Source organism: Eretmochelys imbricata, chromosome 6, assembly GCF_965152235.1.
Source record: "Eretmochelys imbricata isolate rEreImb1 chromosome 6, rEreImb1.hap1, whole genome shotgun sequence".
NCBI classification, from domain to species: Eukaryota; Metazoa; Chordata; order Testudines; family Cheloniidae; genus Eretmochelys; species Eretmochelys imbricata.
In genome coordinates, this window is record NC_135577.1 from 57474649 (window position 1) to 57618827 (window position 144179).

At 44.7% G+C, this 144179-nt stretch overlaps 1 protein-coding gene across 1 annotated transcript; it reads right to left on the reverse strand.

Moving 5' to 3' along the window:
* Window positions 1–4784: 4784 nt before the first annotated feature.
* Window positions 4785–66702, reverse strand: ALX4 (ALX homeobox 4). Its single transcript, XM_077820194.1, has 4 exons — window positions 66315–66702; window positions 22221–22531; window positions 12710–12838; window positions 4785–5108 (listed from the first exon to the last, which is right to left on the reverse strand). The coding sequence occupies exons 1-4, from the start codon at window positions 66700–66702 to the stop codon at window positions 4785–4787; spliced, it is 1152 nt and encodes a 383-aa protein (XP_077676320.1).
* Window positions 66703–144179: the final 77477 nt, after the last annotated feature.

Genomic DNA, 144179 nt, shown 5'->3' on the forward strand with positions numbered 1-144179 from the left:
GCCCAAGATAAAGGACGTATTGACAGGGTCATAAAGAGAATAAACATGAATCTAAAGGTGCCATCCTGGCACCTCAATGCAGAGGAGGCGTGAAGACTCAGCAGTGCCGTTACAGTCATTAGGAAAGCAGAGTAATCTGCAGCTGGGCTAAAGGAAGCCCTCGATTTTAAAATATTTGTTTTTCTAGTTAATTTAACAGTTGGGTAAAAACAAATTCTTAAATTGACTAAAGAAATTGCTTCAGCGTAGCACATAGACGCCTCTTTGCCTAGCTGCGAAAGTGATTTCTGATGTTTTCAAATGTCCGCACTCATTCTTTCAGCCTTACTTTGGGGCATCAACACTGGGGCCCTGTGCAGAAGTGATACGCAGATGGCAGCTGCCGTTGAGCGAGCGAGACTGAAGCAGTGGCAGGTATTGCTTAACTAACGTGCGAACACTTCATTTGGGATGCCATGTCACATAGTCACTGTGTTTTGCTAGCTGAGGTCACAGAGCTGGACACTATTGGTTGTTTTCAACATAAATGTAATGACTCTAAAGAATATGTTGTGCAAGGGTTTTAGGGTAAGTGAATTTTGGGGCTGAACCACCCTGCTAGTGTCATGTCTCTGCTATATGGAAAGAGTGGACAGTGCTCAGTCCCCTGCTGGACAGTGCCCAGTCCTACCTTGTGCTCCTCTAAAACTGCCTCCCTTATAACTGTCGAGATAACTCCCCCTAACAGCCCCACTCTCCCCCACCCCCCCGGGAATATTTGTCTCTCACTAGAAATGTAGCTAAGAGCAGCTCGCCTCACGTGTCCCCACTCTGCGTGTAGTGCACGGGCGTTGCCTCCCGCTGGGGCTGTTTGTAGTTCCCCTATGAGAGGCAGCTTCTGCCTGACATATAAGTGAGGGAGCATGTTTGTTGCACTCGGCAGCCTTCAGCGGTAAATCATCGGCTAAGGCAGACATGTCCTGGGAACTGTCCTTACTTAGCCCAGGACCACCTCGCTTTCAGTGACAGATGTGAGTCCATTTCAGGGGAGGGGGGTGAGGGGAAGGGCACATGTTGGGCTAATGGGGGAGGAGAATAACTGTACCATGTTCCCTTCACCCCCATGTCCCCCCCACATCAAATTCCAGCTGAAATTTATAGGATAGGTTTGGTGTCCCCCCCAAATCGAGCATCTCTTTAGCAAACTGCGTGAGATCAGGGGCATGTAGGAGAACACTGCTCCTTTTCCAAGGCCGGGGCTCTGCGGAGCCCCAGCTGGTATGGGGAGGATAGTGTAGTCAACAGTCCCTCCAACAGCTGCTTAGTTCAGGCCGCCTGGATTTAGTGAGCCTGTTGGTGACATTAAGTAGCTGGGAGCTAGGGAGCCAGAGTGAACCACCGGGTCTGTCTTTGTCCAACAGACTCAGTAAGGGATCCTCTTTATAGTCATCCCAGCTGGGTCCTGTCTCTTTTCTTTTCTACAGGGCAGTGGGTGGCAGCAGCACTTTTCAAATCACAGAGGGCTGCTCGGTCTGGCTGAGGGGGTTTGGAGTGGGCGCTAGATCTGCCCCAGCATCACACTGCGGGCTTGGCTGTTAGATTTATGCTTAAATAAGGTTATTTTAAAAGGTTTTTTGTAAAACCAAGTAGCAATGGGCGGAGGAAATGAAAACAACAACCAACGCAAGCCGGCTCTAGGGCAGGAGAAACAGAGGGTGAAAGTGACCAGACCAGCAATGTTGATGATGCAGAGGGAGGGGCGAAAACTAAATGAGCTGCAACAGTGGGGAAAAAGTCAATTTGGGCCCCAGTCCTTCCACTGGAGCCTGTGGCTCTGCACAAGCCCTTGGAACCATCTACCTGGATTCTACTCCACGCTCTGGACCTTTAGAGGTTAAAAATCCTTTCCATTTTTATTAGAGAAAGGAGCTTTTACTGACACTAGGTGGGGGGGGGGGTGTTGTATTGTTTTTTTGTGGAAGAGGGAGTTAAAATGTGTTTGTTTTTTAACCTCGGCGTTATCTCTTTAAAACATACATGAAAACTGGAGAAACTTTCAAGAAGGGCTTAAGTTCTCCCCTGTGACTCTGTCTGATGTGATAGGCAGCCTTGTTTCAGCAAGTTGAAAACGCACGCAGGGACCATGTGCCTAATCCAGCAGTTCTCAAACTGGGGCGAGACCTCAAAGTGGGTTGTGACCCTGTTCTAATGGGGTCACCAGGACTGCATTAGACTTGCCCCCCACCCAAGGCTGAAGCCCTTAGGCTTTGGCGGCCCCCGCGGTGGTGGGGCTCAGGCAGGCTCAGGCTTCAGTTCCCACTCCTGGGGTTGTGTTGTAATTTTTGTTGTCAGAAGGGGGTTGCAATGAAGTTTGAGAACTGCTGGCTGATCATTAAGCTAATCTTCCACCCTGAGGCACAACTCCTGTTCATCCTTGGCTGACATAGACTCATTATTACACATGGACTTCTGGATACATGCATGATACCTCCCTCACTGAGTGTGGGGGAAAGCTTCACCTAGAATTCTACTGACCCCAAAGACTTTTGAGGAAAAAAGAGACAGAAGTATTAGTTTCACTTAGTCTAATAAATACATATGAATGTTAGATCTAATATAGGTGTATTATTTATATAGGGCACAGCAGTGTGCTAGGCAGTACATAAATAATAATATATACACATAGCCAGAAACCTGAATTTTGGAAGTAGTTTCTTTGGAGACAGTCCAACCATTATGAAACAAGACTCTGAAAAGAACCCTTAATACTCCCAAATGAACTGACTTCCTAGCACCCAGAGACAAGGAGTTATGGCAGTGTCTTTCATTGGACCAACTTCTGTTGGGGAGAGAGACTTGTCTCTCCCCCCAACAGAAGTTGGTCCAATGAAAGAACCTCACCCACGTTGTCTCTCTAATAGCCTGGGACCGACATGGCTACAACAACACTCCCTGCTGCCCCTAACATGCTGGGCCAAGTTCATCCTGATTTAATGCTCCGAAAGTTACTGGACTTGCACGTGGAATGAAATGAGCCTCCATGTCACATGGGATAGCCAGGTCCGCCATAGCTCTTGTGACAAAGAGAGAGATGAAGCTATGATGCAGCTTCTCTTTCTCATGAGCCAAGGTGCCAAAGCCAGCTGCCCCTAGCCAATGCTGTTTAACATCATCTCTTGAGGCATGTACATGTGTTACATACACTGCCAGAATTACCCCGTGCTGTTTCTAGTGCTGCTTCAAGTATCCATGGCTTTAAGCAATGGTGCAATGGGAGCTTCTGAGACTATCCCTGGCACCACAGGCTCCATGGAAAGGTTGGGAAGAACTTGGCCTTGCAGGGGAAAGCTCGTCCAACCGTTTACAGTTTAACTTTGAATAGTTAATGCAGCCCCAGGTAACAGGAAACAAATAGGAACCACAGAGAGAAATCAAAAAGTGCCATTGACTCAAAGGACACAGAGAGCCCAGGGAGGTTCTGCCCATCTGCACCCTGCTGACCAGCATTTCAGAGGATGCACACTGGAGGCTACTGCCCCGCAGCTGCATGCTGTTCCGTAGAGGATGGTAAGTGAAGTGACAAGGGATCATTCCGTACATACGGACGTCAGGACAGCGGCTGCATGTGCGTGGGGGATTCCATCACACATGAAAGCCAGCCAGCAGGGTCGCATGCTAGCGCTTGAGTTGTAATTCAAGGGAACCTCCCTTCTGCTATGAAGAGCAACAGACCCATGCTGGGCAGGGCTCACATAGCAGCTGCACTTATACAGTTGCTAGCTGTAGGTAGATGCCAGTAACTGCTGACCCAGTAAACACCTCTTAAAAGAGATGGAAGATTAAAGGCCTGCCATTCCCTCCCTGCTGTGGACCTGTGCTTACAAACCAACTAATGCCAGCTATTTCCTAGACGGGGCGAAGGAACCTTAGCTTATTGGGTGCTAATCCCCTTCTGAGCACCTAAAAGGCAGAGAAGCTGCTATCTCCCTTAGTGAGCCTGAATGGAGGTGAGTGAAGTAGGGTGTAGCTGATTGTCTTAGCCTGTAACTTCAAGCTTTTCCAGCAATGGTGGTACTTAGCTCTGTAGGGAAAGACATGCCATCCCTTTCCTCATCCTCCCTTAGCGTCTCTGCAAGTCCTTGCTTCAGCTAAGCTTGTGCAACACGGAGAGGAACCAGGGCAGGAGTCAATGAGGGTAATTTCTCTTTCTTTTGGACCAAGATTCTCCCCCCAGCTCTATTGCAAACTCAAATCGCTAGTTGTGACTCCTGCTAGGAGGCCAAGAGTGATGGCCCTGCGGCCCCCTCCCCCGCCACCAGGAGGTGCCTCCTTGCTGGTGCCAGGCATCACCCCCCACACTTGTTGCCTGTATGGGACAGAATAAAATGGATTAGAAACAACACTTCAACACATGGGTGGAGGGAGGGAGAAATCAACTGAAAATGATGGGCGGTTGATTGGAAAGTCCGCTCTGGCACGGGGAGAAAAATGCCCTGGTCATTGGCAAACGCAAGCATGACAGTGAAAGGGAAACGCCACCTGTTAGAAGAAAACACAAGTCTAGCTGGGATAGGAGCGATTCCGCCACTTCCTCTTATCCTGCTTGAGCACAGGAAGCTGGGAGCTCCCTGTGTGTACGTTTGAAACACTCCACTTACGGTAAGGTACGTGTTCGCTGTAGCTAAAAGTGCTGCATTCGGCTCCCCAAGGAGGCAATGGCTGGCTTGAGTCCAAGCGGATGGTGGGTTTTTTTGGCTGTCCCCGTTTGCTCTGTCAGTGTCTTGGGGGCGTTGGCTGCAGCCCTGTCATGTCGCCCAGGAGATGGCAGCACTGTGCTCCTTTGCCTTCATCCTCAGGGCCGCAATGCTGGAGGTTTTGCGGTCAGGCTCGCCGCCCAGCTCGTAGCCATTGATGCCCGGGCTGATCCCAGCGGTGCCAAAGAGGCTGCCCATGTGAGTCTGTCCCACGTGGCTGCCAGGGCCGGAGACACTCAGGAACTCGGAGACACCACCAGCTGCATGGGGGTGTCCGTGGGGGGACATGCAGGAAGGTACTGTGTCACAGGGGACCACGCAGGCGGGCACGGGGGAGGCGGTGCCATTGTTGCCAATCCAGGATGGGTTCTGGATCTGAGGGAGGAAAAGGAACCACAGTGTTAGCTCCTGGGCAGCCCTGGAGATGGAAGAACTGGTACAGTACAGGGAGGAACAGTCCTGGCTTCTGTCGCCCCCATGGGCCTCCACCCTGACCCACAGGGGCCCCCTCTAGAGGGGAGAGGGACAGTCAGGGTCTGTGGCCCAGTCAGTCCTCAGTCTCCCAGCTGAGACCATTAGCAAGGGGGCCAGCTAATGCAAGCTGTGTTGTGGACACCTGGCCACCAGAAACTGGACTGAAAACCATCAGCCCATTTCACAAGGGCCCCAAACAGCCATTGCATGAGAACAACTTGCAACCTGGGCCAAGCTGGCCTAGATTTGAATAAAGACCTAGAGGGAAAATATGCTGTGTCTATTTCCAGTCCCCACAGCCCTTCATTTTAAACTCCACTTAATGCAGCTTGACATAATATACTGGGTACAGCCAGAAAATTGCTCCCGTGACCCGGTATACACTGAGCACCTGCTGACCATTGGAATGGGTTAGCTTGAAAGAACATGTGAGCCACGGGAATAAAAGGGCTAAGAGCACAAGCAACATCGGCTGCCCTCTGGGGTCTGGCAGCTGCTGTTCCTGGGTTGGTTATGAGCACTTGGGACTGTCAATCCTGCTGGCCAGGTAATAGGGTTGAAAGAAGGCCCGTTAGCCACGAACTTGGTGTAGGTAACCCCTGAGCAAGGGAAAGGTGTAAGAGCAGAGGGGGAGAATTCTTAAATGTGTGTGGGGAGTAAATCCAGTTCTGTGTTAAGGAACATTTTCCAGAGACATTGGGTGGGTGTGTCTGGATTCATACAGAGCATCCCCCAGCCAGGAGACTCATGAGTGAAGGAGTGAGTGCCATATTAGCCTCAAAACCACCTGAGCTGAAGTTGGGCCATGCTGTTTTGCTCAGTGAATAGGGATACTGGCTAATCCCAAGATGCTTTACACCATGGGGATGGGTTCCTGGGTTTGGGGAGAGGCTGCTGAAGAGGAGAGGACAGGGAGCACTGAGTGGTCCTCCTGAAGCACCCAGCCTGCTTCTGGGACATTTCCCTCCTGACCTGGCCTGTGGGAAAGGCTTGCCCCAGATTCTACACGTGCTGGGTCTGCCCTACCCAGGGAAGCAGCAGAGCCCAAGAAGTTAAGCCAGGTACTTCCTGCTGTGGAAGCCAGAAGCAGTCGTGTGCTGAAGGTGTGGCTGGTGAGGGAGCCGAGGCCACTGGGGAGAAGGTGCTGGGGAGAAGGAGCAATGCTTCTCAGCTGTCTAAAGTGCAGGCTAAGGAGCTGAGAGGGGCTCCCGTTGTGGTGCTAGGCAGGTGGTTTGCAGGGAGGAGGAGGGAAATGGGACCCGAGTCAACTCTCCTTCCTCCCTTCACCTGAGAAATTTGACGGACACGTCTTCAGGTTAAAATGGCAATATGACATAAGGTCTCAGATCAACAATGAAATGCAGAGGAATCTGCTCTATTGGCATCAAGTCCATTCCTAGTAGGCTGGTTGGTGAAAGTGCTCAGTCAAGTCATCCATGCAACCACACAGTGTGCACGTCACACCAGGCGTGGCACATGGGTGTGCTAATAATGCTAATTCAGTAGCTGTACTCTTTTATCACCACCTGGATCTTCCCTGGCCTCTTTCATCTTCCAACTTCCACAGAATTTCCTTATGAATTGACTAATGAACTTACCTTAGCTAGGGAGAGAAGCTTCCCTTTTTGTAACATAGGCATGAAATGATCAAACTGAAGGGGGGAGAGGTTGTGTTCATATGTCCAGAGATTTTGTTCAAATTAAAGAGGGGCGTCAAATTAACCAGTGCATTGGTTAAGTGGAAGGCTCCGTAGACTTCAGATGATATCTACATAAATCAGGAAGGCTTATCAAGTCAAGGGAAAGAACAATGACATCCTGAGCATTTGCTAGCAGGCTCATAGTTTTCAGAGGATTTCCCAGTGCAACTGACCCCAGTCTCAGAATTGGCTACTATTAGGTGCTATGCACTAGGTTCATCAGACAGCAGATCACTGTGCCTTTACTTGAGTGCAGGGTATTTACCCTGTAACAAAGAATGACACCACAAATGCCTAAAGCAGCACAAGGAGGTCAGCTCTCTGCCCTGCTATAGATGTTAGCAAGGTCACTACTTGAGGCCAAGGAAAAGCAGAACCTAGAATGCTGGTTTATGCAGGGAAAAATGTTTGAGGTCATTCTTATGTCCCAGCAGATTGAGAGCACTCTAAAAACAAATCACACAGCCTCCATAGGAGGTACTGTCTGGGGATCCTCAGAGCATCCAGTAGATCCGCAAAGTCCTTTCCCAATGTGCACTGGGCTCCAGCTGAAACATGCAATAGGTTCTCTGAGATAGGCGTCTTTGGCTGTTCCACAGTCCTGGGCAGGAATACAGAAAGGCCATCACCAGGATATTACGTTCACCTTTAAGTAAAGGCCCTTATCTCTTCTTGGGGAATTAATTACTTATTGGTACGACAGATTATGTTTAGAAGTTAAGCAATCCAGACCAGAAATTACTGCTCAAAGCCTGCAGGTCACATTTAGACCCAATGGAAAAGCGACGTCAGTGGACTAGCACCCATTCACACTAAATCTGACTGAGAGGCATTGAATCTAGTCGATAGGGCTGCAGACTGGGACTCAGGAGACTGGGGGTCTTCTTCTGCCCTACTGTGTGATGCTGAGCAAGCCATTTTACCTGTCTTCGCCTACGTTTTCCTGTCCGCCCCCTTTGCCTTCTCTAGTTAGACTGCAAGCACTTTAGGTCAGAGCTTGTTTCTTGTTGTATGACTATTCAGTTCCTTGCAATGCCGTTGTAGCTGTATTAGACCTAGGATATTACAGAGATAAGGTGGGGGAAGTAATATCTTTTATTGGGCCCACTTCTGTTGGTGAAAGGGAAACTTTTGAGCTACACCAGGCCCTTCTTCAGGTCTGGGAAAGGTACGCAGAGTGTCACAGCTAAATACAAGGAGGAACAGATTCTTTAGCATATTCTACGGCAAAGTGGCTCATTAATACCCCTGTGGTCACTGGCCAGATTATTGCAATAAACCATAAATCCAGTGTTTTTATTAAGCCCGTGCTTTTTAGTGTCTAGCAAAGTTATGAAAATGTAGGTGCCCATGCTCGTCTTTTGAAGATAATGTGCAGGTTTCCTTTGAGGACAAGGGTTGAGGGGTCAGATATGGAGTGATCACTTTGTGACAAGTGTGCACCCGTAGGTGTTATGTTGTTTTCATCCTTTATCATTTTTCTGTGTGAGTTCATGCAAGAGCGTAGTGATGCTCTGGTTTTGCCAATGTAGTTGTTATTGTGGCATTTAGTCCATTGGATGAGGTACACCAATTAATCTTGATAGGTGTGTTGGGGGGGGTGTTGATCATCAAAGCAGTGGAGATATGTCTACAAGTTTTGCATCTATTGTTATAGGAGGGTTTAGTGCTGCATTGAGTTTGTGGGTCCTGGGCTGTGAAGACCTTGCTTCTGATGATGAGTTTGGAGAGGCTGGAGGATTGTTTGAAGGCCAGAAGTGTGGATTAAGGAAAGAGTTCTTTCAGAATGTGGTTCCCATCGAGCATAGGTTGTAATTGTTTAATGATGCCCTGCATGGGTTCCAGTGTGGGGTGATAGGTGACAATGAGGGGTGTGCAGTCAGAGGTTGGTTTTTTTCTCCGATATGGAAGCAGGTTCTCTTGGGGTATTTGGGTGGCCTATTACAGGATGCGATCTACTTCTCTGGTGGAGTGTCCTTGTTTTAAGGTAGGTATCCTGGACTTTCTCCTTGAAGCATATTCTGTGATATCTGAGGGCCTGTTTGTAGATAACAGATATTTTGGGGCCTTGAGGGTGGTTACTGGATTTGTGAAGGTAAGGATGGTGATCTGTGGGTTTCTTGTATGTAGTTGTCAGTAGGGTTCCATTGCTGAAGCTGATCGTGGTGTCCAGGAAGTTGATGCTGGTGCAGGAGTGAGTGTTCGAGAGAGAACTGAATAGATGGATGGTGGAAATCTATGAGGGAGTTTAGGTCTGTCCAGAGGATGACAATATTATTGACGTATCTTAGATATACCATTGATTTCACTGTGCATTTGTCCAGAAATTCTTCCTCAAAGTGGGCCATGAAGAGGTGGGCATATTGGGGAGCGACCCTAGTACCCATGGCTGTTCCCATCGTTTGGGAGTATACAGTTCCTGGCTCAGTTGGGCCCTGACCTTGGTTAGGGCCTCTAAGTACTAGTGTAATACAAATAGGTAATAAAGTGTTTGCAGCACTCCAGTATGCTTGTCAAAGAGACACAGGTGTGGTCAGCATGCAGTCTCTGGGACAGACCATTTCCCATTTGCTTGCCTTAATTTTTGCTTAGCATATGCAGGCTGATTAGAGAGAGAAAAGGAAACCCCTGCTTGTGCCCCCCACTCCCCAGAAAGCAAAGTCAGATTCAAGTGTCTGGCCATCTGGGATCCTGAATCTTAATAATAAAACAAAATGATACTGCAGAAGAAGAGCGGTTTTTGGCAACGGGAGGCCCTTCCTTGGGGAATAGGTGTGTTGGGCGGGGGGGTAAGATGAAAGAATGCAACAAGAGAAGATCCAGATGGAGCGAGAGTGTGAAGAGCCCAACATTCCACAGCCCGGCAGCATCACTGGCTTCTGTTCCACTACTGACCTTTTACCTCCTGCAAAGTACATTTTTTTAGGCTGGGGGAGGAGGTGGTGAGGAGTGAGGGAGGCGATGAAAGTACAAAGGCAGAAGAGAGAGTGTTACAAAGTGTGGTCTAGTGCGTCCTTTGCTTGAAAGATCCTTCGGTGTCTCTCAGCTGTTTAATAAGGGCCTCTTATTCCTTCCAATACAAAGGGGAAGCCAACCAAGGGGAAAGGTCAAGCACTCTTGGCCTTGATGCAGGAAAGCCGGCTTGCCGCGCTCTCCAGGAAGGCCAACCATGCATCTGACAGCTCAGGGTTGGAGGGGAAATCCCAGCAGCTGAGGGGAGCAAAAGCTCAGCTGTAAAACATCTGACCTGGCAAACCCCAGGATTTCTTGGATCCTGCATGACAAAGACTGGGTGGCTCAAGGGGACATGTTGTGGCCACCAAACCCAACTACCACTGAGAGTTTGAGTCCTTCCCTTGGCAGCCTTCTGAGAACATGGGAGAGGAGGTCTGGGTCACTCTTTAGGCCTAAGTGTTGGGAGATGCAGGTTTGATTCTCTGCTCTGCCACAGGCTCCCAGTGTGGGCATGTCACTTAGGGTGGGATCCCCAACGGGACTTAGGCATTGCAATGGTGAGTGTCATGGCAACTTGACAATCACAGGAAGAACACAGGAAGAAAGCCAGAGGTAAGTGCCTAGCCCCCCCATACGATGAATGGGGAAAGATAGGCACCTAAGAATGCAATCCACAAATATCAGCACTAGGTGGGGAGCTAAGTTAGCCAACGGGAGATGCTAATTCTGCCTCCCCCACCCATGGAAGGCAAGCTGTAAGGAGATGCCTATCTCTGCTTAGAAATCCGTGAAAGGGTACCTGCTGCCTGGAGTCAGGTGGCTTAGGCACCTAAGACATTTCTTGCGGGAAACAGTTTTGTGTGCTCCACACAAAATGGCTCAAGGAGGGGCCCCCACCTTCTAGCCCAGTGGTTAGACCTCTCTCTCTGGGATGTGGCAGACCCAGGTTCGGTTCCCCCCCTTGCAGGCAGATGGGGAGAAAGGATTTTAACAGGGGTGTCCCACCTCGCAGCTCTAACTGCTGAGCTATGGGATAGTCTCATGTGGGGACTCCCTCAATCTATTCTGATGATAAATAATGAAAGAATGGTTGGAGCAGGGGGACTGGAGCCTGGGTCACCTCCCAGATGGGTGTCCCAACACTGGACTAGGGAGTTATCTTCTCTCTCTCTGTCTGGTCCAATGACTATTTAAGTATTTATCCACAGTGGAACAGTCAGTGGGCCAGAGGGAGACAGAGTGTGAGAATAACTCTGGGCTTTGAATGGGACCTGATCTGGCAGGCAGCCTCTGAGCACATCTACGGGATTGGGCCCAGCATGCGACTTAAGTGGCCAAACACCTGTCTTCCCCCGGTTTATGAATTGCTCCACAGCTTAGGTGGGAGACAGGCATACGGGCACTTAGAGGCAAGCAGCAATGCACATGCTCAGAGTCAGAAACACAAGCCCTAAGGGAATTTTTACCCTGAAAACTTAGTCACTGAGTGAGTTTATGGTATCTAATGGACTTGATGGAAATTTTGTGGACCACAGTGGAGCCAAAATAGGAACTTAAGTGACTAAAACAGGGGCTTAGGTGCCTATTGGGGTTTACTTCTGTGGCTCCTACTCTTAGCCTCTTGGTGCCTTTGTTCCTTATGGGTAAAATGGGGGGTAATAGCATTTTCCTATCTCATAGGGTGTTACGAGGATAAATACATTGCCAATTATGAGGTTCTCAGCTGTGCTGAAGGGGGACATACAAGCATCTAGCTAAATGGAGAATCCCTGAGCAGGGTGTTTGGTGTCTCCTCCTGCCTGAATATATAAGAAGGCTACATCAGGTGATATCACAGAGGGACAAGCTTGTCCTGGGAGATTGAAACAGATGAGAAGCCTGCGCCTAATGACTCCTACTTGATTCAGGCAGGGACTAGTGTTAAAAGGGAAGGGACATCTGGAAAATTTGTTTAAGGGTCCAGTCACACCTTTTCTAAACCAATTAAATGTTTTCAGGAGCTAAAATATCCAGGGATCAGAACAGAATATAATTTAAGAACTGAATAGAACAGAATTGGAATGAATGTAGTGTGGCCAATGAATCATTGTCCTTGCTGCTTGGTGTCAGGTTGGTCTTGGTGTTGCCCCTAGGGGAGGCTGAAAAGGACAGCCCTATATTAGGGCATGGGAAATCTAGATCAACCTGCCCACTCTTAAGAGCTGGGGAGAGTTGTGTAATGATAATTATTATCTATGTATTGATTTGCATTACGGCAGCACTTTGGGGTAGAATCCAGGATCAGGAACTGACAGTGCTAGGTGCTGTACAAACACCAAGACCATCCCTGCCCCAGAGAGCGTGCAATCTAGGTTTCTGACAGGACATGAGAAGCCAACAGGGAAGACAAATGAAGGGGGCAGTGGGAAGTACAAGTTAACAGCAAGAGGAGCAGAATTAGCCCAGTAGACAGTGGCTTCACTGCACCACTTGCATAGCAGTCATCAGCTGCCAGTGTTTTGTAGGCAGCACCTCAGAGGTAAGTCTGAAAGAGGATGATGTATAGCTCCACACAGTGCTACCCCAGACTGTGCCTGAGATGCTCACAGGGTCAGTACAGTTTGTCTTTCAGCAGAAGGACCGACTTATTGTGGGAAGCACAAGGGACTATGAGTGAATGTTGTGTCAGGCATCTGTTGCCCAGACACTAGAAGTGACTCTGGTCTCGGCCCACTACCTCCCAGCGGGGCCAGCATTGCCCCAGTGCATCACAATGATGGATAGCCTCAGGGTTAGGGAGGGGGAGACTGAAAGAAGCTGAACAGGGCAGTCAAGAGGCCGGAGTGGGACAGGGCAGGGGACACTCACCTGGGCGTAGTTCTCTGCTCTGGTTAGGAGGGGCAGCTCATAGGCCGTTGAGAAGTGGGTGCGAACCTGCTGCATCTGACCAAAGCGCTCTCGCTTCCTCCATTTTGCCCGTCGGTTCTGAAACCAAACCTGAGGGGACAAGCACAGACGGCAGAGATCAGAGAGGATGGGAGCAAGGAGTGAGCTCAAAGCACCTCCAGAGAGAGTGGGGGGTAGAGCTCCCAGAACACCAGCCTGGGGAGACTTTTGGCAGATAAGACCTCTTGTGCTGTACCCAGAGTGCTTTGCAATAGAAGTCCCAAACCTAACTGGGGGCAAAGGACAATTTTCGATTGTAGGCATGTCAACATGATGCCAAGTGCCCACACGCAGTTGCACAAAGGCCCAAATCCTCAAAGGTATTTAGGTTCCTAACTTCCGTTGATTTCAATACAATGGAAGTGGGCCCCAAATCCCAGTTCTAGATATCTAGTCACCCACTTGAGCTCCCATATAAGGCAACGGGGCACCCCACTTACTGCTTGCCCTAGAATTCGGTGAATCAGAGTCTCTTGTTTATTTTTGGCTAGATGCAATTTCTTACCTGCTAAAGTAAAAGAGATGCTGTTGAGACGAATGTCCCTGCATCACTGATAAGTCCCTGCCCAGAGATTAGTCAACTGGAAAGAATTTTAAAATCTGTTTTTTTCTTTGTATCAATAATCCGGTGTGGTTTCTTTCAGCACCTTCATCAGCTCAGAGAAAGACACTAGCCCTGTCATTTTCACTTTCTGTTCAGTTTCATTCCAGGTGTCCCATGGCTGCTGATCCCACTTTCTGACACTCTGGGGAAATTGTAAATCCCCCAACAAATTGTTTTCACAAAAAATAGATGGAAACTTCCCTCTTCCTCGAGGATCCCAGTCCTTGAGAACTGAGCTTCCTCCTAAGATGAAGGGAAGTAGGAAACACTTCCTAGTTCACGAGGGAAGAGAATCTCCTCTACATTTACAGAGCTGAGATCTGGGTTTTTCCATTGTTGGATCTTTCTGATGTAAGGGATTCCTGTGTGAGCCATAGAAATCCACTGAAAAAATTCCTTGAATGAAAGGAAAAGCATAGTTGTCTCATGTATAAACCTGGTATTATTTTTACAGTAGGGCAGAGAGATCCAATGGAAATTATGCTGATCCAGGAGTGACGAAACTTGGATTCCAGTCCTAGCTCTGCTACTGACTCTCTGTGACCTTGGGCATGTCCTATCCCCTCTCTATAAAGATGATAATCCTGACCCACCTCTCCTGGTTGCTGTGTATATTAATTCATTCCTATTAGGTGAGAGGTGCTGTATAAAAGTACGTAAGAGCTCAACAGCCCTGGAGTCTAAATTCACAGAGGCCCCTCCTGGCAGTCTGCCCCCTACACAACACTTCAGGGTTCCCCCCTGCCATGCCACTCCAATTTGTCCCAGCTGCCCCTCTGTCATGATGGAAGGGCAGCTGGACCAAATTTAAGGGAATGGTGTAATAACCTGGTGTATGGGGGTCACAGTGCCACTCAGGTTTGGCTCAGCTACTCCTCCATCGGGGGTGCCTGGGCCAAATCTGTCACCCTAGCAGCTTCCTTGTTTGCCTGTAGCTAGTGCAGCCTCTGTCAGTTCATGTACTTAGCTACTGATCAGGTAGCGGTAATGCCAGCTTCTTCCATACTGCACCCCACTGCCTGCCACACGAGACGCTCTGCATTGGGGCTGTGCTGGGCAATTTCTAACAAGCCTCAGTTGGGCCAACTGATGTTTTTGCCCATGATCTCAGCATAGCCCTAACCAAACCCTCCCTGATTTGGAGATCCTGGGAGTGAACATGAACGTTACTGGACTGCGTCTGCTTTCCTATTCCTGCCCTGATAGCTCCTTCAGCTGAGCTGAATTGTCACCCTCTGGATCAAAGGATCAGCGATAGGGATCAAATGAAGATCTTCAATAAATACACTGTTTGTTGGTGCCAAGTTCCGAGTATAGATCTGGGACCCAGGAGATCGTGAGTTTTAATCCCGGCTCTGACAATGGGTAACTCTAGGGTCTTGGGTAACTCACTAATCTCTCTGCCTTAGTTTTCTCATTTGTAAAGCTCCATGAAATGTAGTGGGCACTTGCTTCATGCTTAAAAGTGCTCAGTCAGTATTATTATCACACATCCCTTATTTTACAGCTGTTTATGGAGGTTTAATAACTACTTAGCTGAAATCTAGTTGTTCAGGTCTTGTCTCAGCAGTGGGAAACCTCAGACCCCGATTCTGATCTGACTTTTTCTGACTGCACATCAATGTAACTGCACTGACTTCATAGAGCCCAAGGCCAGAAGGGACCATTTTGCTCATCTGTTCTGACCTCCTGTATGATAGAGGCCATTGAACTTCCCCACACTAATTCCTAGAGCAGAGATTTTAGAAAAACAGTCAATCTTGACATACAAATGGTCAGTGATGGAGAATCCAACACAGCCCTTGATCAATTGTTCCAATGGCTCATTACTCTCACTGTTAAAAATTTAGAAATTATCACTTTATATCCAGTCTGAATTTGTCTAGCTTTAACTTCCAGCCATTGGCTCATGTTACACCTTTCTTTGCATGACTGAAGATTGAACAGCCGATTATCAAATATTTGTTCCCCATGTAGATATGTGATCATGCCACCCCTTAACCCTCTCTTTGTTAAGCAAAATAGGTTGAGTTCTTTGAGTCTATCAGCACCAGGCAGGTTTTCTAATCCCTTAATCATTCTCATGGCTCTCCTCTGAACCCTCTTCAATATATCAATTGTCTTCTTGACTTGCAGACACCAGAATGGGACACAATATTCCAGCAGTGGTCACAGAGGTAAAATAACCTCTCTACTCCAATTTGAGATTCCTCTGTGTGGGTAGCCAAGGATCACATTAACCCATTTGGCCACAGCATTGCACTGGGAGCTCCCGTTCAGCTGATTATCCACCACAACTTCAATGGAGTCACTCATGTTTTACACCTGTAAAGCCCGTTCCTGTGTGTTCAAAGCCTCCTGAAGCTGTGGGTCAGTGAAACGCATCCATCAAGAGCTGCTTTGAAGGGCTCTGACAGATGCATGCAGTCACTAGGGGCAGGAAAGCCCAGGTCAGGCTGGCGCATGAAAGGAGCTGCCAGGAGCTACATGGCAGCTCAGGGAGCATTTAGCGCTGACTGTTCAGTCAAGTCAAAGGCAGGCTCGGGGGAGAGAACCAGCTCCGTTGCTTATGAGCCGATCTCCTCGCCATGTGGTCTGGGGATGGGTTAGAACCTGTCAGTGGGACAGCAGGGAGATCACTCACATACATGCAGTGGCATCTGCAATGGAGCCTGCTAGCGGCAGCCCTGTCAGCGGACAGCTTCCCATTTAGGGATAGCCTGCATCCTGTGCAGCAATTAGCAACCCCCCACCCCCTCCAAAGGTAGGAGGTTTCCGGGAAGTAATGAAATCAAAGGGGGCTCCGAAATATAGCGAGAATGCTGCATTTGAATAATATCCCAGTGGAACAGGTTTGGGGCCCCAGGCATCTGTCTGCTTTCTGCTAGTACTGGCCCCGCCTCCAAGCAGCCCAGCTGGAGGCCAGTCCCAGTGCTGGCCAGCTCCATAGAGCTTTGATCTGCAGATGCAGTCAGTGATGGTGACCCTGCTACTCCCTATGCTGGGGAGACCATGCTGTGCATAGAAGATGGGTAGCAGCTAGGGGGTGTGCTGTGCACTGCACACAAGGCTGGTGAGAACATATGCCACACACATGTGCCCATCTCTGAGCATGATAAACACATATGACTGTCTCATGCAAAGTGCACATCCCCCATCCCACACACCTGAGCGCCCCACTGAGTCACAACAGAGTGCGTCCCATTCTGGCAACTCTATGCTACCTGGGACTTCCCCAGGCAAGGGAAATCCTTAAGTGTCCTGATATTCTGACTTTAGGTCTCCTTTACACTGCCAGAGCCTAGGACAGCATCTGGCTGCTAATCTGTATGAAACTGAGCATACTGCAGCACCCTTCAGCTTTACAGGAAAACGTCAAAGGAATAAAAACAGTGCACAGGGCTCTCTTCTGTTGTTTTGGGTCTTGAAATACCAGAGACCTTAGGTCTCTTCAGGGAAACTTCCAGCAAAACTCTGGATGAAGGTCTCACTTATGAAGTGGGAGTTTTCTGAGCCCTTTGTGGGTGGTGGTGGTGGGGGGAAGTGTTTTATTTTTAACACCGAGCTTTCCTCCCCGCTGTTTATTCAGGCAGTCAGCTTCAACTAGTGTTAACAAAACTCAAATGCTTTAAACAATCCCAGTCCCTTTGCTCTGTCATGTTTTAGTTGCTTTGTAGCTTTGTTCTTATAAACCTGTTAGGTCTCCAGTCTTCCATAGAGTCTTCCAGGAAAAACAGGGCAGATAAGACATATAATATAACGCTCTAAGCAAGGAAAGAAAACAAATCTTTCCAGGCCTTCTCAGCGAATTCGAAAGAAACAGAAAATGGTACAAACCCAATGTACTTTTCTTAGCTGGGCACCTTTAATAGTGAGGAGACCACAGGTCCCAGCATGCAATGTGGCCTATCCACTAGGATCAGCCAGCAGCAGTGCGGACCGTGGTCTGCAGCTCTATGCTAATAGTAGCAGTGTAGAGTAGCGTGTTCTTCACCTGCAGACTGCATGTTGATAAGCTGTGATCTAGCACAGGAACAAATCAGTCCTGTAAAATCTATAGACTAGAATAAATGGTCTATGTCTCCATACACATCTAGCCTTATAGTGGTACATCGATCCATATACATGGATAGATATTGGGGGTAGGGGAGGCAGGGAATAGTTTGTAACAAAAAGGTCAGTAACTTCCTCCTCTCCACCCCTCTACAGTCCCCCCATTCAGCTGGTGCTGCCTGTTCTCACACAGTGGGAAAATGTTCCTCCTCCTCACAATGCTCAGCTGGGTATTCTGAACACCCCACTCCCATGCTTACATCCCCCTATGCTTCTGATGCAAACAGAAGTGATGGGGGAAAGGGGGTGAGGAGCTCAGTATAGTTGAAGGAAAGAGGGGCTCATTCTGCAGAACTGAGATCTGGATTTCAGAGCCAATCCCCACACGCTTCAACTTTCAGGGAGCAGGGGTTGGGGCTGAGGCTGGGGCTGGGCTCAGCTCTAGGGGAAGCTCTTTGGGTTTCTGGCTCCCTGTCTGTGGCTGCATTTCTCTGCCTCTGTCACTGTCCAGCTCCAGCTGTTTCTCTGTTGCAATCCCTCACAAGCTCTCTCTCATGGTCTCTGCCTCTTGTCTATCTTTCTCTTTCTCACGGTCTCTGTCTCTTTCTCTTCCTCTCTCGCTGCCCTTTTCTCTCTCACGCTCAGGCTCACAGTCTGTCAGTGTCTGTCTGTCTCAGCTCCTCCCTTTTCAAGGCCAGGCTGTCTCCCCTTCCCTTGGTGAGGGCCACAAGCCCTTCACTTTCCAGCCTGCAAGAACAGAGCCAGAATTCATCCTTAAGCACTGAAACTGGACACCATTTTATCAGTGGCCTGGAATGGGAAATTGGAGCCTGGGATGAGAGAATTGAATAACTTGAGCTTGTTTTCATTTCATGTTTAATTTCCTGCAGGCTTAGCTCAGTCTTTCCGCTCCTTCCACCAGCCTCCCAGGGTTTTATGGGGGAAAAGGGATCAAGATATATTACCTCTTGCTTTGCTTTGCTTTTTTTATCAAGGCAGTGATTTTTGCTACAGCAGAGTTTGACATTTCCCCCTTGCTTTCAAGCCCTTGCCGCATCACAGGGTCAACACTGAAAAGATTTTCATTAACAGCCCTGCAATAAGGAGGCCTGCCCTGGGGAGGGGCAGTGGGGTGACATTCCCTGGCGCTGACCCCATACGGAGGTGGCAAACCTGAATCACAGCTACTGTCTGCTAAAGAGAAACTTGCAGCCAGTGAGAGGTATGCTCATGTGCTGGTATTGAGCTGGGGGTGCACTGAATGGAGGTTGGGAGGGGCTGCATATAAGCAATTGTATGGGTATGCCTGGGGAGTGGGAGGCGCAGTGGTACATGTGTGTATCCAAGTGTGTTCCTCTTTGTGTGTGCATGTGCATATATGCAGGGATGGAGACTTCGCAATGGTGTGTGTGCATGCATCAGATGGGTGGGGGGGTGCAATGATGTCTGCGTGTGCATTTATGTATAGGGATGGGTGTCTGACAGAAGATGTGAGCACATGTGCACAAGGAAGGAGCTGTGCACGTGTGTGTGTTTTATGGGGTGTGGTGGAGGGTCATGCAGTTGGGTTATATATTTCTCAATATATGTGGGATCAATCAAACCTCAGAGAGCCCCCTTGGGATCCTGTCCCTGGTCACATAGCCTTCTGCAGCTCTCACACCAAAGAACCAGACCAGATCCATATAAGGAAAAGTAGGTGGGACTCCAGGAGTGGGGACCTGAGGGAGGAAGCAAGGCAGGGATCCTGGGCTTGGAGGGAGAGCTGGTAACCTAGTTGCATTGATCCACTAGGTTCAACAGATTTGTCTCAGCCTCTTACACCGTACTGGTTTCAGTGGTAGGTTATTTGTAATAGACACACGCCAAGCTGCAGTGCTGCTCAGGGGGGCTCACCACCCACTTATGGGAGAGGGGGAGCAGAAGGAAATGCATAGACATGGCCAGTGGCCCTCTTTGGGGGAGCAACCTTTTGTGCCTGACCCATCATCCCTGTCCTAGCCCTGCCTTTCCTTCCCCTGCTGCCTCTGTTTCTAAGTTTGTTACCAAGCATGGTATGGGTATTTGGGTATTTCCAAGAGGGCCCAGAGACTTTAGCTTCCATGGTTCTATAGTTCTATAACTTCCTTCTGACTCCACGGCCCAGAATAATTGAAGGGGGGAAAGCTATGCTGGAGGTTGATGCCTTCCCGCCTTTGTTTACATGTAGCATGTAAGGGAAGGAGAAGTTTGCTGAGTGCTTACTTTTGTAAAGGTGTCCCTGTCACTGCAGCAACCTTGCAGCACATTGGGACTGTCGACTGCTAAGGTCGCTGCAGTTTGGACCATGCAATATCTCAGCTAGCTGGCTCCTTTAAATAAGGTTCAGGGGCATCTGCAGGTGCGGAGTGAGAAAACGAACAGCACGCTGCACCTCAGGGGAAACTCAGCTTTATTGCCTGTAGACACCAGCTGTGGAGATTAGAATCCAAAGCAGGCAGAACAGTGGCCTCTTCAGTGTCTGGAAAGGGGCCAAGCTGTGGAATGATTTCCAAAGACACTCCATTCCAGAGCTCCGCAGACAGAGCCCACTGTGCCGGGCCTGCTGCTGGGGTGAGTTCTTCTCCAGGTGCCTGGCTCCCAGCCGGGTATTTCACTCGCAAAGTGTGAGCTGGGGAGAGGTCTGGAAAGAACCAGACCAGTGACTTGTCTGTCTGGGCTCTGTCTCTGCTACAACCTGGTGCTTTGGGGACTGTTTAGTTCTGGAGGGAGACCAGCTTGGCCAGAGGGAAGGCAGTTCCAGGACCAGGCCAGGCTTTTACTGAGGCAAGTCACAGCACAGACCACCTCATCTCCTCCCCATCAGGCTAGGGAGAAGAAAGGTCTGGCTTTTGGTTCACCTATTACAATATCTGCTCCTTAGGGACCATAAAGTCCCCTGTTGGAGTCTCAGGTTCGGTTATGGGCCAGCCACGCAGTCACACACTACAGGTTAGAGCCTCAGGCAGCAAACTTCCATCAAAGTCAATGGAGCTATGGTGATTGGTAGCCACCAGGAAAGGGGGCTCATGTGGCAGGTGAAATCCATTCAAGTATGTTGCCACCATTTGGCAGGTGAAAAAAATACCATGGTGGGGACTCAGGTAACTTGCTGTGTGTTCTAACACTAGGTTTTCTCTTGTTTCTTGCAGCTTGAGCTTCCTTAGGTAAAGGACTCCAGTGACCTTGGCCACTTCCTCCATCTCCACAGATCCCTGCCCATTCTCAGGACAGTTTCTGTCACCCTCAGTTCTGTAGGCCACCTTTCTCTGGCACAGGTCTTAAGTGGAGGGGCAGCAGCAGGGCAAAGCTGGTCGGCTTTGGAGCGTACGATTAACAATCTGGTCACTCCATTTTAACAAAACCCAGGTCTGCAGACAACAGACACAAATATTAGCTAAGTCTCTCACACATGAGCCAGGCCTAGAACCCCGGTCCTTTGGCTCCAGAATACAAGCTTCTGTCACTGTAGAGGTAAGGGAGTGCTCCATTAGTTAACAGCAGTGGTAGGCCCCCTAACCTGTCTACAGGCCAAACTCTAGAGGGGAAGATCATTCATTCCCTCAAACATGCACAGGGCCCAACTCACTGCAGCCTTGCACTCTGTGTTGTCATTGCCACTACGAGGGCAAAGTGTACAATACTATCATTCACTGTGCACAGGTGTGAACGATGATGAAACATGCAAGGCCATGGAAGATCTAGGTACCAAATCTTCTCCTCTACACCCCCTGGAGTACCTCTGGAGAAGCTAAGATGCATGAACCAGAGGCTCTGGGCTGAGCATGAAAAGGAGAGTCCCCCTTCCCACTACCATAGGATTGCCGCTCCTGAGCAAAAGAAGTCAGTCTGCGCAGCGTGTGATCAGTAAACCTGAGATTGTACCCGGACCTCCAGGAGAAACCATCAGCATTTGCGATGTGTCTCCAAGAAATACTATCAATAGCCACTTCCTGGGATCTCGTCTATGCAAGCCCTGATGAAGCTTCAGCTTACAACTGTGTGAGACCTGGCAGCTTTGCAGCCTGGGGTTGTTGTTGGACTCCCCTGTTCTTTTGGAGGTGGCAGCCATACCTTTTTGCCCCCAAACAATAGGCTTCCTGCTTTGTCTCTGAGCCTGCTCGGCCAACCAGGCAGCAAAACCCATTTCAATTGTGTCTCTGCATTCTCTGTCTCTGCATCCCTGGCCTGGCAGGTCATGATGACCTCTGCCTCCCCCACCTTGCCAGCAATGGGATATAGCATGAGAAAGGTTGGCGCCACCGTGGCTACTGAGCCGGTGTCCCCATCTGATTCTTTTGGAGCAAAATAATTTACATGAGAGCCTTGCTGGAGTAACTATCGCTGAAGACTACCTGCTGCCTTGTTGCTTGCGAAACTGCTCCATTAACTCAAGGAACAGCATGCTCCTCTGTGAATCTCAAAGGTTACTAATCCAAAACAAAAAAGTCTGCACTAACACCAGGCAGAAATAAGGTTCCCTGTATCTTGGTCTATTGATGCCCATTGCCTAAGAGAAGAGCATGAATCTGTGGCATGGACTTTGGGTACAGCCCTGTAGGCTGTAAATTTAAGTGGAATTAGGGGTGAGGTTCTAGGCAACCTCAGCTAAGATGTAACATTGTAATACAGAGCCATATTCCAGATCTGTTAAGTCCCAGTGAATTATAAGACTCATTATCTTGCTGCCTGGAATATTCTTCATTCACACACTGAAAACCCCACTGCTCCCATCCACCCCAAAGCTTCCCCCATTACCTGTACTCGGGCCTCAGTGAGATCGGTCCTCATGGCTAGCTGCTCCCTGGCATAGACGTCTGGGTAGTGGGTCTTCTGGAAGACTTTCTCCAGCTCCTCCAGCTGGTAGCTGGTGAAGGTGGTGCGGTTCCGCCGCTTCTTGCCCTTGTTGCTCTCCGAGTCGGCCTTGTCCATGGGGCTGGGGAGGTCAGTGCTGGCCCTGTCCTGGGGCACCTTCACCCCGGCCTCCTTCACACTGAGGTAGCTGCCATCCATTCCCGCAGGGTCAGAGCTTGGCTGTAACTCAGCCTCTCCCAAGGAGCTCTCTTTCCCTGTTTGTATGGGAGAGAGGGGGAAACAGGGATAGAGGGAGAAAGAGAAAGAAAAGAATGTAAAGCCCAGGACAAATGAATCAGTTTGAACAGGAGTCACTCCATTAGGGAAAAGAAAAACTAACAGAGAGAACAAGGGTCAGATGGGTGAGGAGGAAGGAGGGAGTGTTAGAGATGGGGTGAGGGAAGGAACAGGGGCCAACGGGAGAATGGGGCCCTGAGAAAGGAGAGGGACATGAGGAGAGAAACAGGGCTGTGGGGCTTGGATTAGAGCTAGAACATGAGAGGGCTGGGAGATGAATGGGAAGAGCGGGAGAGAGAGGGGGACTCTTTTTATGGGATAAGGGAAGATTAACAACACCTTAATTTATATTCAGTTGGAATTTTGCGAGTCTGGTAATAATGCCTCAGATGAAACCCATGGCAGAAATTGAGACAGATGCCACCAGCGTGCAGAAGCAGACTGAAGCATCCATAGGGACTCCATAGGGAGGAGGAGGGGTGAGGATTCCACCTGCTCAGAATGTCCCTGGAAAGAATGGAGCCAAACTGGGCCTCTCCCACCCAGTTCTGGTTGGAGTTTTGAAGGCCTGTTTCAATGTGAAACTCACAGCCAAATGTGGGAGGTCTGGTGAAGCCCACACCATAGAGTGGAAACAGAGGCAGGTTCCTGCAGCTGTCTACAAAGGGAAATTGCTGAGATTTACACAGATTGAGCACCAAACCAACCCAAACCTCCTTGCCTTTGCTGATTTCCCGAGGACTGACTGTCACTAGAGCTCGACTTCAGGATGGAACTTTCCCAGGGTTTTGGGGGCTCTCAGTATCTGGTCTGTGGGGGTCAAATTTGACTCTAATTGTATTTTTAAATTTCAGATGATGTTTATTATGCCAGTGAAGGCTGATCAAAGCAATATCACCCTCCATAGACCTGCGCGTCCATCATAGACTCCTGTGTACCAAAAGGGGTAACAGCGTATGGAGTGGCTATCATTTCCAGTTCAGATGAGTGCAATCTGCTCCCTCCTATGGGAATAGGTCATCTGAACTAAATCTCTCTACGGTGCATATACGGCTATTACCATGTTAGCTGAGCACCTCACAGTCTTTAGTGTATTCACCCTCACAGCACCCCCGCTCCCATTGTTCCATTCTACACAGGGGGAACTGAAGCATAGGAAGGCAGAGAGATTTGAGCAAGGCCATGTAGGAAATCAATAGCAGAGCAAGGGACTGAACCTGGACATCCCAGGTCAGCAGCCTAACTTCTGGACCATGCGTCTTCTCCTGTTGAATACAGGTTGCTAGAAAAACAACTGCAAATGGTAGCCACATATTATGTTCAATAGGCCCTGTTCCCCTGTCATGTACACTCATATAGCGTCACTGGCATCAGGAGAATTACTCTGATTTACACCAGTGAAAATGAGAGGGGAACCAGGCCCACTATGTTTTGTTAGGGCTTCAACAATTTTTGGAAGAGAGGAGGAAGAAGAAAATGATAGCAATCACTGAAGAAAGTGATAAGGTAATAGAACAGAAAAACAACAACACCCCAATTCAGTTTCCAGCCGCAGAGAAACAAAGGGAATCCACTTGCTGCTTCCCATCAGACTGTCCCCCGTAATTAATAATTAACCTAGTGACATATAAAAATAGTAGAGTGAAGAAAGAGGTTAATAATTTTATTGGTAATGTGTGTTAATTTCTCTCTCAACCCCTGTCCTGAAGGCTAGAACCTCTTTGAGGCTTCTTTAAAAACATACCTAGAGCTATGTACATAAAAGAAAAATTATGTTTTATTTCTTTAAATGCAATGATAAAGGGAAGAATCTTATTGACAATCTTTTAACTGGACATGAATTGTTCCTTTACTTTCTTTCCCCAACTGTAATGTAAGTCCCTGTCAGCTGTAAAACAGCTACCATGTTCCATGCCAGAGGTGGCTGACTTTCAGTGGTGGGTGAGGTGATCTTTATACAGGTAATGGCTTTGGGATCCTATGGGATGGACGTCACCATGGTTAAATAATGGGAATTAGGAAGTCCCATTTGCTAATCCCAGCTCCACTTGCAACTGCCTCTGGAACCATGGACAACTCATTTAACCTCTCTCCATGGCTCGCAGTCCCCATCTATAAAATGGGAACCCTACAGTGCACACCTGTTTAAATGTTTGAGGATTAATCAGTGAATAGTTGTAAAGAACTGTGAACACACAATGTGCTATGTAATTGCTAGATGATTTATTAAATAGACTACAGCATGTACAATATAGGGCAGGTAGCTCTCATTTTATAATTGACCAGAACATGCTAGACACACTTGAGGGGGCTCTGTAAAATAATAAATCATATGCATGTAAGAAAGAATAATAATAAATCTCTTATTGCTCTCATCAACAGAGTCATTATATATATATTTCTCCAAACTAACATTTCATTCCAAAGCAACTAGCCCCCACCTGCAAGGGTAGGAAGGGTGGGGTATAAATCCAGCCTGGTTGCACTGACGGCCCTCCCTCAACATACTAGGTGTGAATTCATACACACTACATTACACCTTGCCATGTCTTATTGGTTCATTTAGCCACAGCTGATTTGTGTTGCCATGTCACTGCTTTGAGCGGAACTCAGCTCCCACTCTGGAACAGCTGGGTTTTAAGCCCAATCTAAGATAGGGTCAGACTTGTCAGGACTCCAGGTGACTGGGTGAATATGTGGCTATCAGCTTGCTCACTCCGCCCTGCCGTACCACTTGTGCTGTTGCACGAATGTCTGAGCAGTGCCAGTCTGGTGTGTACCTACCTCCTCCCCACAGTCCCGTCTATGGGTTAATTTGGGTTGCCCTAGCCGGGTCCTACACCAGAGATGTCCACACTTGGCTCAGCATTGTGCTATGAGCCCAAAGGCCAGGCCTAATCTGCATAGAATGGAGCAGACTTTGCTACTCCTCTCTTCAATAGGGAATGACATCTCCAGGCAACTATAGTTCCCAGCATACAGTGCTCCAAGTGGCCTGGCTACTCAAGTCAAGGTGGAGCATTGCATTCTGGGATCTGGGATGACCCCTTGTGTTGAACACAGGGTGTGTGTGCACACTGTAGAACTCTGTTAGTCACACTGTGGGCTGCCCTAACCTGTACTGTTTGTGGATTTTGCAAGCCTGTGACATGTAAGGGTTTCCCAAAGCACATTTTGCAAAGACTGAGTACAGCGGAGCGTGATGTGGTTAAGAATCACAGCTCTTCAGCCAGATTACTCCCATTACTTCACGCCTAACTTTGCTAATCAGTGACTGTAGCAGAATAAAGGGGAAAGCTGAACTGAACCGCTACAGGCTGGGGACCGACTGGCAGTTCTGCAGAAAAGGACCTGGGGATTACAGTGGATGAGAAGCTGGATATGAGTCAGCCGTGTGCCCTTGTTGCCAAGAAGGCTAATGGCATATTGGGCTGCATTAGTAGGCGCATTGCCAGCAGATCGAGGGAAGTGATTATTTCCCTCTATCTGGCACTGGTGAGGCCACATCTAGAGTACTGCATCCAGTTTTGGGCCCCACACTACAGAAGGGATGTGGACAAATAGGAAAGAGTCCAGCGGAGGGCAACAAAAATGATCAGGGGGCTGGGGCACATGACTTACGAGGAGAGGCTGAGGGAACTGGGCTTGTTTAGTCTGCAGAAGAGAAGAGTGAGGGGAGATTTGATAGCAGCCTTCAACTACCTGAAGGGGGTTCCAAAGAGGATGGAGCCCAGCTGTTCTCAGTGGTGGCAGCTGACCGAACAAGGAGCAATGGTCTCAAGTTGCAGTGCAGGAGGTCTAGGTTGGATATTAGGAAACACTATTTCACGAGGAGGGTGGTGAAGCACTGGAATGGGTTACCTAGGGAGGTGGTGGAATCTCCATCCTTAGAGGTTTTCAAGGGCTGGCTTGACAAAGCTCTGGCTGCGATGATTTAGTTGGGATGGTCCTGCTTTGAGCAGGGGGTTGGACTAAATGACCTCCTGAGCTCTCTTCCAACCCTAATCTTCTATGATTCTATGAGAGAAGAGAGGGTGGAATCGGCAAACTTCTCAAGTTCAATTTTGAATTCCATATATTAGAGTCCGGGAAGTTAAAGATGGAAACTGTGTTTTAGGTCTTCTCATCCATAACCCCTTTACCAATTCAAGATTGTTCCCTACAGTCTATTCTCTAGCCAGCTTTGAAACATCTTGAGGCAAGGGTCTTCCATCACTATCCTTGGGCAACAATTCTAAATGTCCTAATGGCTTTCACCATTAGGACATTGTCCATGCTGTTCAGCCAAGTTGTCAACCCACTACCCTTAGCTCAGCCCCCTTTGTACCAGTACCACCTTAACCACCCCCCTTGCATTTTTCAGACACTTGTGCCTGGTTACAACCTCCCTTATAACCCATTCATTGCACATGGGGTTTTATCACAAGCACATATTTGAGGGCACATGTGGGGATTTGCAACAGGAAAACAGACAAAATCCCTCCTCCTATTCTCATGATCTAAGGAGATAGGCACAATTCAGGTGAAAAATCAGAGAGTGTAATGTGGCTGTTGTCATGGGCAGAGCTGGTGGAACAGTTTGTCAGAAGGGATTGGGAAGTGACCGGGAGGGCACTCGCTATGCCTCCAAAGGTGAAGGAAGGACAAAGACAACTGGACAAAGGAGACACATGGGGAACATAAGAAAAGATGCACAGGCAGAATTTTGGAAGTGGCAGGACAGGAGTAGGAAATAGGGGCAGGACAGGCTATAGATATTTAGTAGATCTAAGCCTTGTCTTTTGGGGGGTTCCAAGAATCTCAGTTCATTCTCCCCACGTCTACTTATTTTGGTTGATCCAGTACTATCAAGTTCTAGCTGATCTAATAAGTAGAAGTCTAAGAAAAGGACATTTTGCAGGGAAGTTTTTCCCCATGAGATCTTCTGCCCTGTCTTAGGGTCTTAAATGGCTCAAATAATTGGGGAAGCATCTGTTCTGAACCCCGGCTTGCTCCAAACAGTTTGAGATTTGTCCCTCCCTGTTTTCAGTAAACTGTGTTGCTAGGAGAATCACCCCAGAGGGAAAAAATGACATGAGAGAGAGAGGATGCAATCTAAGGAAACAGCTTCTCCCCCAAATTACCCTGCACAGGCAAACCTCTCCGTGACAGCGGGCAACAAGAGTTTCCTCTGCATCATAATTTTGGGGGATTAAACAATTCAGGTCATCTTAATGGAGCAAAACTGTTGATTAATGACTGTAGAATATGACTCTCTGTGTTTATAAAGTGCTTTGAGATCTTAGAGTGGATGGTGTTGTATATATGACAAATTCTCCTCTTCATGACACTGAGATAATTTTGTTGACTTTGATGCGTTGCATTGCATTCACTGAGAGGAGAATTTGGCCCTGTACTTTATTCTCTCCCATGAATAAGCCACTGGCCTGGATTTAATCCTTAGGTTCCAGAAGCACAAGGAGTTCTATATTGGCACACAACGTCCACCAGGAATGGAGGCACACTGCATTAACTGCCTAAATCCCCCCCTTCTCCAGCTGGAGATCTGGAACCAGCTGATGCTACCCCCAGTGTGTGTGGTGGTGGTGGTGGTGGGGGGGGGACGGGGCAGCCAAAATAATTGAACACCTCCCCTAAGTGCCCTCTGCTAACAAAGCTCATATGGCATCCTGGCTGGATTTTGAAGCAGACCTCCCTGAATGCAATTGCCTGGGGATGGTGGCAGTTGTACTGCCAAAGTCCTCCAAGGCGCAGCTGCTCTTGTAGATGCAGAGGTGAATCTGGCCCATCTGGTAATGACAGGGTGTCTTGACAGCCCAGATGGAGAGGCCGGCGGCTATGCCATTCTCAGCGTGGTTGGAGCACTGACTTCTGCTGTGCTTGTTACTTTGCAGCTATGCCATAGAGGAGGAGGGAGGGGCACTTTCAGTGTGTGGGACATGGGATGGTACATATATGCAGGTGCAACACGTAGCTGCCCAGGCATTTGTATGCACCGGACTCATAAAGCCAGCAACCTGAATCTCCAGCAGTTAGTCTTCAAGGGGAAAGAAGCATGTGTGACAGGGCCACGCAAGTACTTTTGTAGCAGTAGGGAGGGCCAGGGAAGCAAGGAAGGGAGACAAGGCAGAATAGCCAGAATTGGAAGGGCTCTGCCCATCAAACCCAGAGCCACGCAAGTTCCCTCTGTGGAACTGGCAGTGGAGCAGCCTGAGAAAAATGGCTTGGAGAAGTGGTCAGCTGTCATCTGCCAAGCCTTCCCCTCCCCCCCCCCCCGCCTTCACCCCCTAAGTCTTCTTTCCCTGTTCACTAGGCCCAGGGTCGGGGGGAGAGGCTGTGGCCTGCAGGCCCTAATAATGACTACAGGAGGGAAGGGGAAAAAAACCACACACACCAACATGGGAGAGCATTGGGTTTGATCTAACTTCGTTGACTGCATAACATAAACTGCAGCTAGGGGTTGGACCCAGGGCTTTCAGTGGAGATATTTAGCTCAGCTGAAAGCAAACAGCCCTTGATTTACAAACAGCACTGTTATGCAACCCCAAGGACAATATATACTGGATCTGTCTGTAGCAGGGATTGCCCTGGTTTCGTGGGGTCAGTTCCAAACCCCCTTAGCCTCCTTTCCTTTCAAGTCCTCCAGCCCTTTATTTGTTGCCTTTATTTCATGGGATATTTCTCAGAGGATTCTTTTTTGACAAGGGTGATTGTTTCCACGCCTGAACAGCAGAGCTGAGCTACCCTGCCCTCACCCTGCCTGTAGAGACTCTTGAACTGGCTACCTGCAAGATGGTGCCAGGTGACAGGCAGAACCTGCAGTAGCAAGGACTTAGTGATGGTTGTAGAATTTGTAACAAAACCTTCTCTTCCTCCCACCCTTCTTTTGTCACTCTTCCCTGCCTTTACTTGGACTGGCTAGAGGGACAAGGGGTATCTTTAGAATAACGTATACTGAATATTTTGCCCTTATTAGGTGCTTTTTGTGTGAAGATCTCAACACGGTACAATGGGGGATACCATGTTAATTGCCTCATTTTACAGAAGGGGAAACTGAGGCACAGAGCAGGGATGTTCCTTGCCCAAGGTCATGCAGGGTGTGATGGGCAGAGCTAAGACTAGAACTCAGGAGCCCTGGGTCCTAGTGTCCTATCTCTTTGAAATACACCCAAATATGTGACTCTCAGAAATTCGAGGGAGAAAAAGCTAGTTCATTCCTTTTGGGTGTCAAAGCAAGATTGTTCCTTTGGTATCTTCTCCAGAGATTTGTGCAGTCTAGTTGTAAAAGTCCCAGGTGGTGGGGAACCCACCATGTGCTTTGGGGAGACAATTCCACAGTCCAATAGAGATGATCATCCGTGCTAAGAATGAGAAGGAATTAAAATGTACTTTACATAAATAATCAGAATGTGATACTCACTCAGACCCTCTACATACCTTTCATCTGTAGGGTGGGATAAAAAAATCTGACTGCGGGACTGCAGATCACATGATTAGATGAGAGCCATTCTAGTGGTTACAGATGGGGGCTGCGCATGCGGGTTGAGAGTCCTGGGCTCTGTTCCCAGCTCTGTCAGTGCACAACCTTTGCCAAGTTGAGCCATAATGTCCTAGTCTGTAAAATGGACTCTTACATATGTAACTACCTCCAGGCAGGCTGGCACACTTTAAAGGTATTTGCAAAGTGCTACGAGATCCTCAGGTGAAAAGCACAATAGGCCAGACTGTGCCCTGCTGCTCTGAAAGGCAAAGGAAGGGAAGGGCAGGGCTCTCTTCCCTGCACAGCAGCATGGCACAAGAGCAGCTCCTTTTGTGTCCCCTGGAGATCGAGACACTCTGAAAGGGACGGGGTGGGGGCGTAGTGACCACAGGCCAGTGGAGCTAGCTAGCCATGCAGCTATGTTGTAGCAGATGCACTGTCTCTGAGTGTCAAGGAGGACTCTCCAACCTGAGGCGGTGCCTTCATGGCACAAATGAGCCCCATAGTAGCATTATACATTTCTTTTTAGAGTGACTTGGTTCTTATGGCCCCTGTTCAGGACGATGCCAGGAGTGGTGGAGAGAAGCAAAGCCAGGAGGGTTCAGTTATGGTCATCCCTAATGAACAAACATAAAAATGGCCACCACTGAACTCCATGAGACAACTTCTGACCTGGTGTGAAGCCATTGATATCAACAGAGGTACCCCAGGAATGGATGTGGCGCCATTTGCCGTCTGCTCTCTTCGGTCATTGGCAGAAACAGGCAGAAACAGTGCCAGTTCCATCCCAGTGTCCACCCAGCTGTGACTGGGGCTGGAGCAAGAGCAAACCCATTTATAACCCATGGTCAGTTAGAAGTGGGAATGGCAAGGAGTGGACTGCAGGGAATATGTCAGATCTGTATGGAGGGGGTGGTTGCCTAGAGAGGTTTGCCAAGAGAGGGGACTTGCCTTTCCCAAGGAAAAGGGTCACCCCTCTCTAATAACCTCAAGATAGTTCTGTTAAATATCGACATGAAGTAAATTACCTACATCTGCCTAGGGATAGACAAGTTCTGACTTCTTGTAAGCAGAGATAACCTCAAAATTTAGATCTAAAGTTTGAGGGGTTTGGATGCAGGCTTTTTTCTAGTCACTCTGAGCTACATCATGATGAAGATTTCCTTGACCAGGAAGCAACGTAAGCATCACTTATTCTCATTACACCTTTCAGGCTCTAAAAACCCAGAAATACAGTTCAGTGCCTTCCCTCTGCTCCCCAGAACCCCTTAGCTGTCCTGAGCAGCAGCACAGGGAGACCTATTCAGCTCCTGAGCTGTGCCGGTGTCTCTGCTTTTCAGTCAGAGGACACCATGTGACCTGCTGTCAGAATCCCCAAGCCACCGGATACAATTTGTCAGTGTGCAACGGCAAACTAGTAGAGTTTGGCGCAGAGCTCCTGAACAGCATTATTGTTCCATTGCTATGCAGGAGCTCCAAGACTGGGGAGATTCTCTCACACCCAGATTCTGCTCCTCCTTCCCCCCAAACACACACACAAGTCCGGTGAAAGGAAGGGCCTTTGTTGACAAAATGTATCATTCCTCCCACTGGATAACTCTGGGGACAGCTGACGTCAGCTACGCTGAGGAAAAGAATTGCTCCTACTGTAGGGGACTAAGCATTTGGAACCCACCCTCCAGATTTTAGCAGACAATGCCCAGTGTGCCAGAGAATGGCAAATCCCCCAGGAAGGTCCCTCCCAATAAACTCAGGGGGAAAATTTTTTCCTGACCTCAGTTCTGGCCCATCAGCTTTTCAATGTGAACCCAAATGATCGTAACCTAGCACTGTAGCCCACCACTGAGACACCACTTTTATCCACCCCCTTGGACCGTTATTGAATCCTGTTAAGGTGGATCCTACCGGTATTGTCCCTGTAGCAGAGTAACAGACTTTTGTCATGCAATCACTAGGGCTGCGTGGATTAGCAGCTCGAACCTATGTCACTCCAAATGGGCACTATATTTTGGGGAGGGTAATAGGGCTGTGCCTTCCCGGAATTCTGTCATTTCATTCAGACTGAGTTCAACATTTACAGTGAAATGTTCACACTGCAGTGAAATGTGAAGAATTCACACAAAGACAACACCACTAGGCCCAAGTTGAAATGACAAATGTTTTGACATGAAATTTAGCCCTGCCTCTAATTTCCACACACATTATATTTAAGGCCCTGATCCTGCAAATTGTTGCATGTGGCTAAAGCCTTGTGTCTGCATGGAGCCCACTGCAGTCTCAGGGCCTCATATAGATACTAACTGCAAGACAACTACATGATCAGGGAGATGCACTTACACTGAAGAACCATGGTTATCACTGTCTTTTAGTACTGCAGATCCCCTAGTAATCACTAGTGAACCAAAGAGGCCTGCAGGAACCTGCCATTGCTAATGTAGGCAGTGTATGTAGTTGTTACCAGGTTGATGCTATGACTTTACCATGTATCTTTATACATCATGATATTCTAGCTCCATCACTGAACCATAGCTATTGGTGAAAGAAGAGTCCTGTTAGCCCTATCTAGCCCATTCCTCCTGGTGAGTGGTGACCAGTCTAGTGTTAAAGGGCTGCCTAAATCGTGGCTTTGCCATGAGCACTAAATGAGGGGCACCCTGTCCTGCTCTCTCTCTGCATGGGGTAGATCACAGCTGCTTTGAGGAGGCTATGTTCCCGCTGTCCAGCCACCTGTGAGGTGGGTAACCTGGGCAGGGGAGTAAGGAGCGCTCAGCTCATCAGAGGAATTTAGGCTCTTAACTCCCTGTGAAATCAATGAGAGTTTGACACTTAAAACCTTTGAAGGTCTAGGGTGAGAAGAATTCTGGGCAAGCGCCCTGCTCATGGTAAGATACACACTGCTTTCCACTTATATAGAGCAGAATATTATATGGAACTGGCTAGCATGAGTGTATGTACCACTGTCCTCCGCTGAATGGACCCAGAACTGCCCAAGCCTGCCAGACTAGCTGCTGATGGAGAAGTGCTACACCCCTTTCTCTCCAGCACGGCAAATCAGGTCATGATGTAACCCTTATTTCTTTGAACAATTAAGTTTATTTTGGTTTTAATTTCTCGGGCCCCAATTTCTGGGAGATTCTGTAACCTAATCTAGGCTCTTCATGCCATGTTTGAACCCCTGTTTTAACATCACTGCTAAACTTTCCCCCAGATATGGATGGGGGAGCAGATTAGCTAGCGAGGAAGATTTACATTACCAATGCACTCCATAGACTTGGCCATCTGTAGTAAATATATCCAGTCTTTGTGATCTTGCCCTAACTAACACATGCGGAAGCTATTATATTTTTTCCCCAAGTTGTCTGTTACAGCCCTTTATTTATGTCTCTTGTCTACTTCAGTTGAGAAGTTGACACGTGGCTGTCATTTAAAAACCAAACCAAGTATTCGTTTAAAAGATAAAATGGAGCTTCTGCATTTTGATTCACAAAAGCCAAAACACTGAGAGTTATTCACATTCAGTGAGCAAAGACCCTTGTGCTGCCCAAGCACAGAGGGAGACACAACCCTTAGATCTGAATGTCTTGGCTTTTATCACTTTATTAATGAGTACTGAGTGTTTTATAAAGCCTTTCCTCCTGAGGGATCCCAAACAGATAGGGAACACTTGCTCCCCACTAAAAATGCAGCCATCTCTGGAGAGGGATGTGGCAGCTGTTAGACTTTCTAGAAGAATCAAAGATTACAATGATCAGTTGCAACTGTCGGTGGAATTTAGGCACAATAGGTGGAATGTCATTAACCCAACTGGAATTTGGCCTCAACACCATAAGCATCTGGAACTGATTCTCGTGGCTACTATTGCAGGGCTGGCTCACTACCATGAAAAATACCCAGGGATCCTTAATGATCACAAGTGGTTAGGACAAGGAATGTAAAATGGATCCATAAACACAATACAGGGCTTAGTTCTGCTCTCATTTTGGGGTAACTCCTTTCATTGCAAAGGTGTTGCTCCCGCTTTGCTCCCTGTGAAGGAAGCACCAGGCCTCTTCGTAGTTTCCTTTATGCATTTTCAGACAGGTAAATAGAGGAAGTTGCCTACAGTCCATGCTTGCTTTGGCAGATCAATTAACCTCTTCAGTGCTGGAGAAAATACCAGATAATGTGGGGCAAAGAGCACTTCCAGTTCTCCTCCCTTCTCACAGCAGCCATGTTGCCACTGAAGCATTGATGTTCCTATAGGAGATCAGGTATTTTGAGGAGTTTAACAGTCAAGTGTAGCAGCTAAGGGTTCAAGGCAGGCGTCCATGATCAGGGCTACTCCTCAGATAGAGCAGGAGCTCTGGGTGAATGTCCGGACAGTCTGGAAGCCAATCCCCACAACACTGGACCTCTGTGTTCCCAGCACTATCCCAGCAGAAGCCCTGACACAATTGAGAGGCTCCTAACCCACCAATAGCCTGGGCCAGCCCATGATCTGCAGCAGAGTACAGAGTCTAACCACACTTCTGCACCAGTTACCTTGCTAAGTGACTGGAATTAGAAGGAGATTCAAAGGCCCTGATTCCCCATTGCCCCGCACCTTGTACGGTCACTTATCCTACTGCAAAGCGGGTGTGAACACCATCATTCTGATGCAGGAACATTTTATGCCCACTTTGCACAAGGCGCTAGGCCATGGTGAATCAGGCCCCAAGTGCTGACTAAGGGATCTACTTATTTTTTCCTTAGGCCACATATAAAATGCAGGTCATTTCCAATTCCCCAGTGGGTTTCTTCTCCAGGGGCTAAAAGTCGAAATAAAACGAGCAGCTAGATGCCTCCCTTTGGACACTGCAGACTCTGCCGACTGAAAGCCCACTTCAGATGCGGTGCCCTTTGGAGCAGGTTTAGTCCATGGCATGCTTTGCCCTCCACAGGTCATCTCTGCATTAGGCTGCCTCAGCTCTGGATAAGGATGAACACAAATTCCTGGGTCACATCTTTTGATGTCTGCCACCATTGTTACGCAGGGGTGTGTGTGTGATGGGGTGGAGTCCTGCATGAATGTTTGGTCTTGGGATGCTTTGTTTACCCACACCAAAGAAAAAGTCTGGCTGCTCTTGCAGAAACTGAAGAAAGCTGGTGACGTGCCTCAGAATTCTGGATCGCTGCCCCACTCATGGTAAGATACACACTGCTTTGCACTCGTCTAGAGGAGACTAGTGTGTGGAACTGGCTAGTACGTGGGTATGTATCACTGCCCTCTGCTGAATGGACGCACAGTAGCCCAAGTCTGTCTCATAGGCCATGTCCTGCTAGCTGCTGGTGGAGATTCTTTAACTTAAATGGTGGAAGCTGTGGTTTTGGAGCAATAGGATCTGAGTTCCCATTCCTCTGCTGCCCTGATGTTCCAAATGGGTCAGATTTGCAGCATGAAGACAACTGTGAAGTTCCTGGGTGGTGCTGGCCAGTTATGTTAGAGCATGAAATGGCTATAGATGCTGCAGTCTGGCCAGAACATGCCTCCTCCTGGGGGGAAGGTAAGAGGGCCAATTTCTGTCTATCCAATGCACTCATTGTAACAGTAGCCAAGCCCTGTCTCTTCAAAAAAGACGTGTTACTCTAAGCGGAGCAGACGGCGAGGATGATGGTATGTAAACCCTGGAGCAGAGAATGATGGGTAGTCACAGACACCCTTCCCAACACACTGGCCTGAAAAGAGCCTGGGCTTTGAGAGCCTAGCACAGAAGTGATGTAAAAGGTGCTGTAAGCTACACATTGTAAGTTGGTCCATTGGGTTTCTGTTTCTCTGACACCCAATGTGTAACCTACAACACCAGTTCTGTCCCCAGTGTGTTTGGCCCAGAGACTTGCATGAGAGTCATCCTCTGCTTATACCCGGCTGCACTCAACCCCGACTGACTGGCTGGCTATGTTTTGTTTTGATAATCCCTATGTGGGTTTTTAGAATAAATGATCTGATTTGTAAACCTTAACTTCAGCGCATCTAACAAGCCCGCACCATGTCAGTTCCAGCAACAGAGCATGTGTGCGTTTTTATGCATGAGTAATTTTATTCTCTATGGTTATTGTTGTTTTTGTTGAGTTTCTTAAAACCAGGTCTCTTTTATCCCATAAAACATCTGCTTTAGAGGCACATGTTGCTTTGTTTACTGATTTGTTGAATTCATGCACCCTGTGGCTACTTGGGAAGCACAACATCATCAGTTTAAATGCAGCTGGTATTGTCTGTTTCTCTCTCATGCTTGTTAAAAGACACTAACTAAACTCACTTTTGTATAAGATAATGTATGCTGAAGGCCCTGAACTGAGGCTATGGCTGGAATTCAAACAGGGCATGGTTAATGCCCTGAGTTCTTCTTCTTACTATAGCACTTAGCTGAACTAGAAGAAAAGACAGAGCTGGACAGTAAAGCTTTTACTGCTGCTTTAATATGCAGCTTATGCCACTGCTCACTTCCCAACTTTCAGAATGCAAAATATTGTAAGGAACTGGTCTGTGTGCATATGCTTGCCACTGCCCTCTGCTGGACAAGCATAAAATTCCTCAACTGCGTGTCAGAGGTGCTATACTGCTGACAAACGAAGCAGTAATCTCCTTGAGTTAAGAGCTTGTCAGTTTGGAGTAGAAAGATCTTAGTTCTCTCTTTGCTGGCCCCGTGAATTTCTGAGCGGCCATGGTTTTCAGCATTGTAACAAATGTGAAATTCTTCAGTGGCCACAGATGAGTTACACAATATGTTAGAAACCTCCTTCAGCCTTATTCAAGATCAGCTATTAGGTGGCTCTTTAAATGAAATTCACTTGATCATTAAAAGTGAAATTCACTGGTGTGTACAAGGTCAGCCCAAGGCCCATGCATTACTGAAGTCCCACTTGAGCAGGATTCCTCCCTTGGGTTGACCATGATCAGCTAATGAGTTTTTAAACATGATTTGCCCTGTCTGGATTAGAAGCAAAGTCCTGTATAAAGTCACATTAGTTAAAGTGGGTTAGCTATTGTGTTTTTACACACCACTTTTTTCCCCTAGCGTATATGTGCCCTTAAAGAGCTGGGGAGTAAATCCTAACCCAGCTTCTGGGCTCACTTCCCTGTCTCCATAAACATGTGTGTGACCTATTTCAAGTCTCTGCCTTTGCCTGCACTGACATTGCACTGTTGGTATCTGAGGGCATGTTTACACTCTTGTGCGGCTGTGGTGTAAATGCCTACTACAGCAACAGAAGGGTTTTTTCCATTACTGTAGGTAAGGGCAGTAGGTAGCTCAATGGAAGAATTCTTCCAATGACCTAGCTGCGTCTACCCTGGGGGCTAGGTTGACCTTATTATGGCGCTCAGGGTGCAAACTTTTTCCATAGCCTTGAGCGATGTAGCTTGGTTCATTTAATTTTCAAGTGTAGACCAGGCAGAACTCATTGCTTTTAACAAGAAGGGTGCTAACCCCTCCCCCCCCCCGATTTCCTTGCAGTATATTTTCAGTCAGAGCCTGTATAGTGCAGAATGAGGCTAAAGAGTATTTCCAGGGCACCTTAAACAAACTTGCAGCTTCCTTTAGATTTGGGACTTGATAGCCTTCATGATGAGGAAGGTCTGGGTCACATAGGTGAGTTCTGGATCTGAAAGAAAATGTTTCAGTCTCCCAATCAGAAGCAGGTGTTAAAAATAACAGTCCTGGCCAATGCCACTGCTGGATCTGCTTAGCAGCCAGGGGCCTAAAAAGATCCTTAGATTGAGCATCTTAATAACAAAAGGTGGGCATCCCCCTTTATTGAGCGGGGCAGATACCCAGTCGGTCATCTCCTTCAGATGTTTCCCCAGCAAATTGGCATTGCCTCCATCTTCTCTGCAATGAGCCTCAGCGTTTTGTCGTTTAAAGGCTAGACATTGAGTAACCTGAGAATCTGGACTATCAGGGTCAAATGGAGGTGAAAGTTATCAGTATAATCATCCAAATTACTGACAGAGTGAGGCAACTCCAGGCCCCACATAGAAATCAGCCAAATTGTTACAAAAAGAAAACCCCACTTCAAAGCTTACTCCACTAGAGGGATTTGAACATACCACAGCCAGGCTCTGGAGCTATGTACTGCATATTTTGATCACAGAATCATAGTAATGTAGGGCTGCACGGGACCTCGAGAGGTCATCTAGTCCAGCCCCCTGTGCTGAAGCAGGACCAAGTAAACCTAAACCATCCCTGACAAATGTTTGTCTAACCCGTTCTTAAAAACCTGCAATGATGGGGATTCCACAACTACCCTTGGAAGCCTGGTCCTGAGCCTAACTACCCTTAGAGTTAGTGTTTTTTCCTAAATGTAACCTAAATCTTCCTTGCTGCAGATTAAGCCCATTATTTCTTGTGCTACCTTCAGTGATCATGGAGAACAATTTATCCCCGGCCTCTTTTTAACAGCCCTGAACATATTTGAAGTCAGTTATCAGGTCCCACCTCAGTCTTCTTTTCTCATTGCTAAACATGCTCAATGTTTTTAACCTTTCCTCAAGGTCAGGTTTTCTAAACCTTTTATAATTTTTGTGGCTCTCCTCTGTTCTCTCTCCAATTTGTCCCCATATTCCCAGAACTGGACACAGTACTTCATCTGAGACCTCACCAGTTCTGAGTAGAGCAGGACAATTATCTTCCATGTCTTACATATGATATTCCTATTAATAAACCACAGAATATTAATATTAGCTTTTTTTGCAACTACATCTCATTGCTGACTCATATTCAATTTGTGATCTACTATAACCTCCAGATCCTTTTCAGCAGTACCGTATCACCACCTAGCCAGTTATTCCCCATTTTGTAGTTGTGCATTTGATTTTTCCTTCTTAAGTGAACTATTCTGCACTTGTCTTGATCAAATTTCACCCTGTTGATTTCAAACTAATTCTCCAATTTGACAAGGGCATTTTGTATACTAATCCTGTCCTCCAAAGTGCTTACAACCCCTTCCAGCTTGGTGTTATCTGCAGTTTTTATAAACGTATGCTCCACTCCATTATCCAAGTCATTAATGAAAATATTAACTAGTGCTGGACCCAGGACTAACCCCTGTGGGACCCCACTAGATAAATAGAGCCCTGCATGGATACAAATTTATATCCACAGATGCGGCTATCTGCAGATATAAATCGGTATCCGAGGAACCTCAGGGCTCTCCCGGGAACGACAGCAGCAAAAGGAACAGAACGTGGGGCTGCCACTCCCGGGATCCAGCGCCCCATGCCGGCAGCTCCTCCAGCACGGCTGTACTGTCCATAGCCCTGCCCCCCACCCCTTCCACGCAGCTGTCTGCGTCTCCTGTCTGGGGGCGTGCACGCTGCTTGAACACAAGCGTGTGACCCAGGACATCTGCCAGTGAGCCTGGTGCCCCAGTGGACGTAGCTAGGGGTAGTACTGCCAGGCCGGAGGAGCTGCCCGCCTCCTGGGAGCAGCGGCCCCACTTTCTGCTCCTTTCTCTGCTGCGGTTCCCGGGAGAGCCCTGCTATTCCACGGATACCAATTTATATCCGCAGATATACATGTGTGTGTGTGCAGGGCTCTATAGATAAACCTTTCTAATTTGACAGCGAACAACTGATAAGTACTCTCCGAGTATGGTCTTTCAACCAGTTGTGCACCCACCTTATAGTAATAGCATGATTCAGCTCAGCACACTGAACAAGTGCCAAGATGGACAGGGGTTATGTGATTTGTCTGTCTGTCTCCAGCTGTCTGTCAGTCTCCTTTGCAAACGGAACAGATTAAACAGTCTTGTCAAGAATACATCACTGAAGCTCAGCTACCTCCCAGAGGTGACTCAAGACACCTGCTTTGTGCCTCTCATAAAAGAGCTCAAGGTAAGAAAATAAGTGGACTGAATGGAGGGAAGGAAGCAGCTTAGAGTCATTTTGTCATGAGCTGAGCAAGAGCTCAGCCACCTTAGCACTATGGGATCCTGTTTCAAACTAGTGACAAGCAAACTTCAGAAGGCTTGGAGATACAATCCAAAGAGGCATCCAATACGGTGGATGCTTATCTGAAACTTACCTAAACTATGGCCCTGACCCAGCAAAGGACTTAAGCAGGTGCGTAGCTCTGCTGATGTCAGTGCGATTACTCGCTTGTAAAGTTAAGCATGTGCTTAAGTGCTTTGCTGGATCACGGCCCTGGTGAGCATCTTGGGGCTGCAAAACGGATCTAACAATCTCCCAAGATAGGTTCCCATGAGGTTTCTGGTGCCAGAAACACTACAATAGAGATAATTTGGAGACTCAAAATCATTTGGATCCGGATCTCAACAAACCCAAGGGTCTAGAGGTGTTTGGATCTGGGGCAGAGGCATAGTTTGACTTCTATTTTTGGTGGAGGCAGCTCCAGTCAGGCCAATAAGGTCATGCGTGGGGAGGCGGGGGGGGGGCAAATTCCATGCCTGCTTGAGGCTTGCAGATTGAGGGGGCAATGCCCCCTCTCCCCTCCAAACTACGCTCATGATCTGGGGTACTAGTTCAGAGCCATTTCTAGCCAAGAACAGCACTTCTTTGGGGAATTTTGGCTCTTTTCTTATCAGCTGGAAATTGAGAGCCATCTGAAAATGAAAGGGAAAAAAAAAGAGAAAAAAAAAAGGTGGCTGAACTTTGAAGCACAAAATAGCTTGCTTTTGAATTTTGGGCCAATGTTTGGTCCAGGTGCTTTCCCCAGACTGTTCTGCCAGTTTTAAACAAGGGATCAGCAAAAATAATATATATATATATTCAGATGCAAAAAAATTACAAAAAATTATTTTCTCTTCCCATCTCGTTCCTTTACTAAACAGGCCTGCTCTTAGAAACAAGGCTAAAATTTATGTCCATTCTCACTGCTCATTACAGGACTGGGAATTGCTAATGTCCTGACAGGCATAAAACATTTGTAAATATACTGGAGATAAATCTGGATTTTGGGAGCCAAATCCTGCCAATGTTCTTGGATGCGATGGGGTAGGGGTTGGAAAAGAAGCCAGCATCAGCAAGCCAGGATTCTTTGGCCCTAAAGAATATTATATGGCACGGAGGCATCTATTGTCTAGAGGATGTTGTCAACCCCTTCAGTCCACTGGTACCCCTGCCGCATTAAATGTGACATACATAGACACAGAGGTCTGTGTGACAAAGAAAGCTTTTATCTTAGGGTTTGTCTACACTTACAGCACTGCAGCTGCAACCAGTGCAGATGTGCCATTGTAGCACTTGGTGAAGACACTACCTAGACCGACGGGAGAGCTTCTCCTGCGGTGTAGGTACCCCACCTCCCCGAGAGGTGGTAGCTATGTTGATGGGAGAAGCCCTACACTGCTGTCTATGCTAGGAGTTAGGTCGATATAACTGCATTGCTTAGGGGATTGGTAGTTGTACCAACATACGTTTGTAGCATAGACCAGTGCTTAATGTGCTCTTGAACTCATCATGAAATATATTCCTATACCTAGAACATAACATCTTACTGAACTGATGTCAATGTGATATGTTCTTCTTAATGTAAATCACTGAATCTAGTCGCTCAACTAGAAAGAAAGAAAGGGTCTGAGTCTGACCTGCCTGGAAACTCCCGGTGCCCCTTACACAGTCTAAACAAATATTTATTTAAATTACTCAAAATGCCCCAGTCTTTTATATGTATCCCAGAAGAGCGCCATAAAACATCTACAAACAGGACTCCATTAACCTCTGCTGCCCTGAGTTAGAGGAGCATATTTCAACTGCAGTTAAATTGAAGTTTAATAAACTCTTGGCCTCTGTTGGCTCCCTCCACAAACCCCTTCCCCCTCTGTCTTTCCTCCATGACTTATTACACTGGCATTCAGTATGAACAGCAGCTGCCAATATGGGGGACTCATTAGTGCTGCTCTTGCTTCTGATCTGACTGGTAAAGCACCTAACAGTGTTCAATCAATCACAGCTCTAAGCGGCTGCTACAATCTCACACCTCCTATTTTTTCGGTGGGGGAGGTGATCGAGTGGCCCCTTCTGGCCTTAATCTCTATGACTCTATGTAAGCCTTCAAAGTTGGATTGTCCTTTTGACTGAAGAAGGTTAGATGCAGCTCTCTGTCACCACAGTGGCTCCTCAATGGGCAAAGAGGAGGTGTTCACCCCCAAAGGTCAGAACTCATCCCACTAGCCCAGAGAATTTGGGACCAAGCCAGGTCTTGAACTTAGATGACAGGAGGCCTCCATCCACTGACACAACCACTGTGAACTTATGAAGATGTTTGAAAATCCTGAAGGTTTCACCAGATTTAACACAGCTGTTTTATTCATTTGAACACATACATGCAAAGCTAATTATTCTCCCCTTTAACAGGCTTTTACTATCCAATCAGGGAGTGGAAACACTACCACATGATTTGGGCAACCAATGACACACCACAATTGCCCAAGAGTCAAAACACATTGTTCACAAACAATCCAAAGGCTGAACATGATCCACAGAAATGATATGGCAAATGCTTACAAACAACAGACATTCACAGAAACTGAGATCAATTTGCAAATGACTTCTTAGCCAGAAAGGGAGCTAAATTCATAAAGAATATTCAAAATCTATAGCTTAGCCAGCTCCCATCACAACTAACCAACCTGGCTCAAGGTTGATCTGTTTTATTTGTATATAACGAGGCAAAGAGAAAATGAAATTCATTCAAAAACGCCATTGGATAATTATGAGCAACCAAAACATTGAGACAATTGTACTCTGTTTGTGGAACTTTAAAAGAGGTGATGAATTATTCAGTGGATAAATTGCTCCTTTGAAATCATTCACTAGTTCTTTTCATGGCAGCGCATGAAATGGTGAATTTTGTTTCGCTTAAAATGTCAATAGTGCCTGCAATCATTTTAATTGTCACAAACAAACAATAAAACTAAGATTATGTGAGTCCAACGGAATTTCTCTCTTTGTTTTTTCGTACATCACTGTTTTGGCTTTGTTGTCACAACCATCTGTTTCTGTCAGTTTTTCAGTATCCCATCCCTTACTACTCTGTCTTCCTAAAGGCTTGATTCTGCACTAGTGACTTCAATGGGAGTATGGCCATTGACTTTAATGGGAACTGGATCTGGTTCAAGATTTTTATACCATAAACATACAGTGGAAAAAATAGTATGTGATCATGTAATGAAAAGCTTAATCGTAATGCACGTGCATTATGGGGGCTGAATGAAGGTTCCACAGACAGTCTTAATATTGGCATTTCCTAACTTTTGAGTTCTCAGCTTTGCAACCTTAATGAAATTCTTTTAACATAGGAAATTACACGTAAAAACGTAATTTTTAAAAAAGCAAATGGAACCCCCCGCCCCAGATATTCCATCATGTGGCATCATATTCATGCCCAAAAAGGTCATTAGCTGGGTTGGAACTGTTAGATCAACCACACAGACTTCTGCCACTTGAGCTAAGAGAGTAATTGATAGCAGTAGTAGGTTGTCATCCTCTATGTGGACCAGCACTAGAGAGGGCTGGCAGACGTTGCCAGTGGGCTTCACAGATATTTGCTGACAGCAGAGGAATGGTGAGACTCAGGAATCTTGGGTGCCATTTCGGGCTCTGGAGAGAAGCGTGCTGTAGTGGGAACAGATTCTTCTGCCTGTTTCCCCCAAGCATGAGCCCTTCTGCCCCATTTCCTCCGAACTGTCCCTGTCCTGGTCCTTTCTCTTCCTCACTCTCATCTCACTCTCATTTACCTCACTTAGCCAGTCCCAGTCTCCATACCTCAGGCTTCTCATCTCAGTGCCAGTCTCATTGCCCAGTCATGCTTCTTCAGTCAGGGAACAAGAAACAGCCTAATGCATCTAATTGCAGCTAACCTACACAGATCAGATTTCAATTGAATGCCTCACATTCACTCTACAGCCCAAGGCAGAGCCATCCCTAGGGTACGGCAAACCGGGGTGACTGCTCCGGGCCCTGTGCTTTGTGGGGCCCTGTGGGCCAGACTGATTGGCCGGCATGGTCGGTCCCGGAAGTGATGGGTCGGTCCCAGAAGTGACGGATTCCTCACTTCTGCTCCGGGCTCTGCATCCCCCTTTGGGCCGGCCCTGGCCCAAGGATTACTCACAAAAACTGCTCAGGGAATAATCTTGGATCAACAAATCTGCAAAAATTATAAATGTCTCCTGGACAATTCACAAACAGAAAAAAGGATAATTCACTCATCTCTAGTCCTGGATAGTGAATTTAGTCCCTGGGTCTTACAATTTGATCCATGTGGGAGGAACTTTGTGCATGAACAGAGGTCTATTGAATTCAATAGAGCTCTGCACGGGCAAAAGGGTCTGTCCATATGGAGGAGATTTCATGACCAGGATTACAGTCCTTAAATTATGCCTCTTCTAGTCAGAGTGCAAGTGGGGGAAAAATAGCTGGGAGAATTTAATGGAACATGTGAGTCAGAGCAGGTATATGTGAATGGTGTATGCATGGCAAGGGTAAAAATCAATGGCCATAAAAAATTAAATTGCACCAACATTTGTTAAAGACACATGTCCAAAAGGTACTTCTTGTTTCAGAATTTCATATCTGACTGTAACCAAGTTCTCTCTGCCCCCACCCATTTCCTTCCACTCAGTTCTTTAGTGATGGGCCTATCTGCAGGGGTCTGGAAAGAATGAAATTAAGGAAGAAGAAGGGAGAAACAATTCAGGTTCCAGTGCCTGGAAAATCATGGAATTCACAGGGAATAGGAGGGAGGGAAGAAATTTGCTTAGTATTGCCAGAGACTGACCCCCAAACTGTTCCAGACTCCAGGACCAGTGGAATGATTGAAAGAAAAGTTGTTGTGTTGGGGGGCGGGGGGAGGCGGGGTTGTTTCTGTTTTTTTAAAAATAGGATTCATGCTTCACTGTTGCCTTAGTTTTCTAGCTCACTTTCTATTTGGGTCAGACTTGTGCAGGGTCCCTACAAAGGCAGAAAAGCGTAAGAGAGATTTTCCTCACTGAGTTGTTTTCAGGCAGCCCATTTTGTTTGTGCCACCACAGGCATCTCAGGAGAATAGATCTAGTCAGAAGTGAATAATGATTTTCCTGACCCCACAACTCCTTCAGTGGAAACAGTTAGACCATCTCCCACTGAGCCTGTATATTTCAGAAAGCTGGGATTTCAGAACTACAGCTTCAGTCCTGAGGGACACTGTGGAAGCACAGGGTAAAGCTGGAATGGAGGAAGCATCATCTTTGTGTCTTTGCAAAGCACATGGTCTGAGCTAAACAGTTAAGTGACAGCAATGGGAAAATCCTGCATGTGGAACCCTAGGTCTCTGTGACATTCTAGGAGGATGGTCTAATGTTTCCAACAGGAGAATGGGAGTTCGAAGGTCCGGATTCTTTGCTAAGTGACTCTACCTCAGTTTCCCCTCTGTAAAATGGGGATGATAATACTTGCCTTCCTCATTAGGGGCAGGGAAGTTGTGGGGCTCAGATGCTACAATAAGACGTGAGACAGATAATAGGATTAAATAGTAACTGTTCACTTGGACAGCCTCCAATGAAGGACAAATGTTCAAAGTATTAGAAAATAATGTAGGCAGATGGCAAGCCTCAAGGGGATGGGAATGGGCCCAGAGCCTCATAGGTATTTAGGCTCCTAACTTCCAGTGAAAACAATGGACCTTTGAAGATCTGGGCCATGATGACTTTCACCTTCAGTCTGCTTGTATGAATCCAGAGAGGGTCAGGTGGCCAAAGTTGCTGTCAACTGATGACTGTTCAGCAGCCAACGTGAAGTGCATTTGGTGGATCTTAGGTTAGTTTCTAGTGGACAACTATTTACATCACAAACACACCAGCACAACTGGCACTAATTGTCTCCTTCCCTGCACAGACCCTAAGACTGAATGGGATGCAGAGATTAAACTCCCCTCTAACACTTACTTCAGATCTGAAGCACTTAGGCAGGGGCTATTTTATAGCCTTTGCTTGACCTGTTCTGTGGGTAAAAGACTTCACTTTGTAGGGCTGTTAAATAGGCCAGTACTTTTCACAAGCACCAAACTGATATGTGTATACACACACACACACACACACACACACACACACACACACACACAAACACACGCTTTTTATAGGACCATAGTAACATACACTGTACGAGCCTGGGGGCCCAAAATGCCCCTTCCTATGGCTCTCCTACGCAAAGAGATTGATTTATGGGGCTTGAGATTGAATGACCTGTTTACTGGGATTTGTTTTGATACAAGAGAAAATTATACTGACTGACAAGATAGAGGAAGGATGCAGCTGTTACCCTTGTTCACCTGAATGGTTACACAGTATTTGGGGTCTTGCAGGAGAAGTTGATGATGGAGCCAAGAATTATTTGATACAACCCTCTTTGTTTACAAAGAACGAGCACAATGTTCTGTTTTCCTGAGCACAGTAGGAATTAAACAACTGGAGGCCATTTTTTTGCTCCATATTCCAAACCTCTGTTTCCAGCCAGCACTCTACCCAAAAAGCTCTGTCTTAGGGTCACACTACAGATGCTTCTCTGGCTGTCCTGGGCTTCCTTGTTGCCTTCTCTATCTGCTTCTGAGATGTTTCTGACTGCATCTATTCATAGACACACGGCTCCACCAAAACAATACCCAACCCTCTGCATTTGCATTCAGTCCCCAGCAAAACCCCTCCACTCACACAGCCCAGCTCCTGACCCACCTTGCATATGGTCTGTATATTGTCTCAGCTATTTTACTCCAGAATGAATTTAACTCTTCTTACATTGATCCTGAACAATAGGCAGCTGTCACACCCACCAGCTCCAATGAGATTTCATCTAATTCCCAGCATAACCATGCCCCTATCTTAACTGATCCATTGTGCCCAGCGAGTCCAAAATGGTGATGCCCTTTTTGACCCCTCCCTAATGGAAAGAAAAAACATTATTTACTAGTTATGAATGACACAAGCTTAGCTACTCATTTAATTAGTTAGTTCTCATACTGTTTCTTGGACAATGCAGAGGCCAACGAACACATTATGTGCTTCCATTATATTCTGTCCAGAGCCAAATCTGCTGCATTATGAGGTAGGATGCCTGTGAGGGGCACATATCTGTTGACGCCATCCAGCCACCATGTTTTAGGTCTTCTGGTTGGCCGTTTCCATCCTGCTTTCATTAGGCTGAAATCAAAGATGAGTCTCACAGGGAAATTGGTAGGGATTTAGCCCAAATGATCAAAGCACTTTAAAAGAGATTTGGTGACTGAGAGAACAGCAAATGGATCTCTTCGTTCAACTTCAGTTTATACAATTTGATGTTTTCAGTTATTCGGAGATGCTTCATCTGAATGGTGTCCAACTTCTTTTATATCTTGACAGTGAAGGGCCATGTTTCATAGTTCATATAAATTACATAATGTTTTTCTGTCAGAACACATTCACATCACCAATCCAAACTGATTTTACTCTAGTCCAAGTCTCCTTGACGTTCTTCTCTCCCTGCCCAATTTCCTTTCTACCACCCAAGTAGAGCTCTTCAAAAATTGTCTATTGTAATGCTGGCAGACAGACAGAAACTGCCCATTCTGTTCTAATGGAGAACTCATTATTGTCACGACTCTCCCAGCCTCAGCTTCCACAGCTACATTCTCAGTTTTGGAGGGGTAGCCACGCTGAAATTGGGTCCCCCTGGTACCTCCTCAGATGGTCCTTATGAATAATGTTGGGTTTAGTCCTGGGACCCAACTTTATCCTATACATAACATCATTTATTTAGGTCAGTACTGTAGAGGGTCTTTCTCAAGGTTTATCCAGTTTAGGGCTGTTACCCTTCTTTCATGTCGGATGGTGAAACCAAACCAAATCCCTTCTTTCCTTATATGACCTTCCATCATAGAGGGTTGTGGTTTTTTTCATTTTTTTCAGAGGCTATCAAATTTTCTGCAGCTAAGGTGTGGGCTTTTTCAGTTTTGGATTGTAGGGTTTCTACATAGTCCACATGGTTCAAATCTTTGTTCCACCTCAGGAACTCCATACAAAAAGTTTTCTGGGGTCCTGAGCTCATGCCCAAACATGAAGAGCGCTAGGGTACACTTTATACTGTTGTTCTATAAGCCATCAAAAGGCATGGGATATGCTGGTTCCATTCCCTTTGGTGTGTTCTATAAAGGTAGTCCCAGAGTCCTATTGAACCTTTTGCTCCATCCAATCAGATTGCAGGTGTGCTGGGGTGTTGCAAGTTTTGCGGATGCCTAGAATCTCATATACCTGCTGAAACACTTTGAATTCAAAGTTTCTCCCTGGATCTGTGTGTAACTCACCTGGTACCCCAAATCTGGTGAAAAATTCATTCACTAGGACCCCACCTATTGTCACAGCCTCTTGATTCCTTATTAGATAAGCTTCAGGCCATTCTGTAAAATAGTCCATGGCTACAAACTAATATGAATTGCCAGACTTTCTCAGGCAGAGGTCCAAGTGCATCAACAGTAATGCACTCCCTTGGTGTCCCCATGAGATACTGCTGCCTGGAGGCTCTCCCTGTCTTAGCAGGACCATTCTTTGCAGGGCATGCATCACATTTCTTGTGCCAGTTTTCTACATCCTGTCCACATTTCATCCAGTAGAAATTCTTCCTTAGCTTGGCAAAGGGTTTTGCAACTCCAAAATGCTCAGCAGTTTTCAAATCATGAAATAACCTCAAAACCTCCTTTTTCAATATGGTATAACCAGGAGAGACCTCTCAACTATATTTATCATCTCCAGGGTTTTCCCATCTCCTGTACAATATTTCATCTTTAAATTCCAAGCTTTCCCACTCTGAGCAGAAAGCTTGTATTGTGGCATTCTGAGGGGATACTATATTCCAAGGTGGCTGCATTTGCCAAATGATTTTCCAATCACACACTATCCTGATTTAGGATCTTCTCTTTGGGAAGCTTTTAGCTGCTCTGGAGTTCATTCCTGCAAACTCACATCCAGTGTTCCAGTGGATGAACCAAGAATATTTGCACTTCTGCAAATTATGGGAAGAGAGGCAACAGCCATCAGTTCCTGAGCACACTCATTTCTTTGGGCAGCCAACGCCTTGCTCTTCTACTTTGGGCAGTGTTAGTAATGAGCCTCCTAGTAAGGGCATCTGGACAAGTCATCAGCATTTCCATGCTGATGCCCAGTCCTGTCTGTGACTATGGAAATCACAGCACTGCAGTTTTTCCAACCACTTGGCAAGTAGCCCTTCAGGATTCCTGAAACTAAAGAGCCGTTGCAGGGATGCATGGTCTGTCCTGACCACAAACTTTCTGCCATACAAATAGAGGTGAAAATATTCTATACATTTAATCACTGCCAGGAGTTCTTTTCTGGTTCTCTCTGGAGAATTTAGACTATTGCTGCAATAAACCGCCACCCTCTCAAGTCCCTTGTGCTCTTGGGTCAATACTGCCCCCCAGCCGTAAGCACTAACACCTGTGTCCAATATGAAAGGGGTTTTGAAACATGGGTAGGCTAAGACAGGAGCAGTCACAAAAGCCTTTTCAACTCTAAAAATGCTAAATCGCACTCTGCTGACTACTGAAATTCGCCTTTCTGATTCGACTTAGGCAGTGGTTTTGTAATATTTGCAAAGCCACAAATAAACCTTCCCTAACAGGAATAGAAACCTACACAATGTGCATATCTGTGAGTGTCTGGGGGACAGGCCAATTCTGTACAGCCTTGATTTTCTTTTTGTCAGTGGAGTCTCATTGACTGTGTACCCAAGAAAGCAAGTTACCTCTTTTTGACACAGCTCACATTTCACTTTCATCTGGGGAGCCTTAAGCTTATGGCAAACCATTTGTAAATGTATCAGTTCATGTTCATCAGGTATTAGCATGCACCAGGATATCATATCAGTATAGCAAATAAGCTAAGAGTGGTGTGCCGTTCCATACCCTGTCCATTAGCCTCTCAAATGTGTCTGATACACAGGCCAAAAGCCATCCCTTTCAATTGCCACAGGCCTTGCCCTGCCATGAAAGGAGTCTTTTCTCTGTCCTTTGGATCTTCTTCCACTTGCCAATATCCACTTTTAAGATCCAATATGGAAAGCCAGCTTGAACCTGATACAGCATCCAGCATATCATCTATTCATGGCAATGGATACGTGACTTCATTTCGTTTTCTATAGTACACATCGAATCTGATGTTGCCATCTTTTCTTCTTAACCAGAACTATGGGTGAGGCCAAGGGCTGGTTGAAGGCTCAATTATGCTTTACTGATTTGTTTCCACAATGGCCTGTAAAGCCACTTCCCTCTTTGCTATTGGTAAACGCTGAGGTGGCTATTTAATGGGTTAGTTTTCCCCAACATCAATCTGGTGCTGGACCAGTGCAGTGCAACCTACATCTTTGTGAGTTAGGAAGAACAACTCCTGATTCCTAACCAGAAATCTTTTAGACTGTTCAACTGCTCCTCATTTAAATATTCCACTGCACTGGAATAAGTCTAGTAGAAACTCTGGGAGCTCACCCTCCCCCCTGCCTCTTGTAGTTTTCTTTTATTCCAGCATGTATTAGATCCACTGGTTTACATTTTGCAATTGTGGTTCCTTTTTTTGTTTTTTAAACTATTTGCTGCTTGTTAGAAACATTTAGCAAATGATCAGGAATCTGTTTCTGATTCAGATCCACAAGAACTTTAGCAGATATAACCTCGATTCCCCTCCTGAGACCCTGGATCTCAAAGCAGGTTTATGTAGCTGATCTTATCATTTCTGCTCCTGGAGGCAGGACATCTACTGAAAGACAATTGCCTATAAACCATGTGCTTCACCTGGGCCACATCTTTAAAGGGAATTTCCACAGACTGAATTAGTAGGACATCTTTTCTGGCATTTATTACACAGTTATCAGCCATAATGAAACCCAAACCAAAATTAGCTGATCCACTATCTTGGCTATCCAGACTTCTTGTCTGAATTCCAGAGGTTCAAAACACAATTTTGCCCAGTTTTGGACCAATGTCTTTGCTCCAGTCACTGTCTCCATTTGAGACCAATTACATGGATCAGTTTTGGATCCCCTATTCCCTGTCCTTCATGACTGGTCTAATAACTATTATGTTTGAGCCAGTGTCCACTATTACTATTTAATTCACAGATCCTATCACACATTCAAGAGGCAAACTCCCACTGTTGTTGTTGTTTAACAGCCCAGATCTCAACCAAAACTATGGGGCTAATCCTTGTATCTCCAAGCTTTTTCCACTCAGTTTGGGTGCCTCCACATTTCCTGAGCTGGGAGAGGGCCTTTCACTAGGCATTTGTGATGCTCTGTCCTGCCCTGCTTTATATTTATAACAATCCTTTTTGTGGCCAGTTTTTTCACACTACCAGCATTTAACTGAACTGCTTTCCTTCATTTTTTCATTGTCAATTTCCCTTGTTTTACAAACCAAATGAATCATTTTTCTAATAATTCAAAAATGTAATAAATCAGATTAGAATACCCTTTTCAATCATACATATTAGACACAGAGCTGTACTTACAGGGCTCATGGCAGTCAGCTTCTAGCTTCCTCACTAGCAGCTGTTTCTTCCTCTGGTGAACAGCTGCAAGAAAAGATTCAAGTCCTGTGATAAATTCCACAGTCTTTCCAAGTGTCGTTGGCCTCCTTTGGTTGATCTGCAAATCCAGGTCCCACTGAGCATCTATAAACTGGTCCATTGCAAATTTATCCTGGAAAATCGGTCCTCACTGGTAAGTTGATATGCCAGGAACACAGGTCTCCTTAGGCCCGCTGCTATTTCAGATGTGGTGTCTTCTTCCCTCTCCTTCTAGCTCTTAGCTGTGCCCTGGCCAGCTAAGACTGATGACTGTCTCCAAATCAAATATCAAAGGCTTGTACCAGGTCTGGTCAGTGTCTTTTCTGGGGCTAAGTTCTTCAGCACCGTTAGAGCTGGATCACCCTAGCTGGCCGCTAGAAACCTTACTTTCTGTTCATCTTCCCAGCCATTTATTTGAGTTATGGCATTAAACTGAGCCAAATAAACCTCCCAGGGAGTTTTCTCTTCAAAGACAGTGGGGTTTTGCACTATTTGAGCTGGGACAATTTGACCTATCCCCTCTGGGCCTCTGTGGGTTACAAGTGGGAGAGAGCAGTGTTGTAAATGTCCTACCTTATCCAAATCCTCTGGCTGGCCCAATTCCTCATCCAGGTGGCTGCCTTCCACTGTGGTCTCTGACTCTTTGATTTCCTTCTGAAGGTGATTTTTCAGTTCCCTATGTTCTTGCTGCGGCTCGTCAATGTTTGCAAGTTCCAATTTGGCCAAAGCATTCCTCGTCTCCCCTATTTCATGGAAAACCTTCTGGGACATGGCAGTCAGGTAACTGGTCACCTCATTGATCCATCTTGCCATTTCAAACTGGGAATGTTGCACCTAGGCCTCTCATTGTCCCTAGACACTGTGTAGTTGCTGCCCCAAGAATGATTTCATCTCTGCCTGCAGGTCAATTTTCATTCCCTTCCTGGGAAACCTCCAGATATGACTTTATTTCCTTTTGCAAAGCTTCCAGCTTTTGATTTAGATCTTGATTTAATTCCTTCTGGTTTTGTTTTACTTCCTTTTGTCCATCTATGATTTCTGTGAGCACACTGATTATGTGTGCCACCTGAGGTCATTAGGAATCACTGGCTCACAATTTTTCTCCTTGGAAACCGGATCCCAGCCTTAACACCAGCTTAACCCTTTTGACATGAGCAGTTAGTCAGTATTTGGGGTCTTGTGGGTTGTGGGAAGGAGCAATTGATGATAGAGCTTGGTATTTTTTTTGACACAATCCTGTTTATTTACAAGGTACATACAAAATTCTATTTCCCTGAACTAAATGGGAGCCAAACAGAAGACAGTTTCCTTGGTCAATATTCCAAGCCTCTTTTTCTAGCCAGCACTCTACCCAAAAAACTCTCTCAGCTTTTCTCTCAGGCTCACACTACAGATGCTTCTCTGGCTCTTCTTGTCTTCCTCATTGCCTTTTCTGTTTGCTTTTGCGGGGTTTCTGACTGCATCTGCCCACATAGCTCCACAGCTGCACTAAATCAATACCCAGCCCTCTGCATTCAAAGATCCCAGTGAAACCCCTCTGCCCACATCACAGAAAGTTTTGCCTGCCCCTTCTCACCACTCTGTTCCCAGCTCTCTCTGTTTCCCTCTTTCTTTGCATCTCTCTCCCTCCACTCCCTTTCCACCCTCATATTTCTCCTCTCCTTCCCCAAATCTCTCTCTGATGGAAAGAAGATCCCAGAAAGATCAAGGGCATTAGAACCATTCCTATCATAGCATCTCTTCTTAATTAACAGTTGAAATATGGATCTCCATTCACTAAAGCAGAAGCAAAAACTGCGAAGTGCAATAAAGAATATTTTTGAAGAAAATATAATATTCAAGTATAGCTAAACATCATTTGTTTAAAGATATATAGTTTTCTTCCTTCAATATGTATACTGCCATTTAAAAGTCTGGAGCAGCTGAAAAACCAGTGACTGGTATAAATTACCATAACATTCTCCTTATTTATATGAAATATTTCTGTTCATCTTTATGTAAATATTCTTGAATCACAAAGGTCCTAGTCTTGCTGGGGAACCCCTCAGGTTGTTCCTAATTTTGAACTAATGTTCTTTCCTTTTTGAAAATACTTTTCTACAAAGATATTGGCTGTACATTTTCAAAAATGACTTGTGATTTTGGGTGCATTCATTTTTTGAATGCCCACCCTGGGACATCTTAGAGACCTGATTTTCAGAGGGCTTGTGTTCAGCATTTTCTGAAAGTCTGAGCCCTTTCAGGTGCCTCAAGTTAGACACCCCAGAACTGAGTCATCCATATTTACTGCTCACTTTTGAAAATTAAGGCCATTAATGTCTTTTGCAAAGTTAACCAGTTTAAGATATAGACAGGTCAGGGCACATGAAAACATCTGATCAGCTACAATTTAATACTTTGAATAAGTGTCTGCCAATCAAGAGATCTAGTTTCTATCCCTGATTCTGCCACTGACTCACAGTTGAGCCCTGGACAAGTCACTTTCCTTCTCTGTGCCTCAATTTCTCGAACTGTAAAATGGGGATAATGATACTTTCCCACGTTGGCAACGTGCTTAGAGCTCAATGGATGAAAGCCACTATAGAAGTGCAATGTTATTGATAAGATAATCAATGGCTTTAAAGATTTCAATGTGTAATTGACAACAGAGCCAGACACTTGGACAACTAAGTGGCTAAGGATGTGGCTGGAGATCTCCTTAAGCACTAGACATTGGCTGAGAGCCACCAAGACACCTCCTCCCTCTTACAAGGGAAACTCATCAAGGCTTTGCATGCAGAACTTGGAAAGGGAATAAATCTTTTAGATCTGAGGGACTGAAGTCTCCACATTAGCTCCCCCTTAAACTCCGAGTGCATTAACTTGGGAGGTTAGAAACCTAAGCCAAAAAATCTCTTTTGATTCACAACTTGTTTAGAGCAGTCAGCCATAAAGCAGCCAGTGAATCACTCCCGCCAGTTAGTCATGCAACCACAGTGAACGTACACTCAAAAAGGAGCACAAAATAAACAGCCTGCAGCCCCAGATAACACACACATAGAGCTCATTTGTGCTATCTGGCATCAATATATATTGTTAATGGGACTCCTACATCAAACCCTTAGTAAAAGACACATTTGTTAAGCATCCCCAAGTCTCTCTCTCCCCATCAGCGTCTTCATCTGTTTTGCAGCGTGTTGCTTTCAAAACAATTCAGACTAATAAACGTTTAAGACTCTTTTTTCTTCCTGCTGCTGCTGGTAAAACCTTTGCAGAAAGCGGTGGATAAAGCAGAGTTCAATCCAATCAGCATAGGACAACTTGAAAATAAACAGCCCTAGTGGGAAAGGAAACCTTCCTGCCTAGAAAAGAAAGATACAAATAAAAGGGAGGTTGACACATCAGTGTTATAAACAGCTTGGTTCAGGAATCCTATAAAACTCTCAAGCCAGATCTACCGGCCAAGCCAAGAGAAGCAAAACGGTTTAGAAACAGACTCAAATAAATCATCTTGCGAAGACCCAGGAACACGCACGAGCCATACCTTCGACTCCTCCGCTGCTCGATTAGCTCACTGAGGAAATCCTACAGGTCTGTGTGCGCAGATGGGGGAGACTCCGCTACCTCCAGTGTCCGCTTACACCTAGAGTTTAGCCAAACTTCTTGGCGCCCGCTCCCTCCCCTCCCTGGGGGTGGGGGTGCTGCTGGAGCCGTTGAATGGCAGATCTGGTGGCCCTATTGTAAAAAAGAGAAAGCCATTGCCAAAGCAGCGTCAGCTGCACCCCGGGGAGCCCGAAGCCGCGAACCTGGCACAGAAACCCGGCGTTATAAACCCTGGGAAGAGGCCGCTTCTCACAGGAGCCAGCTGCGCCAGAGGCGAGCCCACGGGCCGGCTGCACGTCTGCCTGCTGCGCTCCCTTGGTTCCTGCCTCCTTTCCCCCAGCCTGCTTCCCTTCCTCTGGGGTTGTCTCATGTCGCTGTTCGCCGCTTTCTCTTCTTCCTTCCTGTTCTTCTGGCCCGTCGCTCCTGCTCCCTGCCTGGCTTTTCGGGGGAGCGTCTCCTTTCCCCCGCTCCTCAGGCTTTGCTTGTTTTTCATGCCAGGTTTCTTTCCGTCCGTTCTCTCCGTGCTAGGCTTGCTTTTCCCGCAGCCCCCCTGGCTTTTCTTCTCGCCTTTCCTTCCTTCTTCAGCTCGCTCTCTGGTGTAGTCTTTAATTTCACTCCAGTGATGTATCTCCAAAACGTATTTACTCCTCTACCCCAACTCCCCCCGCTTGCTCTTCACCAGGCTGTAGATACCCGGAGTCCCTTTGATCTGTATGCGAGGACTCTTGTCCGGAGCGGAGCGCAGTTCAAAGCTTCGGAGGGGAGTGAAAGTTCAGGACCTGTAAAACCGGCCCCATTCAGCCCCGGCCTAGAGAAAGTCTGACTCTCTCCTGAGATCCACTTCGGCTCTGATCCCTATCAGTCACATCTGGAACCTGGGTTCCCCTCTGATCCCTACCCGTCACATCTGGCTTCAGTGCAGTACTGCGGGGCAGGAAGGGGCTTTAGATGAGGGGAGATGGAGAGGGGAACGAGATGGGGGCAGGATATGTGTGTGTAATCCCCTCTTCAGACAGTGCCAGACGCTGCCCTGGTGACACAGCCCCAGTGGGTCCCTCCCGTTGTGTGTTCCCCCTCTACGACTTTCAATCTAGTATTGCTCGTGTGGGGGCAGATTAAAGGAAGAAAAATTGGGTCTGAAATAAACTTCTCTCTGCATCTCCGCTGCCTTTGACCGACGCAACAGGCGGGTCCCTTGGAGGATGGAGCCCCACATTTTTAAAAAAGCGTTGTGTTGTTAATGGATAGTTTGTTTACATGTACAATTGCCCGTTTCCCCAAGGGGAGAGAGAGATGGTTGTTCAACTCCACCTGCTGATGGTCTGAATCACACTGAGGCCGGGGGATATTAACTACGGAGGGGACTGCACTGCTTTCTCCCCACTGGCCCCTCTGAAAACTCTTTCTCAGCTCTGATCCCTGTCCACCATATGCAACGAGTCACCTCACAGCCACCCCCCCTCCCCTTCCCAGGTAGCACAGAGTCTAATTCGACTCCTATTTCCATGGCTGTCTAAATGCTTCAGTAAGTATCACCGAGAGAAGTGAAAGAGGAGGCGGGGAAGTTGTTTATGTTCAGGGGCAGGGAAGTATAAATGATACATTCCCCAGCGAAGGGTGACCAGAGGTCCCCCAGGGGAGAGGCAAGAACACCCAGTACTTAGTCATGCACCGTTATCTCTGACCCCGCAGGCCCAGCTTGTTGCCTCGGTTCCTCGCCTCCAGCTCGCTCCGAGCAACCTGCGTCTCCCTTGTACCTTGCTGAATCCGAAGGATCTTTTACTTTCACTGAATTGGGACCCGCCCTGGAGCCGCGCTAAGGCACCAGAAGCGCCCGCGCACAAACTCACATTCACACTCACACACACCGGGGGGGGAGGGCATTTAAAACACATTGCGAATGGAGACTTCGGGGAATTCCGCGTCGGGGACGGCTCCTGCACCTGGATGGCGATAGCAAGCAACAAATAAACAAAAATATCTCCCAGTGGCCACACTGCAAAGGTGCTGCCAGCAGCCTCCCAGCCCCTCTGAACGCAAAGGAGGAGAAGGGGCATTGCAGAGGGAAGGGGAAACTTCTCAGGATGCCCCTTCCCCGACTTCCTGGCACCGGGGGATCTGCCGGGCAGAGAGAACCCGAAAAGAAAGGCAGCCTTATTGGCGGGAAATCATTAGACATAGTGTAAATGGCGAGATGCACCAAAAGGAGCCTTCTCTCCTTAGCTAGCACAGTGGCGGCGCCTCTAGCCACACGCAATGCGCAGGGCTCTCCTTGGGTATATTTCTCTATAGGGGTCCTTATATTTCCACCCCTTCATTAAAATGTCCACATCGAAACTGTGGCGACCCCTTACCCTTTACGTGTGAACCACAAGCCCCTAACCGGTCTTCTTCCCCCGCCCAACACACACATTTTGACGCAGGCAGATGTGGAAGCGCTGATAGTTCCCTCAATAAAACCGCTTCACACGTAGAGAGCAAATGGCAGGAGAATCCCACTACGACGTGTCACCTCCATGGGCCTGTAGCCCTGCTTGGAGCGCGCAGAGAGGAGGAGATTGGCTGCCCAGATCACAGCCGATTAGTGCTTCTCAACGAATACCTTCAAGACAGGGATTTTTGCAAATTATGCGCCTGATCCAAAGTCCATTAAACTCAATGGGAGCCTTTCCATTGACTTCAGTGGGCTTTGGAGCAGGCCCCAAATATCTTATAAGCCTTCAACGTCAGCGAAAGGCTCATTCTGGAGCCAGGTTATTTCTCCTATTTCTACATTTTAAAATGCTTGACAATTCTTAGACGCTATTTTGCAAACGTAAAAATAAAAATGAAGAAAGTGCATTAGAAATATATCAGAAAAAACCGTGTGGAGCGATCCCTTCATTCCTATGGCAAAGTCTTTCTGCTCTGATGGATAAAGCGTTAGAGATTGCGCTTGATATTTGCACGGAAATAAAATAGATCGTCATTAGTTGCATAACCTTATGCCTAAAGATTTTCCTATGCCAGGAAAAACAGTGTGCATTCACCTAACCCGCTGAGCAAACATCCCAATGCATATTTCTCTTTCATTCCCCGAAAGGGTTTCCCCCATATCCCCCCCCCCAAAAAAAAACCCCCGTATTTCAAGACAGCAATATGTATTTCCAAGAACGGTGATTTACATCACCTCTACGTAAAAGAAACGGCCATTCAGATGACTTTAATACATAAACCACTTGATGTCCCGCCCCCCGCACCTCGAACCCAAGATAGAAGCTGTGCTTTCCCCCGGGTTCCAGTGTAGGGAGTAATCCATAACTGGTAGTCTGACTGCAGTAAAAAAAGGGAAGCACTGCAGCTGCATTCAGGGGACAGAGACGCCTTCAGCGTGCGTACAGCACGGCAATTCCCTTAGTAGTGTATAAAGGCCTATTGTGCAAACATCAGACCGGAGGTCTTTGACTCTAGGCTCCGAAATCTGGTTGCCACGACCTGCCTTGGTGCGTGCCCTGTCTGAGTCACTCTCCTTTGATTTCAGCGAAAACAAATACAATTTGGAAATTCAACGTTGAAGTGATTCGCCCATTTCCTTTGCTTTTGCAAAAATCGCAGCTCGGACTAGTGGAGGCGTTGTGCCCGCAATGCCAAATGGGAAAACCCGTGAATATCACTAAGCAAACTAAAACCTTGCGTTCGCCTCAGTGACCCCACAGTCGAAATCCGCCCTAAATGAACCGGAAGCATTTCTGTTGTCGCTTCGTTATTAACCTTGACTATAACTCTCCTTAAACTATATTCACAGCTACTATCCAGTAGATGGCCTGGATAGGAGCGTAGGGCAGCCACACGCTTTTTAAAGCTTCAAAACAACGTGTTTATTAAAAAATATATACCTCTAAAACCCCTCTCCATCAGGGGATCTTTGCTCTTTGTTTCGTAGCTCTAGGTTTGGACATTACATTCCAGCCAAGGACCTAACAGTGTTTGAAGTGGGATACCAGCACAGAGTCCCGCAGTCGCTTTATTCCCATTCTTTAGATGCTGATCATCAGAAAAATGCAGAGGGCCGAGTTAAGGGGCTTGGTGTGTTTTTGATGCAGGTGGAGGAGGGTGGCGCGGGACAGCATTTTTAGAAGTCATAAGAAGCTGGCCAAACCCAGCGGAAATCACCAGGGCTAAGCCGGTTGAAATTAACAAAGGAAAAGAGAAAGAGGAGGAGTTATGGGCCGATCCTGTGGGCAGGATTCGCTCCAGTGGCCCTCCCTTACTAGCGCAAGTCCTGCCATCCGGAGGGGATAGAATCGGGATTTTATCTCGTCCTAGTTTTTCTAGTGAAGACAAGGCCTGGGGGAAGGAAGGCTACTGAGCTCTGGGCAGGGCTGGCTCTACAGTTTTTGGCCCCAAGCAGAGGGAAAAAACTGCCGCCGCAGATGGCAAAAGGGAGAAGTTGCCTCCGATTTGGCTGAAGCGAGAAGCTGCAGCCGATTTGTGGCTGCCGCGGAAACACTGCTGCCCCGTTCACACTGCCGACCGCCCCAAGCACCTGCTTGGAACACTGGTGCCTGAGCCGGCCCTGGCTCCGGATCGGCCCCCTTTGGGTGACCAGATAGCAAGTGTGAAACATCGGGATAGGGGGTGGGGGGTAATAGGAGCCCATATAAAAAAAGCCCAAAATATCGGGAATGTCTCTATAAAATCGAGAAATCTGGCCACCCCAGGCCCCCTCCTATGTGCATTCTTTGCCTCATCCAACACTCCATAGCTTCACTGGGGATTTGGGGGCTCTGGGGGAAGATGGGACCTTATTGTTCAGATTCGGGATACACTACGCTACACGGAGGCCCAAAAGGATCGGCTGAGAGGCATTAGCAGGGGCAAAGTGGAGAGGTTAGAAAGGGCAGTACCGCGAGATAAAGGGGCCAAGGAAAAGGCTCAGCTGGGAATTGGGAATAAAGCCAGTGCAACAAACCCGCGCAGGCACTGCCAGAAAGACTTTCTCGGCACTCCTAAACTGATCTCCCTCCAGCTTACCAGCAAGACACAGTCCGGATCACTCAGCAGGGCAGTAAACGGAGAGACAAATAACAAGCAAATAAAACTGCATTTTTCCTGGTTTGCAGAGGCCATTAGCGCCAAACCTTCAACTCTCCACACTTGTTGGTCACGCTCAGCCCAGCGAAGAAAAGCTGCGTGGGGCCAGCAGGAAGCGGGCGACGTAGTGCGCTGGAATGCCTTATTACAGCGATTTGACAACCCAAATGAAGGCTTCTAGCAGCCCCATCTCTAAATTGAAGCCCTCAGCCCGGCCTGGGATCGGATACGGCCCACATCACCGGCGGCTGGGACGATGTGTATCTTGGGGCTGCCGAGAGCCATTGAACCAAACTGGGAACCCTGGGTAGAACCCTGGAACCCACTTCAAGCCAGGGGGTGCGGCAGCACCCCACGCAGCCCGAGCTCCAGCAGACACCGTTCTGAGCAGCTCCCTAGGAGCAAGGTGCGCTCTGGCCCAGCTGCGGGAACAGGGATCCTTCCATGGCAAAGGCGCCCAGATTCTGGAACCCGCTAGAATCAGCCCTTTCCCCCCCTTTGGCATAAGTCTCTTTCCACAAGTGTGTTTCATCCTCACCTGAACTGTGACCCCTCAATGGCACCAGGGTCCGAATCTCCCCTCAGACCAGGGTAAATGAGGAGTAACTCCGGTGAGGCCAGTGGGCAACGCCAGGCCAAAACGGACGCCCTGGAGGATAGAATCAGGCGCAGGCAGCATAGATAGTGTCACGGTTTGGGATTAGCCTAGCTACGAAGGAGCTGACACAGAGATAGAAACAGCTGCCCCAAAGGACATAAGAACATAAGAATGGCCATACTGGGTCAGACCAAAGGTCCATCTAGCCCAGTATCCTGTCTTCCCACAGTGGCCAATGCCAGGTGCCCCAGAGGGAGTGAACCTAACAGGTAATGATCAAGTGAGCTCTCTCCTGCCATCCATCTCCACCCTCTGACAAACAGAGGCTAGGAACACCATTCCTTATCCATCCTGGCTAATAGCCAGTAATGGATTTAACCTGCATTAATTTATCCAGTTCTCTTTTAAACCCTGTTATAGTCAGAGCCTTCATAACCTCCTCAGGCAAGGAGTTCCACAGGTTGACTGTGCACTGAGTGAAGAAGAACTTCCTTTTATTTGTTTTAAATCTGCTACTCATTAATTTCATTTGGTGGCCCCTAGTTCTTATATTATAGGAACAAGTAAATAACTTTTCCTTATTCACTTTATCCACACCACTCATGATTTTATATACCTCCGTCACATCCCTCCTTAGTCTCCCCTTTTCCAAGCTGAAAAGTCCTAGCCTCTTTAATCTCTCCTCATATTGGACCTGTTCCAAACCCCGAATCATTTTAGTTGCCCTTTTCTGAACCTTTTCTAATGCCAGTATATCTTTTCTGAGATGAGGGGACCACATCTGTAGGCAGTATTCAAGATGGGGACATACCATGGATTTATATTAGGGGCAATAAGATATTCTCCGTCCTATTCTCTATCCCTCTTTTAATGAGACGGAGAATATTTTATTGCCCTTATATAAACCCATGGTAAACCCACCTCTTGAATACTGAGTACAGATGTGGTCCCCTCATATCAGGCAGTCGCCTGCTCTGCTCATTGGTACATTTCTCCCCGCCGCAGATTTATGCCCCTATTAACAGGGCAATGGATTCTGGAGCTAAACTCAGCCTAGAGTGACTGGACTCCGAAAGCCCGAGATTAGTAAAAAGACAACGCTGACTGGGGTTTGGCAAAACTGCAAGCCTCGGTTAACCAGAAATACAAGAGAGCGATTATTCATTATTGCAATTATGCTAATTTCCAATGTATACAAATCATTCCGGGGTACAGCGGCATGCGTGCGAGTGCCGACTCAATACAGCGGTGGGGGAATGATTCCGAACAACACAGCGCGGGCTCTCTGGGAAGCTCGCCCTGGCCCGGTCTCCTGAGCAGGAGGCCCAGCAGATTCTCGCTTCTCTCCCACCCCCTCCTCTTCGCTGCTTGTGCAGCAGGAATGCTATCTCTGGCATGGTGCAACCCGCAAAGGAAGGGTTAACCCTCCCTTTAAATTCCAGATACAGAACCCCATAAACTCACACGGCTCAAAACTTTTCATTTAATTTTAGAAAAGAAGAAATTCTATGGGTCTGGCGTGCCACCCTTCCCTCTATGCAGCAATCCCTCCAAATCTTACAGTGGATATTTACTGTTAACCAGAAACTATTTTAATCATTAGCCATTATTATTCGTAGTGTTAATTCTCCTCACAGACCCAAGTGGCTTTTATTGCATTGCCATGTATTCTGAGCCACACCACACCACACCATATTTTAAACCGGTTAGGGGTTCCATGGTACCACTAGTCAATTGGGAATGTTGCTTAATAGCAAATAAATAAACGAACGCCTAAATATGCAATCGATAGGCATGCAGAATCCTGGTGGCAGTAATGTGGGTGATACATTCATTTGGTTCTATACAGCCTTGTAATGGGTCATCGGATGCTAAGATGTTGCCCTGGATTTTTCAACCTAAAAAAAAGAAATCCAGTTAGCAGAGAGTTTTCAGAGAAATCAGGCACCTCTGAGGAATGGCCTCAAATACTATTTATTCACTGCTAATTACTCAGTAATGATTTATGCAGCGCCGTCCACGTCCATTGCCCCAGAAATCATGCAGATAGACCCAAAGAGTTTACAATCTATGTTAAAGGCCCAGAGACTTATTTAGTGGAGTCCAATATAATGAAAGTCGTTATTTAAAACATACCGATGGCATATGTTTGGGGAGTATAACGAGAGACACTTCCCACCCTCCCCCAGCGCCTTCTGATTTATCGTCCTGAAATTCGCAGGGAGGTGTACTGGGAAATGAGTGGCTGAAAGGTTGAGGGTAATGACATGTACCGTTCCAGGTGAGCATGTGGCTGTTACAACTCTGTATCAGGTAACTCGGAGTGCTCGGCATCGTACGCATTACGCTTCATCCGCGCTGTAACTCACGGTGTCGGTCTCTGACATGGCGCCTTCCCTCTTGGGGTTCCCCTCGTGGTGCGCGGAGTTACAGAACCCCGCAATGGAATTTAAAGCGCTGGGGTGTGGGGAATTTGGAAACAGCCTTTGAAATCACACCGAATGGGGGAAGCTGTAGCTGTATTTCTTTTTCAGACTCGTGCAACCCCCCCTTATGCACTAAATCTTTCTTCCCGCCCATGAAGTGTCCCAGGGCCAGACGCTGATCTCGGTTACACCGCTGCATGTCTGGAGTAGCTCCACTGAGCAGTGTAAAGAAGAATAGACATAGTCCCCATTGTCTCTATTCCACATGGACACAAAGGATTTGCCCTGCACTGTTTCCTTCAGAAAGTTCAGCCACGATGAGTTTCCAGACCTGGCCTTATGCGATGGGGGGGAAGAACTCGTGCTACAAGCCATGGCGTACAAAATCCAGGCAACTCCACTGCCCATTTCCCTGCAGCATTTCTGGGGGAATTCTCCCCTCTCACGGCGCTGTGTCATCAAAAGCCCCTGAAGAAAAATGTTTGGGTGTGAAGTCTGGGGCGCTGGTAGCTTAATTTCAGTTATCGGGGAAATGAATCTAAATCGCTTTGGTTTCTTCTGCGCGGGGTCGTTTCTGGGAAGGAAGGTCCCAGATTCCTCCCATCCAGAATGGGAAAGTTAGGGACTGGAGCTCGCAAGGCCAGACCCTTGGCAGGCGAGGAGAGGGGCTTCTTCGGAGCATTCTAAAGGGCTGCTGTCTTTTTTTTTTTTTACAGCGATTACATGTTGTGCTGTCTGGCTTTTTCATTATAGATGGGGTTAGCAGCCTGTGGATCAGAGCTCCCTTGCCTAGCTGCCTTTCTCCCTACACTGCGCGCGGTGCCTGCGCCATTTGGGGGTGCACAGCGTACAGATTTGCCCTGCAGTTCACCAAAGGTGGGGAACTCCTTTGCAAAAGGCAAGGAGCTTTCAAGTTACTGGGACAAGGGAGACCTTTCCCCATGGGACGTTAGGAGTCTCTGGTTCGATCTATGTCTCTGGAGTCAGCTGTCATTCGGGGAAATAAATGAAGCTAACAGGGCGGGGTACAATACGGCTGAAGATTGGCCGTACACATATTTCAAAGCATCTTTCTCCGCTGCACCCCTTTGAGAGGGGCTGCCCAAGCCGGCTCCTTGCAGCACGAGTGATGGATGGCTTGTTAATGTAACCCCAGGCCCCGTCCCTTCCAGCTTTTCCTATAGTCAGCAAACACTCCAAGCCTTCAGGAGATGTTTAGGAGGGGTAGTGGGGGGGAGGAGGGGGAAGGTAGGTGCCTTTGACTTGTTTCAAGTCTGGAAAGGGGGAAGGGAGGTGCATGGAGAGAAAGTAAATAATAAAATAAAAGCAATTGGAGAAGCTCAGACATAATCCAAACCGGGGTTCAAAGAAAATGGAACCAAAGAAGGACGGATGAGAAGTAACCCCAGCACACCGCTGTTGCACTGTGGAAAAGCAGGAGCTGCAGAAGACTTAGCTTTCCCTTGCACTTCTGATCTCCCTTTTGTAATACTTCTCCATTGCTCACTTTGACTGGCATCGCTCGTGTTTTGCTTTCTCTTTATTCCTCTAGTTTGTTCCCGGTCTAGGGCTGCTTTGGGTAACTTTTGATTGATGGAACAGTGGAAAAAATGAACTTTCACTGAGACTTGGTTTTGAAATAGCAGTGAATTCAGACTGTAGTGAATGCAGACTGGTGGAGTTAATTAACCAGCATTTGTGTAGAAACAGGGAAGACAGATAGCGAGAAAGATAGATTTTTATTTTCACTTTCCCTTAACCAGAAGAAGAGGATTGTTTTTAACCTCCACGTAGAACGGAAACGCCTAAACAAATGTTTGTCATTTTAAGTACATCCCCTGAAAGATAATGAGAATAAATCCGGTTTATTTCTATTCAGGTTAGCGCCAATGCGGGGAGATATCTTAATTGCCACTAATGAAATGAAGAGGATGCAAGTGTGTTACCTTTGATGATTCAAACGCAGGGCAGAAATCAACAGGGGTGGAGGCGAATAGTAAAGATAACCCAGTGATGGGGAGAGCAGATTTCTCTCAGCATTCACATTTAAACAGAAGGCCACTTTAGGGAATATTTTGAGTAGGGATTAACTAAAACTTGTCTTTTTTAAGAACACAGTTACGGATTTTCTTTCATTTGTAATGGCAGAATAGCAATCTCTAGGTGTGCATCAGATCTAGAGAAATTATAACACTACATTGCAGCAGGCCGAAAGGAAATAAGCTGCTGTCATAGAAAATACAGTTGTTTGGAACACGGCTGTGTTTGGAAACACAAAGAGGCATTGATTTTATAATAAAATAAATAATAATAATAATAATATAATAAGAGCAACAACAATCAAATTACAATCGAGGGATGCGAGTCTGTACATGACTTAAGTCATTCTATGCGAAATAAAAAACCAGAATAAAACCCATTGTTTCTCCCAAGGGCATGTGGTTGCTTTGTTTCAAAACGCGCATATCCCCCCACCCCCCCACATTACCGGGCAATTTCAGAGCAACCTCAGGAAAACGGGTAGGGGGGAGCTTTTATGCATCCCACCCCACTCTTTTCCTGGGAGCATGTGCATTTGTAGGGGAGGGGATGCGGTTGTTTTCTTCCATCCTCTCCAGTTATTTGGTCTCTTCGGCACTGGAAGACGGGATCCCGAATCCGGCAAAAGGGTGCACGGTATCAGGGGAACGGCTCGCGTTGGGTTACTGCTCAAAGGGCATGCTGGAAAGACACCGGTACGACACCGAACCTATTGACCTCTCTCCGACAGAAACATGCCCGATCCCGCAGTCCTTACTCTGGCACGGATCCCTCTTGTCTCCAGCAGGGCTTTCGCCAGACTAGGGACAGAGCACACACTGAGGGAGAAGCGGGTCCCAAGCATGTGGCCCCTGTCCACCAAAGGCGCCCTGCTTTCTCTGTTTTACTTTCTTCCCTTTTCCTGGCACTTCAGTTTATCTGCGCGCCCCTCTTCCCACCTCCCTTTCCCCCGCCCCAGCCACGTTCAGCAGCAAACACACCCCTACCGGAGCCGTGCGCACAGGACTCACCGTAGCAGGAGACCTGCAGGGCTCCGTTGTGGCTGCTGGTCTCCTGCAGCTTGAGGTTGCTCTCCGGGGGAGTTTTGCAGGGGCCTCGCTGCATGTAGAGATGCTGCGGCTGCTGGTATTTGTTAAAGGAGCCTTGTGCCCCAGCAGAGCTGGGAGCCTGCCCGCTGCCATCCAGGGACTGGCATTCCTGCTGGCTATAGCGGCTCCGGCACTTACTGCTGCTGTCACCAAAGCCTTGTCCTTTGCTGGCCAGGAAAGTAGGGCTGAACTTGTCACTTGCTTGAAATGCCCTAAAAGGCGAGGAGCCCTCTGTGCTCTGGGAGGCTGCGTTGTAGTAGGAATCCATGGCAGCCGGATCACAATAAGAAACACAAGTATCAGCATTCATTCCTAAAATTAAAAGGCCCGAGTGTCTTTAATGCGCTTGGAGGGGCACCAGGAGCCTGCCTCTCTCCCTCTCCCTCTCTCGCTCTCTGTCTCACATGCACACTCACAGCTGGGCCAGGGAACTCTAAGAGGATTCAGATGTTCTTGAAAGCTGACCAGATCTCCAAAGCCTCCTCAAGATCTTGCAGCGCGAAAGGGATCTGCCCCCCCTTTCCTCCCTCTCTCTCTCACACTCACTCTCTGTCTCACCCTCCAAGCTATCTACAGTCCAAAGAGACTCTTCTCAACAGTTTTCCCCCCACACACATACAAAACCCGAGACCTCTCCCACAATTAATATGTAGATGATGACAGTGGAGGGGAGGGGGCCAAGGAAGGAGGGGAGCGCGGGGGGGGGGGGGAAGGTCAGATCTTTTGCATAAAAAAACTTTTTTATGATTAAAAAATAGAAAATCAAACACATGACATTAATGCAATTAGGGGATGAATATGGGGATCTGTGCAGGGCGGAAGAGCAGGGAACAATTTAATGGGTATGACACACTCGATTCGTTCTGGCCCTCTTCACTATTGACTTTGCAACGCAGCTGCAGGGACCTTAGACTTTGTAACCCCCTCCCTCCCCATTAGGTCCTTTATTAAAAGCAATATGGATTTCCCCCCATCCCCCGAGCCATATCCCTTTAAGACCCTCACCCTTCCCCCCAATTAACCCTTTGGCAGCAGCCCCGCTCCCTCTGCCATCTCCAGGACTGGCAATGACTTTGTTAGACCCTTTCAGCGTTGCTTTGTGAGGTGTTTTTCTGCCCCTTGTGACGAGCTGAAGACAGCTCTACCCAGGGCAAGTTCGTTCTTGCTTCTGGCGGTCTTATTAATGAATTAATTGATTATTATTATTATTACAAGCCAGGGAAGATTTTCACATTTTTCTATCAGATGTAAACAATTCTTTGTTGCTCGTGATGTTTTTATTAAAATCCCTCTGGCAGCAGAGCGGTGTTTTACTAGACAACCTGCCTCTGAGGCGGCGAGACTGGAACTTGTAGAGGGACTAGGACTGGAAGAAGCCTTTTCGGGACTGAAAGGTCAATTGCAACCCCAAAGGGGTTTAACCGCAAATCGGTATCAGCCCCGATCCCATCAGCTGAACCGGACTCCACTCCTGCTTCCCCAGTTAACTCCTGCTGTCCCTGACACTTATTTATTTATTTTTTTTATCCGGCCTTTCTTCCATCCCTCACATCTGGTTTCTATCGCGCTCTTACCTTGAAGTTTTCAGTAATAAAGATATTACGCCAACTGCACCCACAGCTCTTCAGTCAAAAAGGCCCTTAACCCTTTCCTCGCCGCCCGCAGCCGGACGATCATTTCTGCGCACCGCCGCGAGGGAGATGAGCCCAAATATCGCTAAAGACAGAAGGCCCGGCTCCTGCTCCTAAGGAAGTCAGTGGGCCCAAGGTCCGTGCAAAGCGTGGTGAGGGAGGGGGGAGGGGAGACGAGAATTGACGTTTGTCTATAAATATACACTCGGGGCTTTTGCAGATGTGTTCTCTTCCCTCCTTTCCCTGCTCCACCCCCCACTTCGGACTAGGGGGGACACAGACTCACGTTTTTAGATTTAGTTACATAGTAGGAAAAGCAAATTTGCAAAACCTGAATTTAACAGGGAATAATAACCCTGATTGCAAGGGAATAACCTGGAAGGGAGGGATTTGGGGAGTGAAGCCGTTTAGACACTTGCAAGGGGATTGTTGCAGTAGGCAGGGAGATTTTACAATAATAACCAGCATTGTAAATATCGTTGTCTGACAAAACTATATCGCACATTAGTACTAAGTACATTACGATGCAGCAAGGGAGGGCTGCCCTTTTTCCCAACGACACACCAGGGTTTCTAGTGAGGTCCTCGTTAAATAGCCAAAGATGGATTCATTTATTAGATTTCAAAACATTTTCAAGACTCCCTCGGAGCAGAGCAGCAGAGCTGGGCTTGCTCAAGTTTCTGGTCCAAGAAAGCTTTCAGCGGATTTTCCTTCCCTATTCTCTTTATTACCTGCTTAATTCTTTCCTCATTTTTTGTTCCTCCCCGTTCCCCGTCCTTCTCCCCCCCCCCCGGCTCTCCCTCTCTCTTATGACTTAATAAAAACCAAATCAACTCAATGCATTCACGTCTTTCTAAAAAAACCCGCTTCTGGACGTCCAGTAGGAAATCCTCAGAGAAAACTAAACCATGCGAGCCTGGGATTCTGTTCTGGGTCTCTTTCTGCAGGGTGAGTATCTAGCCTCGAAGATAACCGCATCTTTTCCAGGTCTGGCTCCAGTTTTATAACCAGTAGCTCGAGTTCATTGAACTTCTAGACACAGAAACGAAGGAGAATACATATTTGTGCATGTTGAATAAAGGGGTTTCTAGCCAGTGGTTTCGAGGGCAATTCTATTGGCAAAGGATCAGCACCGCCTCAACCACCGTAATCAAGAAATGCTGGGGGTATTTCAAAACGCTTGGAATAAGAATGTACGGCATGGTACTCGGCGTTTGCATTTCTCTTCGACAAAGCCACCATTAAAAAGGAATGAGATTCCCAAGGTCGTGAACTACAACAAGAAACATACACTGGTAATGGTCAAAACTGCATCTCTCGATGGTTGAAAGCAAGGTTCTGCCCAGTGAATCTATTCACCACTCGCTAACCCAGCCCCTAGTTGCATTCTGTTGTAACGAAAATTCAATTAGCTTCCAGTCGAGGATAATCTGCAGCACTGTAAAAAGGTTTGCTATAAAACTCTCTCTCTAATGACCAATTTGTGTCACTGGAAGTGAGAGGTTAACGCAGGAACCGTTACCGAGTTAAAGGGTGTTTGGAAAATACATTGAAATCTAGCGATTAAAAATAATTGGAGAATTTCTTTTCATATCTATGTTATTTTGTTGTTGTCCAAAGTCCCTTCGCAAATCCGAACGATGATTATTTTTGGTTGTAAACGAAGCTGTGTAAACAAATAAAACCAAACACCAAGTCTATAATTATACACGGTCTCAGCTCCAAATTAATATAAGCACACAGCTGATTTCCCCAGACTATCAGGTTTACTGAATGGGAACAGATTTTCGTTCCTATATTTAAAAGGAAGAAAAAAGTAAAATCTTTTTCGACTTTCCGGCAGTCCCAGAAAGCCAGACTCAAGAATATGTTATCAAATGCATTCAATATTTGCAGGAAAGCTATTGAACAGGCCATTATCTGACTGAAGCGACCCCACTATCTGTTGATCAGTATAAAATCGATGCGAAAACCAAAGCTCACCTTTCTCTGATCAACCCCAGCCTGCTTTTATAATAAATAAATATAAAAAATCCTGGATAGCTTTTCAATTCAAATCATGATCACATCAGTTTATTGTTGTTTTGAAAAGAAGTCCTTGCTGAATAAGGATTAGATATATTGAAACTCCACGTGCCTATGACAGTTTTGAATGCACCAGAGCTATTTGCGAAATCCATCGTGTTTTCCAAACCACCAGAGTCTGGGCTACTTTGGGAAATCAGACCTGTACCCTGAAATTGATAACGCTTATCAGCTCCACGCTGTCACAGCTGCACCGCAGCCTCTCGCTGGGGAAATAAATAGCGCGTGGCATCCTTGCAAAGTTTTAATTTCAAGCAGATAGTCTTTATTGGAATAGAAACAGAGGAGTCGATTTAAATGGTAGCAATGCCGTCTTTTGATAGAGGATTATTCAGGCAGTTCAGGCTCCAAAATAAACGTCTATTTCGGTCTAATGGAAAACCCAGGCTCGTGTAGTATCTAATGAAAAATACAGTGGTCAGCAATTAATCTATATGCATACGTGTATATACAGAGACGTATATTATTCATACACATTTATATGATGTTATCTACAGAGATTCTAGCATATCCTTTCATATATATATATATATGTGTGTATATATATATATATATATATATATATATATGGTTGATTATATGATTTATGACCTACTGGGCATTTGTATTGATCTCTCGGATTAATGATTCTTAACGATATAATCTGTCAGATAGAGAACATATTTCTCTGGGCAAACTGCTCACCAATACAGCTTTGAACAAGTGACTGGATTCAATTTCTATTTTAAAAACCAGAGCGGAGGGGAATCAATGGGAATGGGAAGGACTGGGATTCCCGGTTAAAATATTCATTGTGAGGCTAAATCCACCACTCTTTCCCATCCCAAACCATCATCCTTTTTTTCAGGCTCTGGTTGCTTCCCCTTTTGCACCCTCGCTTTGCTAAAGGACCCCTTTTATTGTGACTGGCTCCAGCCCGGACCTGTGCAGGGGAATAGCTTGGAAGGCGGTGGGGCGGCTCCAGCGCTCTCCTGCAATCCCTTGCCTATCTTTCTCCTGTTAGTCTTTGAGAGGAGGAGATGGTTCCAAGTTGTGAATAAATTCCCCTAATTCCGCGAGTGGGCTCCTTTCAAAGAGTGGGGGAGGGGGAGGTTTTTACACTTGCTTCCCCTCCTTTTTTTGGCCGAGACCTGCTCTTGGAACCTATCCCGAGTTTGTTTTCTCACCGGCTTTGCCCCAGACTACCAAGCCGCCAGCGCCTTTTTGTACCTGGTTTCTAACGCTATCGCTGGTGCTGCGGGTAGTGATGGTGGGTTACGTTTTGTGCTAACCTCCAAAACATTTGGCAGCGGAATTAATGTTGCATCTTTATTTCAGGAGTTCACGGCTTAGTTTGCAGAGCAACAGAGCTCTTGGCCCTTCCTTGTGTTATGCTTTTTACCTTTTATTTTTGTCTCCTACTAAACTAACGCAGTCCATGCAGGGTACTGGTGGGAGAAGCTGGTTTCATTGCTCTCTGATTTCATTGCTCTTCCTCTGTCCTGGTGGTTTTTCTCTGAGGGTTTTTTTGTTTGTTTGTTTTTGTTTTTTTGTTTTAAAGCACATTTCTTGGGTGATGAAAGGCCACTCTGAGGAAATGGGACCTGATCCAACCCCTTCACTGAAGTCAGTAGGAGTCTTCAATTGACTTTGGATCAGGCTCCTGGTTCGTTACTGGCCAAATCCTTTCCTGGTATTATTCAACATCAACCCAAACAGTTGACGCCAAGGCTGAATTTGGCTCATTTTTTCCCTTGCATCAAGTCACCACGCGCCTCTACAGTCCCATGTGGATGGATACAATGATATATCCAGCTCCGTCTCTTGCTATTCCGGCTTCTCAATTGCCCCTCGACGATAGCTAATCTAGAGGGAACCTTCTGAACTGTTTGCTAAATTCCCACAGAGCACGGGCTTCCCCTGAAGCACGGGCTATATAACATAGTTGTTTTTAATCTTTCACTTTTAGGACTCAGAGAAAATCAGAAACATCGGAGCGGTGTCCCCCCCCCGGATACAGCGCCGCGGTATGTTTCAAAGTTTCTCCCCCATCCCACCCTCACTCTCCACTTCCCCACCCTAAGGAGTCAAGGGCTGTCCCTGGGGGTTCAGAGACTTTCTTTCCTCAGCGGGGAAATCTCAACCTTGTCGAAATGCCGCACTCATCGTCACCCCCCCCCCCCTTCTTTTCACCCTGATACCAACGAGTTAAAGAGCGGTAGCTCTTGTACTCGCATCTGCTCCGTAAATTTCGGTTATTCTGCGGCTTCCTTTTAGCGCCACTTCAATCAAACAGAAACTTCGGAGAGCGGCCAGTGTGGATCTGAGAGGCTGGCTTGTTGAAGAATTGCTGGGGTTTTGCATCGAGGTCTCCCTCTTTTCCCACATGCTCTAGCTTCTTAGGAGAACAGACGCTATTTCGTGTTTGCTTTGCACAACGATTTTTTGTATCTGATCAAAGCGCGGTTTCCATCAGTACTTTGATCCCAGGAGAAGAGAATTTCTTCTGTCCACTGTTTCATTTTGGGTCTCCCTGTTTTGCTTTGGCACCCAGTTTGCTCATGCTAGTCAAATATTTCCCGATAAACTCAACACCTGTTCAGTGGCTGGGCAGCCTCTAGAAAGCTTGTGGAGAAGAGGGTCCCTGCTTCAGACGCACTGCTTTAAAGATTGCATTCTACTCCGATGTTACGAGAAACATCAGGAACAAACGACAAAATAATTTCGTGCAAAACAAAATAAAAGTATCAATGGGCTTCGGAAGAGAAACTATCGTGGGACCCTTCGGTCTCATTTGCATGCACCCTTGGCAGGGAGGATTCTAAAACCTGTACAGAAAGAATCCCCTAATTCTGTCTTTTAAATTTCCCGTTCAGCTATTTTCTGTTGCAGGAGGCAAAGACTTTACAGATTTCACGGTATCTGTGTCACTCCCCTCAGATTTTACTGTCCATTGGGACTGGCCATGACAAGCCATGTGGTCCCATCTTCTCTTCTGTCCAGGAGCCCATTGTCACTTTTATGAATTATGTATCAATCTCACTGATTTGAGGCGGGGTGATGAGATCCTTCTTTTTTAATCACAGGTTTGTGCAACTCCCCCCCCCCTTCCAAAATAGCCGTAGAGTTTTCAGATATGTGATATGAAGCTGGGTATATTCATTCCACTCGTGTGCGTGTTACTTGTTTAGACGCAGGTATATATACCAACAAGAATGTATGTAATAGAACAGATTGGATCCTGCTCTTCAATCCAGAATTAATATTTGAATCGATTTGTGAATTATCAGGGAAACAAGTGAATACACTTTCCCCTGCTCTTTTACCTGCAGCCTTAACCATGAATGATGAAAGTATCAAAGGACAGACTGGAGGTAGAAGTTTCACGGAAGGGTTTTTTGCCACTATTTTAGTGACAGATCCAGAAAAAGACAAACCCAGGAGTCCTGATTCCAATTCCATGGGTCAAACTGTGTGATGCACACTGGTTTAGTTTCCTTTAAGAATTTCTTGCAAATCTATATAAATATTTGGAATGTTACATGCACCGTGACCTTCTTATTTTGAGATATAGCAACAATGTGATGTTTCATTTTTAAATCTTCCAAGATTTGCTGTGTGAGGAAAAATACTGAGATTGACTGTATCCAAGGATTCCTGGGCAGGAGGGAATCCCTACGAAAATTTGTCCTTTATTTGTGATTAACTGAGTAGCTGGTGTCCAGAAGACGAGGCCTCAAAAAGTCCTTTCAGTTACTATTCCCTCACCTCAAGAAAAATATAGAACTGAAAAATATTAAATGTTGTATAAGACTTCATATCATCCAACGACTTAGAAAAATAAGGGACAATTAAAAGTCTGAGTAGATGAGATTTAAGTCTACGCAGGTACATATACGAATATACACCCATTACATATGTTGTATAGTAAATGACCACATAAATAACCCTCCTCAATTATATTAAATGAAGAAATGCTGCAAAAGTGCATGTCAATTCAAACTTCAGAGGCAACTAAGTCTTCAGTTTTCAGAATTAGAGTCCAGATCTTGAAATAGCTGATCATTTGCAGAACTCAGAATGGCAACAACAAAAACAAAAGACCTGGCAAACAGGCAGGTTGGGGGCATCTCTTGTGTTACGTAGAGACTGAGCACAAGAAGAAATGAGAAAGGCAAGGGAGCTTCTGCAATGCTGCAGCCCGAGGACTGAGCTGGGGAGTACAGCAGATGGGAGAGTTTCTGGGACCTGACACTGAGCTGCGGAGCAAAGCAGTGTGGGGAAACAGAAGGGAGCACCACAGACCAAATCAAGTCAAACCCTTGAACTTATTCCCTCTATCCTTCCTTCTTATTTCTCCCTTCCCTCCATTTCCCTATCTCAACCCCTTCATCATTTCAAAGAACCAAGAAATAATCTTTTTAGCATTGGGTGCTCAGCTCCTAAAGCAGAGCTGGCCACTCGATTTCGTCTGACTCCTGGATGGTTTAGATTGCTCACGTATTCATGGTTGAGCCATCCTCCAGCTGTGCCCCAAGGAGCTTCTTTCCTCTGGCTACTTTTTTAAAAGTTGTGAAAAACTGATCTTTATTTTCCAGAAATATACAAACTTATTCGCTCATTTCTCCTTCTTCTCCTCCTCTTCCTCCTCCTTCTTCTTCTTCTTCTCCTCCTTCTCCTTCTCCTCCTCCTCCTTCTTCCTTCTCCTTCTCCTCCTCCTCCTTCTCTTTCCTCCTCCTCCTCCTTCTCCTTCTTCTTCTACTCCTCTGATGTACAGGCCATTGTTACATCTTACCAAAACTTCTCCAAGGTGTTCTGATAGTCCGATCTGCCGCAGAATTTTAAAACTAAACTTCAACCTTCATCCAAATTCCAACGATCCCCAAAGAGGCTAGCTTAGGGTTCTCTGATGTAACAGCAGCGGCGGACTGGAATTTTCAATGGGTATCTTGCTGGAGGAAAGAAAAAGCCCATTGCTATTAACTTCCTTGGAGTTCTGTCTTACAAGCTGTTATTTTGAATGGAGGTCTGAGCCTACAGAGACAAGAGTCCTGTTGAAGTCAGTGGATATTTTGTCTGAGTAGAGGCCATATAATAAGAAATAAAGTTGATTAAAAATTCAAGGAGGAGGCCTGGAAGCTGTTCTGAATGATGGTTATGGCCTCTTCTGGAATGACTTTGTGCAGGGACAGACAGCTGTCTTGTTTGACAGTATTTTTATACATTATTTTTTTACCTTCTTATAGATATTTCCCTCCAGAAGGGCTTGCTTAAGGTGAGCGAGTGAGACTTTAGTTTATACTTTTTTTTTTTACAACACCCCCTCATCCTTATTATTGCTTCTGCTTGGCTTTCCAGAGTCATTCTTTACAGTGAACCACACTGCAACGTGCAAGGGAGCCGAATAAAAAAAGAATCCCCTAAAATCGGGAAATGTTGATTAAAAAGATTGTTTCTAAGGATTTAGAAAATGGATTGTGTTTATGGAGTGAAATCCTGGTCCCACTGAAAAACAGTGGCAAAACTCCCATTGATTTCAGTAGAGCCAGGATCCCATCCCACATTTACAATACCAGCTTGGATTCCGTGGCCTACCATTTCCAAAAGTGACTGGTGACTTTGGATTTTTCTGGTTTTGACTATGCCGAACTTGAGACATTTCAAGGGCCCTGGATTTCCGAGAGTAGCTGCTCATCACTTTCTGAAAATCAGGCCCCTGTAAATTGTCACTAATGGGGGACCGAAAGACTAAGGCACCCCATAATCGTCAAGTCATTTTTGAGAAAGCAAATTACTGAATACACCATTTAGTTTATTCTACAGACCAGTGTTGCCGTTTTAATACATTTTACTCTTTAGCTTAAGAAAAACAATTAACACAGAAAGAGCCACCAATATGCTAGGCATCTGTCCACAGCTAAGGATCACTTCACTTCTCCACAGGCTGCCTGGGCCAAAGCCAGTGAGCGATGCTCAGCCAGTCCTCTGCTGTGGCTATTTTTCCTATGGTCCTTCTAGCTAGCTCTAGATTGCTTTTAAAAACCTTCCTGGTGTGCAAGCATTAGTCGTATACAGGAGACTGGGCGAGCGGGGACATTTTCCCACTGTTGTATTTGAATCAGAAACCAGGACAGGGTTTTTTTTTTGCCACACTGGGGAACAGTTTGTGTTGAGTAATTCAGCCTGGTCCAAAGCCCATAGAAGTCAAGTGCAGTCTTTCTATTGACTTCAATGGGTTTTAATCAAGCCCTTCATCTGTGGGATCGAAATGAATTTTCCCTCAAGTGAACTCTGAGTGGACCCACAGTCTAGAAGGCGGAGGGGAGTTTCCCGTTAGAAAGGGCAGTAGAAGGGGAGCTTGCTCCGTGCTTCCTTATGGTGCCGGCAAGGAGAGGGGTCAGCGGGTGGCAGGGCCGATCGCTCTGAATGGGGTATTTCAGCCCCAGCCAGGACTTCTCTCCAGGGTGCCCGCGACCTTCCTGGAGGTCAGTGGGAAGCGCTGCGGCTGCGGCCCCTTGGCATCAGTTCTCCCGCAGTTGTGGCATTTACCGCCCCCGTGGGATGCGTCCCAAGCCTGGGAATTTCCTCTTTGCCCTCTACCCGGGGACACAATACAAAGAGGGCAGGGGAGGGATGGGGGGGGGGGCGAAGGCGCTTCATATCGAAAGGCATCTACTGGTATTTCGTGCACCTGTCAATGCGCAGCTTGAGCAGATCACCATGACCTTCACAAGCACGGGACAAGCTCGAGCCAATGCGGCTGCCCACGCATGGGGGGCGGAGAGGCGGGAGGCGGTGAAGGGGAAGAAAGAGATGGGGGGAAAGGGAAAGGGGAGCGGGAAGAGAGAGAGAGACTCTGTGACCATGAGAGAGGGGGGATGAGAGAGGCCGTGACGGACTACAGGGGAAGAAGACAGCTGCAGCGTGGAGGGATGTGTGTAAACGGTTGCATGGGAGAGGCAAGGCTAGGATTTTAAGGGCGTATCAGTATTTGATTGCTCTCGAGGGCTAATATTTCTGCCGCTAACAGCCAGCATTGGAGGTGAACAGTGCGCTCCCCGAGCCAGGAGCGCGGCACGACACCCCCAGAGATTTGAACAGTCCCGCACGGCACAATGTTTTCTCCCCCGCTCGGATACCCGCTCACCCTGTAACCCAGCTCCTAACGAAAGCATCCCTTGGCTTACAGCGTCTCACTTTCCCTTCACTGGGGAGCAGCTGGTGCCTGCTGCAGAGAACTGAGGAGAAGAAGCGAAGTGGGGATATTTGTAATTATTCTGTGCTCAGCGATAGAAAACCCCAGGCCGTAGCGACACCGCAATATTCTCCGGGCACTGAATCCCTTATTCCCAGTACCAGGCTAATCTCACACTTGAAAATGACTAAACCCTTTGCGTTCGTCTTTCAAAGGAGATCTGTGCAGTCTGTATGAACTTCCCCAGGCGCTGACTGGCTTTTAGAGCCGATTTTGCCAATATAATAAAGAAATATAACTGAATTTTGTATCACACTGCAGTTCTTTTTCGTTTGTCGTTCTTGTTGTCACTTATTTCTGATGGGGGCTAAATTCCATGATCATTTGAAACAAAAAAAGAGTAATAAATAGCACCTGGCTGTGAAAAATACAAGTAATACACAATGTGGTCACTACATCCTAATCCAATTGTGTATTTATTACTAATTGTAAGAACAGCAACAGAACGCGCACAATTATTAATAGTAAAATAATGTACAGTGCAGTTATTGCATCATTATTCCTTGGGATATTTATTACTAATATTAAGATGTACAGAGTCTCACCGTGTGTGAGTACAGCATGTGGCTTACACGTATCGGAGATCAAACTCGCTTCCCATTTATGTAAAGGGAAATCACTTTCATAATTGCACAGTTAAAATAAATGTGCCCCGTCTAAAGACATTTTAATTAGCCCAACGATCGGAGCTAATGCCCTGGAGCACAAGCCTTGATTTCCATTGCAGTGGAATAGTGAGCTCTGCTCTGGCCAGTAGCAAACATCCCCTCTTCCCCCCAAAGCAAATCCTCTCTCCTACAGGATCGCTGTCAGGCTGACTTGAAAAGGAAAAGAAACAGTCCTTTTGGGTTACACAAGCGAACAAACCCAAACCTCTCTTGCAAAAGTACAACCAAATGCCCCCGAGAGTGAAGAAGGAAGCAACACCAGAGGATGAGACAAGACATTTTAGTGGCTTTAATTTAGGAGAGGAATCAAACCCATCCCCGCAGCTGCATTTATAACATCCTTCTGCCCTAAGCTTTTCTTATTCATTTAATAGTGACTCACTTTAAAATAATTTGCTTGGCTCATTGTCACTGTTTAAATCAGGCAATGAGTCGGGCAGCACCCACCCACTTCTTCCAGTTATTAGATAATATCGGAGATTGCCCCAAATTCTCAGTTTATTACAGGAGAATGGAAACCTTAACACTATCGCATCTGTTGCTAGGCTCAGCCCCTGAATAGGAGAATAAATGTTAACAGTTTCCCTTTGCCATAAACAGAGCACATGATATAGACATCATCGGAGGTCGTATTTTGATTAAACTGCCATATAATTCGAAAGGGTCGAACCTGTTACTATTACAAGCGTTTCCCTGCCGTTGTGATAAGACCGCCAAGAAGATGTGATTCTAGCAGGGGTTGAATGTCCCCCTGTGAAGCTTCTTGCTATGGTCCTGGGGGTCACTTCAATGACATTTTCTTTTCTTTTCCTCATTCCATTTTTCCTCCAAAAACATTTTCCTTCTTTTTGTTTACAAGAACCTGAAGATCAATTATATCTTACAATGAGAACTGCATTGATTAAACAAACAAACAAACAAACAACTCCCCCCCCCCCAACAACCCAGAATCACAGCGCATAAAAATAGGCAGAAATGATCAGATTTCTTGTTTTAAAAAATCCCTTTCAAAGTGTCGATCTTAAAATATTGTGCAAACCCTGGGGCAGATCTTCTGCCATTGTAAGCCCGAGAAGCTACCCATTTACACACCAGAAGAGGATCGGGCTTATTAACGCATTAAGCCTTACAACCAGGAAAACATGATTATCTCTGTTTTTCAGATGGGGAAACTGAGGCACGCGGGTGAAGTGACTTTTCCAAGAGCACACAGCTAATCACTTGCGGATCCGGCAATAGAACTCAGGGGTCCTGATTCTCCCCCCAGGCTCTAACCACTAAATCTCCCATCACAAGTGATTTACAAATCAATACATACAATCTATTAACTGTGTTCCAGAGTTTCAAACCTGGGTGCCTACAGCTAGATTGCTAAATCCATATTTAGGCATCTAAAGAAAAGTGGCTGATTTTCAAAAACACTGAACACCCACAAATCCTAGGGAAGTTAATTAAAGCTGCAGGAGCTCAGCTCCTCTGAAAATCAGCCCACTCATATTTAGGTCCCTAATTGTGCATTTAGAAACCTAACTTTAGGCATTTGGGTTTGAAAGTTGTGGCCTGAGTGATTTCCCCTTGTAATCTAGAACAAACTATGTTCAGTAGTCATCCTCAAATTGTAAAACCTCAGTCACCCAAAAATGGAACCCTGTCAATAGGACAAACCTGGAGCAACACAAGGAAGAGACGCAGAGAATTTCAACATTCAGAAATGCAGCAGGATGAACAAGACAGAGGAAGGATTGATTATGAGGTGTGATCTTTGGGGGGTTAAAGGTCAGGAGAACAAAATGCAGGGAATCAAGACAAAACAACAACACAACACAACAATACTGAAGCTAACATCAGTCACTCCAGAGTGATTCCAGTTTGGGATTGAGATGGACTATGGATTGCACTTATTTGGTGGTTGGATGGAGTGGGAAGACAGTTAGAAATGACAGTCCAATCAGCTGAGTCCTGGGGCCACCTGTGTCCTCCCCACTGCTCAGATTTATAGAGTGTAACATTTTAATAAAAAACACACACACCTCCCCACTTTGGTGCATTAAGAGATTTCTAGCAAAACACAGTAATACTGCCATAAATTTCCCTCCCAGCACCCTCACAAGTAATAACTCAAACCCCAGCATTTTGTATTTAATGTTTATTTTGATGGCTGCATTCCAGAAAGAAAAGGGAAAAGAGGCAAAATCGACTTCCCCCCCTGTTGCTATTAGCCTGATGTTTTCAATAAAAGTCGGTGCAAACTGGGAAACAAACACTTAGAAAAAGAAGGGAGGCAAACAAGAGAGCTTATCAGTTGGAGCAGCTGGTTAGTGAAACTCTCGGGCAAAACTCCTGTTGAAGTCACTGACCCTTATGCACTGACTTATTGAGGCCTGGGTTCAAATCTTGACTTAAGTCACAAGGGAATATATTGGGCAGCTTCCCATTCTATTCCACTATTTCATCATATCTGAACATCCCAACCAACGGGGCACAGTTGGTGGCTGTGCTCAGAAAAGGCTCAGAGCTGGAACACTGCGTGGGCTGCAGGTCATGAGTGAAGTGCATTGGCAGAACTGTTTGGAGGCACAGGGCTGGAATAGCAGAGGGATGGAGGTTAGGACAGAGGGATATTGGTAGAGTTACACAGGATCAGTGATGGAATAGAAGTTGGTGCTGCAGGTCTCTTCTGAGGTTCTTGGAGGAGCAGTGTAAAGCTTGACCTGCATATATTAAGCCATCAGTTCCTCCCTTTCACCAGCACTAACTCACATTCATCATTAAACAGGAAAATCAACCAGACAAACCCACCAATGACACACACAAATGAGCCATGACAATGTTTACCTAGTATGAAAGCTCCAAGCAACGATTATTGACCCAAGTAAGAGTAATTAAAACCCCATACATCACTAAATATTTACCCAGATGGGAATTAGCTTCTGATCACTTATCCAGGAGCAGAAATCCTTGTACTGTACCTGATTCAAAGGAGGCAAAAATTGACCTGTGGCTGATGAGAACTGCAACAGAACATAGAATCAGGCTGATGACTGACAAGTAAGGGGCCCCATGCTTATAGTTAATGTGTAAACTGTACATGTGGTAGATCTTGGGTCACTCACTGTAGATCAAATTCAGCACTGTGCAGAAGACCAGAAAAAGCTTATGGGGTTAGGGTTAAGTGGGATTTAAGCGCTGCATAGGCCTTCTGCTTGCTGCCTGCACAGGGGTGAATTTCACCCTGTATCAACTAAAGGGCAGTATGGACAGTAATATAAGGAGGATCACACAAGGGCATACATGTCACTGTCTTTGTTCTACCCAGCTCAACTGAGATCTGGATTTTTCAGATTGCTTCCTCCTTTTAGAGAATAATAATCTTATAATCCCCCAAATCATTCCAGACCCCAAATGGATACAACATAAGCAGGAAATATTTTTTCTCCTTGACATCTCATAACTACAAATATTTCCCCCCCCACACACCCCCCATTTGCAGCTGTTCACTGGCCCCATGAAGACTCAGTAATTTAGGAACCAGGTCAATTCTATCTCATCTATAGATTTTTATACTGTGTTGATCACTATGGTATCTGAACATCTATTACTGTGGTATCTTCCTCTCTGGACTGAGTCCAAAGGACATGAGCAACTCATCATCTGATCTTCCCACTATCTGGCAATGAGATCAGATGGGGAGGAATGATTTCCCACCCTGGGGCTGAGGGACTAAAGAGTCACCATCCAATTCAGTTCAAGTGGCTTGGGGATTCATTTTTGGAGACCATCTCACCTATGGTAAGGCCAGCTCTGAGTTAGTCACCAACATCCAGAATTGTGGGGTTAAAGATACTTAAGTCTCTGATATATATGGAGGCACTGTAGATTCAATCCATGTTACACTGTATTCCTTGGTCCAGTGGGAGCTGGTAAATTATGGATTGTGGTCCTGATTTTCAGAAGTACTGGGACCTGTCACCACCTATTGATATCTAAAGGACTTGTTGAGCTCAGCTCCTCTGACATATTTACAAACTGCACCATAGGTGACAGGACTTTAGTGGAACAAACCAGATCTCAGGAGCACATCTTGTTACCACTGGGGAGAACTTTGCGCTGTCTCAGTGCCACTTGAATAACATATGTCAGGACCCTGGGAAATAGGCACTAGTCTTAATGCAATCCAAACCACAAAGAGAGTTTTGATGGCCAAGTAGACACTAGTCAAACTCACACTAAGGTAGAATGACCCCCTTTTTGGCAGCGTGGAACAAAGTGTCAAGATGTGATGCCAGGTGCATTGCTATGGAGAAGGGGAGGTGTTGCAGGTATTCCTGCTATAAAGTTAGTAAATGCTTTCTGCTTCCTGCTTTTGGTTAATTTGGCCATTTGCATGTGCATTTACCCCATTTACACATGAGTAATTGTGCATCAAAACTTTATGTGCAGGCTGTTGCATGCCTACATAATTTGAAAATATACCCCCTCTGCTATCATTGTCAGGCTCCCGTTAGTGAACATGAGAGTAACTCATAGCTCTCTTGTAACTGTTTTTGAGGCCGTAGAAGACAGTTCTGGGCCATGGTCACATTTGCAATCTTCACAACCAGGAGGGCTAGAAAATGATTGGAATGAGATGGATTTGCACTAGTTAAGGATCTGGTCCGTCTTTTAAAATTATTTATTATATTTTTAAAAATAGAAGCTTAAATGCTGCAAACCCTGAATCTGTTAAGCAGGACTGATAAGTATTAGAGCTGGGAAAATACTATTTATCAGACATGCTCTGCAGTGAATAGCAGGATCATTTTTTCAATTAATGTTATTTGGAGCATTTGACCTATTCTAATAAATACAACCACCAGCCTGGATCCAGCTCATGGGTCAGGAGTTTGACACCCCCGTTGCAGACAGAGTTCAAGACACAGGATCCTAACACTTACCTGTTATATTTATTCCCATCTTCCTTCTCAAGGGAGGCCTTCGTCTGTTTTGTTTTATTTTATGAGAAACTACAAAATGTTGGGAGAAGAGAGGAAGTTCCTCCTCAAGGTCTTGAGCCGCATGAAGGAAAGGTATTCTCTAAGACCCTTAAGTTGACCCTGTGGACTAATATCAGTTCCAAGATGCTCAGCATTTCATTTGGTATTAGAACTTTTTTTTACGGTGTTAATATTATTGTAACATTGTAATTGTAATGTTGTGTAATTATTATTATTGGAGAATGGGAATAACATGTCATTCTGGTGTACTTCAGTTGCATCTGCACCCATCCACCTCACAGTCCAGGCAGCTCTTGAGGGTGAGGTTCACTGGGGTGTGAGTGTGTGTGATATCATTTAAACAATGTAAACACGTGAAATGAGACTTTTTAAAAGTTTTTGAGGGGCTAGGAAGAGATTTATTTTAAATGCTGCAGTCTCCCTGAATGGCCACACATTTGTTTTGCTTTTGGATAAACAGCAAGGAGGAGCTCACTGAACCACACAACCAGGCAGAGACTCACAGATACCACATACACAAGAACTTGATTACCTTGCTGGTTGGGATTGAAGTGAAATTACATCCAAGGTCTCAGGTTCAAAAACCCAATGAAACTTTTATTTTGCTTCTAGCTGTGTTCCCCTGGGCTGCAAGCTGTGAGGCTGAGTTTCTGCTTGGGCATGGGAGATACCAAGAGACATCCATGTGCTACAGGAAGGGGAGCGGATGATTCAGTGACAGTCTTTCTGACAATTGATGCTGAGCTCCATTTTCACAGCGTGATGCGACAGGGTGTTGTGCTGCTGGAGGTGCTCTCTTTTAAAAAAGATGTGAAAGTCCTTAAAGATCTCAGGGCACTTTCTGCAAGAATCAGGGAGTCCAGTGTGATGATAATACTTAGCTCTTGTCTAGCACTTTTCAGCTGCAGATGTCAAACCACTTTCCAAAGGAATGCAAATACAGTTATTCCCATTGTACAAAATTGGAAATGCTTGCACAGGGAGGGGAAGTGTCCTGCCCAAGGTCACACAGCAAGTCACTGAGAAAGCTGGGAACAGAACTCAGGTACCTACAATGGGTATTTACATTTTGTCTATCGAAATGCTTCTGTACATTACATTGATACTTCATTCCCCACTGAGGAACTCTAAACTTTTGGGTAGCCTTGCTGGTGCTGTTATAATGGCTTCTGCATTCCAGAAGTAAGTGAGAAGAACCCTACAGGTGATGCAGTTTGCTTTAAGTCTCACAAAGGACATGATATAACTCAATATATCATAGCCTCACAGGCATATGCCTTCATCAACAGCATCTGCTCTGAGATTGTTCAAGTGGTCCAAAGAAAGGGTCCTCTTAAATTCTCTCTTACTTTCAATTCCTAAATAGCTGTAGCAGCAAAAAATGCTCACTTTCATCTGAGACTGGAAGACCACACCTCATCCTTTCAGACACAGATCTGGCCATAGTGATCCACACATTTGTGACTTCCAGGCTGGTTTATAACATCTCATTTTATCTACGAATGAAGCCACTCTCACTGAAAAAGCTCCAACTAGTATAAAGCACATCAGTCTACCGCTTTGACAGCTCAGGTCACTGTGAACACATCGCCCCAGTGTTCTGCTCTCTGCACTGTCTCCCTATTGAACAAAGAGACTAGTTCAAGGTCTCTCTTCTGAATTCCAGAGCCCTTTCAGGGACTAGTGATACTATCTAAGACTCACTCCCTCTCTCTATAACAATGACCTCCCATGACAGCTACATTTCACTCATTCCATGAAGCTGCTGACCAAAAGAGAGAGATCTGTGCCTGAGGAAGACAAAACTTTCAACAGAGCTGGACCAAGACTATGCAACTTTCTGTTAGATGAAATACGAATGATCATTAACCTCACCACATTCAAAGCTAACTGCAAACCTCATCTCTTCCACCTAGCCTTCTGGCCTCCCAAGCTCCCTGCCCAGTGGACTGCAGAGGAGCTGGGGACATGGGCAGGAAAAAATTGATCTCTCACTTCACTAATTTCATTGTCTCTTTCTTATTGATCATAAGCCTAATATTCCCTCTTCTCTAGAAGCAGCAGCAGCCGCTAGCAGTGTAAATATACAGATATTAAAATTCCTCCTGACTAATTCTGTAGTAATTGACTAAAAATAAAAGCTATATGGCTAAGAAACAAACAATGCCTTTCCCAAAGCTCTCTGATCAGAAATCCCCAGGAGACTTGGGTTTCAAATGGGGTTAAAAGCTTTATGATTTGTTTAACCAACCCGTATAAACTCAAAGGCTATTTCTGACCCAGAGTGTATTCTTGGCAAGTAAAAGGAAAAGCATTTGTAAACAGACAGTTACACTGTCTCCTCTGTGCTGCTGCCCAGTTGGTAAATGAACATCCTTTCTAAGCCATACTGGAATGGAGCAGTTGAGAAAGCAGCTCTCTAATGGAAGTCATGTGAATGATGTTTTTGAATTGTATGGGCACAGACTAACACTGACACAGGTTCAATAAATCATTCGGGAGAACACCATGCTCTCCTCATGGCAATTGAATTATTACAGCGTTGCTGGGAAAAGAAGAAGACAAGAACCATCAAACAATCTCCTAATTTCTCAATCTCTCTCTCTCTTTAATGGGAAATCAACACTTATGGTTACAGGCTCGGTCTTAAATAAATCTTAGTTCCCCAGCGGTGTATGGCCAAATGTTGAGAACCGAATGGAAGGGTTGTGGGGAAGGTAAAGCCAACCCTCTGTAATCTAGTAAAAGATTTATAGGCCTGGGTATTGCTTGTGGCTTTGGATGATTGCTGAGGAATATTAGTGTAGAGATGTATTTCTAGGCCTCCTGCCCAGCCCCCTGCAAACACAAAGTGGCAATCACACTGAGCCAGATTCTGCTCTCCGTTACAGTGGTGTAAATGTAGAGTAACTCCACAAATCCAGCTCTCTGTTTCTACCCCGCTCATTTTCTCTTCCTATTACTTTATCTCCTTAGTATACCACAGGGCACTACCTAGCGATGGCCAAATACATCCTTCCCAGAGCTTGGAAAGGGAGTATACACCTTCACTGAAGGGCTGGTAAGAAGCTGTGGAAATGAAGTCAATCCACAAGGCAAGTGCTTGAGACAGATCCTGAGTTCTTAGCTTATCATATTCTGTCAACCAGGCAATACTGAGCAAATAATAACCTGATTATCTTACGTCAAGGCAGCCAATCTGAGAAGGAAAAGGATATTTACTGGTCTCTGGATTCTGCAGGACTCTGATGCAGCAGACTGGATATTTTGCAACAGCTTCTTAACAGCATTAGTTTTTGATGACATAGAATGCCAGGGTGGTTGGAGCTTAATCCAAAGATCACTGACAAAGACTCTCTTGGACATCACTAGGGTTTGCGTATGGCCCTTGGTGCAAAGAAATAATTAACTATTGAGACAACTAGCAATACACTCACTGGCTGAGGCATGGCTATACAGCGGCTGGGTTAAACTGCAATGCAGTGTACAAAAGATTATGCGGAATAGTCAGTTGTACTAAGACAAACAAAGGCCAGAGGGGAGTGGCCTTCCCCCTGCAGTAGCATGTGGTGATACTAAAGCTCCCTGGTCATTTAAGCACTTTGGGCCTTTTATTTTATAGGTACGGATAACGTCTATATTCACTTTTTTTTTTCAAACACCATCACCCTCTCTTGTGCTTTGTAGAGTCCCAAGCTACAGTTGCAAAGCTGTGGTCAGGATAAAAGCCAACAGACCGACCATAAATCAGCTAGACTCGAGTTCCTTAACCTTTCATATTAACCTCTTGCATTGACTTGAGTTAGGTGCTCCACTCCGCTGCTGTAAATCAACCCACAGGGAATTTATGAGCATCAGAACAATAAAGCGGGTTTTCTTTATTTCTCCCCACACCTCTTTCGCTTGGTGCACTTCAGAAATCATTCAGGAAAGGCTAATGACTGAGATCTGTGAATATTACTAACTCATTTCCCACACCAAAGGGATCTGGCAGGAAGAGGTTGGGGGTGGGGGGGAGAGGGTGTCTTAATTTCAGTCACTGGTGACATGATCAGAAAAGTCTATTCTAAAGACCCCAAGAAACCATTAGGTCCCCCTTGGAACAGACCCCCCCTCCAAAAAAAACACCCCCCAAAAAAACCCTAGCAGTTAAACCCACTTGAGGGTTAAAAAAAGCACCCAGTCATATATATACAATCATCCCCCCATTCTATCTGAACCCTCAAACCCCCAAAGAAGGGCTTACGGGCTGGTTTGTCCAGCAGAAACCTGGGCTTTTATTAACCTGATGGATTAACCCTACACACATCATGTAGGGCCTCATGATTATCTCACTTACACTAGTGAAAATCAGGAATACTTTACTCATTTAATACTGAAATGACACTGGTGTAAAAACGAATGTGAGAGGAGACTCAGGCTCTCAGTGCTAGGCACTCATTTGAATGACTAGTATAATAATTATTTATTAAGCAATACTAGTCATTTGTTCCTTTTCCTTCCTCAGTGTAAGCATGGACTCCAGGTTCAAATGTCCTAATCTTGGAGATGCGGGTGCTTCAAGGAATTGCCAAGGGAATTTTAGGGAGACTTACTTCAGAAAGTGCAACTTTTGTGGGGAAAGCAATAGGTATCGCTAACCTCATTTGCAGATTTACCTTGCTTCTTAGCATTTAGTTGCTAGATCTTTCTGTACTCACATCACAAAGATCGATATTTTGCAGGCCCAGCAAAGGGCTTTTTAAAAACCCAACAAGATGCCCTAGAAGACCACATTCCAGCCTGCATTTGTTCAGCAAGCTCTAGAATAAGATATTAATGACAATAAGGGCCCACTAACACACAGCAGGGCCAAAGCTGCAGAGCTTCATAGTTTCCAGGACAACAGGGTGGGTGGGAAGGGGAGACAGGGATGGGATCACTGCAAGGTTTCACACAGTAATGGAGCAGTATTTCATTTTCTGATGGGACTTTAAAAAGGGAGGTCCTCCCTGTTCTGTGCAGACACTGGAGATCCCAGGGGGCATTTTTTGCAAGAGCAGGAGCTTGCACGGTGTCCTTGACCAAATCTTCCCTTCTCCCACTATTGTACAACATGTCGCACCCCCTAGCTGCTGCTCTCTACCCCGGAGATGGCTGCATTTCAGTGATCAATATAGTGTATGAAGTGTTTTGAGATCCTAATACTAAAATGAATACAGGGTTGAAATTTGTGGCTCCCATCCTTATCCTGGAATCTACCAGACAATCCACTGGTCTAAGGTATTTTTTTAGTGCCCAACACTGAGATGAGATGAAAACTAAGAAAGCTATTGTGAATAAAAATGAACTCACTCCTTAAATCTGACCTTGAGACATGCAGCTGAGTGCCTCATGAGAGGTACTGAATGCCCTCAACTTCGACTCAAGTCACCGGGGAGTTCAGGAGACTCAATATAGTGAATTACTGGGCACTATATGCTAGCAATTGGCGCTCTGTTTAAACATTTTAAATGCTTCCAGCACCATAACATCTAGGCTCCTGATTTGGATGGGAGTAGTTCTTACACAGGCATGAGCAGTCCCATAAGTCAATGAGACAAATTATACAAGAGTAGGTTACTTGGTATTAGTAAAGGGTTTGTAGGATTGGTCTCTTTGTTCTAGACTAGCAATGCAAGTAAAGAAAACTGGCATCAGCAGGGGAGAGGTACCCCCAGAACTTCTCTCAAGAAGTTACCACATTTACTTAGATTGGAAGCTACTTAAGGCTGGGATTGTGTCTTTCTCCAGCACATTGTGGACACTACCTCAATGCTACTAATAAATCAAGAGTAAAGAGAGAGGGCAAGTATGAAAAACTCTCCTGTTAGCTTGAGCTAGCAAACAGGGAAGGGCTGCTGCTTCTCTCACTAATGGACAATTTAATTTCAATTTGCAGTTAAAGAAACAGAAAGCGCTGGGTAGGGTTTGATTAAAAAAAGAAAAATTAACAGCTTTCTGCTGTACCTAAGGGAGAATTAATCTCAGTGGCACTTTCAAAGATAAAATGGGTAAACATAAGCTTAAACATAACTGTTAAGCTCCAAAAAAAACCCATTCCTTTTCCCTTTGGGATGATTGCTTTCTACAAGTCATATCTACCAATACAGCCAATGACCTCAAACCACAGTAACTTTACATCTGTTAAGGATAAAGAAGGTAAGACTCAAACCCAGGTCCAATTACACAAGAAACCACACTGCAAGATTGTAATCACCATCAAACAAACTTGCATTATGTTACCCTGCTTGGGCAAATGGCATATGGCATTCCATTTTTCTCCCCATCATCATCCTAGGCAAGCGAATGGTTATGCCTGGCCCAGTGGATATTTTTGATAATATAGCAAAGCTGCATTAGGCTGTTCATCGTAACAAGCTTCCTTAGGATCTATCTTGTTCTAATCAGGGATGCAATGCAATGGTTTCATGTATTACATGGCAAAAGGCATTTTGGAGTAAATATTCAGACAGAGGTGAAAGAGAGCAAGGTTCATAGTAACCAGCAGTGCGGAGGAGGGACTGGTTTTGTGCCCTCTCCCTTTTTAATTTGCTTCTGTATTATGACGTATGAAGAACACTTGAGATGTTTTTTGTTCAGCACCCTTCCTCCTCTGCCCACTGTTAGAAATACCAGGAATGCCAAGTCTTGTAATCAATGATTTTGCTGAAGGAAGGACTACTTGGATGTCTCAGCCATACATCCTGGGAGTTTTCTGCCTGGTCTAGGGTTTTCTGTAGTACCCACTACCAGTATCTATGCTGGTTTTTCAGTTCTTAACTTACGGGCCAGAGGTGGGGAAACTTTAATGAAGGCCCCACTTCTCGAAGCTGATGGAGCCTTATTTGCCTCAGCGGGCTCTTTGAATCCGTTTGCAGGATAGAGAGCAAAGATACTATGGTGATGTGAGCCAGAGAAGTACCGGGAGAGACAGACAGAGAGTTTGCAGGCCCCCAAAACATTTTAAATACCTGTTTGAAAAAATCCTTTCCAGGTCACCTTTAAGAAACAGTTTCAGACTATATTATCCTGTAAGACTCAGCTGAAGTGTTAAGTGAGGAAGGATAGCCTTGGGTTTAAAGCACTGTTGTGGGACTCAGGAGAGCTGGGTTCAGTTTTAAGCTTTGCCACAGATTTCCTAGGTGACCATGGGCAAGTCACTTGATCTCCCCATTCCTCAATTCCCCATCTGCAAAAGGGTATAGCAGTACTTCCTTTCTCCCAACAATGAATTTTGTTATGTGCACCAATATAGAGGTGATGTGTGATGTCATTTGTTTTGCCTGTTGCAGGCTCTTTTGGGGGCAGGGATGGTCTCTTACTATAGCATGCCTACAGCATCTAGCACAATAAGGCTCTTGGGACCTCCAAGTGTTTCTGTAATATAAATAATAAATAATAAAAATAAAACCCATTGGGAAGCAAGATGCCTTGCCAGTGGTAGTTTTCCCTGGATGCTCAGAAGGATTTGAGCTCAGTCTCTTCTTTCAGCCAGTTCTGGCTGGCTAGAAAAGGTATACAAGGCTGCCTCTCTACCCCATCCCTTTCAGCACAGAGAACTCAGTACCTGGGGTTTACTGAAAATAAACTCAGGTCCCTTATCTCATCTCTTTCTGTTCTATCTGAACATCCAGCTTTCCTACAGTCTCTGCAGTATGTTTCTTTGTGACTAAGGCTCCACTTAAAGAGGATTTGGAAGAATGAATTCATATTATCAGAACAATACTCTATTAATCTTCCAAATGCTCTCAGTTTGGCAGGATTACAGCATTTGGATTTAAATATTTGGTTTGCTGTAAAACAGAAATGACCCCCAGCATCCCCACCAGACAAGCACACTAGTGTCCCTTCCCCAGCACCGTGGAAAATGTCTGTAATGTAAAAACAAGAGACACAACACAGAAAAGCCCTGACTCCACAACCCAGATAATTCAAAAGGATATTTCAAGTTACAAATTTGTTTACCTTATACAAAAGTTAATTGCCTCCTTTTGATCTTACAGGGGAAACCACAAAGGAAATTTTGTTATAGTAGGAGCAAACTGAAGCCTGTAAGTTACTCTCCAACTCTAGATATTCATTAAAACAATTCTGTTTGATTCTTAATTTAAAGAAAACATTTTAGTTTCCCTTGCTTATTATTAAGAATACCTCTGTCCCTAGGCTAGGATGTAAAGTGCTTTCCCTACATATAATTTTCTTGCTAGCTGTCAACATTGTGCAGTTTATAACCTGTATTTAGGGTAGGGGTCTGTGTGTATGTATGCATGTATACACACCGCCCCCATAATATTTTATATATATTAAGTCTGTAGGGATGCAGTCTTTAAAAATAGTCAAATATCCAAAAGTATTCTAAATCTTAATATCCTTAAGAATAATGATGCTTGCTTTAAAGAAGGCTATTTAAATTTTAAAATCTAAGTATTGTAAATTCTAAAAATGTAAACATCTTCATTTCCAAGTCTGGCACAATTATTAAAGTGAAAACTTTTAAAGAAAAATGTCTTTTTTGAGGTTTAGCTAATTAGTATGCTATGATAGGGAACAATCAGTGCAACCTATTTATGGAGAGGTATCAGAGTATAATAATAATAATTAATAATAATAAGTAATTAAAATAAATGAGATATTTAAGAGAAAGCCAAGTAAGAAGAAAGTAGCTGATTTTTTTCTCAAATCTCTAGATACTTAACATTTTGAATAGGTTTTAGACACCAAAGCTTTGTTGTCTGTATGATTTTTATTTTAAAGATGAGAATTATTTTCCCCCTCTTTTCAGCAATCTATAGATTTTTCTGCAGATAGCAGGATTAAATATCATCCAGATAAGGAAGAAAATACAAACAAAGAACAGAACAAAACAAAAACAAAAAAGCAAACACTCCTCACAAAAACAAGCAAGTAAGCAAAGAACCCAAACGCTGCAGAGCAGTAGAAAAGACTTGCTGAAAATACCGAAGAAGAGAACTGGTGAAACAAACAAAACCAAAGTGATTTGCCCTCATACTGGGAGAAAAAACAATGGCTGATACAGATAAAAATCTGAAGGCACAATCTTCGGACATCTTTATGTGCAAAGCTCACAAATGTTAATTGTAAAACCCTATGGTTTTAAAAGGTGAGATTTATATAACATGTTCTTGCATATTTTTCTTGTTCTCACTTTAGAATCAAGCCACATCATGTGTCTAGGCATACATACATATGTGTATGTATATTTTTATCTCTCTGTATACACATTTATATGAGTATGTATTTGAATGACAAAGAAAATAGACAGACTGAAAACAAAAATTAGTGTGTAGCAAAGAAATGTCACAGTATTATCGTTTGCACATATTAAATCCATGATTGATTCTACACTGAACATGAATAATCTGAATGCTAGTTAGAATTTTATGCTTTAAGACATTTTATTTTAATTAAATATTTAAAAACCCATCTACATAATTATTAAGAGAAATAAACGAAGTAATCCTGAGTTAAATGCTTAAAATATTTAATGGATTCTTATAATTTTTGCTGCTACAGTTTTCAGGGGTAATGTTGAATGGGACAAATTTTTAATTATTCAGCAATAAATGGAAATGTTTGTCTTGACCATTTTTGAATGTTCAGTTTTAGAATACCATGGAACTACCATAAGATAATAAAAAAAACAACATTAAACTAGTTGTTGATTTTTGTAGTGATATCCCAGAAACTCCTCTTATTACAAACAAACAAAAAAACCTTTGAAGAAAGCTGTTATAATTCCTATTTACAGTATTACTGTATATTTGGTATTTCTAGTTTCTAAATATTATTGGAATTTGCATAACCATGAATATTTCCTTTTCCAAACAATATAAATATAGATACAAACAATGAACCCAAATATAATAAAAATCCATTTTTTTAAAACTGGGTGAGCATTAAGTTATTCCATTTCTCAGTTAAGAAACCAGGAAATATTTGAATAAATATGGATGATATTTAATTAAAAATAAATGATATTGGACCATTGAATTGCTTAGCGTGAAAAGCAAATAAAAAGAATTGGACTATTTACATTTTATCTCTTCCAAAATATTATTCTGAGATTTTTATGTTGAACATTTTCTTCCCACCACAGAAGGGTTTGTAGAATTACTAAAAAAAAAAACAAAAGCAATTTTTTTTAAGAGGAAGAAATAACCATAACCAAAAATTCCTGCAGGTTTGTGACTAAAATTAGATAGTTCATAAGAGGGGAAAGGAAGAAAGACAGTGAACTGACAAAGTGATGAAAAGTGCAATCAGGCACTGGAAATGCAAGTGTCCCTTTGCCTGCTTCATCTCCATGTTAAAAGCAATGAAGTTTCCCAGCAAGGAAAGAAAAGTTCAGACCCTACCTTTTTCAGCTGAAAAGTAATGGGGGAACTTGTTCCAAAAGTGGGTATGACCTGCACTGCCTATATGGTACTCCTTACCTTAAAATCTATACATTTCTAACCAAAACAGCTTGGAGCAATTCACATAAAACAGACCCAAATGTTACCCATTCCATGTAAAAGATCAGGTTTCTGTCTCAGCTCAGCCTCAGCCTGTGATATCAGGCTTGTTTTTTTTTTTTTTTTAAAGATATGTATTCTTATGTTTCCAATCCTCCAACACACTTTTTTCATCTTGGTAAAGTTCTCTTTTCAGAGGGGGTGTTTGGGAAGGATTTCAAACTTGTCAGGGCTCTCTTTTTTCAATACAGCTAAGCTTTCACTTTTTGAAGGCTTGAATGATTTGCTGTGGTCACTGGCTCTCTATTATTAATATTGTTGCAGATACATAAAGTTTACTACAAGCTGTAAATATGTCAGGTTTTGCCATGGGGTTTGCTAATAAAGAAATCTTAGAGGGGGATTATTGATGGGGAAGATAATCTTTTCAATAAGGGTTTCTGCTTTTTTCCAGGGACAGCAGGGGCATTCCACACCAAGGAAAATGCAGACATTTGAATCTCCTAACCTTTTGCTCCGGGCAAGGCATAAGGAACTTTGGGCATAGCACTTTATTCTTGACTTTCTCCTGGCTAAATGTGATCCTGTCTTTCAGCACGATTTTAAATGCCCTATTAGTTTTATTGATATCTTTGGTACTCTAGTTTAAAGAGTTCTTAACCATAAGGAACTGATTGATTGCCCTGTGACACTTCCAAGTTATTTCTATAGCTGTCCCCTTGGGTTAGTACAATGATAGTGAAAATAGCTAATAGCTTTGTTTCTTTAACATTCAAGGGACATTATGAGGTTAATCAATTTTTTAAAGAAATTGTCTTAAAAGAGCAGAGCAGATTTTTGTTTCTTTTCCTCTGGCATTCCCCCAGGCCTCCCAAAAATAATTTTTTTGAGGGGGGCAAGTCATAATAAGTGGCTGATCAATCATTCTTAATTCACTTTGGTATTCATTGTAATAACAATAAACATGATGAGTTCATCTGGTGCTAATGTGGTTGTCATATGGTTGCCCAGAAGAATTCTCTGGACATTTACCATGAATTAAGTGCATCATTATGAATTGTGTCTACAGTAGAAAAAGAAAAGGCACATGAGGAGGCTTGACTGCAGGGGTTAATGGTGAGGGAGGGATGTATCACTTGAGTTATTATTGCACCTAAGTGAAAGTTAAAATTTCAATGCCGTCAAAAGAAGGCAGGAGGACACAATAACCTGCAAGCATGTGTCCAAATGGGGTTGTCGCTAGGTGTATAAACTAATGTCAGAGACTTTGGAGAAGAGGACAGGAGATGGGAAGGTTTCATTTGACTCAATGAGAAACGCTAAGTTGTGGCAGGGGAAAGAAAGCAGCAGAAGTTTAAAAAACAGAGGCCTGTGAAAATTTACCTTCCTTTCCCAAGAGTTTATACATTGAGGGCTGAGAAATAGGCTTCTTTATCATGGAGAAGGTTTTAAAGTCCTCAACTCCCCTCTGCATCCTTGGAAGGGTTCCAAGCCTGGAGAGCTGGAGGGATGGTTGTGGACGGGGAAGGGAAGCCAGCTGGAACTCTTTGTATTCTCCTCCCTGCCCCCATGAGGTTTGACTTATGGTGTTTCCTCCTCCATGCCATAGGAATTTCTGGGGGAAGCAATGGTAAGGGCATAGATACGACAGTGATGGGCTATAGAAAACCGTCAGATAGCTAGGAAGGTCTCTAGGAACACTCCTTTTGGATGAACTGTGCTACTCAGGAGCTGGGGGAGATCTGTGAGATTGAGGCCAAGTGCAGTGTGTGGATGCCTTTGCCTCCTGAAGATCCCCAGAGATCCAAAGAAGATCTTGGGGGATTGGTGCATTAAGGCATGGAATTCCCATTGGGAATGTGTGAGGCAAACCCTGCCTCCCTATGGAGGAATGAATAGGACACTCTGCAAGTTGAAATTCTTAGAGATTCCTCTCTGTGAATCATTCCTGCATGAGGTGGCTGTATTGCAGTGGTGGGCAAGCAAAGTGACCTTTGTGTAGAGTTTGTATGTCAGTCTAAGTTTGCAAAATCCTTTGTGATAGGAGGCATGATGCAAATGGATATTAGCATTCATTAAAGAATTGCACTGGAGAGCACATAGTAGATCTTTTGTTATTATTAATTATTATTATTTTTACTTTTACAGCACCCCAGCATGTCCTGGGCACTTGACAGAACAAACAAAAACACAGTTCCGGCCCTAGAGAGTTTACTATCCAATTGTAGAGAACACAGTGAATGGAATTAAAGACAGCAGCGAGGGTTTAGGGTGAGGAAGGATGAGAGATATAGCCGTACAAGTCCCAACAGGCATGAGATCATCTTAGTAGCTCAGCTGAGGGTTTTAGTGTAATTTCTAATATAAATAAGTTATTATTATTGCCTCACTTCTCTTAGGCATCACAGTGTTAGTCCTACAGAAGGATGTGAAGGAGGTGGCCTGGCAAAGCAGAGGCAGGGGAGAGTGTTCTATGCAGAGGGTGGGTGGTGTGGCCATGCTTGCAGGAGAATCAGAGGGAAGAGGCTGGTGTAAATGGGGAGGAGATAGTGATGTGATGAGCATGTGCTTAAAGTTAAGCATATGCTTAACTGCTGTCCTAAATAAGATTTTAGCATGTGCTTAACTGTTTTCCTGAATCAGGGCATAAAAGCAAAGAGAGCAGCCTGAGTCTTTCCAAATGTAGGACTCAGAATTACTCACATAGTGCTAGCCCTAGCAAAGGAGAAGAGCTGTCACCGTGGTCAGGAACAGTTCAAAGTTTTGCTGTATAATTGCAAGCAATTCCCATCTAGGATCAGGAAAACTGAACAGGGGGCTTGTTTATTTTAGCCTTATTCCTCCCACCCCTCAGGCAGGCAGCTAGGTTTAGATTTCAGCCTGATAGCTGTTCAGACCAATGATGTGAGAGCACAAGGGCTTTTTTGCTCCATTCAGAGGCCTCTGCTGAGCCTGTACGAGTCTCCTGGCACTTCATCCTGACTCATAATGGTAATGAAACCCCTTAAAATAAACACTTCCTTTATAACATGCTCCTTGACACGGGGTTGGGGTGGGATCCTTTGACTTGGGATCAGGAAAGCACTATGTCAGACAGAGGCAGGTACATCATGGGGCAATCCATTGGAGACAAATGGGCTGATTTATTCCAACAGGTCTTGGGTACAATCCTTTAGTCCTTTCCTCACTTTTCCCCCTTCTTCCTTTCTCACTTGAATCCTTGCAGGCAGACATTAATGAAACTGACACAACCAAGCTGGCTCATTAGCACTGCCTATGCATTTCTAATAGTGGCCTTGACTGCAAAGTTGTAGCACAAGTCGTGATTGTCTAGTGCGCCTGTGAATTAATGGAGGCGGATCTGCTGGCATAAAAGGATCTTAGGAATGTTAAACTAAACATATGCATTTTAGACCATTTGCAACATTGAAGGGGCCTCTCTGAGATTAGAGGGCCAGATTCTGGTCTCAGTGACACTGGTGTAAATGGATTTCAGTAGAGATACTCTGGAGTCACAGAATGAGATCAGATTATGGCCCTTTGTAATGTATTGACTGCAGTGCTGCTGTACCCATGCTGCTCCCACGATATTAGACAGACAAGGTGAGTGAGTTAATATCTTTTATTGGACCAATTTCTGTTGGTGAAAGAGACAAGCTTTTGAGCTTACACAGGGCTCTTCTTCAGGTCTGGGAAAGGTAGCCCTCAGAGTGTCCTTGTACTGTACTGAATGACATGCTCTTTCCACTCTTCCTGCCCTGGTCAGATCCAGGAGTCTGCCATGTGGGCATCTCTCTTCTTGATGTCTTGCCAGAATTTGATTTGGAGCTCATGCTGATGAATGAAAACTATGCCTCATCTCTCCCTCCTAACCATTTGCATCCCTAGTGTCAGGCCCATCTTCCTCTTTGTTCTGCACACTGCTGCTCTCTAACCTCATTATGATAAATAGTCATAGAACGGTGCTCTTTGACATCAATACAGATCTGCTAAAATATTAGGGTACAATATGTCCTTATGTAAGTGATACTAATATGTAATATGCACCCCTGCACTCATCACCTCTGAATCAGGCCCATGCTGGATGTAACTGAGTCTAAATTAATCTAAGTTAGCATAGTTTATACATCAGAGACTGGAAGATGTAAGAGGCACTAGATTATCTCATGGCCCCTAGTATCTAAATGGGAACCTGGTATCATAACCTCAGCCATAGAATCACTAATGGGAATTGTGGGCTGCTCAGCACCCTGTAGGACCACGGCCCAGCTGGCCAAAGTAGGGCAGGGACCCCTCTTTCTACCAGGTGAAATTGCTGCATGTAGATTAAACTGAAGCCCCACACTACAAAGAAAACAGGTATAGTTTTCCAAGCAAAGAAGAAAATAGTGAACATTTTTGCATTTGTAAAATCTGACAAGTCCACAGTGTTACAGCTCTAAATATTTCCCTGGCCTCTGTACATGATCTGGCAGAAGTGGGTAATAAGCATAGAGGGCCAGATTCTCCTTTGTCCCGTGCCCTCTTTATGTTGGCCTGCTAGCAGATTCTGGCTATCGAGCCAGTGCATCTAGCCCTGTGAGGATCAGCTCGGTGCCAGGGGGATCCTTCTGTGGTGAACAAACCGATCATGTGCTTAAGTGCTTTCCAGAACTGGGAACTTTCCAGAACTTTCCTCAAACTGTAACGTTGAGTCCTACACCTCCCATTCAGAGATGTTGATCTAGCCAGCTGTTCACCACAGGGTTAGACTGCTGAATTGGGGCTGAGTTATTAGGCTGCTAAGCTGATACAGTGGCCTGAAAAGATTGTGAACCTTATGATATAGAACTCAGTTGTCATTCTTAACCTGACCAAACGTACACTCCTGGTTACACCCACAATGGAGCCCTGGCAGAGCAATCCCTCTCTCATAACTACCAACACTTTCACACCTGCTGGAAAGGCCTCTAGCTTCTTCCAGTCTCCTGTGAAATTTTTCTTTCCACCTGAATCTGCCTGAAATTGGTGCATTTTCCCTTGGAGACTCCACTCTAGTATCTTCTACATTAGAGTATTGCTACAGATCAAGGGCAGTTCTTTCTGTTGCTTTGACACGTGGTCAACCCTTGGAACTTTTTGCCAGAGGATGTTGTGATGGCCAAGACTATAACAGTGTTCAAAACAGAACTAGATAAGTTCATGGTGGATATGTCTATCAATGGCTATTAGCCAGGATGGGCAGGGATGGTATCCTTAGCTTCTGTTTGCCAGAAGCTGGGAATGGTCGACAGGGGATGGATCACTTGGTAATTACCTGTTCTGGTTATTCCCTCTGGGGCACCTGGCATTGGCCATGTTGGAAGACAGGATACTGGGCTAGACGGAGCTTTGGTCTGACCCAGTATGGCCATTCTTATGTTCTTATGTTCATGGGGACTGTTTGGGAAGTATTTTGCTCTGATTTGTGAGAGCTACTGTGCTCAGCAACTAGGAAAAATCAGATCATTTGACTTTGGAAAAATGTGTCTTCTTATCTCCTGTTGTGTCCTTCCCTGGTGGTATTGATGGAGTAGTCCTAGCAGCACTTCTAGGATTGTGGTGAACCCACCACCAACAAGAACGATTTCCTCTCACCAGCCTATTCAGGACAGGCTCAGCTATGCTGTAGGTGCAGTGCACATGAGCAAATATTTGTTACTTTTATTTACTGAGGGTTGAGCGCTCCTTTTATGAAAAATAGAAAATACAAGCCCGGGCTCAAAGGAGATGACTTGCTAAATCCCACGTGCAGTTCAGAAACTAGACTGTTCTCAGTGGTAGCTGATGACAGAACAAGGAGTAATGGTCTCAAATTGCAGTGGGGGAGGTTTAGGTTGGATATTAGGAAAAACTTTTTCACTAGGAGGGTGGTGGAACACTGGAATGTGTTACCTAGGGAGGTGGTGGAATCTCCTTCCTTAGATATTTTTAAGGTCAGGCTTGACAAAGCCCTGGCTGGGATGATTTAGTTGGGGATTGGTCCTGCTTTGAGCAGGGGGTTGGACTAGATGACCTCCTGAGGTCCCTTCCAACCCTGATATTCTATGATTCAATGGATGGTCTAACCTTAAATGCATGCTTGTCACAGCAATATCATTACCCACATTGCTATGTAAGTTTGATTAACACTGATAGAGTTTTAGGAGGGATGTAAATACAGAGAGGGTGATCAAGTGGAGCACAAGCCCAAGTTCCAGGTGTAAAAGGTGGCATGGCAAGAGACATGCAGGGGAGAGTCAGCCAATGAGGTATGTGGCTTAGGGACAGACCAGGAGCATGAGCAGTTGGAAGAGGAGAGAGCAGACCTACAGATAGAGGAGTATTATACAGAGATTTGAAAGTGAAGATGAAATGCAATGTAGATGAATGGCAGCCCCTGAAGGACATAAAGCTGGGAGATGTGTGGTCAGAGTATCAGGAGAGAAAGATTTAACTGGAGTGCAGGTGCAAATCATGCCTTCTCATGGTGGGGCTTCTCACTTTTGTCCCTCAGTTTATGAGCATTTTTCAATGAACACAGTGTGGCAAAAATCATGACTTTGTTAACCTCAAACAGCTGATGTCACGTATCTCCTAGGATCAGAGCTCATTGATTGTTCTTATATGTATCTTAGAGGCAAGTCATAGTAGGTCATCAAGTAATCATCAAGTGATCCATCTCCTGTTGCCCATTCCCAGCTTCTGGCAACAGAGGTTAGGGACACTTTAGAGCATGGCTTTGCATTCCTGCTATCCTGACTAATAGCCATTGATGGACCTATCCTCCATGAAGTTATCTAGTTCTTTTTTGAACCCTGTAATAGCCTTGGACTTCACAGCATCCCCTGGCCAGGAGTTCTGCAGGTTGCCTGTGCCTATTAATTTCATTTAGTGATCCTTGTTCTTGTGTTATGAGGAGTAAATAACACTTCTTTATTTACTTTCTCCACACCAATCACATTTTTATAAACCTCTATCATGTCCCCCCTTAGTTGTCTCTTTTCCACGCTGAAGAGTTCCACTCTTATTAATCTCTCCTCATATGGAAGCTGTTCCGTACCACTAATCATTTTTGTTGCTCTTTTCTGTATCTTTTCCAATCCAAATATAGCTTCTTTGAGATGGGGCAACCTGATCTGCACGCAGTATTCAAAATGTGGGCATACCATGGATTTATATAGAGGCAATATATTTTCTGTCTTATTATCTATCCTTTTCCTAATGATTCCCTACATTCTGTTAGCTCTTTTTGACTGCTGCTGCACATTGAGTGGATGTTTTCACGGAACTATCCACAATGACTCCAAGATTTCTTTCTTGAGTGGTAACACCTAATTTAGACTCCATCATTTTATACAGTATGTATAGTTCGGATTATGTTTTCCAATATGCATTACTTTACATTTATCAACATGGAATTACATCTGCCATTTTGTTGTCCAGTCACCCAGTTTTGTGAGATCCTTTTGTAGCTCTTCTCAGTCTGCCTGGGATTTAACTAACTTGAGTAGCTTTGTATCATCTGTAAATTTTGCCACCCCACTGTTTACCCCTTTTCCCAGATCACTTACAAATGATATGTTGAACAGCACTAGTCTCAGTACAGAGCCCTGGTGGACAAATTGTTTCCCTCTCTCCATTCTGAAAACTGATAATTTAATCCTATCTGTTGATTCCTATCTTTTAACTAGTTACTGATCCATGAGGGGACCTTCCCTCTTATCCCCTGACAGCTTACTTTGCTTAAGAGCCTTTGGTGAGTGACTTTGTCAAATGCTTTTTGAAAACCTAAGTACACTATATCCACTGTATCACCCTTGTCCACATGCTTGTTGACCCCCTCAAAGAATTCTAGTAGATTGGTGAGGCACAATTTCACTTTACAAAAAACATGTTGACTCTTCCCCAACGAATCATGTTCATCTATGTGTCTGACAATTCTGTTCTTTCCCATAGTTTCAACCAGTTTGCCCAGTACTGAAGTTAGGTTTACAGGCCTGTAATTGCCAGGATTGCCTCTGGAGCCTTTTAAAACCACATTAGCTATCTGCCAGTCATTTGGTACAGAAGCTGCTATGTGGTTACGTACCACAGTTAGTAGTTCTGAAATTTCACATTTGAGTCCCTTCGAACGCTTGGATGAATACCATCTGGTCCTGGCGACTTATTGCTGTTAAATTTATCAATTTGTTCTAACACCTCCTCTGTCACCTCAATCTGGGACAGTTCCTCAGATTTGTCACCTAAAAAGAGTGGCTCAGGTGTGGGAATCTCCCTCACATCCTCAACCGTGAAGACCGATGCAAAGAATTCATTTAGTTTCTCCGCAATGGCCTCATCTTACTTGAGTGCCCCTTTAGCATCTCAATCATCCAGTGGCCCCACTGGTTATTTAGCGGGCTTTCTGTTTCTGATGTACTTAAAAATTTTTGTGCTGTTACTTTTTGAGTGTTTGGCTAGCTGTTCTTCAAATTCTTTTTTGGCCTTCCTAATTAGTAGCATGCTGGATAAGCTGGGCAAGCCACTTCCTGTGTGCACACCTCCGCAAACTGGGGATAATGAGATGGATACAGACCTACTGAGGAAAAGCACTAGGTATTATTTTCATGTGGGCTATGAAAAATCCAAACAAAATGAAGTTTTGTATCTTTGAAATCATCACCCAGGAGGATGTTGGCATTTCTTGCTTTAGTTAATGTAGACTGGGGCCAGTACCAGATGCTTCAGAGGAAAGTGTAAAAACCCATTGTGGACAATTATGGCATAACTTGAGTAGAAGATTTTTTTTCATAACCTCAGGCAATTAATCTTTGGTTTATATTCTGAAGCATGAGGGTTGCCATCCTTTATGCTTTTCCATGCTAGCTAGTGTGACTACAGCTCCACTTATTTATATAATTTCTAATTCTTTTGAGGGGCTATATAACTCAAGCTGTTGCTAGTGGACTATAGAACTTTTCATAGCCACCTCAGACATTCAAATCCAAAACAAGTCAGCTGAAATGTGGTAACTGAAATGTGTTATCATCTGATGGCTGTTTGGTGACCCAAGTGAAGTGAGTTCGTAGGGCTGTTTCCAGTTCCCAGAGGATGGATGTCTTCATCACAGACCACAAAAATACAATCACAACACCTCCCAACGCTATAGCTGGTATTAATTACTAATAGGTTCTCTCAGAAGAGAAACTAAAGATTAAAAGAACCCTGAACTGCCTCTTCACTCTTATAGGTTGTGCCTCCATGTCAGGCAGTGGGTACATTAGCAGAAAGCATGAGGATGCTTGCACTGCCAATGCCCATGCTCTGTCTATTCCATAGGGGTAAACCGAGGGTTCTATTCTCCAGGACGCTAATCCAGAACCTGTCACAGGAACGAAATAAAATGGAATCTTAGAAAAATGTTACCTAAATTAGAAAAACCAAACATCTGTCCTCCTCTTTGGTGCTGCATTTCTCACTGTGAGCATTTAGGGGGCCAGATGGGAACATTCTTGACCTCCAACACAAGGGGAAAAGAACACTTGCTCTCATGGATGGGTTAAAATAGGTTGACAGTAATAGTCCTAGATTAGAACTGATTTGCTCTCCTTTAGAACAGAGCATCTCCAGACTATTTGAAGTTCAATACTGGTACATTTCCAGACATAAGGCCTCTTTTAACCTGCATTTTATGAAGTCCCTTGCACTGGATTGAAGAACTTATTTCTTTGCCTGTTGGCTGGAGAACATGTGCATAAGATGAAGTCTTCAAAGGAAGGTTCAATTGGCTCAAGAACGCCTCTAAGGCCCTTTCCCCACCCTTTGGTGTTATTTCTTAGTCGTGTCTAATTGATTCTGCCAATAAAATTCTTTTCTGTTTCTCTGTCTCTATATCAAGAAGTCAGTCTTTGGCACAAAGGACCACAGCACAGCCACATTTTAATATTTTGTTCTCAAACACCTTCTATCCCCAGATATGTTTCCCATTCACTTTCTTTTTATCTGCTTCCTCATCACTGTTAATTACAAAGACCCAGATCCTCGAAAGGTATTTAGGTTTCTCACTTCCATTGATTTTACTGGTAGTGAGGATCCTAAATACCACTGAGGATTTGGTAAAAGATGTTGTTCAAATAGAAGCTCTCTTCTTTATAATAAGTAAACTTAGACCACACACAACCTCCCACCCATAGCTCTGCCAGTTTTCCTCAGTCCAGACTTCTGGCTTGCAGCAACTCCAGCTATTTCAGTTTTGGGCTCCCCCCACATACAGCTATGCCAATGCACCTCAGTCCCGGATTCTTCACATACAGCCCTGTCAATTCCCCTCACTCCGGATCTACAGCAAAACCTCCTATTGTAATCCCATCCTCTCCTGGCCTACAAACCTTGGAAATATATTTATTATACACTTGAATTGTCCAGCATTTCAATTGGCTGGCAGAATGCTACTTGGCCAAAAGAAGTTTTGAAACTATTGCCTCCTGATCTGTTTAGTAGATATTTTGTAACTGTTTTCTGACTAATAAATGGTACAAACAGGGTAACCTCTACTAGGGCAGCCTCAGTAGGCTAACTGCTGCCATTTTAGCTGTTGCACAAGACCTTAGTATTTGAGACATCTATTTTTCCCTCCCCTTCCTCCCCACTTTTAGCTCCTGATCATGGAATGAGCTCTATGTGAGCCTTCATGTGGTACCTTCAGTATATAGTCTGTCACCTGCTGACTTCAGCTACATTGTAACAAATAAGATTCTGGGAGGGGAGGGGGAATGTAAGAAAAATGACACAAAATTAAATAAAACAAACACTTTATGCATTTGCAGGAACAAAAGTTTTCCAGGTAAAAGGAAATATATTAAAACAGAGGAATGTTTTCTATTTACATTTACACAAGAGGCTTGTTGCTTCTGGAACCCTCCTTGCTGTTGGCGGAGAGGGTTGCCTAACGCTGTGTGGTCACACACAATAGCTTCAGCAGAAGCTAACTGAAGCATTTTTATAGCAAAATTGTGAAGGGGAAAAGAGCTAGGGCAATTTTCTCAAGAGATCAAATCTAACCAAGCAGCCTTACCACAGTTTATTGTTATTAAGAAAGGGGGAGCTGGTAGTGACCCCTATATTTAGATTATCTGACACTTCCAATTATAGTGGATTTTTTTAGAAGCTCCATTACATTATATTACAGCGCCCACCCCACCAGGGCACCCTCAAGCATCCAACCACAGTGGGATAAGATAAGTCCTACCTCAGTTACCCTTTTGCTGTCCCCAGAGCCAACTGAGTTGCCCATCCTTTTGCCTACAGACCCAATCAGTAACCATCACAAGTGCCCAGGAATGGCATGATGTCTTTCTCCAAGTCCAATTCAAGGTCTGCCTCTAGGCATTATTTGTTTATACAGTTCTAAAATGAGATCATTCCTGGACACCCAAGTAAAAGCCAGCTGTTCTCTTGTCCTTATTCCAGGGCCCATTCTATAGGCCATCTATTTGTGAGTGAATAAACACCATTTTGTAATTCCTACATCCCTATTCCAAGTTTTCCACACCACTGGCCACTCACCACACTTTTTACAGCTGTTTCTCCACACTCTGAGACCAGGGCACCTGTAAGTGGCCTCCCCACATCATTCAACTCCTCAGGTCCCTCCACCTGGGAGCCCTACCTCTGCCAAACTCCTCCAGGACCCTGCTCTTGGTTTTGACATCCTGCTCTTGGTTTTGACCTGCCCCTGGGTGAGCCTGTTCTCCTCCTTTACCTAGGGACCTCCACATGAGCCTGCTATCCATCAGGGTTCCCTAGCTCTGATCAGTTCTGTCATACCTTCTCTGTGACAGCTCTTCTGCCCCCTAATAGCTCCCAGGAGAGGTCCATCAATGGCTATTAGCCAAGATGGTCAGGGACACAACCCTATGCTCTGGGTGTCCCTAAGCCTCTGACTGCCAAATGCTGGGACTGGATGACAGGGGATGGATCACTCCATAATTGCCCTATTCTGTTCATTCCCTTTGACACGTTTGGTACTGGCCACTGTCAGAAGACAAGATCCTGGGCTCAATGGACCATTGGTTCAACCCAGTATGGCCTTTCATATGTGAAATAGTATGCCCTGAATCACAGAACATCAGCTGTTCAGAAGAGACAGGTGTGTGATGGGGAAGGAGCAGTCAGATGAGGGGGATCTGCAGGGTCAAAGAGAAGCTGTGTAATTGGTTTGAGGAGCACATACAGAAGTAGAAGAACACAGTGTTCAGTGTCTTCATTGATGCCTTATTGCCACCTTGCTTTTAGAAAAAACATTGCTGCACTATGCTAGGAGAAGCAGCACTTGCTTGCGGTTAGAGCAGAGGACTGGGAACCAGGGGATCTCCCACATTAATCACTATGGCTGAAATTTACTTCATGCTGTGGGCCAGCACACAAGGCTTATGCACCATGTAAGTTGCACCTAAGCTTTTTTGAGGGGTTAATTGAAAATTAAGCAGTGTATTTGGTGAGTGATGACTTTCTATATTGATGTGAATTTCTTTCTGTAAGACCTTGGTCAAGTCACTTGACCTATCTGTGCTTCAGTTTCTTCATCTGTCAAATAGAGACAATGATATTATCTGCTTTTCAGGGGTGTTGTGAAGGCTAAAGTACTGTTTGTGAAGTGCTTTGAGATCCTTGTGGAGAAGGCACTGTTTGTGCGGTAAGTGTTATTATTTCCCTCCTATTGTGGGAACTAGAAAAGCAAAGGACAAGGAAAGCACTGGTGTATTGCTTGTGAATCCGCTTTCTTTTGCCCTGGAACGTGGCCTACGGTGTCAATCTAAACCCACCTTCTAATCTTTTCAAGTTTTATCTTTTCACTTCAAACCTACCCAACTCCTCAAGCCAACCTTTCAAACCTTGGAAATGGATGAACCACTCACCTCTTTATTTGGGTTGTGCCATAAACATTCTGTTTCACAGTAGTCAATTGGCCATGAAAGATGAACTGTTACAAAACAGACAGCCCTGAGCTATGTTTCAGGCAGTCCTCAAGCTACTTAGAGTTGGTTAACACACCGTAGCATGAACTATGAATTGACATGTTTGTTCTGCCACTTCACCACCAGCTGCTCCCACAAGTCCTCAGCCCCTCCTAACCCAATAGCTTAGAAAGCCAGACAGTGATCAATGCTTCTGTGTTTAGCAGAAAGGACTCCTGAAATGGGGGATTATTTTTCTCTCTTATGAGCTATCTGTCTCCCTTCTCCTGCTTACCCCATCCTCAAGCAGAATCCACAAACTGTAACATCCTTTTCCCCAAACACCATGGGAACACATCCAGCCACTATATGGTGGGCCCCCAGGGGCCCCTGATATCTCAGAATGAGATAAATGCCTTTGAATGACAGCAATTAATCCCAGAGGAAATAGTTTACTTAAGGACAGTGCCCCTTTATGTCTAAATTGTTTTTCCTTTTTGTCTTTTTATTCCAGTGATGTTGAGGGGTTTGGACAGAAATTTTCCGCACATATTCCTTCCTGCTCTCCTTCCTTTAAGGCTTTAGCCTGACTTCCTCTCCATCTTTCTTGCAAGACTTTGGCAAATCTCCTCATGCATCCACAGGAAAAAAGCAGAAGTGAAGCTTTGCAGTTAGCTGCACAGGTCATTCCCCACTTTGTGGTTCCAAACCTTTGTTCTCTCTTCACAGAGGAGAAGGGGGCAGAAAAGAAGCTTCCAGCATAGTTTAACTAGGTTGAATTTTGCTGATAACTAATATAACATGGTAGAAGCTTTGACTTTCAATAATCAGATTTATCCAAAGGGAAAAAAGACATTATAAAAAAAATTGTGAAAGATAAAGGAGTCACTTAAAAGTGATCCAGCCATACTATTCCTTTGCCATTGCTAAACAAGGAGAATCTTTCAAAATGATCTGAAGAAAGTTATTCAGAACGTAGCACTTTGCCAGGGGAAGCAGATGTGACATCTCATCTTTCTATTTCCTTGAAACTAGATGTGAACCTGAGCCCCAGAATTCAGATCTGGATCAGAACCATCCCCAAATTCCAGGGTATTCGGAGCCACCATTTTGACTCAAGACCATCTTTTCTGACCATGAAAATCACTAAAACGTTAGTTACAAAATCAGAAACAAAGTCAAATACACCTGCTTTTATGTTTTCTTACAAACTCAATTTCAGCCAAAGTTCACCAAAAGGCTCCCTAAACTTCATGAACCTTTTTGGGGGAAGCAGGGCTGATTTAACCCAGCACAACCCGAAGCCTTAAGATGAGTTAAACTTTGAATGGTGTGGTTCATTTTCAAAATTAAATCACCAAGCAACACACAGAGATCTTGAGCCTATTGTTGTGCATGGCATTTTTACACATAGGATAAAGATGCAGCCTGTCCTGAAGATCTTACTATCTAGGCTGAGAATCTGGGTCCCTTCTCCTCTCTGAGCTCAGAGTACTCTGTAAAATGGGGATAGCAGCATTTATTTATCTTCTGGGGTGTCATAAAGATTAGATAATGTTTGACATGCATTTGGGGATCCTGGGATGAGAAGTGCCATAGAAAAGCAAAATATTAAGGTCTGATTCTCATCTATCCTAAGACTTCTTGATACTGGTCCAGCATTATAATTTGCACCCACTTCATTTTGTAGAACTAGAGTATTTGTGTTAGTGGATTTCCAGGTTCCTCCAATCTGTTACTGCAGGAGAAATAGAATCCAGAATCCTGGGGTAGGTTTATGCATAACTGGCAACCTTTTCATTTTCTTTTTGCAAGATGCAATTGCCTAATAAGAAAGGGGCAATTGTTCACTAGACTTCCAGCCACTGCTGGGCATTGTGCATACTCTGGTAGATTTTAGCACTTACACAATGCTTTATCAATCTTCATTAATTGCCATCCCTACCCCCCTTTGAGGTGAGTAAACATTATTAGCCCCATTTCTCAGATGGAGAAATTAAGGCCAAAAAGTGAAATGACTTGATCAAGGCCACAGAGGGAGTCAGTGTCTGAGCCAGGACTATAATGCAGGAATATCTATCTCCCCGCACTGTTCTTAGCCCACTAAACTACATTACTTCTTGTGCTATTTAGCGGCTGATTCTCATGACCAGAGGTCACAGTGGCTGCTCAGCAGTGGAACTAGTTCAGCTTCAGACAGCAGCTTGAAGTGTCTCTAGTGCCATTAGTGATCTCCAGACCTGCAAACTTATTTGCAGCCCTGGAACCTGCGGGATGTGCGGCGATAGATTTGTTCTCTGCCCTTTGCTCTCCACTCTTAGCCAGGTCCTAGAGCTGTGTCTCAGCTCTGTGGCCACAGAGCAGAGGGGCAAGAATTTGGACCTGTGTGTTTATTTATTTAACATATTTCCATTGCAATTGCATCCGCTTCTGACAGATCTGAATTTGGTCTGAAAATATGCATTCTGGGATAGTCTTTCAGCTCTAATAAAACCCAACTAGAGACTTATCTGAGTAACACTGTCTCTGACGACAGACTTGCTCCTTCCATTTCTGGATAGGCTGGTAATTCCAGACAAATGGCCTTTCGTATAGCATTTCTGCAGCAATTCTGCTTCCAGGAAGAACTAGGAAGCCCACACAAAAACTAACACAAATTAGCTGGACCTTGTTGGACTTCAGAAATGGTTCCTTTTAGATTTGGATCCAGTTAACTCATTTTATTCCAGCCTGCATTTCTTATTATTTAGCATTGCTCTTGAGGTAGCACCCAGAGGCACCAGTCAAGACTAAGGCCTTTCTGTGTAAGGTGCTGTACAAACACATAGGAAGACATGAGCCTTACCCTGAAGAATTCACAGTCTAAGCTGGTAGCATTTGTTAAATCCCCCAACAACTTTCCACTAATTAATAAAATGCATCCTCCTTCTATCAGAAAAGGAGAGAGGTTTTAAAATGATGGTCCCTGTAATCAGCAATAAATTCCAGGGGAAACCCAGCATGAGAGTGACATTCTTTATATGAAAATTAGAGATGGAATAGAATGAGAACCTTAAATCCTTGCAACAGGTAAATCTAAATAAATAAAATCCTTTTAAATTGTCTGATTCAAACTTACCCATGTTCCTTTGGTTCCAGTTTGCAGTCAAAACTGTAAGAGGATTCAAAGTGTGGACGCCACTCTAGATAGTGTGATAAATTTCACCCCAATAAATGGCCACTGTGGCAGAAATCTTGCAAGAGCCGCTGATTTCATGAGACTTCAGTGCCAAACCCAAACCTTAGCTCTGGTTCCACAGTGAACCTAAACTCCAACTCTTAGCCTAAACTGGATCTGGGTCAAAAATCCCAGCATTCAGAAGCATTTGGCCTATTAATTCAAAGCAATTATAGTGCATGGTAAAGAAAAATTTAAGGGGAATTAGTGAAAAAAAGAAGAAGTGGAACAAAACTAGGATGGTTTTGTCTAAACAGGGCCTGTCTGAATTATTTTACTCCTGCTTCCCAAAACAAAAAAGGGATGAGGGGGAAACCTTGGCTCTTCTACTTTGCACTAACTACTGTATTTCTGCTCATAAGGCAGAAAGTGGCACGATGTACAATATGGTTCTAATATGCAACAATGGAGCCAAAAAGGGATTTTTCCTTTCCTTTTTTATAAAAGGAGTTAACTTAATTTCAAGAGCTTGTGTGTTTTTCATTAGCAATGCAGCCTTTTGAAATCTGTCAAAAGAATGCCCAGCAGAAACTGAAATTGATATAAAAGGGGTTGACTCAAATCACTCTCTGCACCCTGCTACCTTGCTTCAGCTTGATTGCTTGGGGATGGGGTGGGGGAATGGGGAGGGGAATGAAAAGGAGACACAGATCAGTTCTCTTCTTTCCAGTCTTCATTCCTTCTCGGTAGGAGGAACTCAGGCGTGATTAGGCTTTGGAGCTGGGAAATACACTGTCCAGCCCCTTTTCAGTTTTTTGATGAAGAATGTTCCAGACGGGGACATTCCAGGTAAGGGTAGTACAGCATGCAGGAAAACAAATGGGGTTCTGCAGCCTGGGCTAAACTGGGACATAAGCTTCAGACTCGAATCCTACCAGAGCAGCGCTGCCCTGCGTGAAGCCCTTGCCTTTCACCACATCTTCCATTTTGATTAGATTTTTTGGCCAGGAATTGATTACCCGGTGTGACGCATGATCAGCCTGGCGTATGTATATATATCCTCTTCAACTACACCACATAAACGGTCACAGATCTAAACTAACCTAACCTGGGGTGGTGGGCGGTAAGGGATGCTACATATGTAAAATTTATAGGGAGAAATTCTGACCCCATGTACATACATATAAATGGGAAAGAACTCCATTGATTTCCATGGAGTTACACTGGATTTACACCATCTGTAACTGCAAGAGAATCTGGACCAGATGTTTTATAAAAAAAAAAAGCAGCAGGAAGTTCCTTATCTTTGCTACTCATAACATGTTAGAATGAAAGAACTGCAGAGATTTTCAAAGTAAAATTTGCTGTCCATCCTTGGTATTTTTCTTTCCTTTTTGCACTATATAGTACTTGGCTTGATCAGTTTCACATCCAGGACTGGCTTCTGAATTTGTTCACACTTATGTGAACTGGGTATAACTCCACTAAGGTCAATGGAGTTTCACTGGTGTAAGTGTGGTGAGAATGAGGCTTCTTTTTCCTAGCGAGAATCTTTCCAGTTCTCATATGCTGCCCTAGTGCAGATGTGGTAGATTCAGGGGAAAAAAGAAACATTGTTTTTAATTTAATTAAAATCCTCCTCCACCTTAGTTAAATATGAAGTTTGGGCCTAATACTAATCAACAGTATCTCTTTTAGCAAAGCTAACCACTGCAGGGTTTGGGCCAACGAACTGGAGACTGTCACTACTATTGGTTATTACAAGCTGTTGGGAAGCAAGATCTCTGTGTGTGGGGATAAACAAGCTAGTATCTGCACAGATTATTTGTAAATTGGGAGTATGGTCTGATCTTGAGTGGAGAAAAGCCACACCAGAAGTCTGTTGATGCAAGGGATGTTAATGCTATACCTCCAGAAAGATCCTTGTCTTATTACAAAAGATGTTGCTGTTTTTTTGAAAGAGGGAAGACATTCTTTGGCATCACATCTTTTTCTTCTTTATTCTCAGTCCCTCAAAGACCCTTCTTCCACCCAATTCATACACCCCAGAAGGGCTGAATGCAGTGTTATGTTCACAGCAAACACACAGAGTAGTTAGATAAAAACAAAGTACTCTTGTTAGAAAGTTGCAGTGGAATCCTACTTTATTTCTTAGAATTAAGAACAACACACAAGAACCCCAAACCAGAGAGAGAGAAAACAGGCCTTCCCTAAAACAGAGAAGCACAACTCAATCTATCTTACTCTAAGCTTGCCCTCTGCAAACTGACTGCTGAAAGATCCAGATCAGATAAGAACATAAGAGTGGCCATACTGGGTCAGACCAATGGTCCATCTAGCCCAGTATCCTGTCTTCTGATAGTGGCCAGTGCCAAATGCTTCAGAGGGAGTGAACAGAACAGGGGAATTTATCATGTGATCCATTCTCTTGTTGTTCAGCCCCAGCTTCTGGCAGTCACAGATTTAGGGACACCCAGAGCATGGAGTTGCATCCACGACAATCTTAGCTAATAGCCATCGATTGATCAATCCTCCATGAATTTATCTAATTTTTTTGGAGCCAGTTATACTTTTGACCTTCACAGTATGCCCTGGCAACCAGGAGTACTTCCTTATGTTTCTTTTAAACATGCTGCCAATTAATTTCATTGGGTGACCCCTGGTTCTTGTGTTATGTGAAGGGGTAAATAACACTTCCTTATTCACTTTCTCCACACCATTCATGATTTTATAGATCTCTATCATACTCCCTTAGTCATTTTCTTTCCAAACTGAACAGTCCCAATTTTTAAAATCTCTGCTCACAAGGAAACTGTTCTTCACCCCTAATAATTTTTCAATTTCTCTGTACTTCTTCCAGTTCAACTAGATATTTTTTTAAGATGGGGCCACCAGAACTGCAGTTCTGGTATTCAAGGTGTGGGTGCATCATGGATTTATATAGTGGCATTATGCTATATTCTGTCTTATTTTCTTATCCCTTTCTTAATGCTTCCTAACATTCTGTTAGCTTTTTTGACTGCTGCTGCACGTTAAGCAGATGTTTTAGAGAACTATCCCACACAAGGACTCCAAGATCTCCTTCTTGACTGGTAACAGTCAATTTAGACCCCATCATTTTGTATGTATAGTTGGGATTATGTTATGTGCATTACTTTGAATTTATCAACACTGAACTTCATCAACCATTTTCTTACTCACTAACCCAGTTTTGTGCGGTACCTTTGTAATTCTTTGCACTCTGCTTTGGACTTAACTATTTTGAGTAATTTTGTATCATCTGCCAACTTTGCCACCTCACTGTTTACCCCTTTTTCCAGATCATTTGTGAATATGTTGAACAATACCAGTCCTAGTACTGATCCTTAGGGCACAGCACTATTTGCGTCTCTGCACTGTGAAAATTGACCATTTTTTCCTACCCTTTGTTTCCTGTCTTTTAGCCAGTTATTGATCCCTGAGAGAACCTTCCCTCTTATCCCATGACTGCCTACTTTTCTTAAGATCCTTTGATGAGGGACCTTGTCAAAGGTTTTCTGAAAGTCCAAGTACAATATATCTACTGGATCACCCTTGTCCATGTTTGCTGATCCCCTGAAAGAATTCTAATAGATTGATGAGCATGATTTGCCTTTACAAAAGCTGTATTGACTCTTTCCCAACATATTGTGTTCATCTAGGTGTCTGATAATTCTGTTCTTTCCCATAGTTTCAACCAGTTTACTTGGTACTGAAGTTAGGCTTACTAGCCTGTAATTGCCCCAGTTGACTCTGGATCCTTTTTAAAAATCAGCATTACATCAGGTACCCTACAGGCATTTGGTACAGAGGCTGGTATAAGTGATAGGCTACATACCACAGTTAGTAGTTCTGAAAATTCATATTTGAGTTCCTTCAAAACTCTTGGGTGAATACAAGGACAGGACAAAACAAGGACAAAGTCCTGGTGACAAAACAAGTCCTGTCTTGTTTTGTAACAAGTGACTTGTTACTATTTAATGTATCAATTTGTTCCAAAACCTCTTCTATTGACACCTCAATCTGGGACAGTTCCTCAGATTTGTCACCCAGACAGACTGGCTTCAGTGTGAATCTCCCTGACATCCTCTGCAGTGAAGACTGATGCAAAGAATTCATTTAACTTCTATGCAATGGCTCTGTGTTCCTTGAGTGCTCCTTTAGCTATGCAGAAGAGATGCTCCTCTGCAGAGCCCACTAGTCTTCAAGGAGGACCAGAAAACCTGAGAATTAAAAGTGATAGCATATAATTTTTACACACACTTTCTCATATATCACATGCAGCTCTCCAGCTCCTCTTTTTAATAAAGTTCCCTTTCCCTAAGAAGAAAAGGAGTACTTGTGGCACCTTAGAGACTAACCAATTTATTTGAGCATAAGATTTCGTGAGCTACAGCTCACTTCATCGGATGCAACTCACATCACTCAAGAAAGCTTATGCTCAAATAAATTGGTTAGTCTCTAAGGTGCCACAAGTACTCATTTTCTTTTTGCGAATACAGACTAACATGGCTGTTACTCTGAAACCTTTCCCTAAGAAGGAGCTTATTATTCCACAGTCTCCCAAACTCCTTGATATGGCTATGCAAAGCTGTTGGGAATTTACTTTCAAAATGTGTCATTTTGCACCCACATGTCCCTAGGGAAGACTTCTCTTCTCTTTTTTAATAAGTCTGTGAGCAACAAGGCAGAGATGACACTCAGATCATCCCTCCATCTCTCACCTTCTTCCCTGAACAACTCTCCATGCTTCTGAGTAGGGGCTAGTCTACACTAGAAGCACTGCAGCAGCACAGCTGCATTAATGCATCTGGTGAAGATGCTCTTTGTTGAGAAGACAGAGCTCTCTTGTCAGCATAATAAATCTACCTCCACAAGAGGTGGTAGCTATGTCGGCAGGAGAAGCTCTCCCACTGACCTAGTGCTGTCCACACCGACACTTAGGTCAGTGTAACTTACATCGCTCGGGGGGGGGGTGGCTTATTCAAACCCCCCCCACCTCCCTGAGTGATGTAAATTTATACCAATGTAAGTGGCTGCGTAGACCAAGCCCTAGGTAGCTAGCTCTGAAATTCACCAGGAAGCAGAGTACTGCACAGGGTAGTACTTAAACAGTGACCCCTGCTGGCTGATCAGGAGCTGCATTAGTTGAGTACATTAGCTGAACTATATGGGCCCAATCTTGGAAGATGGTCCCTGCTCTCATCTTGGGGGCTGAAGATGGTCAGATCCTTGCACAATCAGGCCCTAGCAGAATTCTAAATGGAGCTGTGTTCAGTCTACTACGCTGAGAGTCAGAACAACATGGTAGAGGTCAGATAAGGGGGAAAATGAGGCCTTCAATGAAGGTACAGATTTAACCTGGATCCTGCCATGGTACATGGATACCACCACTGTCATGGATTTAATATTCAGCTGCTCTCACAGATGAGCTCCTCTCCAGGTGAACTGGCTATATCATGCAGGTAGTGTCAGTCAGTGGCTCTATGGGGATACAGGAAAAGGGGCATTCTGCAAAATAAAGAATTGAAACAAAAAAGTCTCTCACTCATCTGCTCAGATACACAGTCCTGTTATTCCAGGAATTTATCACAAAGTTTTCTAGGATTGTTATACCCCCAAACTGATTCTCTCTCTCTTTACGTCATCAGCTCTCAGAGATTTTGCTTGGGGGGTAGCTGGCAAATGTGTGTATTTAAGAGCTTGGGCAAAAAATGTGGTTGTATTTTTTAAAAGGCAACAGAAGTAAACCTGAGAAATTTAAACTAAGAAAACCAAAAATTTTAAATTTGTGTAGATTTTTGGGGAAATACAAGATACTTTGGAAGATAACATGTCAAGTGAATAGTTATGAAGATTTTGGTAGCTCTGTGTGTTTCCATATAACAAGATCCTGTATCTTTCAAGAGTTTCTTTGTACTGCCTTGGGTGATGGTTAACAAACAGAGCAAAGACCAGTTATAATGGGATACAGTCTTTGAAAGACTCAGTAACACTTGGTTCTGCTGACCACTTTTGCTACTTTACCTTAAAAATCCCTTTCCAGTAAATGGTTTCAGAGTAGCAGCCGTGTTAGTCTGTATTCTCAAAAAGAAAAGGAGTACTTGTGGCACCTTAGAGACTAACAAATTTATTTGAGCATAAGCTTTTGTGAATGTTTCCTTCAACTTCTGTTTTCCTCTATTTTCCCATGTTTTTACCCTGTTTTCCAGAACTTTTAAGTCCTTATCTTGCAGAGTTTGAGTGATGTGGTTTTTGTTTGTTTGTTCTTTAATTAAGAATTGGGCAAAGGTGCCCGACTGATGGCCCTGGAAACCAAAATCCCAACAACACAGCAAGCACTTCCTTATAAGATTCCCACAACGTGTGTCAGCCTGGATCCTGGATGGACATCGCTTCTATGAGGGCTTAATTCTCACTGACCTCTTCAAACGTTGTAAGTTGAGGCTGCCAGTCAGCTGCCAGTTATGATGTTGATTGCTATGATGGGGAGACCTATCCAATAAAAACTGGACTGAGACCTGCCAACTCATTTCATATAGGATGTTGAATCGCCAATTGCAATGTCTTTCAGTCACTATCTCCATCTGAGCTGGCAACCAAAAGATTAAATGCTCTTGTACCACATTTTTGCTTGGAGGTATCCCACCCCAACACTGGGAGGTACTTGTTAACAAGCGGGAGAAAACAGAAGGAATGAACCCCAGAAAAACATTCTTGAGAAGAAAAATTAAAATTACTTGAAATAAAGGGTGAAATCCTGGTTCCATTGAAGTCAGTGACCAGGATTTCACCCAATGTGGTTATCGGATAGTTAAATGAAGATGCCTTCTGAATTGAGGGGGTGTTCTGGGAAGAGCAAGAGAATTGTGGGGGTAATTTATTTTTAATCCCAAGACTAATGGTCGCTAGTGGCAATAGAAGAATTTCCCCCAGAACATGAATAGTCCCCAGGCAACAAGACAAGATCATGTAGACAGCTCTGCTCTTGGGCCACTGAATCTCAGAGAGAAAATTGTGCCCTTAATTAAGTTCTGCTTCACTGAGCAGTCACCCTGAATCAAATTCTGCTTCACTGAGCACTACCGTGTTTGAGCACTCTAGGATTACAGACCCAGCCATTTCCACTGAGGAAAAAGTCATTTGAGATGACTTGTTATTCCATCCAAACCCTGTTAGTCATGGAGGGCAGGCTGCCTGCTACCCAGAGATCCCTGTGCCTGTTAAGATAGAGAAAGAACAAAGCAGCCCTTCTCTGCATAGGACAAAAAGAAACAGTTACTCAAAATTCTCCTCTAAATAGTGCTGCAAAGGGGAAAAAAGAACAGACTTATGGAGAATAGATAAAATGCTGGAGATGCACCCAGGAGGAAACAGGAGAGTTGATGCCATGTTTAAAGAAAACAATGGCAACATTTTGGGTTCAGAGAGCTTCTCCAAACTTCCTAAGTAAAAGGCCTCCTGTAGCTAATGTTCCCGCCTTGTAAGGTGGAGATGGTCCCCAGATCCAGTCAAAGGCAGAAAAGAGTGACTTGTACAGTCTTTCCAATTTGCAGCTGGCTCCAGCTGAGGCTTGCTACATTCTTTCCTTTCTCCATCCCTTTACCCACCCATTTATTGGCTAAGCAAAGTGAGGCTTTGGCAAATTCTTCAACATAATGGACAGGAGTAGAGCTGAGTGGAAAAACATTTTAACACAATGGAAAAGCTGTTGAGCTATCAAAAGACGTTCCCATCCCGAATCAAGATGAAAAGTCAAAATCTTGAATATTTTCATCAATTGAAAATAGGGAAAAAATTTGGGTGGGGTCAAGTGAACCATGTTGTTTTTATTTGGACCATTAAATATTTTTTTACTCTAACAGAGACACAGGAGCAGCATGGAAGAGCCTTTATCATGCAGGCATCTGGGTCTTCCCAGCAGCGGTGGATGGATGGTAGTAGTGCCAAGGAGGCCTCCATCTTGTATAGGGCTGAGAGCACAAATAGGATTGGAAAGTATCCTCTGGAACTTACCTGAATGTGGGAGCTTTCCACCCTCCATATTCATTCCTGCAAACCAAAGGATGCTCAGCATGTGCTCTGCAACTGTGCATCTTCAACATTGGCACACTGGTACTGGGAGGACAGCTCATTATCATGGTTAACTGAATCCTGGCCCATTGCCATAAAGTCACCAGCAAGGGCCAAGATTAAAACAGACTCCAGTTCAACTTCCTTTGGTGGTCACATGCAGCCAGTTAATGACCACATTAATTGAATATAGGAGCAGAGCCATGGTTTGGGGAGCTGAGGGTGCTCCAGTGTTTTTGATTATTTTTGAACTTCCCCTCTCATAATTGATAATTACACGGACTGGAAGTGTCTCTTCCTAGCAATGCACTAGAAAAGAAAAAAGATAAATAAACGATTTTTGTGGTTTGTTTTAGTTGCTGCTTGCCTGAGAGGGGGGAAGAAGACAGGGAGCAGAACAGACTAGCTTTCAGGGAATGGCTGACCTTTCAGACCTTCTGAGCGTCCAAAAACCTTGCCAGTGTCAAACCAGCTGTGGAACCAGGAACTCCCTTTGACGTCACTGCTGAAAGGTCCTAATTAGTTAATTTCTCAAACCATGTGGGCCTCAAGTGGTCTAGCTTCACCTTTAGCCCTGGACCAACTCACCCAATTTAGTGGTTCAAGGTTCAATCCTATGTCAGGGCAAAGACAACCCTGAGAAGACGCTTATTGTTTCACTCCATTGTATCCATATGAATTTTGCCATACTATTTCTGGATACCTACTTTGCTTTATGTTTCCAGGGCATTAGCAGTCAGCCATGTGCCCAATTATCCCTGCTCAAAGCGGATAACCATAGCCAGGAACTAGTTTGCACGTAACCAGCTTCTCTTCTCCATCTACAAATCAGCTATGAGCAGAATACACCTCCCCATAAAGACATAAAGTGCCTTTCTTTTTAAATGCTACGTGCTGCATCACATGCCACTGCATGAGAAGCAGCTAGTAAATGATAATAGTGATACCTTCTGCTTCTTCGGTGCCTTTGCTGGTGTGCCAATGCTGGAGATGCGCACAAAGATTCCTAGAATAATGTAGACACTATACTGGTTTGAATTCTTCTATTCCATAAGGTGCTCAGATAGTACAGCAATGGATGCAATATAAAACATCGGTGCCATCATAGAGAATACACTTCACATACCCCTGAGATGCAGCTATTTCTGGGACGGAACATGACAGTTATATATCTGTGGCCAGCTACACAAAAGTTTAGGACACAAAGAAAAGGCGAAACTGTAAGACTGTGCGGGGAATTCTAGAGAAGGTAAGAGCAAAATGGAAGAGAGTGATTCCTGGCTAATGTGGGAGGAAACGTCTCCTAGCTGGCACAGAGAGCTTTAGTGCTGGTTGTGCAACAGGGATCCAGGTTCCATCTCAGTATTGGCCCTTCAAAATCCATGCTGGGGCAAGGTGCGAAGGCAGGCACTAGTGCCTAGATCCCCAAAAGTATTTAGGTACCTAACTCCCATTGATTTTAATCAAAGTTAGATGCCTAAAGTTCTTTGGGGATCTGGGCATAGTAGGCGGCAGCAGGTACTGAAGGAGCCTCTCTCCTCTCTTCCTTGGGCCCTGTTGGAAAATCTCATGGGGGGTAGGAGAAGGGGACTATATGGTGCATCCCTCATAAACTCTTCAAAGCATGATGGGGGAAATAAAAAAGTTCGGGTTGCAGTAGCTGCCATGGCAATAGGGGTTGCCTCATGACACAGCAGCCATGGGGACAGCATAGCCCCAGCCTCAGAGAAGGCAGAAATTAACAAGTACAATTGGCCACAGAATTCTGGGGTGGGCTTGTGAAAGCGTTTTTTGTTATGCCCTCCTAAATGTAATTCACTGATTTCTTTGCACATTGTAGGAGAGAGCAAGAGACAGCTTGGAGCACTGGGCCTGGTGCATGACCTGAGGCCTGAATCACAATCAGCAAAACCAGGCTATGCTATGAGCAAGTCAGGCCCTGTCATGCACACGGTCTGCCTTAGGTTTGGGAGTGGTGGGGAGATCAGGGAGATGATCCTCTGAGGCACACACCAAAAAACGGACTCATTTTACATATAAAGTGTCTGTCTGCGTAGGTAGCTGGCTTGGCACACCTTGATAGTACTACCCAGAAAGAGCACAGACTTGTATTCATCCAGGTTTATTGTTAACCAAGTACGGTCCTAGTGCCCTGACTCAGTGGTTACAGGTACATTAACACATGTATGCCTGTTACAATGGAGCAGCTCAGTCAGTGGAAGGACTTTCCACCGCCCGCTAGGCCAGACAGAGATGCCCCTCTTAGGATTTCTCTTCTATACATTGATATGCAACTTGTCTGTATTACCCTTCTGATATGGTTAGTTACCAACCCGACACCTTGTACCAGCTGATTCGAACAAAACTTCCCCATTCATTATTTTGTCTCCCCATCCTTGTCTGTCTTGGGGTCAGTGTGTTCCCAGGAATGTATTCACATGAATATCCAGTACCTAGTACTTAGGTGTGCCTGTGTATTAGCAATGCTAGCAGTACCTTTGTCAAGTTCATGTATTTGACAGTGAACTTGTAAGCAAGCATTTGCCCTATGACAGGGCCTGACTTGCTCATAGCATGGCCTGGTTTTGCTGATTGTGATTCAGGCCTCAGGTCATGCACCAGGCCCAGGGCTCCAAGCTCTCTCTTGCTCTCTACTACAATGTGCAAAGGGGTATGCCAGTTACAAATGGTGAGTCGGGGGTGGTTCTAAAGAAGTCTAGATCAGTCAGGCTTAGGGCTGGTCTATAGTACAAACTTACATCAGTTTAGCTATGTCTCTTCACATCTCCCATCAGCCTAGTTAATCCCCTCCCTGAGAGGCAGTAGCTAGGTCGGTGGGAGAAGCTCTCCCATTGACATAATGCTGTCTACATTGGGGTGGGGTGGGGTGAGCTTGGTATAACTACGTCATGCAGGGCTGTGGATTTTTCACACCCCTGAGCAATGTAGTTATACTGATATAGGTCTGGAGTGTAGACCTGAGCTAAGAGATTCTAGAGGGAGAGTCAGTTGTGTGATAGAAGAGTTCAGGATGCCAGAAGAAAGTGTAAACTGCACCAATTTAGCTTCACTCTAGGTTGAAATAGATTGAATAAAATGCCCCTAATCTCAGTTTGAATTAAGTCCAGAAAGTGAAATTGTCCTGTCTGGTTTGTCTGTCTAAACTAAAGGAAGATGGAAAATAACCCATCCCCGCAAACATTTAACCACTTTTTAAATATTCTTTCCATTATTATAACTCAATGTGTCATTAATAAGATTGTTAAGGACATCTACATAGATATAGAACTAACTTCTACTTTGACTTTCACCCCATGCAACACAGAATAAGAATCTGGATTTTAATTTGCTGCTGTAAACTTTGTTAGTGCAGAGTTAAGGCTGATCAGCAATACTTTGTACCTTTCCAGAATGTTGAATGTACCTATATTTAAACCTCTGAAAACCAGGAAAACCCTGGCTTTAATGTATCAACAATTTTATGGTAGGGCAGTAGCACCATTACAGGCAAGGTTACCCCAAGATCTCCTTCAAAACATGTGAAAACCCTTGTAAGAAATTCTGTCTGTTGGGTTAAAGTCTCATTTTAAAATGGTTATTATAGTTTACGCACAGCTTGATTTCTCTATAGCAGTTTGTGAAAGAAAAGTATCATTTGACGTTTAGTATCACTGTTTTCAAAAGGGCCACATGACAAATTTTCCTAGTGTCTGACATTTTGCTTGAATCTCTTTTCTCTCCAAAACAATAGCATATTGAGGGGGGAACATTGATAAGTATAAATCTTTGATTTATGTAGACTAGATCCATCATCAGAAAAAGCTGTGTTTATTGTTCCATGATAAACAAATTACTGTTTTGACTGTTGGACAGCACTGCATTAGTCAATATTGACCTTATGACAGGCCTTAGAATGGAGCCCTCTATTATGGGTACATGTTCTAATGGTTGACAAATCCTTTGATCATATTGACATTGATGAGAGTTGCAGCTACTTGCTTTTCTTTGATCTCACATAGTCCCATTGTGCTTGAAATGAGTAAGGTGAATGTAGCATGACGGCATTACCCTAGAACGACTGCTTATGAGAGTCTTTCATCTTCGCTCTACTGATACCACACGTTTTTCCTTGACCATACTGTTAGAGTAAAATCTGAGTATGCATATACCCTTTAGAACATTTTGCAATATTAGCTCCGTCAAGGAGTCCACTCACCACAGTGGCACCTCCTGCTGGCCAGTCTGGTGATTAGCTCTCCCAGCTTGCTCTCTTTCTCTAGTGTTGTCTTCTCCCATCTTGTCTCACTCTGCTGCCCTGCTCATTCCCAGGTCTACAGCTTCCTCTCTGTAGCATAGCCCTCTAGCCAGGTCACTAAAGTCCTTTTCCAAGAAATTCACAGAATTTCCAGACCTGCTGTCTGTCTGGCACCTCCAACACCCTTGCCACTCCCCAGTGGCTGGTAGGGGAACCCAGGCCTGTCCTCTCCACGGGGTTCCAGCCCATGGACCCTATCACAAGCAGCCACAGTCCTCCTACAATCCAACCATTTGTTGTTTCCCTGGGCTTCTTCCTACATATCTGGCTTCCCCACTCTCTAGGTTTGTCAGCCTCCAATGCCCTACACTCAGGGAGTGACTGCAGCTTACTTCCCTACAGCCTTTCCCAGCAGCAGCAACCACCCCTCTATCACTGGCTACCTGGCTTTATACAGACTTTGCCTGTTCCTGCACAGGTGAGCCTAGCTTTAATTAGCTGCCCCCAGCCTAAAGCTCCCCTGCTTGGAGCCTAATTAACTGATTGGGCCCACCTGGCTTAATACAGCTCTTGAAAGGCTAGAGTGGGGAATCCATTCCATTACAGGTTCTTAAACCACAAAATTTGCTTTTAGGGTAAAACTTTCAGAAAGAGCTTCTGCAGAATCATAGGGCAGGTCTACACTATGGGGTTAAGTCAACCTAAATTATACAACTCCAGCTACTTGAATAACGTAGCTGGAGTCGACGAACCTTAGGTCCACTTATTGCGGTGTCTACACCGTACTGGCTCGATAGGAGAAACTCTCCTGTTGACTTACCTTATGCTTCTCATTCTGGTGGAGTACTGTAGTTGATGGGAGAGCAATCGGTGGTCGATTTAGTGGTCTTCACTAGACCTGCTAAATTGACCCCCGGTGGATCGATCGCCACAGCATCAATCTACGGTACGTGGAGACAAGCCCATAGAAAGGTAGGGCTGGAAGGGACCTTGAGAAGTCATCAAGTCCAGCCCCCTGCACTGAGGCAGGTCTAAGTAAATTAGACCATCCCTGACAGGTGTTTGTCCAACCTGTTCTTAAAAACCTCCACTGGTGGGGATTCCACAACCTCCCTTGGAAGCCGACCCCAGAGCTTAACTACCCTTACCGTTAAAAGCTTTTCCTAATTTCTGATCTGTATCTCCCTTGCTGCAGAATAGAAATACTAATATGGATAACACACATTCCTCAGAAAGCTGCCATATCTAGGCCTTGAACTCCCTGCAGATGGGTAAGGTTCTAGTTCAGTGGCCAAAGGCCACTAGCTTGAGCTAGCCAATTATTCAGAGCTCAGTTTATCTGAAAACACTCTGGTCTGCAACAGAATCACAGTTCTGCTACATATGCAGGAATTACTTTCTATGGCTCAGCAGCTTGGCTCGCACTGCACTGTAGATCCAACTTTTACCCTGATTCACTTTTTAAATATTACTTCCTCAGAGAGTACCAGCCACTAGTGAGATAAATGCTGAGTGCGTGATATCAATTTGGGGATGATCAGAGCCACAGACTGAGCCTTAAGCATGCACACACAAAAAAATCCCAATAGAACCATAAAATGTTGATGTCACAATTTTTTTCAGAGGTATATATCTCAGAAACCCCTTACTCAACCAATACCAAATTTGAACCATTAACCCTACCCCGAATCTCCATGAGGCATAGCAATTTTCAAAGCAATCTGTAAGCATGTGAATTTTGCAGCACATAGAATAATAGACTGTTAAACAGTAAGTGAGTCTCAGGGGAGGTCTACACTTAAAATGCTGCATCTATGCTGATGGGAGAGAGCTCTTCCATTGGCCTAGTTAATCCACCTCTGTGAGAGGCAGTAGTTATGCTAGGCTGACCAGACAGCAAGTGTGAAAAATCATGACGGGGGTGAGGGGGTAATAGGAGCCTATATAAGAAAAAGACCCCAAAATCAGGACTGTCCCTATAAAACAGGACATCTGGTCACCCTAAGTTATGTTGGTGGGAGAAGCTCTCCTACCAACACAGCACTGTTTACACCAGTGCTTAGGTCAGTTTAACTGCATCGCTCAGGATGTGGATTATTCACACCCATGAGCAACATAGTTATACCAAAGTAATTCTGTAGTGTAGACCAGCACTTGGACTTTAACTATAATGGTGCTCCCACCCCATAGGTTGCTTCATCCTTCTCTACCCACCTGGATCTTCACATTAAAGACAAATAAATACATGAATACATTATTTAATACTATTGAGGTTGCTTTACTTACTGAATTAGGGTTTTATTTTCAGATTTTAAAAATATATTTATATACATATTGTTTTGAGATTTTTTTTTAAATTCATCCTTTGTTAATCCTTTCAAGAAGACAGACAAGGTCATCTCTTCCTTACTTCAAATTTAAATTTCTTAAGGCCTTGACTTAAGAAAACTACCCTCCCTCCCCAATCTATCAACAATGCCAGAATCAGTGACAGAGACTTAGAAATCACAGCAACCAGGAGCTCACAGCCAGAGCAAAAGAAATGGCTCATTTTCCCGTTGTCTCAGTAAACTCAACAATTTATGAGAAAACAAACAAAACTGTTTTCAGGAGACAGGCCAGTCCTTGCCTACAGACAGCCCCGCAACCTGAAGCAAATACTCACCAACAACCACATACCACACAACAGAACCACTAACCCAGGAACTTATCCTTGCAACAAAGCCCGTTGCCAACTGTGCCCACATATCTATTCAGGGGACACCATCACAGGGCCTAATAACATCAGCCACACTATCAGAGGCTCGTTCACCTGCACATCCACCAATGTGATATATGCCATCATGTGCCAGCAATGCCCCTCTGCCATTTACATTGGTCAAACTGGACAGTCTCTACGTAAAAGAATAAATGGACACAAATCAGATGTCAAGAATTATAACATTCATAAACCAGTCGGAGAACACTTCAATCTTTCTGGTCACGCAATCACAGACATGAAGGTCGCTATCTTAAAACAAAAAAACTTCAAATCCAGACTCCAGTGAGAAACTGCTGAATTGGAATTCATTTGCAAATTGGATACTATTAATTTAGGCTTAAGTAGAGACTGGGAGTGGCTAAGTCATTATGCAAGGTAGCCTATTTCCCCTTGTTTTTTCCTACCTCCTCCCCCCCAGATGTTCTGGTTAAACTTGGATTTAAACTTGGAGAGTGGTCAGTTTCGATGAGCTATTGCCAGCAGGAGAGTGAGTTTGTGTGTGTGTGTGTGTCCCGGAAAAAAAAAAAGGGGGGGGGTGAGAATGCCTGGATTTGTGCTGGACATGGCCCACCTTGATTACCATGCACATTGTAGGGAGAGTGGTCACTTTGGATGAGCTATTACCAGCAGGAGAGTGAGTTTGTGTGTGTATGGGGGTGGAGGGGTGAGAAAACCTGGATTTGTGCTGGAAATGGCCCACCTTGATTATCATGCACATTGTAAGGAGAGTGGTTACTTTGGATGAGCTATTACCAGCAGGAGAGTGAGTTTGTGTGTGTGTTTTTGGAGGGGGGTGAGGGGGTGAGAGAACCTAGATTTGTGCAGGAAATGGCCCACCTTGATTATCATGCGCATTGTGTAGAGAGTTGTCACTTTGGATGGGCTATTACCAGCAGGAGAGTGTGGGGGGTGGAGGGTGAGAAAACCTGGATTTGTGCTGGAAATGGCCCAACTTGATGATCACTTTAGATAAGCTATTACCAGCAGGACAGTGGGGTGGGAGGAGGTATTGTTTCATGATCTCTGTGTGTATATAAAGTCTGCTGCAGTTTCCACGGTATGCATCCAATGAAGTGAGCTGTAGCTCACGAAAGCTCATGCTCAAATAAATTGGTTAGTCTCTAAGGTGCCACAAACAAAACTGTGGGCTGGGTGCATAGCTGAAGCCCTACAGCTTCAAAATCTAAACTATGCAGCAAAGGGCTGACTAACTCACTCTGACTCTCACTTCTCTCTAGCATGCAGTTTATAACACCTGAGATTGTCATGTGTGAGCTCATTCATCTAAACAGTAAAACAAGCCAATGGAACTTTCTGCCTATCTTTGCTGGCACTCATCACTGTATAATGTAGAACCCATTTGATGCCAAAATGGCGTTCATTAGGTAATGCAGTTCACCTGGGGCAATGACTGGGTAATTCCAGACCAAAAGGGACCCCTTCTCATCTGACTCTAGATTAGTTTATTAGTAAAACTGCTCAGCTGGGACCATGAGGGATGAAATTCAGACAGAAACTTGTAGGAGCTCTTTAGCTGACTCTGATAACAGCCTTGAAAGGTTGCAATGGGGCTGAAAGGAATAGGGGTGGTTCTCCTTTGCCTGAGCCCTTGTAGTATTTTACACCAGTGTAAAATGTTACTGCATCAGAATGGCAGCATTTTATGCCCGTGCGCTATGTATGTGCACTGGTGAAATAACTAAACAAGTACATGGAAATGGCTAATCAAACGCAGTACAGTTTGAAAACTGCAAGAAAACTTACTGGAGGAAATGCAATATTGTAAGATTATGTCGTAAACTCTTCACAGCAGGGAACATGCTTTGCTGTATTTTTCATGGAGTTTGTTTAATTTATGGTACTGTAATGTTATTTATTAATGATAATAATTAATAAGAATTGCTCATCTGCAGCGAACCACGAGAGAAACATTATTCAACTGTATTTTTTGAAGCATTTGAATATTAGCCCATCTGCTAAGTAATCCCATTATGGATATATACTCTTGCGTCCTTGTTCTACATTGTATTCTAGAAATGATTTTTCAGCAGCAGCTGAGGTGCCAACCAGGTGGTGTCATTTCCCTCAGCTTTTACTTACCCCTGGTTACAGTTAATGTGTGTGCACACACACGCACATATTCTCTCACTTGTATTGCTAGAGAATCTTTGTGTCAGAAAATGCTGAACTGTGAAACTGAGGTTACAATAAAAAAATCAGTTATGCCCAAAGGAATAAATAAATACATTGCTTCTCACTTTGCTGCTGCACTACTCTTAACCCGTCTTGTCCCTCATTAAGGGGCTGTCACCATCTGGCCTGCCTTTACCCTCTGGTACATGCTGAGATCTCTGAACTATTGTACGATCTCTGAACTATTGCTTTCTAAAGCTTACAGAGACCTCCAGAAGAATGATAATAACAAACTCTGTCTTCAAAGTACTTTACAAATATTAACTAATCCTCACAGCATCCTTGGTAGGTGGGTCAATATCATTATCAGTTTTACAACTTGGGAAACTGAGTTGTTGGAAACATGAAGGTCCAGATTCTCGAACCTATTTAGGTACTTAACTCCCATTCACATCAGTGGGAGTCAATAAGAGTTAGGCACCTAGATGCCTTTGAGGACTGGCAAAGAAGTGACCTGCACCAAGAATCAGTCCATGTTAGAGCTAGAATTAGAAAGTTCCCTGGGTGTTAGGCCTGTGCTCAAATCACTAGACCATGAACCTAATTCTTGGTTTTGTTCTTCCCTGATCATATTACTCTTTAGCGCTCAATTTTCCTTTAACCCCCATTGTGAAATGCCAGTAACCCAGGCAGCCAGTTTCAGGGGGTCTTGGGGTATCTCCCTCCATTGAGTGCTCTGAGAAGAACATTTTCTTTGGGGTCTCCACATAAAGCTTATTCTTCTTTGATTTTTGCCTGTCATGCAACCTCAGCCTGCTGAAGACAATAGTGGCTTTGTTACTCATTAAAGGGCTTTAATTGACTGAAAGAAATATTCAAGCTCTTCCTCAAGAAGCTTATAATTTAATAGGTGAAATGTCAGAGAAAATCAATGCAAGCCTGTTTCCTCTCTGCTTCATTATGCACTCCATTAAATAGCTTTTATGTTCTGTTTATAGGTTGGTTATGTGTTTTTTTCCCTTTTCTTTTCATTTTTCATTTCTTAGTTTTATAAAAGAAACATTTTTAAATTTATGATGTAAGGAGAGCTGGGCTGAGAACCAGCATTCTGGGAAATTCATTTGGTGTCCGCTGGCAAAGGAGGGGATCCATGAGACCACAAACAACAAGATGTCCATAGCAATAGACTCAATGGTGGCACACTGCCGAGGGGAGGAGGGCAGAAGAATCAAATACATTCCTGGCAATTTACTGATTGTGATTCTTCTGAGGTATAAAATGTCCTTAAATTGCTGCATACCCCCTACAGAGACCTGATCGTTCAACCTGGAAGGAGAAAACCACAAGCAACTTGTTAAATTTTCTCCCTCCCCCGCCCTGCAGAGAGCAAAAGAGAATGCCTTTTCCAGTTAGTAAACAATCTGGTTGACTGGAGGGATGCTGTCACCCGGATGTGGCAAGTTTTATAGATGTGTGAATAAGAAAGAGCACGCAAAGGAAAGTATTACACTTTAGGGACTGATTAAACATAATGCCAACTTGCTCTGTCCTCCCATTCCCCTGTGTAACAGGTCCAGAATTGGGAATCTCAGCCTTTGATGGGATCCAGGAGCAAACCATGATGGTGCAACCACAGTTTGGAGACGAGCTGGAATATCACAGGTGATATACCATTGTTTCCTAGACCAATGGAGGGAGTACTCTACAGCTAAGACCATGGGACTGAGCGTCAAGATTCCTGGGACTGAGAGTCAGGATTCCAGAGTTCTTTTCCTTGATCTGGCATAGAATTGGTTGGGCAGGTTATTTCTCTTCTCTATGCTCTCTGCTTCAATGTAAAGGACACCAATATCTTGAGGTCAAAACTGTGTGGGCTTTTTTGACTGGCTTCAATAATATTGTATGGTGGAGGGCAGGGGACTTTCACCATAACTCAAGCAATCTGACAAATTCTTCCAACTGAAAAGCAAGGAAGAAGGTTCTCTGATAGAAGAGAAGAGTAGTAGAGAGTACTCTAAGAAGATTGTCCATTCATAATTGTAAGATGTAGGAGAAATAAGTGAGAAGAACTGAAGGTTATGATAAATGATGGAGATGACCTACTGGTTAGTCTCTAAGGTGCCACAGGTACTCCTTTTCTTTTTTCAGAAACAGGAATGTCAAAAATTGATAGGTACAGTCTATACAGGAGAAAAGTGAGAGAGGCTTGGCTGTCTGTGAGTTGTGTGTCTACAATGCCAGTCAGCAATGAATAATGTGGTGAAGAAATTGTTTGGGTGAAGAATATAGGGAGTAAAAAAAACAAAGGAAGCTACAGTAGGCTCCCATGAGGGCTGGAGGTGAGAGAGAAGGACACCATTTTTGGACTAGCTGTTATGGTCTTTGAAACCATAAAATACATACTCATGGGTCACTGACTTTGGCTAGCTGGACAGCCTTAGTGGAGCAAATACAATCAAACATGCATCAACAATTAGATACTTATGTGACAGTGAAGATAACTATATGATCCAGAAGGTAGAGAATCCAACTAGAAAAGAAGCCATCCTGAATGTACTTTTATAACAATAAAGAGGAATTGACTGAGAACATGAGAATAATCTGGAAGCTCAGTGCCAGCCTTCACAAGTGACTATTATGAGCATTATCAATCATACAGATTGCAGCAGAGCCCCATCTGTGCTCAGAGCTTTCCATACACAGAAAGAAAGGCAGTCCCTTCCCCAAAGAGTTAACAGTTTAAAAAGACAAAGATGGACAAAGGATGGGAGAGAGGGATTCATAGATGTCAAGGCTAGAATGAACCACTATGATAATTACTCCTGAGGAAATTTTGCGCAAAAAAAGAGAAAATTCTGTGCCAAAATTTAAAAATTCTGCCCACAATATTTAAAAATTCTGCACATTTTATTTGTCTAAACAACACAATATAATCATACCATTTTCAATTATTTTGGCAATTTATTTCAAAATACTTTTCAGCAAATAATTGAAAATGGTGTGATTATGTTGTTATTGTGTTACTGTGTGTTTGACAAATAAAATATACAGATCTGTGTAGAATTTTAAAATATTTATTTTTTTTTTGGCACAGAATTCCCTCTAGAATACCAGGGAGCGTGGTACAATCTGGGTGTGGGCAGCTCGGGCGGGGGGGGGGGGGGGGAATTTGGATGCAGAGGGGCTTGGTGGGGCAGGGTGTTTCTGATTGAAGGGGAATGGGACTCTGCAGGGGTATCCAGGTGAAGATGGCTTGGGCTTGGGGGTAAAGGCAAGTGGAGCTTGGTTGGATGGTGGGTCAGGGTGCAGCTGGTTGGGGCTCAGTAGAGTGGGGGTCCAGGTTTGGGGGGGTTCCCGCTGCAGGGGGTGAGGCTTAGTGGGGTGAGGGAGGTTGGAGGGGGTGAAAGGGTTCCTGATGCAGAGGGGACTCGGTGGGGGGGGGTTCCGGAGCTGGGGAAGGGGTCACTTTATGGGGAGCTGTTCTCCCTGTCTGCCAAATCCCCATGCATCCAGACCCCCCCTACACCCAACCCCACCGACCCTCACCCCACGCACCTAGACCCCCCCCCCCCCCCATACCACATCCCTGGGTCAGTGTTTGGAACAGGCATGGAGTTTACATGACTATCTCCCACCCATCTTCCCTGAATTCCTAATTTTAATCTCTTTTAATCAGTTGTGACAACCTCCATCCCAGAAGTCTGTTTCCCTTCCTATTCAGGTGGAATCCATCCCACAAGAATAGTCCCATGGCCATGCATGTGTCCCAGTGGTTGAACATCCCAAAGCCCTGGCATCACTGCCTGATGCAACTGTTCATCATCATAATCTTGTCTCGCCTTCACTCTCCTCCTCTAGCAACAGGTAGAATCCCGGTGAAGTATCTTTCTCAGACTAACATAGTCTCCCTTGCTGCATTCCAGTGAGAATCAAGTTGTATCATTTGTTCCCACATGAGAGACAATCAGTGGATTCTTTTCAGTTCCCATTAGGATCCTCTTCAGCCTCAGGTCCACATCCTGTATCTTAGCTCCTGGCAGAGAGCACACCCTTCTTCTCCAGTTCATCTCTTTTGACAGGCCTGTCCATTCTTCTTAGTAGGGAATCCCGAGTCACATAGAGCTGCCTCTTCCTGGTGTTTGTGCAAATCTCCAGCCTTCCCCTTTGAACCTCAACCATAGTTTCTACCTATGTATCCAAACCTTAGACCTTCTTTTCCATCAGCTCTATCAGGCAGCACTTCATACAAATGCTTTTCAGGTATCCGCTCCAGGATAATGTATATGCTGCAGCTTCCACATCCAGTCATCCTCATTGTCTCTTCCATTCCATGGGTCCTTATCACTGCTGCCTCTGTATTTGTCATAGCCTTCCCATCTAAGCTCTGGTCAAGGGGAAAAATAAAGACACAAACAAAACAAAAACAGAACACCACACACTCCCTCTCCCAAAATCCCCTTACGGACTTCCACTCAGGCTATGTCTACGCTGCACTTTCCTCGCTGCACCCCTGACCAACAAAAGTTTTACCGATGAAAAGCACTGGTGTGGACAGCTGTTTGTCAGTGGGAGAGCTCTGTCCTGCTAGCAAAGAGCGACTACATGGTGTGCCTTACCGTGGCACTGCGGTCAGGTGCACAGTATAGACATAGCCTCAGACTCTCCTGTTTCCAGCTCTGTTTGCTGGCTTCTGTGCTGCTAGCTGGCAGCTTGGCCGCCTTTATAGGCCACCTAATCAGGGCTCTGCTGTGATCAAAGGTGCTGCTTCTCTCACAGCACACTGCCGCCTACCAGCAAACTTAAAAAAACTCCAAAACAAAACAAACACCCCCCCTACCCCTGACCAGCAAGTACAGACCAATAAATGAACCAGAGGGACAGCACTGGGCAATGGTGCCAAACAGCCTGCCCACACTGGTCATGCTGTTTTGGTTTGACTATTATTCTGCTTTCCTTTTTGAACTCTACTGCACCATTGCAGTTATACTGCCTTGTAGGTACCTGTTCCACAGTTACCAGCACAACTGTCCAAAGCAGCAACTGATGGGAGATTTGAAAGGCTTTTTAGGAGCCCAGGAGCATTGTGTGGAACTCCCGTAATTCCTGAGAGATGCTCCATAAACCTCTGACTGCTGGTACCATTTCCTACATTTCTTAAAATGGCAGCCAGGACGAATGCTCACCATTCTCTACTTGCTCAGAAAGAAAGGTTTCTGCTGAACCTTTTGAAGAGCAGTCGTGAGAGGACTGGAGCAGCTGAGGTGAGGAAATGGAGGGTGTTCCAGCAGGACTTGCGGAGAGCCAGAGACTGAGACCAGCACTGGGCCGAGATTTTGCTGCAATACTGATCAACTCCCCCTCCGCTTCTCTTATTGTTGTTTTATCTGAGGTGGGGAAAAATATTCTAAACCTGGTAAGAGGCTAATTTTTTCTTCAGTTTTGTTTAAAATCTGTCATAAGCCAGAAAAATAAAGCTGTTTGAGCAGTTGAGGAGCAATGAACATTTGTTAAAAATAGCTATTGATAAAAAGCACATAAAGGAATGTGGAACATATGACTATGTATAAGTCAGCAGTTGGTTTCAACCCCTCACATTTTTTTTTGAAGGGGAATTTAGAAACAAAAATAAAATTTTCATTTTGGTTTAGTTTTCAAAAAGGGGGGGGGAATCAAATTTTCATTTTTCTCCTTTCCCCCCTTTTATACCGCTCTTTCTCTTCTCCCCATTTCCCCCCACAACAACACAAATATGACTTAATTAATGCCTAATAACACCATGAGCCAGTCATGGGACTGCTACAAAGCAATATGCACAGTCTGGAGACTCCAAATGGCATGGTCTGCAAGCTCAGAAGGTCATTGGAATGTGAGTCCTTATCCAGGGTACAAGATGAAGAATACAAGGGTCTCAATAGGAAATTCAAGAAAAGCTCCAGAACCCGAAAACCAGGATCAGAAACTCCATAGTTCACACACATAAGGCTTAGCTAGATGGAGAAATATGGATAATTTAAAGGGAAAATAATTGAATGTTCCCCCCTCCGCCACTTCACCCCGAAGCTCCATCTCATGAAGAAAACTCTTTTGTAACTGATGGAGCTTGAAACTGAATGCACATGAAGCGAGTTAGAGATGACAGCAAACTCTTGATTAAATTTACTAAAAAAAAAAAAAAAAAAAAGCCCCAGATAGAAGGCCATAATTGTATAATGCAGATATGGAGGGGTGGGGGGGGAGAGCAAGCTCTGAGAAGCCCTTTGATATTAAGACTTAAAGTCATGAGACATTATTGTTCCTGAACTCTAGGAACGATCCATCATCGCTTACCAGGGGCACCTCTGGATTCAGCACAGTCATGACTTTCTATGGGCAATGAGTTTTATTCTGCAGCATGCTGCCTACTTTCTTTGGCACTGAAGGGGAGTTACAGCTCCATCTCCTGATGACTGAAGCTGGCCAAGGCAGGCTTGTTGCTTATAGTACATTTTCTAGTGCTTTGTCCAATATAGTTTTAAACAATTCAAGCTTCCACCACGTCTCCTGGGGCACTATTCCAATTTCTGATACATTTGATTGTCGGAAAGTTTTCCACAGTTTCCTATAATTACAGTTCATAATGCACTTACTGTATTGTTTTCCACCTCCCTGCCCTGCTTGTCTGTAACGGGGAACATATTTTCTGTAATGTATTTACAGCAAACCAATTTAAAAGGTGCAGTGAATAGGTGGAAGTGGTTGGAGTGTGACTGTTTAGTATACAATTTAGCACAGCTCCAGCCTCTGTTCCTGATGGGCCCTTTCCAATTTAGAATTTTTCTGTGATCTTTACAGGTGGAAAGTGTTGACTCACAATGCCTGCTGAGGTGTTCTGCAGACAGAATGCTCCCTCTAGCCATCCCGCAATTCTCTTGGGATAAGAAGAAGAATGTGGAGTGGTGTTTTGTGCCTGCCTCTCCTGGACCTTTGGCTCATCTTTCTGATACTCAAGAAAGGGAACCTAATGTTTCAGAAACCAAACTAAACCAACCTCCTCCTGCCCTCGGAAGAAAATGTAACCTTTGCCCATATGTAGAACTGAATCTCTTTGAAGGTTCTGAAATGTTCAGTTACCTTTGATCTGTCCTTGAGCAGCTCACAATAAACCACAATTCCACGAGGAAAGCTGATCTCATGAGTGTTGCAGACTGATGGGGTTTGGATAAGAATTAACACTTGGAGGATTAACTCTAGAATGAAACTAAACTGTCAACCCCCTGAGGTTCACCAATAACTACTGGTCCTAGTACCTTTGTACAAATGTTCTCTTGGATTGAACAACCTGCCTTGCAGAGCCATCATAAGGAACTCTGGATTATGAATGGCTGGAAAACAAGAACTCTATTCTGCAAAAAAATTCAAGGTTTCAACATCTGTTTTTGATCGGCATTGGAACAAAAACTAGAGCTTTAGAATTTTTTCATGAAAAATCCACCCCAGAGTAGCCAGCTTCCTGGTGGTGGGGTTACTCACCGGAGAGATGGGAGACTCAGCTTCAAGTCCTTGATACCCACAACCCAAGTGAGTGCTCTAACCACTGGCAATGAAGCCACTGTCTATCCCTTGTCCAGTAATGTTTATACAAAATGGAACAACTTCAACTGAAGAGACTGAGAATCAGATCAAATTCTTGGGTGCATGTCTCTCTCTCTCTCTTTCTGGTTTTGGCCAGAAATTCCATCCTGGACCTGAGAAATGGTTTTGACGAATTGGCATTTTCTAATGAAAAACCATTTTGTTGAAAAATTCCCCACCAGCTCTACTCTGGATACATATGACATTACATTGCCTATCCTGGTGTTACTTTCTCTCTGTTACCAGAGATTTTATTCATGTAACAACCTGAATAGTTTAAAAAAACAACAACCCAAAAACTAATTTTAAAGGGATTATGACAAACCTCTTGTAAACTGTATTCAATAAGAAGAGGACTTAGAACAGGGACTGTAATAGGTCTGAGTGACTGTGCTGGGGAAACAGATCATTTCCTGATAGTTAACAGCTAATTTTTCTAACAACCAAAATGCAGGAATCCTGCATACAGGGTTTCTAATAGACACTTGTGAAAATGGGGAAAGAGGGGCTGATGGATACCAGGTGGCCAAATTTTATTGCCAATTATTGAAGACTCTGTTCAGCTAAGTAGGCACAAAGCATCAGTGGCCACCTGATTCTGTACAGTAGGTATGGGCAGTTTGTATCCATATACTGGTCATACTTGCACACATGAGAAATAAAATCTATCAATAAATTGCATTGTTTGCTCTATCTCCATTAGTAAAAACAAGATAAATGTTCAGCCCTGGAGCTGATTCCCCACTACTATTCTGCAGTCATGACAGGACCACAGTTAATGTAGTGTCTTTTGCTACTGGTCTGCCATATTACTCAGTGTGCTGCTTCCCCCACTGAAGCCAATGCACTGTTAGGGTATACTTGATATTTTCAGTAGCAGTCAGTGGATTGGCTGCGGAACTCACTGCTTCAGGACATTAATGAGGCAAATAACTTAGTAACTTGTCATACTCCTTTGTACCTCCCGAGACACTGCCAACCCATTTGCACTGTGGCAAGAAGACTTTTCTGTGTCTCTTCTGTTGTGAGTTCCAGACAATGCTGTACCTTATAATATTTAGTAAAATTATAATTATTACTTATTAATACAGCGCGTTGAGATTTTTTAATAATAAAGGTTTTTTTTACAAAAAATGGCCATTTATTGAAAACAGAGCTTTTGCACTGTTTGTAAAAGCTGCCATGACATTTTCATATCAAAATTTTTTTTGATTAAAAATATTGATAAAAACACACTGAAGCTTTTATAAAAAATTGAGATTGGGTCTATTTGAACCCTGCAAAACAGAAACTGTTTCCAAATATCCAGTGATGCTATTTTTTCATGCTTTTACCAGATCTGCTTATTAGCATTAGCATTAGTTAGGTACCCAGTCCTGTGGTATCTAGATTGACAGGAAGATAGGGGCCAAATACAGAAGTTTGGATTCAGATTTGGGTTCTGAGTCTGAAACAAACACTGAATCAGTGGTATTTGGATCTGATCTTCCAGGTTCATGATTTGGACCCATTTCCAGTTTTAACTTATTCATTCTCAGGCATTCCTCTTCTACGCCCTTGCTTTGCTGTCTTGTATTCTTGCCTGAGGATCTGGGAGACTGTAGTTTTGAAGACCTTTGAAAATGTACCATTCTCCTTAAGCCAAATGTGCAGCTTTCTCTTTTCAGAGTATTGCTCTCCATGGGTTTTCCCCAAATGCTAGCTGCCACGTCTGTAAATACCCCATGATATGTGGTTTCATGAAATTCTTATGAAGCAGCAGAGCAGAGCAGAAAACCTATTGTTATTCATGTCATCTGGATACATTGGTTTGGAACAGGGAATCTAAACAGAAAATAGTTTGGATGCAAATACTCCAGACTTAGCTAGAACTAACAAATAGGCAACAGTGCAATACAGTGTAATTAAATAGTAATACATAGGCTTGGCAGATTCAATTCAATTTGTATTTTTTTATAATTTTGCCAGATAATATTGGTGTTTATTTTTACGCATTTTTTCCCCAATTTAAATTTTCACAGTTGCACAAAATTATGGCTTTTAAGCATTTTTTATGTTTTTATGGATTTAAATTTTCACAGTGGTGGGAAATTACAGTGGGGTCAGACAATGGGGGAGGGGTGTCAAACAATAATTATTTAATGACAACAGACTCAGATTCAAAAACCATTTTAAACATTAAAACACAAATTGTCAACACTGCATGTCAAAATATACAAAGTAAACAGCTTTAAATCAAATTCTAATAAGTTCTCAACCAACATTTTTCTTATTTTGCCTACCTGTAAATTTCTGTTATTATCAATGAAAGTATTTTTCATCAGTTTGTGTGTATGGTGAAATCAACGTTTACCGACATTTGCTGATAAAAATCTCATCCTTCTAACCCCAATAATACATTACAAAGCAAATTCAAGGAGGGTTCTGGGGTTATTAGCCAGAGCATGGCTTTCAGTATCAGCTGGATAGTGGACTGCATTTCCAGGGACTGCCATGGTTCTGGACGAGTGGCACTGCAAAGAAGGTATCTTACCAGAACACCCACACATTTTAGGAGTCCTTACCCAAAAGGTGATTTGTGGGAGGAGGTAGGCCAGTCGGAAGACAAGTTTTCTCTAATAAGGAGAAAAAGGAAAACAGATAGAGAAGTTGGGGAAAGGAAGGAGAGGTGGGAAGACCTAGAGAAAAGAGAGAGAGATCCAGGAGATCTTGGCAAGGGGAAAGTATAGAAATGAGAGACGCACTTTGTCAATCCCAAGGAATTCTTCATCTAGGACACCAATAGAGATAGGGCCAGCCCTGAGCCAAGCTTTGATCCTGTGTTGTGTGACTCACTAATGCCCCCTCAATGGAATTAATTCTTCATGTTATGTAGTTACCTAGATGTCCTTCCTTCCTTGTTTGATACTGTATAGACTGTGGTCCAGTGATTAGTGCTTATGTTTGGAAGCTAGGGCTCCTAGATTCTATTTCCAGCTCCACTACTGATGTGTTGAGTGGCCTTGGACAGATCACTTTATCTCTCTGGTCCTTAGGTTCCTCATCTGTAAACAAGGGAGTTAGTAATACTGACCTGCCTTCCAAGGCACTTATGAGGCCTGAAGTCATGCATGTTTGTAAAACACTTGGAGATCCTTGGATGAAAGGGGCTATTGAAGGCCATGATTATATTAATTAATTATTATTTTTAATGATTTGTTAATAATTTAATAATTAATAAAATATGTTTGCAGGCTCTCAGAATGGTTGTGAAAGTCCCAAGGACAATGCCCTGAAACAGGGTCATCCAAAAGCTGCCCACAGACTAAACATAGCCTGCAAAGCCCTGAAATGTGACCTTCTGGTTTGCTGTAGGTTAGGTATGGAGGAAAAACCCTTAGAGATGAAGGATTCTCGCAGGCCAGAGCCCAAGTTGGCTATTTGTGTGTGGTGGTTCTAGGCTTGTCATGTTTTTTCTAGATTTTATTACTGGGAAACTCAATCAAGTAATTTCTGTTCATCCACCAAGGGAAATATACGCACAAGTAAACGGCAGAGCTATGAATTTATTTCATATGTGAATTAGGGGTACCCCTAAACTCCTGGTATATTGCCAGTGTGGCTTTGATTGTCACAAAGTTGGGTATTTTTGTGGGGAGAAGGGATTTTCAACAAACCAGAGCTGAATTTTGAAAGGGTCCGGTCAGAAAATATGCAAGTGATGAAAAGAGCAGAGTATAGTTTTCTCACACCAGCACTGCAGGGATGCTCTCTGTTTCATTTCAAGTGTGAGCAGTAAGACTATATTTGCCTTGAACAGCATCTAGGAGAATAAAGTGAAATGATTTTTAAAGGAAATATAAACTACTTTGCAATGTGTATTTAGTACACGTACTGCGCCTTCCTGCTTGCTATAGAGCGATAATAATATTAGAATGTTTCCCACTCCCACAGCAGAGGATATCACAGGGCTTTTATGAATTTAACTTCATAATCCTGTAATGTCTGCCATAGGATAGGTAGAGGTTAATATCCCCAGTTTGTGGATGGGAAAACTAAGGCACAGAGAATGAAGTGACTTGCACAGGGTCACACATGGTATGTCTACACTGCAATTAAAGACCAGTGGCTGGCCTGTGCCAGCTGACTCGGGCTTGCACGGCTTGGTATAAAGGGCTGTTTAATTGTGGTGTAGATGTTCAGACTCAGGCTTTAAGACCCTATGAGGCAGGAGGGTCAGCTTGAGCTACAACCTGAGCCCAAATGTCTACACCACAATTAAACAGCTGCCTAGACCAAGCCCCATGAGCCCGAGTAAGCTGGCATGGGCCATGGGTTTCTAATTGTAGTGTAGACATACCCATAAGGACTCCGTGGCTGAGCTAGGAATAGAATCCAAGACTCCTGTCTTGCAGTCAGATGCTTTAGTTGTTACACTACTCTTTTAGAGCATGGATTGTGTTCAGATTGTGTGAATGACAAACCTCTCACTGACATCAGTGGGAGCAGAATCAGGCCCTTTGCATTCAGTCATGCCCTGAGGAAGCTGAGCTGTGCTAGGGGGGAGTAAGAGATGAATCTCACCAGCTGCGGTGCATGTAAGGTTTGGAATGAGCTAATAACCACATAGCTGGTCACTCCTGTTTAATGCACTCATCCCACGTCATGGCAATACAGCTTGTTGTCTTGTTTTCTCTGTATATAATCACACACAATGTATTCCATTAACAGTGGTTACTAAATTACCCTCCATAGGGCAGGCTGGGAAATGGATTTCCTGTCCCATGAAGATTTTTGAGATTTTGAAATTTTTTCCCATCCCAAAACGAGGACAAAATCTCAAATATTTTCATAAACCAACTGTCATAAATATAAAGGGAAGGGTAACCACCTTTCTGTATACAGTGCTATAAAATCCTTCCTGGCCAGAGGCAAAACCCTTTCACCTGTAAAGGGTTAAGAAGCTAAGATAACCTCGCTGGCACCTGACCAAAATGACCAATGGCTAGACAAGATACTTTCAAAGCTGGAGGGTGGGGGAAACAAAGGGTCTGTCTGTCTGTGTGATGCTTTTGCTGGGACTAGGTCAGGAATGCTCTTCAGAACTTCTGTTAAGTTAGTAAGTAATCTAGCTAGAAGTGCGTTAGATTTTCTTTTGTTTAATGGCTGGTAAAATAGCTGTGCTGAATGGAATGTATATTCCTGTTTTTGAGTCTTTTTGTAACTTAAGGTTTTGCCTAGAGGGATTCTCTATGTTTTGAATCTGATTACCCTGTAAGGTATTTACCATCCTGATTTTACAGAGGTGATTCTTTTACTTTTTCTTTAATTAAAATTCTTCTTTTAAGAACCTGATTGTTTTTTTCATTGTTTTTAAGATCCAAGGGCTTGGGTCTATGTTCACCTATGCAAATTGGTGTGGATTTGTATCAAGCCTTCCCCAGGAAAAGGGGTGTAGGTTTTGGGGGAATATTTTGGGGGGAAGACATCTCCAAGTGGGCTCTTTCCCTGTTCTTTGTTTAACACGCTTGGTGGTGGCAGCATAGGGTTCAAGGACAAGGCAAAGTTTGTACCTTGAGGAAGTTTTTAACCTAAGCTGGTAAGAATAAGCTTAGGGGGTCTTTCATGCAGGTCCCCACATCTGTACCCTAGAATTCAGAGTGGGGAAGGAACCTTGACACCAACCAATTGAAGTTTCTTGGGTCAGGTCAATTGAAATGTATCATGTTAATAATTTCAGAATGGTTTGTTTTGATTTTTGACCTTTTTTTTCTTTTTCTAAAAGCCTTGTTTAATCTACATTTAGTAAAAAATGTTAAAGAAAAAGTCATTTCAACTTGAAAAATGGAGACTTTCCATGTCAAAACAGAACATTTCAAACTATTTGTTTTTTCAAAAAAAGTTTGAGCTGGGCGATTTGTCAAAAATGTGTTTCACAACCAGTTTTGGTTTTGATGAATCAGCACTTCTCAAAAAATAGTTTGCCCAGAATTTCCCAAACAGCACCACTTATCCAAAGCCTATTGAAGTCAGTAGAAAACCTTCTATTGACTTCAATGGGCTTTTGAACAGGCTCAGAATGAGCCAGAGCTTGTAGTCCTTGTGTATACAAAACTCCCACTGGAATTTCTGTGTGCATTTCTAAGTGTTGCCGGCCTAGGGCCGTACATGTTATTCTCTTTTCATTACTGCATAGCACTAATACAAAGTGATTGATAATGTAAGAAGTGTTGTAGCACATGTTTATGTCAGTTCATTGCACGTCATCAGCATTTTCACTGGCAGCTCATTACTGTAGCGTAGAAAGAGCAGAACACAGGGGCTGACAAATGTCCATATCTAAAAAGTCATCAACTATAGTTTTTCTCCCACCTCTCTACAGAGATCGTATATAAGAGGGATAGGGAAATATTACTGTGGGATTCAGGGTTTTGTAAACTTCCTGAATGATTTGTGGGGTTTTCTAAGCCAGTCTGAATTCAGAAACAATTTCTCCTGCAGCTGAAACCATGGGGCTTGATCCACAACCACTGCCACAAGGGTGTGTGTGTGTGTCTGTGTGTCCATGCAGATTGTACCCCCATGTGTCACTGGGGGCAGTGTCATGTGATAGAGCATTCGTCCTTTGAGGAGTGCAGTGGTGTTTGCACAGCTGCCCTCCCTTGGGCGTTCTGTCAAGGTAGTGCCTCTTTAAAGCAGTCAGAGCTTTATGGGGGACACAATGATGGAGGTGGCCTGGGAGATGCTTGAAGACTCCAGGTGAGCAAAGTACATGCTTCTGTGCTTTTCTGAATGGGGATGTATGTGAGCATATGCTTAAAGTTAAGCTTGAGTGTGAAGCTTTGGGGTATCTGTCTGTACAACTTATGAGCTCTGGTTGATATTAATAAGGAGTTACTATGAAAATTGCCGTATCATTGAATGTCTCTATGTAAATGTGGAATCCACTATTGCTGAAAGGACTGTAAACATCTCTGCCATAACAGGGACAATGGTAAGTTGTTAGACCTTATGGTTGCCTATACAGATGGAAACACCTAAATGACAAGGGGTTAGCTGAGGCTGATGAAGGGGAGAGTAGAAAGTCCTTGAACAGGTTGAAGAGACAAAGTGGTTTAAATGCTGTCTCAGATCTAAATGAGCTACTTCCTCTTGACAATCATCAGCCTGCTGTGAGGGGATCCAAATGCTAAATCCCTGTGTCCTTTAAGCCTCTGGAGTCTGAACAGAGTTCAGGCACTGCCCTGGATTTGGGATCTCTAGGCACATGCTTGGGGTGCAGATCCTCTCTCCAGCAGCCCTGCTTGAGAGCTCAGACAACTGCTTAGCTCCTGGGACCAGTGCTGACTCCCCAGATTTAGTTTAAACATCCCCCCCACCCCCTGCTCCCCTAGAACTCCAGTCCTGTGGACTCTGGATTCACAGGTTAACTCTTCCAGGATATGTGATAAGTATCACACAACACCACAGATTTTGCACAGGATGCTAAAATGCCATTATTCTTTATTTAATAGCATGAGAAATTCACAGATGTAATAAATTCTACATGCATTTCCCTGCCTCAGTTTCCTCACCACTCTGCAACATTGTTTGGACTGGGGTCAGAATTCTCTGTGGCAGCCAGGATCCTTCTCCTATAGCTCATGGTTTGTCTTCTCATAGAGCCTCTCTCGCTCTCCAGATCAGCTTGCTTTGACCTGGGTTTGTCCTCCAGCTATGCCAGGCTTCCCCTGATATGAAAACAAACCTGTCTGTTCCCCTCTCCTATGTGACTCTCCAAAGCCTTCTCTATGAGTCCTTTTTAACCCCCTGCTTTGTCACTTCTGATTCTCCTATTTGGGGACTTTCTACTCTCTCCCCTTCATTAACTTCAGCTAATCCATTGTCAATCAGGTGTTTCCACCTGAATAGATGACCATTTAAGTTCTAATGACTGGCCATTTCTCCTGGTCTGGCAGAGATGTGTTTACAGCCCTGCCAACAATGGTGGATCCCTGTCACGGAGTCACCGGGCGATGCTCTGGAACTACTCCCTATGAAGCCAGTCAGGGCTCTGGGGGAGCCTCCTCTCTGAGAGCAAACTGTCTCCAGGGCAAGAAGCTTACGCAGCTTCGGCCTTCTCGAGTCTGACCTCGGAGCATTCAGCATCCCTGTCCACACAGTGCACTTCCCCCAGCGAGTCCGCACAGGTGGGGCTCCTGGGGAAGCCAGTGGGTCCTCCACCCCAATTCCACAGTCAGATGTGACTCTCAGCCAGTAAAACAGAAGGTTTATTAGATGACAGGAACACGGTCTAAAACAGAGCTTGTAGGTACAGAGAACAGGAACCCTCAGTCAGGTCCGTCTTGGGGAGCAGGGAGGCCAGAGCCCCATCTGGGTCTCCCTCCATTTCCCCAGCCAACTCCAAACTGATATTCTCCAGCCCATCCTCTGGCCTTTGTCTCTTTCCTGGGCCAGGAGGCCACCTGATCTCTTTGTTCTCCAACCCCTTTAGTTGGCAGCTTTGCAGAGGAGGGGCCCAGGCCATCAGTTGCCAGGAGACAGGGCTGCCATTCTCTGTGCAGACACCATCACACTGGCCCTCTAGGGCTCTGCAACACACCCTTATTACCACCACCTAGATATTTAAGAAATGCCTAGGGGAAACTGAGGCACCCATACAGTATTCAGAGAAAATATTATGAACATTCCCACTTTGTCACAATCCCACATTTATATACAGGCATTCAGTGATCAACAATTTTCATAGTAACAACTTCAAGCAGAGTTCATAAGTTGTACAGATTCCCCAAATCATCACACCCTGCTTAAGTGCTGTGCTGATTTAGGTGCCAGTTCAGCAAATCTCCCAGGTAACCTGGCCATGTCCCCTCCCCAGCCATTGCTGCCCTTTTTGAGGGCTGTGGTGCCCCCCCCCCCCCAGGTATCCTCAGCGGAGTAGGGGTTGCACCTAGCCCAGAGATTATGTTATGTCAGATTTTACCAGCAGAAACCCAGGCGTGACTCAAACTTAGGTTTCTTTTCCAGGAAGCTTCAGTTAAACAAAACTTAACAAAGCACGCAGTCCCTTGCTCTATAGTAAGATTAAAAAAGCCCCCAAAAGCTGGGCTGGCACAATTAGCTCCCTATACAGGGTATTCATACGCATAGTCCTTACTATTTATGTCTCTTCCCCTCTGTGCTGCTCATGAAAAGCAAACCTAATATTCAGGTTTAAGTCGGTTTTCCAAACCCCCAATACTTGAGTGGCTTTGAAATGAGACTCCATGTGATGGCCCATATTGAATATATGCCATGTGTGTACATGTGTGTACACATACGTGCACACACACAGACTTTATTATAGAAGGAGCTGGTAGCATGGCTACTATTAAGATTGCCTGACATGTCCCATTATAAGGCTGCTTTCACTTACTTATAACTTTGCCAAAATTTAACCACTGGGGCTGAAATTTTACACACTGGATGTCTGCCTCGGGCTGAATTATTCTGAAAAACTTCTGCCAACACAATCGAATCGCTTCTGAGAATGAGGTGAGGGAAAAATAGATCGTTTTCCCATGTTAAAAAGTGTTGGTGACCTTTTCTTTGAAAAGCCCTCTCGCACACCCATCCTTTGGAGTAAGGATTTGAAATTTGGCAGAAGGGAGGGAGATCTGTCCCAAGGACGTGCTTTTTGCCATGCTGTGAAAATCTGCCCAAATTTGGCCAAAGTATAGGCCTTTGAAAAATCAAAGTTTGCATATACTCAGTAGAA

Excerpts from the sequence above, each read along its gene's own strand:
- ALX4 (XM_077820194.1), bottom strand. The coding sequence starts at position 66,702 with ATGAATGCTGATACTTGTGTTTCTTATTGTGATCCGGCTGCCATGGAT. Across the intron at positions 22,532-66,314 it reads CCTGCAGGTCTCCTGCTACG|GGAAAGAGAGCTCCTTGGGA; the intron begins GTGAGTCCTGTG and ends CCATACAAACAG. Across the intron at positions 5,109-12,709 it reads GAGCAGAGAACTACGCCCAG|ATCCAGAACCCATCCTGGAT; the intron begins GTGAGTGTCCCC and ends TTCCTCCCTCAG.